Genomic DNA, 143,263 nt, shown 5'->3' with positions numbered 1-143,263 from the left:
AGGGAATATCATCTTCCTCAGGACACACACCCATCGCCTTCACACTCTCCTCCAGACTCAATGTGCTGGAACAAAACAGGAATATGTTACAGGTGTGTGTGTGTGTGTGTGTGTGTGTGTGTGTGTGTGTGTGTGTACTAACACGTCAGCCTCGGTGTACAGGTCCAGTAACATCCTCTCTGTGCGGACCTGAGCGAAGTGCAACGATTGGTTGAGCCGGGTTCTAAACGCTATGAATTCTGGGATCTTCTCAAATGCTCCATACTTATAGGCCTGGATGATGTACTCGGAGGTCTGGGGGAGAAGAGACGAGGAAAGAGGACCGAGGTGAGAAAAAAACTCGGGGAAGTGTCACCAGAATATATGACATATTTAAGGACGTATTTAGATGCGACGGGGACTCACATCTTTCTGGTTGGAGTGGAAAAACCTGAGGGAGAAGTTACAGGACTGGGAGGCTGCAGCAAACTGCCCCAACGAGCCAGCATAACGAGTTAACAGATACCTGGGAGAGAGGAGAGAATATAAGGACCAGTGCATTGAGTATGGTAACCGTATTGTGTGGTGATGTGTTCGTACTATAAACCCACCCTATGGTGTCGTGCTGCACATGCTTGGCATCCAGGCTGGAGTAGAGGTCCACTACGGGCTGGAAGGCTCCCAGGCGACAGAAGAGCAGCAGCAGCAGTAGTTTGAACTGGGCGTTGGAGGGACTGAAGGACAAGCCCTCCTCTAACACGCCGAGACACTGCCACAGCATGTTCTCATCGCCTAACAACGCACAGACACAAATGTATGTTTGCATGTTGACGAACGCCCGGAGACAGCGAGAGTAGGAGGTCGGAGAGAGGCGAGAGAGACGACTCACCAGTTTCTGTCCAGAGGTCGACGTAGACGTGGGCGGCCATGAGACAGTACATGTCAGAGAACTGGAGCTCTGTCTTCAGACACGACTTCCCTGTTACACACAAACTAACTACAGTCAGACTCAAACCATTCATCTGTCTTCACAAAATTGTCATTGCATCTCTTCCTGCAGTTAAGTTAGATGCATAAAATGTTGGATAGACTGAAAGACGGAGAGGGATGGATGAAGATGGATTAGAGATGTATCGAGGAACGGATGCCCTTACCAAATTGCAGCCTACATAGTGGTAGTGAGAGCGAGAGAGAGAGAGAGAGAGAGAGGGGTGCTGCTGTTCTTACCAAACTGTAGTCCGTGGTGGTAGTGGGCTTTGAGTTCTGTGATGAGGCGTAGTTTGCCCTCTGTGTCCAGAGCATGTTGTAGTCCCAGCGCCCGGCTCAGCTGACACACACACAGGTGTCTCTGCAACGCCTTCGTGTCCCCCGGAAACCCAAAGCCATCCTCTCCCGCCTCCCCCAACGGAACCAACTCCCCCAGACGCTTTTTAAACTACAGGGAGGAGGAAGGAGAGAGGAGAGGAGGGAAATAGATATGGTATTGAAATCATGAAGGGCTTGGTTGGTTGACCAACTGCTATTCTGCAGGTGAGAGTGTGTGTGTGTGTGTGTGTGTGTACCTGTGAGCGTTGCTCAGGGGGCAGAAGGTGTAGGTATATCTTCAGGTCAGTAATGCAGCAGGGTTTGTCTCCAAACTTCCCAAAAAACTGAACCATCAACTCCAACGGGTCACCTGAAGACCAACAGCCAATAGAAACAGTCAACGCAAACAGCCAAGGAAACTGTGGTGTGTGTGTGTGTGTGTGTGCGTGTGTGCGTGCGTGCATGCGTACCTAGCTCTTTCTCATCTGGGCAGCCCCTCTGTCTCAGTCTGTGTATGAGTTCCAGGCAGGCCAGGTAGGGCCCTCTGAGAGGACGCGACTCCTTCTTGTCTTGCTCCTCCATCCTGTCCACCACAAACTTCACTGCCTCTGCCACCGTGGTCTGCACTGGGCCCTCCACACAGCTGGAGGAAGAGGGGAGGGACAAAGTGAGAGAGGGTCAGATCAGTTCGTCTTCTCTTACATGACATCGTAAAACATCCATCAAGAGGAATAGTCTAGTCAGCTACTATATAAACTTTTCTCACTCACACAGACACACACACAGTACTCACTGCTCTCCTTCCTCAGGCTGGCTCCAGGACTTGTCCATCAGGTGGAAGAGAGAGTCAAAATAGGAGAGATAGAACTGCCAATCATCAGGACTAAAGAGGAGAGAGAGAAAGAAGAGAAGAGAGATAGGAGAAAGGAGAGGAGGCGAAAGGAGAGAAAAGGAGAGGAGAGAGAGAAAGGAGAGAAGAGAAAGGAAAGAAGAGAAAGGACAGAAGAGAAAGGAAAGAAGAGAAAGGAGAGAAGAGAAAGGAGAGAAGAGAAGAGAAAGGAGAGAAGAGAAGAGAAAGGAGAGGAGAGAAAGGAAAGAGAAGAGAAGAGAAAGGAGAGAAGAAAGAGGAGAGAGAGAAAGGAGAGAAGAGAAGAGAAAGGAGAGAAGAAAGGAGAGGAGAAAGGAGAGAAGAGAAGAGAAAGGAGAGGAGAGAAAGGAAAGAGAAGAGAAGAGAAAGGAGAGAAGAAAGAGGAGAGAGAGGAGAGAGAGAAAGGAGAGAAGAGAAGAGAAAGGAGAGAAGAAAGGAGAGGAGAAAGGAGAGAAGAGAGAGGAGAAAGGAGAGAAGAGAAAGGAGAGAAGAGAGAGGAGAGAAGAGAGAGGAGAAAGGAGAGAAGAAAAGAGAGAAGAGAGGAGAAAGGAGAGAGGAGAAAGGTGAGGAGAGGAGAAAGGGAGAAAGATTGGGAGTTAGTGTGGGAGAGTTTTAAGACACAGAAATGCTGAATGTGCATAAATGTGACTATTTATCGGAATATGTGTGTGGGTTCTCACTTTTTGAGCAGCAGCTTGTAGGACAGAGCGTTGCATTCAGGCCAGAGCTGCAGTCGTTGGTACATCATCATACACTTATTCTCTCTGCTCCGCAACTCACTGGTCAACTTCTCTATGGAAGCATGCACATAAACAGAATGAGTAGAAAGACATGAATAATTCACAACCTACAAGCTGCACAGATCCTCTCTCTGGGTCTCTAACACACACACAATCTCTGTTCTGCGTACACACACACACACCACTCTTACCTCCCAGTGGTCCGCGGACCACGTCAAGAGCCTCCACACACTTCCCCAGTCGCTCCAGGATCATAAAGTACAGCTGCACCTCAGCCTCAGCCTCGATCTTCTCCTCCTTCACCATCTTCTCCACCATGCGCTCAGCCAGGGGCAGGAACATGGTCTGGGCCAGCTTCTCATCCTGCGCAGAGATGGCCTGAAACACACAGAGCAATGACACACATGCAAGCAAACCACCACCCACGGTCACACGTACAGACTCACACATACAAAGTCTCACACACACACACACACACACACACACACACACACACACACACACACACACACACACACACACACACACACACACACACACACACACACACACACACACACACACACACACACACACACACACACACAAGCTATATATACACTCCATCTAGTATAGGGCCTGACTCCCCTTTGCATCCAGGACTGCCTGAATTATTTGGGGCGTGGCGTTCAATCATTGCTCATTTGGTATCAAGGGACCTAACGTGTGCCAGGAAAACATTCCCCGCAACAGTTCCCCACCACCACCAGCCTGTATCGTTGACACCAGGCAGGATGGGGCCATGGACTCCTGACTCTGTCATCAGTATGACGCAACAGGAAATGGGATTCGTCGGACCAGGCAATGCTTTTCCACGCTGACTGGATGTTTTCGTTTGATGCACCATTCTCTGTAAAACCTTAGACAATGCAGTGCGTGAAAGGCCCAGGAAGGAGGACGTTTCTGAGATACTGGATGCGGTCGCTTAGGTCACTCGTTTTGCCCATTCTAACGTACAATGGAACAGTAACTGAATGCATTGATCCCAGTCTGCCTGCTTTATAAAGAAAGCCACAGCCACCTGACTCACTGTCGGTAGGAGCAATCCATTTCTGTGAATTAATAAACTGGCCACTGGGTATATATACAGTTGAAGTCAGACATTTACATACACTTACGTCGGAGTCATTAAAACTTGTTTTTCAACCACTCCACAAATTTCTTGTTAACAAAACTATAGTTTTGGCAAGTCGGTTAGGACATTGTGCATGAGACAAGTCATTTTTACTTATTTCACTTATAATTCATTGTATCACAATTCCAGTGGGTCAGAAGTTTACATACACTAACTGTGCCTTTGACTGTGCCTTTAAACAGCTTGGAAAATTCCAGAAAATGATGTCATGGCTTTAGAAGCTTCTGATAGGCTAATTGACATCATTTGAGTCAATTGGAGGTGTACCTGTGGATGTATTTCAAGGTCTACCTTCAAACTCAGTGCCTCTTCGCTTGACATCATGGGAAAATCAAAAGAAAACATCCAAGACCCCAGAAAAAAAATTGTTGACCTCCACAAGTCTGGTTCATCATTTGGGAGCAATTTCCAAATGCCTGAAAGTACCAGGTTCATCTGTACAAACAGTAGTACGCAAGTATAAACACCATGGGACCACGCAGCCGTCATACCGCTCAGGAAGGAGATGCGTTCTGTCTCCTAGAGATGAACGTACTTTGCTGCGTAAAGTGCAAATCAATCCCAGAACAACAGCAAAGGAACTTGTGAAGATGCTGGAGGAAACAGGTACAAAAGTATCTATATCCACAGTAAAACGAGTCCTATATCGACATAACCTGAAAGGCCCCTCAGCAGGGAAGAAGCAACTGCTCCAAAACCGCCAGAAAAAAGCCAGACTACGGTTTGCAACTGCAGATGGGGACAAATATCGTACATTTTGGAGAAATGTCCTCTGGTCTGATGAAACAAAAATATAACTGTTTGGCCATAATGACCATCGTTATGTTTGGAGGAAAAAGGGGGAGGCTTGCAAGCCGAAGAATAACATACCAACCGTGAAGCACGGGGGTGGCAGCATCATGTTGTGGGGGTGCTTTGCTGCAGGAGGGACTGGTGCACTTCACAAAATAGATGGCATCATGAGGAAGTAAAAATTATGTGGATATTGAAGTTAAAGCTTGGTCGCAAATAGGTCTTCCAAATGGACAATGACCCCAAACATACTTCCAAAGTTGTGGCAAAATGGCTTAAGTCAAGGCATTGGAGAGGCCGTCACAAAGCCCTGACCTCAATCCCATAGAAAATTTGTGGGCCGAACTGAAAAAGCATGTGTGAGCAAGGAAGCCAACAAACCTGACTCAGTTACACCAGCTCTGTCAGCGGAATGGGCCAAAATTCACCCAACTTATTGTGGGAAGCTTGTGGAAGGCTACCTGAAACGTTTGACCCAAGTTAAACAATTTAAAGGCAATGCTGCCAAGTACTAATTGAGTGTGTGCAAACTTCTGACCCACTGGGAATGTGATGAAAGAAATAAAAACTGAAATAAATCATTCTCTCTACTATTATTCTGACATTTCACATTCTTAAAATAAAGTGGTGACCTAAGACAGGGAATTTTTACTATGATTAAATGTCAGGAATTGTGAAAAACTGAGTTTAAATGTATTTGGCTAAGATGTATGTAAACTTCCAACTTCAACTGTATAGTGAGAGACCATGCCTACCTGCATGACAAGACTCATGACAGACCAGAAGTAGTAGGGGTTCTTAGGAACGATCTTATACAAAGCCATCCCTGCCTACAGCCAGAGAGAAAGAGAGACATTAGATAGAACTACACAAAAGACATTAATTACTGTAGCACAATACATCATTTGTTCACATGTTATTACTGTGTGTGTGTTCTGACCTGCTGCATCTTCTTGTACTCCCCAACGCGGGCGTATGCCATGAACAGGTGAGAGTGATACTCCTCGCTGAGGGGAACCTTCTTCACCGCAGCTTCATACAGCTTAGTCACCAACTCAGCTACAGAGAGAGAGGAGGGGGAGAGTCAACAGCGTCACAGCATCGAAAAGATCATATAGAGAGTTCTCTCTCTCTCTGTGTGTGTGTGTGTGTGTGTGTGTGTGTGTGTGTACTCACGGTGGTGCATCTCTCGGTACAGTATAGTGAGAGCCTGTAGTGAGTTGTCGTCGGTAGGTTCCAGGGTGGCCACCTCCTGGGCCAGGCTAAACGCCTCATCCTGCTTCCCTGTTCGCTGCAGACCGATGGCCTTCAACACCTGGGGAGAGGGAGATCTGCCTCAGTAACATGCTACCATCATCCTCATCATCATCGGGGTGGGGAGTAGAGGTTTGTGGTAGGGTTTGAGGTAGGGGCCTATGGGGTCCGTTTTGAACAACTCTGGGCTCCATCTTGGGCCCTAAATACAGCCCAGAGCCAGAGTCCCACCCACCTTAGCACAATGCAGGTCCTTGTGTTTCTTCAGCAGTTTGTCAGCCTGCTGGATCGCCATCTTATTGTTGCCATTGTCCAGGTAGTCTGATGGGAGATGACATCACAGCATCAATCAACCTACTCCATACAGTACATAATATGACGCACACGCCCACACCCAGTCAAGTCCCACACAAAGGGCAAAGGAGCTATTCCTTCTATTTCTCTACCAACCATTCACGGAGTCCTAAGACGCCGCAGCATCCACAGTTTTTTTATAGACCGGCACAGATTTCAATAATTCAACCAAAGCCATTCTCAGGCTCTAAAAGGAGTTTCTAAAATGGCATTTTCAAGATGTATGAAGGACATGACAACAACAATAACACAGTAACTGGGAGAGGTTGAGAAAGAGTCATAGCCCTGATGTTTAGAAGACAACAAAAAAAACAAGAGAGGAGTAACTTTCTAAAACCAGCTGAGACTGCAGCATTCTGCTAATGCCTGTCTGATAAACTAAACCTGAAAATACACTCCGTGGTGTGTGTGCGCGTGTTTATGTGGTTCACTATGTGTACTGTCTTGAGTGGAGGTGTTTGGGCATATGTGTATTTGTGCGAGTGCCCAAGAGTGTGATGAGATTAGAATGTCTATTTGTATGACCGATCGACAGTGTCTGTGTATTCGGTCTCTGACCTCTGCCATTGTTTGCGACCTTGATACACACAACTGTCTCTCACCGTGGTCCTCCCGTGGATCACAGCAGAGCACACAATCACACACACAGCCCCTTTACCAGCGCAAGCTTGGAGTCTAGGCTTCTAGACAGCTAGGTGCCAAAATTAACCCTGCCAGACAGACAGACACAGTGTTCTACACTATGTCATCAGCCCAAATGGCAGCTAGGCCTTAATCATTGTGTCTTGTGTTGGCCATTACGGTTTCCCACTCTTCATGAACCAAGTTCTCCAAGATCAGTGCCAACGTATATACAGTATCTAGACCCATATTGCAGGTCTATTTTTCATTGTGTGCCCACTCACTGACAGCATCTGTCACGTGATGATAATCAACTCTACATGGTTTTAGCAGAGCTTTTGAGGAAAGAGAAAAGTTGAGAGAAAACAGAAGCCTCAACAATGGTGAGTGTTTATTATAGCAGTCATTGATATAAATCTAACTGGATCTAGTTATCTGTATGATGGAACACGTCACTAGAATGTAATCGAATGGCCAAAAACAGAAGCTAACGTTGCAGCATCAACACAACCAGGCCTATCAAGTTAGCCAACTTTAATCCTCTTATGCCCATCTGACACATAACGTTACCGTTAACTAGCCATGATCACTGATCTGATCACCTAAAATCAGCAGAATGAGGCACGAAATGAAACACACCCGCTAATAAAGCAAGTTAACCACCGAGCTAACGTTGGCATCACAGTTCACAACCATGAACACTTTGTCTTGCCCCTGTGGCTGCATTTTCTAGCGAGGTGAGCTAGCTCGGACGTTAAAATGCATCCGATCAATTTGTGTAACTAATAATACACCCCGATGTACTGTATCTGAACAACTAGCTACCTAGTTAGCTAACGTAAGTTAGTTGTTGATATTTCTGCCACATACAGAACTATTTGCAATACGGTTCAGATTCATCTCGGTTTCTGCATACTAACTAACATGGCTAGCTAGCTTATTAGGTAGCTTACCGGTAACTAGCTAGCTGTCAAATATAGGAGACCTGAACTTTACGAGTGAGAGAGACTGATCGTTGAAGCTCTTTTGGGGTTTCGTTTAAAGCAAAGCTGTCTCATTGTGCGTTATTGGTGGGCAAACGGTCTGCAGCTGTGCGCTGTCAGAATTGTGCTGACATCCACTCAAGGTGCACTGTCATTCAGCACTGCAGGCGAATTGAGAACGGGGCTAAGACTTCGGGGGCCGCGGTACTGCCCACCGAGTCCCAGACACAAGGTACTGACCCGACGACCTATCCGGTACGTCGATAAACACTGACAAAACATTTAACCAGACAGAGATTGGCTGTTTTTCTGCGAATTGTTACCGTAAATGGGTCTGAGTCTCCTGTCGTTAGGGTCTTGCACATGGCCTCTCGCCGCCATGTTGGAGGTTACCAGGGTATATGGCTGAGCATGCGCAGTCGCGTCAAACAGGCAGGGATTTTTCTTCTTCTTTGAGGTTTATTGGCAGACTACACTCATAAAGTGTATTGCCGCCACCTACTGTACGGGGTAGTAAAATATCCCCAAAAACAAATTCCTACTACCAAAAATAAAAAATACTAACCAAAAGTCATGCTACTTCTTCTGTTAAAATCCAATCTGACAGACAGGAATTAAAAGCGGGAGTAGGATTTCAGTAGAATTCAACTGAATTTTCAATAAATTCAAAACAGTTTATGAAAAATAAATGTTACAATACAGTCTAAGTATGTCTGTCAACTGCCATTAGCCCATATTGACGTTATAATTTGAAAATATCAGACTGTTATTTCTTTCATCCAGTTCACAATGACACGTGACTGTTGTGTTAAACTGTGCCACTAGGAGTTTATTTTAGTTTATTAGGATCCCCATTAGCTACAGCAGCAACTCTTCTTGGGGTCCACATAAAATGTACAAATAAATGTCAAAATACAGAACAGTTATAGACAAGGACATTAAATAAATAAATGAAATATAAATACATAAAACAATAATAATACAAAATAAGAGTTATATATTGGAAAGACACCAAGAGATAAAAAAATATATATATACTATTTACACACTATTCATACATATTCATATTATATACAGTTAAATTAGACCTTTGGAAAGAGGAGAGGTGCTGTGATGCAATTTGTTGTTGTTTTTTTAAATCTGTTTTTTAAAGCAAAACTTTTTACTGAGTAACCTCTGGTGGCAGAGCATTACACGATGACATGGCTCTATACATAACTGAGCGACGCATAACTCAGTGAAGAAACCCATAATGGTGTGTCTTGTGGGGTATGTACTGTATGTCTGTTTGAAGTGTATGCAAATAGATTATACCTGTGATTAGGCATTTTCAACACACAAATGTTTCTTAAAAAGATTAGAAGAGAAGTTGTACATTTCTCCTCAACCATGAAAGACTATCATGCATGTTGATGATGTTAGTTCTGTGTGTGCAGTTAAGGGCAGGGTGTGTTGCTTTGTTTTGAGCCAGCTGCAGCTTTGCTAGGTCTTTCTTTGCTGCACCTGACCCCATTATCGGATCACTCTTGCCCTTGGTCTATCAAACCCCTCCGACTCACCTGTTCTAGAGATACAAAATATTTCAGATTAGAGCAGAACTATAATTTAAAATGTCTCCAAGAAAATGTAATTGATCACAATATAAGTGATCTACCGATCTGCGTTGCAGGGTGACGTCTTAAAGCGGCAAACAGCAGTTGTAACAATAACAAAGCACATTCCCCGCCACTGTTTTGCTAAAGAGCTGAGGGGTGGGGCTGAAGATACGCAACCACTCAAATTCACAGACAGAGCTAAGAATGCAAGGACCGGCCATTCGTTATATCGAAATTATAGTTTAACCATGTTGATGCTATACAGTGTTTGTTTGTGTTTACTTTGTTTAAAAACATTGGTGCAAAACAAGCTTACATTTTGGGTTCTAATGGGGTACGACAGTTGAACTAAGCTAATGAGGCATTTCTAAGTTCTATTCTTCAAGAATCAATGGGTACATATCAATGGTTTATATGTCAAAAAATTGATTTAGCAACTGCAGATTGCCACTTTAACCAAACTTCAGCAGATCACTTGAAATGATCCCCACTCCCGTCCTTACCAGTAATGTACTGTATTAGTTCACATCTGTTTTGAACGCGGCAATAGTCCGCCACAGTGGACATGTCATAATACCCATAAAAACATGGAAATTGTTGCAATGGGTTTTCCACCATTCATTTTTTAAATATTTTACAACAAATGTAAATTAATTGTGCGTCTGGTGTAGGCTTCCCTTGGCGTGATTTTTGATAGCTGTGTAATTCTCTCTCGGACAAGGTCAGTTTTATCAATATATTTGCCTCAATTTACTCAAAAAAATTAGCTATGGTAATTATTGATACAAATTACCTTGTCTGAGATTGCCATGGTAAGCCTACACGAAATACAGACCTTACATAAAGTAGTTCTAAAATCCCTGATGGAAAAATGAATGGTGAAAAAAAGATTGCAACCATTTCCGGGTTTTATGATTCATAGTGGAACTAATGCCCCCTTCAAAACAATTGGGAACTCGGAAATCTACGAAGCCCTACGAGCTCATTGGCCTCTGCATCCACCAGAGGCTCAGCAATTGCACCACACCATCCATATGGCGCCTCCTTCCACATTTTACTGATCAAGCATAAATTGGCTCTAACAGATGCACACAAACATCAAGGTGGCTTTCCGATGGTTACAACCAATATTGGTAGTTATTTCTCGTTTAGGCTGCTATCCTACTCAAAATAAAATACAGTTGTATGGGGAAAAAATGCATATATTGGCACTCCTGTGTCTTGAACTCACAGGTAGCTAAAATCATTGGGCCAGTAACTGGTTTTTCACCAAGCCGACTAGGTGAAATATCTGTTGATGTGCTCTTGAGCAAGGCACTTAATCCTATAAGTGCTCCTGTAAATTGCCCTGGAGAAGAGCATCTGCTAAATGACTAAACTGTAATTAAAGTGTGAGCAATAATAGTGGACTCAGCAGTTCGCTTTCAAAATAAATGTCCTCCATTGAAACTGATGCAAACAGATAGAAATAGTGGAACAGTACCACAATTGGACTATATAATGCTAAACAACTTTGGAATTTAGTTAATTTGACACAAAAAAGTGCATATCTGTTGAAATAGCACTGGGTGTGTATTAGACTTCAGAATTGCATTGGGGCATACTTATATGCACTGCACAGCGTTATCTATGGATCTTGGGTCCTGTTGCACCCTCTACAACCACTGGGATTATTATTATTTGACCCTGTTGGTCATCTATGAATATTTGAACATCTTGGCCATGTACTGTTATAATCTCAACCCAGCACAGTCAGAAGAGGACTGGCCACCCCTCAGAGCCTGGTTCCTCTCTAGGTCTCTTCCTAGGTTCCTGTCTTTCTAGAGAGTTGTTCCTAGCCACCGTGCTTTTACATCTGCATTGCTTGCTGTTTGGGGTTTTAGGCTCGGTTTCTGTACAGCACTTTGTGACATCGGCTGATGAAAAAGGGCTTTATAAATACATTTGATTGATATAAGTAGGACACATGACATGCCGGCAACTTTGAGAAAAAAATATTTTATTTCAGAGTTGTCTCGAGATGGCTATGAATATTAATACTATAAGGCTATATTTCCATTGAATACAGGCGTTAACAACTCTCGTCGAATATTAAAAAAATTATAATAAGATGTATCCACCAATCCAAAGAAAGTATAGGCAGGGGCTAGGCAGCCCGTCGTGCCGCTTTGTGGAAAACGACTTCCATTGATAGGGCGGAGAGACATGTATTTTGTTTATGTAGTCCTTATTTAACTAGGCAAATCAGTTAATAAGAACTAATTATTATTTACAATGACGGCCTACCCCGGCCAAACCCGGACGACGCTGGGCCAATTGTGCGCCGCCCTTTGTCTCTTGTCAGTATATCCATAATCACAGCCACAAAGTAATACTTGATCTTCTTAAGATCCGATTTGAAACCAAACCACACTGATAACCGTATGCCTAACTTTAAATTATTTGTTATTTTCATTCATTGTAACGAAATAGGCCAATTTTGACTTTGTGGCTGTGGTAACTAGTCGATACCATGAATCGGTGTATGTGAACGTGAGTAGATTAACTTGAAAACAACGGTCGGACATCTTGGACGCAGTTCCAGTGATGCTTTAGTTATTATTATTATAGCTAGGCAAACAGTTTTTATCATGACGTCAATTTAATAACCCGGAAGAAGTTCCTCACGGGGTCAGATCCATTTTCGAAGCTAAATGGTGAATTCTTGAAACACATATTTTGATAATTCAGTGGTATGTGAATGATCGCTAAAAAGTCGTCATGTTGGTGTTTCGTTAAACGTCATAATTTATCCCTCTCTTTAACCAGACATTTGGCTTGTTAACTTAGATACTCACGTAAGTAGCTGCTGGCTAGGTTAGCTGTAACTTGCTAGCTGTCAGACAGTCTTTGTTTTGGTTTGGTTTTTCGTAGAGAAGAATCGTCATTCTTTCATAACACATGAGTGTATCACTGGTCGTTATCCGTCTGGAGCTCGCAGACCAGTCTCTCTCTCCACGGAATTTCCAATACACCGCCGGTGAGTTTAATCATTTCAGATTTACTATCGACGTCACCAACTTGCTAGATACTAGCAGAAGCTAGTTAGCTAGAAATTGTTAATTAGCTAGTCAACAGTGACAAATGGTGTTTCTTTTTGCACTCTTCCTCACAGGAGTATGAGGACTAGGAGCATGAGAACTAGCTAGGCTAAAACATTTAATATTCTGAGCCTCAGCATCAGAGCAAGACACTCTCCCCTCTAAGGAGTAGAGAGAGACCTGCTCAGGTTACGTTTTCTGGAACACATTTGGCTCAGAGTAACTTCAGTGACTCAGCCATTATGGAAAATTATCTACACACATACACACACTGTTTTGGATGATGATAATAGGTATTGTATTGTTCCAGAAGTTGATGCTTTGTATTTGTCTAGTCTCCCTCTTTCTACCTGTCCCCCTCTCTGCCCCTGTAGCTGAGGATATGTCAGAGGAGGATTTGCAGGAGAAAGCTCTGGGCTCAGCCAGGCTTTCTCTGAGTGGGAAGACAGAGCTGGAGAGAGCAGCAGTCCTACACCAGCACATCGGCAGCAGAGCCATGGGAGACATGGTCATCGAGACCATCGCACCCAACCCTGGTAAAAAATGAGGGTGTATTACATGTTTAATTAATGCAATTCTGTACACACACCAATGTATTATTGATTGTTGGGGTTTAATAATGCTGTAATAAATGTTGAGTGTTTTTTTTTATAAGGGTTGGGATGTGTTATGACATATTCTGATATTTCATAAAGAAAATACAGCTGTGAATATCCGTCTGTCAGTCTTCAAAGGAACAGAAGTCTCTAGTTAAACCTCATCTCTCCTCTGTAGATAAAGGAAAGGTTGAGCAGACTGGGGCAGAGGGAGAGGAGGGTGGAGGAGCCCGCCCTCTAGAGAATCAACCAGACGAGGGGGACCCTAATGAGGGCACTACAGAGGACAGTGCCGATGGCACAGAGACGGCTCCAGACTCACCCTCCAAGCATCTTCCAGACCAGATCTCCTTCTTCAGTGGAAACCCCTCAGTGGAGATAGTCCACGGCATCATGCACCTCTACAAGACCAAGTGAGTCTCTACTGCTATATGCAACACTCAGTCTAAAACCCTTGGCTTTATATTTCAATAACATTTCAGTCATTTAGTAGACTAGCTCAGTTGGTAGAGCATGGCGCTTGCAATGTCAGGATAGTGGGTTCGGGACCACCCATATGTAAAATGTATGTACGCATGACTAAGTCCCATTGGATAAAAGTGGCTGCTAAATGGCGTGTGTATATGTGTGTGTGTGTGTGTGTATATATATATATATATATATATATATATATATATATATATATATATACATACATACATACATACATACATACATACATACATACATACAGTTGAAATCAGAATTTTACATACACTTAGGTTGGAGTCATTAAAACTAATTTTTCAACCACTCCACCAATGTCTTGTTAACAAACTATAGTTTTGGCAAGTCGGTTAGGACATCTACTTTGTGCATGTGTAACAGGATAGCTTCCGTCCCTCTCCTCGCCCCTACCTGGGCTTGAACCAGGGACCCTCTGCACACATCAACAACTGCCTCCCACAAAGCATCGTTACCCATCGCTCCACAAAAGCTGCAGCCCATGCAGAGCAAGGGGAACCACTACTTCAAGGTCTCAGAGCGAGTGACGTCACCGATTGAAACGCTATTAGAGCGCACCACCGCTAACTAGCTAGCCAAGTTATCCAACTATTGTTTACAGACAGATTATTTCACGTATAATTCACTGTATCACAATTCCAGAGGGTCAGAAGTTTACATACGTTAAGTTGACTGTGCCATTTAAACCGCTTGGAAAATTCCAGAAAATTATGTCATGGCTTTAGAAGCTTCAAAAATGCTAATTGACATACAGTGCCTTGCGAAAGTATTCGGCCCCCTTGAACTTTGCGACCTTTTGCCACATTTCAGGCTTCAAACATAAAGATATAAAACTGTATTTTTTTGTGAAGCATCAACAACAAGTGGGACACAATCATGAAGTGGAACGACATTTATTGGATATTTCAAACTTTTTTAACAAATCAAAAACTGAAAAATTGGCCGTGCAAAATTATTCAGCCCCTTTACTTTCAGTGCAGCAAACTCTCTCCAGAAGTTCAGTGAGGATCTCTGAATGATCCAATGTTGACCTAAATGACTAATGATGATAAATACAATCCACCTGTGTGTAATCAAGTCTCCGTATAAATGCACCTGCACTGTGATAGTCTCAGAGGTCCGTTAAAAGCGCAGAGAGCATCATGAAGAACAAGGAACACACCAGGCAGGTCCGAGATACTGTTGTGAAGAAGTTTAAAGCCGGATTTGGATACAAAAAGATTTCCCAAGCTTTAAACATCCCAAGGAGCACTGTGCAAGCGATAATATTGAAATGGAAGGAGTATCAGACCACTGCAAATCTACCAAGACCTGGCCGTCCCTCTAAACTTTCAGCTCATACAAGGAGAAGACTGATCAGAGATGCAGCCAAGAGGCCCATGATCACTCTGGATGAACTGCAGAGATCTACAGCTGAGGTGGGAGACTCTGTCCATAGGACAACAATCAGTCGTATATTGCACAAATCTGGCCTTTATGGAAGAGTGGCAAGAAGAAAGCCATTTCTTAAAGATATCCATAAAAAGTGTTGTTTAAAGTTTGCCACAAGTCACCTGGGAGACACACCAAACATGTGGAAGAAGGTGCTCTGGTCAGATGAAACCAAAATTGAACTTTTTGGCAACAATGCAAAACGTTATGTTTGGCGTAAAAGCAACACAGCTCATCACCCTGAACACACCATCCCCACTGTCAAACATGGTGGTGGCAGCATCATGGTTTGGGCCTGCTTTTCTTCAGCAGGGACAGGGAAGATGGTTAAAATTGATGGGAAGATGGATGGAGCCAAATACAGGACCATTCTGGAAGAGAACCTGATGGAGTCTGCAAAAGACCTGAGACTGGGACGGAGATTTGTCGTCCAACAAGACAATGATCCATAACATAAAGCAAAATCTACAATTGAATGGTTCAAAAATAAACATATCCAGGTGTTAGAATGGCCAAGTCAAAGTCCAGACCTGAATCCAATTGAGAATATGTGGAAAGAACTGAAAACTGCTGTTCACAAATGCTCTCCATCCAACCTCACTGAGCTCGAGCTGTTTTGCAAGGAGGAATGGGAAAACATTTCAGTCTCTCGATGTGCAATACTGATAGAGACATACCTCAAGCGACTTACAGCTGTAATCGCAGCAAAAGGTGGCGCTACAAAGTATTAACTTAAGGGGGCTGAATAATTTTGCACGCCCAATTTTTCAGTTTTTGATTTGTTAAAATAGTTTGAAATATCCAATAAATGTCGTTCCACTTCATGATTGTGTCCCACTTGTTGTTGATTCTTCACAAAAAAATACAGTTTTATATCTTTATGTTTGAAGCCTGAAATGTGGCAAAAGGTCGCAAAGTTCAAGGGGGGCGAATACTTTCGCAAGGCACTGTAATTTGAGTCAATTGGAGGTGTACCTGTAGATGTATTTCAAGGCCTACCTTCAAACTCAGTGCCTCTTTGCTTGACATCATGGGAAAATCAAAAGAAAACAGCCAAGACCTCAGAAAATAAATCTAAGTCTGGTTCATCCTTGGGAGCAATTTCCAAATGCCTGAAGGTACCACGTTCATCTGTACAAACAGTAGTACGCAAGTATAAACACCATGGGACCATGCAGCCGTCATACCGCTCAGGAAGGAGACGCATTCTGTCTCCTAGAGATTAATGTACTTTGGTGCAAAAAGCGCAAATCAATCCCAGAACAACAGCAAAGGACCTTGTGAAGATGCTGGAGGAAACAGGCACAAAAGTATCCACCGAAAAACATCCCCACAATATGATGCTGCCACCATGTTTCACTGTAGGCATGGTACCAGGTTTCCTCCAGATGTGACGCTTGGCATTCAGGACAAAGAGTTCAATCTTGGTTTCATCAGACCAGAGATTCTTGTTTCTCATGGTCTAAGAGTCCTTTAGGTGCCTTTTGTGATCAAATTAGTTTGCGTCCCTGTTAGTGGGCCTTTCTCCTTTGCCAAGATAACCCATACACCTGACGGGTGGCATTTCAATAAGCTGATTAAACAGCAGGATCATTACACAGGTGCATTTTTTGCTGGGGACAATAAAAGGCCACTCTAGAATGTGCAGTTTTGATACGCAATGCCAAAGATGTCTCAAGTTTTGAGGGAGCGTGCAATTGGCATGATGACTGCAGGAATGTCCACCAGAGCTCTTGCCAGAGAATTTAATCTCAATTTCTCTACCATAATTCGCCTCCATCGTTTTAGGGAAGTTGGCAGTACATCCAACCGGCTTCACAACCGCAGACCACGTGTAACCACGCCAGCCCAGGACCTCCACAACTGGCTTTATCACCAGCGGGATTGTCCGAGACCAGCCAGCCGGACAGCTGATGAAATTGAGGGTTTGCATAACCAAAGAATTTCTGCACAAGCTGGCAGAAACCATCTCAGAAACCATCTGCGTGCTCGTCGTCCTCACCAGGGTCTTGAACTGACTGCAGTTTGGCGTGTCATAACCGACTTCAGTGGGCAAATACTCCCCTTCGATGGCCACTGGCGAAGTGTGCTCTTCAAGGATGAATACCGGTTTCAACTGTACTGGGCAGTTGTGTGAGCGAGCGGTTTGCTGAGTTGCCCCATGGTGGGGTTATGGTATGGGCAGGCGTAAGCTACAAACAACGAACACAATTGTATTTGATCGATGGCAATTTGAATGCACAGAGATAACAGGGTAAGATCCTGAGGCCCATTGTCGTGTCATTCATCACTGCCATCACCTCATGTTTCAGCATGGTAATGCACGGCCCCATGTTGATCTGTACACAATTCCTGGATGCTGAAAATGTCCCAGTTCTTCCATGGCCTGCATACTCACCATGCTTGTCACCCATTGAGCATGTTTGGAATGCTCTGGATCGATGGCGTGTTCCAGTTACCGCCAATATCCAGCAACCTCATACAGCCATTGAAGAGGAGTGGGACAACATTTAACAGCCTGATCAATTCTATGAGAAGGAGATGTGCCGCGCTTATTTCATTTGACAGATTTCCTTATATGAACTGTAACTCAGTCAAATCTTTGAAATTGTTGCCTTTATATTTCTCACGAAACCTAGACCAATAAAGACCAGGACTTGGGGGATTGTAACTAAATGTAATCCATAGAATAGTCCTTTGGAGAAAGGATTGTTAACATACTGTATATTTGACATATTAAATGACATTTTGGCCTTACTCAGGCCTCCTTTAAGACTCCATAATGTTTCATCAGTAGATGCTACAAATCTAAAATCGGAGTCATGAAGCTTTACCACTTTCTCTGTAATATGAGTAGTATTTTGATTTCAATAAATCAAAATACATTAATTTATGAATATTGGAAAGTGTAAACATGAATATAGAAAACCCCATTTTTTTTTTCCACAGGCCACAATCAACAGGGAGATGCTTTGCATAAGGCAAATGGTGGCCACACCAGTTACTGACTGGTTTTCTGATCCAAGCCCATACTTAATATATATCTGTGACTAACAGATGCATATCTGTATTCCCAGTCATGTGAAATCCATACATTCGAGCCTAATGAATTTACTTAAATTGACAGATTTTTAAATGTAACTCAGTAAAATCTCTGAAGTTGTTGCGTTTTTATATTTTTGCCCAGTGTACATGCATGCATAGGCTACCCTTTGACTACAGTATACCAAAGATGATATGATTTATTGACAAGGTATCTCACTGGCATTGAGACAATTTGGTTTCCCCTGTCTGTCCCCTCGCAGCAAGATGACGTCCCTGACGGAGGACGTGCGTCGCAGTGCCATGCTGTGTATCCTGACCGTCCCCTCCACCATGACCAGCCACGACCTCATGAAGTTTGTGGCACCGTTTTATGACGTCATGGAGCACATGAAGATCATACGAGACCCCACCCCTAACCAGTACATGGTGCTGATTAAGTTCAGTAGCCAGGTGAGATGAGTATGATCATAGAACACTGCGTTTTTTGTAATTTAAGGTCTGCTTATGAACTGTGTAATTATTTACTCGGGTCTCTCTCTCACCTTTCTCTCTACAACCCCCCCACCCCCCCCTTCCAGGCTGACGCAGATAGTTTCTACACAGCGTGTAATGGCCGTACGTTCAACTCCATAGAGGACGCAGTCTGCCAGCTGGTCTATGTGGAGAGAGCTGAGGTCATCAAGTCTGAGCAGGTGCCGTATGTACACTAGTCCTTTTGAAGACTGTCTTAGCAGTGTAGCTGCAGGATATGGATTATAATAACCTTTCCCTCCCTCCCACCCTCAGGGCGCCAGTCTTCCAGTGATGGAGCTGACAGAGCTTCCTAAGTGTACCGTGTGTCTGGAGAGGATGGACGAGTCAGTGAACGGGGTTCTCACCACACTCTGTAACCACAGCTTCCACAGCCTGTGTCTGCAACGCTGGGAGGACGCCTCGTGAGTACTTGGGCCTGATTCAACTAGGGCCGGGACGATACCAGTATCGCAATATTTTTTTCCCATGGCAAAAATTAAAACCCAACATTAGGGCTGTTTTCGTGTTTTGTTTCCTTGCCGGGATACTAACGAGTATCGCGATACTGGTATCATCCAGGCCCTACTCACAACATGGCCTTGTGTTTCTTTCTCCATCCTTCCTCTCTCTCTGGCCAGTGAATCACCGTCATGTGCTGCTGTTTTATCCCTGTGTTTTGAATGGGTCCTTTTTTGACACCACATTTGAACAATATGGCATTGTGTTTTAGCATGGAAACAAAAAAAAGTGGTAGCTGGTAGTTTTGATGTGTGTTTAAAGGTGTTGACTGTTCTGTTCCAGGTGTCCTGTGTGTCGGTACTGCCAGACCCCAGAGCCTGTAGAGGAGAACAAGTGCTTTGAATGTGGCGTACAGGAAGTAAACCTTATTTACATACTAAAACGACATACATTTACATACCTCTAAAGGTACTCCTGTCATTTACAGTTGCTATTGGTGTAAAAAAAATTAGCAAGGTTCATGTTTTCCCTATTACCCCCCTCCCCCTGGTTCATGTTTTCCCTCCTACGCCCCTCCCCCTGGTTCATGTTTTCCCTCCTACGCCCTTCCCCCTGGTTCATGTTTTCCCTCCTACGCCCCTCCCCCTGGTTCATGTTTTCCCTCCTACGCCCCTCCCCCTGGTTCATGTTTTCCCTCCTACGCCCCTCCCCCTGGTTCATGTTTTCCCTCCTACGCCCCTCCCTCTCCAGAACCTGTGGATCTGTCTGATCTGTGGTCATATTGGCTGTGGTCGCTACGTCAGTCGTCATGCCTACAAACACTTTGAAGAGACGCAACACACGTACGCCATGCAGCTCACTAACCACCGTGTCTGGGACTATGCTGGAGGTACAGCAGACTGTGGGGAGTTCAGACTTCTGTGTTTTTAAACGCCAATGTGTATAAAACGCTGTGTGTAGCATTGCAAAGGTGCTTAACTGATTGTGCGTGCGTGTTGTAGATAACTACGTTCACAGGCTGGTGGCCAGTAAGACTGATGGGAAGATGGTTCAGTACGGGTGTGAAGGAGAAACCTGCCATGAGGAGAAGATAGATGCTCTGCAATTAGAGGTGTGTGTGTGTGCTTCTGGTTTTACTATCCTTGTGGGGACGAGAAGTCCTCACAAGGACAGTAAAACAAGGAAATATCGGACAAGGGGGGGGGGGGGGGGGGGCATTTTGCCGGTTCCCACAAGGAAAAAGGCTATTTTAGGTGAGCCAAACTTTTTGGGGGGGCCCACGACCCCATTTTGTTATCTGAAAATTATTGCGAACACAACCATGTGGGAAAAAAGTATGTAATCAACAGCCAATGTTAACTTTTTTTTAATTTGGGACTATGGCAGTCAATTGAACAGTATTTCTGATGGTCTATGGCTATGACAGTCAATTTCAAATGAGTCTGACATAATGTCTCTTATCTCACCACCACTGATGAGGTGGGTGTGCTTGATGCATGTCGAGTCAGAGCTTCTCAAAGTCAGGGGGCGTGGTTGACAGTTACTGTTACCGTCCTACTCTAAGGGAGATGGCTGGGTATTCACTTTGAGTCAGGAACCAAAACTCCTCCGTGGTGACCCGTGAATGCGTTGTCTGCAGCATTCAGTCACAATGACAGCTCGATCAGCTGTTCGATTTCACTTACCGCCATGTCGACTGAGCCAGGATCACAGTCAAACGGATTGGAAAGTAGGTCCCAAAGTGCTCTTCCAAGCGTTGGAGGTGAGCAGTCATCACTGCTGTGGGACACTTACTGATGCTGTTTTCTGTTGGAAACCTGCACAGCCGAGGGAAGGGGGCACATGGTTCGCTTTTGAAAGACTCTCTAATAAGAATTCTTAGTTTACAAATCAAAGTTACCTGCTGCAGTGTATCTCCGAGTTCTGTGCTCTTCTTTTTTCCCGCCAGTTGCTCTCGGTGCGTCATACAATGCGTCCATATGGCAGAAGGAGACACAGGCCTGCCCGCCTTCCCGCCATAGATGGAGCTCCATCTGTGAAAAAGCCCACCGTTTGATCCCATGGAATCAGTATTCGTCAATATAGCCATGCAACACACGGATCATCCTCTGTGCCCTATTTCATGCTGAGACAGAACAATATGTCCTGGTGAATAGCATCCCCCGAACAAAAGTCAATGCATGGGCATCTCGGCCCTCAAAGCTAACGTTCATTTGGAGAACGTAAGCTGGGCAGTTTGAGTCGTTCAGTCAGTTATTTCTTGCTTGCTATCAATAGCATCAATTCCTAGTTTAACAGTGATATCTGACAAAGGTATCGATGTGATTTTCTGTGCCTCTGCCTCCCCACATATTGTTTTCACCATATCAATTGAGGCCGGTATTATCAAAGCCTCTGTAATAGTGTGTGGTTTCATATCCTAGCGGGTCTAGCCTTTCATCATGGGAATGAGTCAAGCCTTTTTCCCTGATCTAAGGGCACGCTGAATAGTTTTCATTTCGATTTTTAAGGTTAACCACATTACAATGCTTTTGAGATACTAAGACGATATAATATTTTTTTTTGGTGTATAATTTTGGTAATTTTCCTTCAACTACACTAGTCATATCAGGCAACCTCTAGTTTGAGAACCACTGGTTTAGGGGTTAGGTTAAGTGTTAGGGAAAATACGATTTTGAATGGGAATCCCACAAGGATAGTTTGTGTGTGTGACACCCTATTTTTCATTCTAATGTAATGACATCAACTTACAGTTTGATGTGTTATATAATGTGGCACAAAAAGTGTGACCTATTGTTAGTTAACACACATGTTAAAGAAGATTTGTCTCCCCCAGAATGATCTTTCCTCTTCCTGCAGTATTCTTACCTGCTAACGAGTCAACTGGAGTCCCAGCGCATTTACTGGGAGAATAAGATAGTTCACCTGGAGAAGGACACAGCGGAGGAGGTAGGAATCAATGCTGCATGTCTATCTGTCCATTCACCTAAGTGCCTGATACAGTGTGGACATTCATGTATGCTTGGTGTGTGCGTACGCTCATGCCCTGTGTGTGTTTTAGATCAACAACATGAAGGCCAAGTTTAAGGAGACCATAGATCGCTGTGATAACCTGGAGCGTCGGCTGGGAGAGCTGGCCAAGGACAAGCAGAGCATGGACAAGAAGTAGGTGGAGCCTTTCACACTGCAGCTGTCAATCAATCATCCTGACACAGTAGGATTTTAGAATCACTAGAATCTGCTTGTGGATTGCAGGTACATAGTCATGCTGTACATCATTATTCTCTCTATAAAGTAGTAGGGAGAAAGGAAAGAAGTTGTTATTGAGAATCTGTGTGTCTTGGTAGCACCATCTACCTGTAGGTGGTAGGTACATATTCATGCTGTATGTCGTGCCCCCCCCCCCCCCCCTCCCCAGGTGTGGTCAGCTATCGACCCGTGTGACAAAGCTTGGTCATGAGCTGAAGGAGGAACAGGAAATGAACCGCTGTCTGAGAGCCAATCAGGTTCAACTACAGGCCCAGCTGGCCGAGGAGGAACGCAAGGCGAGAGAGACGGGTGAGTCAGAGGGAGACTAGAGCCCTACTTTGTGGACATAATCTTTATCTGGGAGTGTAATGGATGACAATATTATCTAAATGACAAGTCCATCCTATCTCCCTCCTCCAGGCGAGCGTAAGGACGGGGTGATAGCCGAGCTCCAGGAGCAGCTGAGAGATGTCATGTTTTACCTGGAGACTCAGCAGCAGATAGAAGGTCTTCCTCCAGAGACCAGGACTGAGATTCAGGAAGGAAGCATCAACATCGGCGCAGCAGCCACTCCCGCCCCAGGACCCTCCGCCATAGGCAGAGGCCGCAGGGGGCGGTCCAAAAGGGGGAAGTAGAGAGGACACAACTAGGAAGTGGAGAGAGGAAGGGATGCCGGAAGTGACCCACAAAAATGACATTATTGAAGTGTGTGAGAGTGCGTGCGTGCGTTTTTGTGCCTTTGTGTGTGCCTGTGTTTGTGCTTTGCAAAAGGACCCTGGCTCCTTAGACACTATTTGTAGATGAAGAGGTCAGACGTTAGGTGTATATCTCTGCTTTAAGGCGCCCACTTTGCTGAATTAAAAAAATGATTGATTTGAAAGAGGTGTGCTCTTCTTCCTCGTTACATCATTTTTGGGGGTTGACCTGCTTATTTACGTCCTTAAAGGAGGAGAGATTCATGGGAATAAGGAAGTGAGTAAACCGGACAGTAATGAAAGAAATTACCTCTCATGTTTGAATATGCAGGCTTTTCCAAATTTAAAATCAGTCCATTTTTGTATGTACAGGTATGTGTGTTACTACCGTTTACATGAGTTGTTTAGAAGGTGTTCTGGATCAGTGGGAAGTTCACTACCAGCTGGTTCTCTGCACTTTTGTCATTTGTTTTGTCCAACATCTGATTCATCTGATCTCATGAAATGTCATGACTCTGTCCTATCGTGAGAATGGGGTTTCTGCTGGGGTTTTTTTTTCTTCATTTTGATCATTTTAACGTGTCAGAACTGAAGATCCGAGATTTAAGTCAAGTGTTGAACTGTTTAATTTCTCAATTTACGAATGACCTGTGTCAGACCTTATGTGGCTGATGCTTTGGCATTCCTACACAACTGAGATGTGCATCTGTACAATCTAGAATATATAATACCAGGGTTTGACATCAAGGGTTGCCCTATTTCCTTGGGCAAGAGACTTTAGCAGTCACGCAAGTTGAGCCTGCACTGAGGTTTCCCCATTGGGCAGGTGAATTTGTTTTGTTTGTTGATGTTGTGTGAAAATAACCAAACTGCAAATAATTCCAGTAGCCTAAAACGGATCTTTCTGGTTCCTCCCGATTGTTTAAGTGAAAGACAGACAATTTATCGTATTTATAATCAGGCAAGTTTAGCCAGCCTTGTATTTTTTTGAAAATACAAAAAATTCCAGTACTGATCTTTGATTCCTCCCCTATGTGTAGGGGAAATGGCACTTCTGCATGTAAATAGCAAATAAAAACATTTGGGGCAAGTAATAAGAATCTTCGAACAAGTGCCTAGCAGATATATGTAAATCCCTGTAATGCAGTACAATACTCTACAAATACAGTCTACATCAGTTTCACTCCTGTTTCCATGCACCTACCTGTATGTATGCGATCACCATATTCTTCACTAATAACCCACCTCGTTCAAGCATGAAAAAGCACTCTATTGCCTCTATACTGACCATTAGGAGCTGTTTGTGTTCCTTGTTTACGTTCCTGTTTGTTTGTGTTGCATTGCTAAAAGCCTTCCAGTATGTTCTGTTCAGGCACAGCTTTCCACTAGTTTAGCATCAACATTGTTAAGAGCATGGTGTCCAGGTCAACATAGACATTCAAACGGTACACAGCTGCATACCACCTTTTATTTTAGCAGTTTAAGTTTTCACTGTGTTTTGTATTCATGTTGTTAAAGCTCAATAAATGATCTTACTATTTGTACTCTGGGTGAGGGTGTTTGTTCAGTAATGTGCAGTTCTAGCTCAGTTGAGTATTGAATGCTGTTGCTTTAAGTAGGTTGTTAGGGAACAAAATTAAACGTTGGATCTGGTGTCATACTTTGTATTCCATGTTATAGAGAAGAACACGATATACTTTACTGTCCCTGAGGGGAAATTTGACTTGGACAATAGAGCAGCACTATCTTCCACACACTGAGCATACAAAACATTAGGAACACTCTCCTATATTGAGTTGCACCCATTTTTGGCACCCATTTTTGCCCTCAGAACAGCCTCAATTTGTTGGGGCACGGACGCTACAAGGTGTCACGCATTCCACTCCAATGCTTCCCTCAGTTGTGTTAAGTTGGCTGGATGTCCTTGGGATGGTGGACCATTCCCGACACGCAAGGTCAACTGTCGAGCGTGAAAAACCCGGCAGTGTTGCAGTTCTTGACACACAAACCGGTGTGCCTGGCACCTACGACCATACCCCGTTCAAAGGCACTTAGATATTTTGTCTTGCTCATCTTGTCTTGCACACATACGCAATCCATGTCTCAAGGTTTAAACGCCCTTCTTTAACCCGTCTCCCCTTCATCTACACTGATTTGAAGTGGATTTAACAAGTGACATCAACAAAGGATCATATCTTTCACCTGGTCAGTCTGTCATGGAAAGAGCAAGAGTTCTTAATGTTTTGTACACTCAGTGTAGAGACACACCATATATACAAAAGTATGTGAATATCATTCAAATGAGTGGATTTGGCTGTTTCAGCCACACCCGTTGCTGACAGGTGTATTAAATCGAGCACACAGCCATGCCATCTCCATACACAAACATTGGCAGTTGAATGGCCTTACTGAAGAGCTCAGTGACTTTTAACACGGCACTGTCACAGTTTGTCAAAGTTTTGTCAAATTTCTGCCTTGCTAGAGCTGCCCCCCGGTCAACTGTAAGAGCTGTTATTGTGAAGAGGAAACTACTAGGAACCACAACGTCTCAGATGCGAAGTGGTAGGCCACACAAATATTGAATTGAATGCTGAAGCGCATAGCCTGTAAAAATCGTCTGTCCTCAGTTGCAGCACTCACTATCGAGTTCTAAACTGTCTCTGGAAGCCATCTCAGCACAATAACTGTTCGTCGGGAGCTTCATGAAATGGTTTTCCATGGCCAAGCAGCCGCAGGCACACAAGCCTAAGATCACCATGCACAATGTAAAGCATCAGCTAGAGTGGTGTAAAGCTCGCAGCCATTGGACTCTGGAGCAGTGGAAATGCATTCTCTGGAGTGATGAATCACACTTCACCATCTCTCCTCTCCCCTCTCATCCTGTCTTATTCTCTCCTCTCCCCTCTCATCCTGTCTTATCCTCTCCTCTCCCGTCTCATCCTGTCTTATCCTCTCCTCTCCCCTCTCATCCTTTCTTATCCTCTCCTCTCCCCTCTCATCCTGTCTTATCCTCTCCTCTCCCCTCTCATCCTTTCTTATCCTCTCCTCTCCACTCTCATCCTGTCTTATCCTCTCCTCTCCCCTCTCATCCTGTCTTATCCTCTCCTCTCCCGTCTCATCCTGTCTTATCCTCTCCTCTCCCCTCTCATCCTGTCTTATCCTCTCCTCTCCCCTCTCATCCTGTCGTATCCTCTCCTCTCCCCCTCTCCTTTGTAATGTGATAAGGTTGCTTTAGGGATTTCTCTTCCAACAAACACTGTTTTATTTCATGCATCGAGAGAGAGGGAGACAACCAGCCAGCCAGTTGCCTTTTTCTGTTACCATTTACACCACACACACATCGCCACAATCCCCAGTCTTGATCTTCTGCTCTGTGTTCTTCTGAGTCATCAGCCTTTCATCCTCTGTTTGGACCATGTACATACACACATACCCTTCGAGTGTGTACATCACTACAAGCAGCCATGACACCATTAATAGTTCAACATCACTGGTATACACTCTCTGAAGACTTACCAAAATGATGTGTGTGTGTTTGATTGGTGGAGGACTGGAAAGTGGGGTGTGAAATACACTGCTGGAGGAGAGAGCAAGAACGAGTGCAAGAGAGAGCGAGAGAGAGAGAGAAGGAAGGAACCTGAGTGATCTGCAGTGAGACAAGTTATTTTGTCTCTGTCAGTGCAGTATCTGACTGTCACAATAATACACTATATATACAAAAGTATGTGGACACCCCTTCATATTAGTGGATGCGCCTATTTCAGCCACAGCCGTTGCTGACAGGTGTATCAAATCGAGCACACAGCCATGCAATCTCCATAGACAAACATTGGCAGTTGAATGGCCTTACTGAAAAGCTCTGTGACTTTCAACGTGGCACCATCATAGGGTGCCAACTTTCCAACAAGTCAGTTTGTAAAATGTCTGCCCTGCTAGAGCTTCCTCGATCAACTGTTAGTGCTGTTATTGTGAAGTGGAAACGTCTAGGAGCAACAAGGAGCAAAATTGTCTATCCACGGTTGCAACACTCACTACCGAGTTCCTAACTGCCGCTGGAAGCAACACCAGCCCAATAACTGTTTGTTGGGAGCTTCATGAAATGGATTTCCATGGCCGAGCAGCCGGACACAAGCCTAAGATCACCATGCACAATTCCAAGCTTCGGGTGGTGTGTCAACCTGTACCATGGAATCACTGGCTGGTTTCAATCCTTCCAGTTGTATATGGTAGCTGGCTGGTTTCGATCCTTCCAGTTGTATATGGTAGCTGGCTGGTTTCAAGCCTTCCAGTTGTACACTACCATTCAAAATGTTGGGGTCAATTAGAAATGTCCTTGTTTTTTAAAGAAAATCACTTTTTTCCCCATAAAAATAACATCAAATTGATCAAAGATACAGTGTAGACATTGTTAATGTTGTAAATGACTATTGTAGCTGGAAACGGCAGATTTTTTATGGAATATCTATATGGGCATACAGAGGACCATTATCAGAAACCATCACTTCTGTGTTCCAATGGCTCGTTGTGTTAGCTAATCCAAGTTTGTCAGTTTAAAAGGCTAATTGATCATTAGAAAACCCTTTGGAAATTATGTTACCACAGCTGAAAACTGTTGTTCTGATTAAAGATGCAATAAAACTGCCCTTTTGACTAGTTGAGTATCTGGAGCATCAGCATTTGTGGGTTCGTTTACAGGCTCAAAATGGCCAGAAACAAATAACTTTCTTCTGAAACTCATCAGTCTATTCTTGTTCTGAGAAATGAAGGCTATTCCATGCAAGAAATTGCCAAGAAACTGAAGATCTCGTACAACGCTGTGTACTACTCCCTTCACAGAACAGCGCAAACTGGCTCTAACCAGAATAGAAAGAGGAGTGGGAGGCCCCGGTGCACAACTGAGCAAGAGGACAAGTACATTTGAGTGTCTAGTTTTAGAACAGATGCCTCACAAGCCCTCAACTGGCAGTTTCATTAAATAGTACCCGCAAAACTTCCTTCTCAACGTCAACAGTGAAGAGGCGACTCCGAGATGCTGGCCTTCTAGGCAGAGTTGTAAAGAAAAAGCCGTATCTCAGACTGGCCAATAAGAATAAAATATTAAGAGGGGAAAAATAACACAGACAGAGGAACTCTGCCTAGAAGGCCAGCATCCCGGAGTCACCTCTTCACTGTTGACGCTGAGATTGGTGTTTTGCGTGTACTGTTTAATGAAACTGTACGTATCAGCTGTATGTGACCAGGTGAAAAAATCTTTCCAAGCCAAACCATATCATGCTACACACAGCCTACATCGTTGTCAACATATTAGCTAAAGTAACGTCATAGTCAACATAGCTAATAGAACTAACACGTTACTAAACTCGCTACAGTCATGTAGTATTGTTACAGTGTACAGTCAGTAAGCAGTTCCCGGTGGCAATAAATGAGTAAAAACCAAAAGCGTACCTTGACCTGGAAGAGTTCCAATGATGTGTTTTGTATAGTCATAGCCAGCTAGCTAACATAACATCCCTCTGTTTGAGCAGGGTATTTGAGTAGGCTAAACTAGCTAGCTGCATTTGCTAGCTAAGTATGTGAAACTGAAAAAAATGACAATCCGCTCTCTCTTTCTTGCTTCTCCTTCATTTCTGAAGAAACATTTTTTTTCAAAACTGTGGTGAGTAGTTGACTCAAAGAGAGAGAAAGACAATAATTGAACAGTTTTGAACAAATACATTTCTTCAGAAATGAAGGATAAGCAAGAAAGAAAGAGAGAGCTATTTAGTTATATCTTTTTTCACTTTCCCTTATGAAACTAGTGAATGCAGCTAGCAAATTTAGCCTAATCAAACACCTGGCTGAAACAGAGAGGGATTCTATTTAAGGTAGCTTGCTGGCTATGGCTATCCAACACTGAAACTCTTCCAAGTCAAGGTAAGCTTTTGGTTTTATAAATTTATTGCCACTGGGGCCCACCAGTGTAACTGCTAAACTGCTTGGGTTTACTAACTAATTAGTTCTAGTAGCTATGTTGACTATGACGTTAGCTAATATGGTGACAACGATTTAGGCTGTGTGTAGCGGTTAGCGGTTATGATATGAAGGTTTGGCCTGGAAATTTTTTTTTTGCCTGGTCACAGACAGCTGATGTGTTGTGCACTGAAGTCCACAAGCGAAGGGAAAAGGTGAGAGGAGGAGAGAGCGTAGATGGGAGAAGGAATTATACAACGATCACAGGGATCATGCTGTTTGTATGTGGCTGCTATGAAAGTGAACTGTGTTTGCGTGTGATCATGGTGTATTCATTCCACCGATTCTGTAAAAAAAAAAAAATCTTAAACGGAAGCAAACGTAACAAAATGGGGATAAACATACCTGAATTTGTCCAATAGAAACTCTCGTTTGCAACTGTTGGACTAATGAGTACACCCTATATCAGCTAGATGCAGGCAAGTGTGTGCAAGGTGGTATTGAATGTGTCAATGTTTGTCACCTTAATTACTCAAATATCTTTTGACCTGTGCACATACGTTGTGAACCTATCGATGTTGCATTGAACTGGATGAATGGAATATGAATGGCAGTCATCTAATATGCTGTAATAGAAATAAAGCCATGATCATTTTTTTTACCTCATTTCATCTTAAACGGCATCGACCTCCACTGGTGGGTGTCAAACGAGTTTGTATGAGTTGCTAACATGTTGGTCTGAAGTAAAGATGTTCAGTTTAATTGCACAACAAGCCTCCGTGCATTTGTAACAGTGTTGTTTTACAAGTTCCTCAAAGGTTCATGATTGTCAAAATTAAGACTTCCTAGAAAGGGCCTCCTTTTAAATGATACTTTATTTACCACCCACACAGTCTGCTCAGTCACTTCTGTGTGACTTTTGTGTAAAGGGAAAGAAAAGATGGTCAATTAAGCTGTCAGGTTAAAGAAAGTAAACTATAAACTGTGAGTCATAGAGTCAAGCCCAGAAATATGACATTTGCCATTGAGAGAACAATGCTACAGTAGCTTGGGTTGTGGTTATTTCCATGTGACAGACACGTACAGACAGAGTGTGGTACATTTTCTAGGAAGATATTTCAATATCATTATCATTATAACTCACTTCCTGAATTGAAAACTAAATTGACCCCAACCTTGAAGGAGATTAACATTTTCTCTGATCCTTAAGATATTATAGTGAAGGCAAGACAAGGTTAACTCAGTGGTTACTTACAAAAAAAGAGATTTGCAATATTCTTAATCTAAACTCATTAACGTACACTCATTAAAGGCCCAGTGCAGTCAAACATTTGATTTGACTTATTTCCCCATACTATGAGTTTGGAATAATACTGTGAAATTGTGAAAATGGTGATATTGCCCTTTTAGTCTGAAAAGACCGCCTGAAATTTCAGCCTGTTTCTGTGGGATGGACTTTTGGCCTGCCTGGTGACGTCACCATTAATAGACCATTAAGAAAGAGAGTTCCAAACCTCTCTGCCAGTAACAGCTGTTTTCAGGTTTCCCAGACAGTTCTAGCAAATTCTTGCTAGAAAAATTGCTCTTGGTAAGAAGCTATTTCTGTTTCTTTTCACCATTCTGATTGAAAACAATCACAGTAAAGTACTCAGAAATGATTTGACATTGAGATTTAAAAAAAAATGGCTGCATTGGACCTTTAATAACACACAGACATTCTACTACTACCCAAACTTGCTAATAAGACACTCGCACCCTCTCAGAATTAATATCACTTTGTTTCCTGAATTGTTCTCTTTAGCAGCATCATGTTCATTTGGGACATTAACACAAAGGCATTCTGAAGGATGAGGAGAGGTAGACAATAGGCGTGGTGTTAAAAGGTATGTTGCCTGGGGCTAGTGCAAAGCTATTTCAATCACAGGACAACAACTCAAACTTTTGTGGAATGTAACCTATTGTATGAAATGGATTTGGAGGGAACCTAATCCTGTGACGTTTTTGTTATCGTTTTATTTACACAGAAACGACTTAGCAGACAACGACAATAGCAGAAAATAACTCAAGGGGAGAGCCCATATTGTATTAAAGGTTGTCCTTGTTCACAACCATGACAACCATTCATAAGAACATGGTCACTGACTGACTCGTATTGACCTTCTTTCCATGGGCTCTCTGCTACCAACTATCTATGTCATATACTCCATTATTGTTACGATTGGTTATTATATGACAAATTCTCTCCTTGAGCTCTTGGCTACCAATCATCACGTTCACATAGATCTTACGTTATGAAGGCCCTAATAGTTTTCCTACTGCTTGGGTGTCGGTCTCCTCTTCTCATATTTGCTGTGAGGCAAATAACATAAAATATGCAAACATTTATCCCACCACCCAGCAGAGGACCTCTAACAAAGTAAACAAATTAATTAAACAAAGTTATCCATGACTGCAGGCTGGGAGTAAAGGTCATTAGGTGCATGACTAGGAGGAGAGTCACAATAGCTTGATTTTCACTCTCATCTCAACAACATGAATGGAAGAGCCGGAGGGGGAGATAGTGGGTGGAAAGACAAAAAGAGAGAGAGAGAGAGAGAGAGTGAAAGAGAGAGAAAAAGAGGAAGGAAGAGGAGGAGTCTGCAAAGGCCAGAAGCAGGAATTGGGAGGGTGAGATAGAGAGATAGGAGTGGTATTGTAGTTGATCTGAAACCAGCTCACTATTCAGTGATAGAGTTCCACAGAAGGAGTTTACTGTTCTCTCCCCACAAAACTCATGGAGCGAGCCTAGTGAAGAACTCAGTCTATAGGAGGCTTGGTATTACCCATACGTTCAAGGTAAGCAGACTGGTTTTCCAGAATTTCTCTTTCTGCATTCTATTCTCCTCCTCTTCCCTCTCCTATTCCTCCCCTTCCTTGCTTACATGGTTTTCTGGGTGAGGTATTTGCAGAAGTGTTTCTAGGCCTCTGGCCAGCTTCACACACACACTCTCTCTCTCTCTCTCTCTCTCTCTCTCTCTCTCTCACTATCAGGGTTAGAAAAGCTTCCACCTAAAACACAGAACCAGAACTTGAAAATCTATATTCAGCAATGGAAACAGGTTGTGAAGTGTGAAGTGAGATCTAGTGTGTTTTAGAATCATTCAAAAAACAAGCCACAAACTTCTGGTTTCTGCCTTACACAAGAAAACCTATATGTTACACAAGACACAGAGGAACATTTATGCTACTCTCTATTTCAGTGTGTGTGTGTGTGAGCTAGGAAGGAAATGTAGTCAGCAGAGAGCAGCGAGGGTCTGGGAGAGGGACAGAAAGCTTCTGGAATGCAGCCAGGGAAAGGCTCTAGAACAGGGCTCTCCAAAGCTGTTCCTGGAGAGCTACCTCCTGTTGATTTTCACTCCAACCCTAATCTAGCACACCTGATTCTAATAATTATCTCATTGATAAACTGAATTTGGTTAGTTACAACTGGGGGGCGAAAACCTACAGGAGGGTAGGTCTCCAGGAACAAGGTTAGAGAGCCCTGCTGTACAATGTGTGGAATGGAGACATCACCTCTCAGGCCGCTCGCTACCTGTACATGTGAAGGCAACCTGGACTCGGGGGTAGACGTAACATATCAAAAGTAAATCTATCTCACTCCATTTAGTATATGTTATGTTTTGTATGGTACGCAGCAAATTGGCCGGTGTAACCTAGTGTTGATTTTTCAGTGTAACATTTCTAGTGTTGATTCAGGTGTTAAATGAACTCTATAAGTGTTAAAATAACACTCATTGGTGTAAAACAACCCTAGTGTTGGTGTTAATAACCAGCGTTAAAGGTAAACCACGCCCACCATTATCATGTTTCTCAGCATGCTTTATTGCAGGCAGATTTTTGGAATTGTATTGTTTGTTTCAATATGTATGTTTTTGCATGTACATTAATTGATGAATTAATGTTATGCTACTCAAATACACATAACATATATTTTTCTAAACTAATCCAATATGTTACTTATTGCCCCCGTTATTGAAAAGTCTGTTTCAGTTTACAGTGGCTTGCGAAAGTATTTACCCTCCTTGGCATTTTTCCTATTTTGTTGCCTTACAACCTGGAATTAAAATTGATTTTTTTGGGGGAGTTCATATCATTTGATTTACACTACATGCCTATCACTTGGCAAAATATTTTTTAATGTGAAACAAACAAGAAATAAGACAAAAAAACTTGAGCATGCATAACCAGCTCCTTCAAGGCAAAACTGCTCCAGCTCCTTCAAGTTGGATGGGTTCAGCTGGTGTACAGCAATCTTGAAGTCATACCACAGATTTTCAATTGGATTGAGGTCTGGGCTTTGACTAGGCCATTCCAAGACAGTTAAATGTTTCCCCTTAAACCACTCAAGTGTTGCTTTAGCAGTATGCTTAGGGTCATTGAAGGTGAACCTCCATCCCCGTCTCAAATTTCTGGAAGACTGAAACAGGTTTCCCTCAAGAATGTCCCTGTATTTAGCGCCATCCATCATTCCTTCAATTCTGACCAGTTTCCCAGTCCCTGCCGATGAAAAACATCCCCACAGCATGATGCTGCCATGACCATGCTTCACTGTGGGATGGTATTCTAGGGGTGATGAGAGGTGTTGGGTTTGCGCCAGACATAGCGTTTTCCTTGATGGCCAAAAAGCTAAATTTAGCCTCATCTGACCAGAGTACCTTCTTCCATATGTTTGGGGAGTCTCCCACATGCCTTTTGGCGAATACTAAACGTGTTTGCTTATTTTTATCTTTAAGCAATGGCTTTTTTCTGGCCACTCTTCTGTAAAGCCCAGCTCTGTGGAGTGTACAGCTTCAAGTGGTCCTATGGACAGATACTCCAGTCTCCGCTGTGGAGCTTTGCAGCTCCTTCAGGGTTATCTTTGGTCTCTTTGTTGCCTCTCTGGTTATTGCCCTCCTTGCCTGGTCCGTGAGTTTTGGTGGGCGGACCTCTCTTGGCAGGTTTGTTGTGGTGTCATATTATTTCATTTTTTAAATAATGGATTGAATGGTGTTCTGTGGGATGTTCAAAGTTTTTGATATTTGTTATAACCCAACCCTGATCTGCACTTCTCCACAACTTTGTCCCTAACCTGTTTGGAGAGCTCCTTGGTCTTCGTGGTGCCCCTTGCTTAGTGGTGTTGCAGTCTCTGGGGCCTTTCAGAACAGGCGTATATATATATATATATACTGAGATCATGTGACAGATCATGTGACACTTAGATTGCACACGGGGACTTTATTTAACGAACAAATAGCGTCATGAGTGGTCACTACAATTCACTCGAAAGTCCAGGCAGAAGAATGGTTTACTCTGCAGTGTGTTAATTTAATAGTGAAAAGTGTGGACTCCTATAGACACTGGACAAGTTTTAAGTTTGACACACTCTCGATGTTGAAAAAACACTGGAGAAATTGCTGGGTATGTATTCGTTTGTTGATGTCAATCATCTATTTCGTATGATATGTTAAGAATTACAATTCTAATGATATGTTATGAATTGCAATTTGTGCAATATGTAACGAATTTGCAATACATACAGTTGAAGTTGGAAGTTTACATACACTTAGGTTGGAGTCATTAAAACTCGTTTTACAACCACTCCACAAATTTCTTGTTAACAAACTATAGTTTTGGCAAGTCAGTTAGGACATATACTTTGTGCATGACACAAGTAGTTTATCCAACAATTGTTTACAGACAGATTATTTGTCTTATTCACTGTATCACAATTCCAGTGGGTCAGAAGTTAACATACACTAAATTGACTCAGAAAATGATGTCATGGCTATAGAAGCTTCTGATGGGCTAATTGACATCATTTGAGTCAATTGGAGGTGTACCTGTGGATGTATTTCAAGGCCTACCTTCATACCCAGTGCCTCTTTGCTTGACATCATGGGGAAATCAAAAGAAATCAGCCAACACCTCACAAGTCTGGTTCATTTTTAGGAGCAATTTTCCAAATGGTACCACGTTCATCTGTACAAACAATAGTACGCAAGTATAAACACCATGGGACCACGCAGCCGTCATACCGCTCAGGAAGGAGACGCATTCTGTCTCCTAGAGATGAACGTACTTTGGTGTGAAAAGCGCAAATCAATCCCAGAACAGCAAAGGACCCTGTGAAGATGCTGAAGGAAACAAGTACAAAAATATATATCCACAGTAAAACAAGTCCTATATCGAAATAACCTGAAAGGCCACTCAGCAAGGAAGAAGCCACTGCTCCAAAACCGCCATCAAAAGCCAGACAACGGTTTGCAACTGCACATTGGGACAGAGATCGTACCTTTTAGAGAAATATCCTCTGGTCTGATGAAACAAAAATGAAAAAGGGGAAGGCTTGCAAGCCGAAGAACACCATCCCAACCGTGAAGCACGGGGGGAGGCAGCATCATGTTGTGGTTGGGATTTGCTGCAGGAGGAACTGGTGCACTTCACAAAAGAGATGGCATCATGAGGCAGGAAAATTATGTGGATGTATTGAAGCAACATCTCAAGACATCAGTCAGGAAGTTAAAACTTGGTCGCAAATGGGTCTTCCAAATGGACAATGACCCCAAGCATGCTTCCAAAGTTGTGCCAAAATGGCTTAAGGACAACAAAGTCAAGGTATTGGAGTGGCCATCACAAAGCCCTGACCTCAATCCTATAGAAAATGTGTGGGCAGAACTGAAAAAGTGTGTGTGAGCAAGGAGGCCTACAAACCTGACTCAGTTACACCAGCTCTGTCAGGAGTAATGGGCCAAAATTCACCCAACTTATTGTGGGAAGCTTGTGGAAGGCTACTCGAAACGTTTGACTCAAGTTAAGCAATTTATAAGCAATGCTACCAAATACTAATTGTGTGTATGTAAACTTCTGACCCACTGGGAATGTGATGAAAGAAATATTAGCTGAAATAAATCATTCTCTATACTATTATTCTGACATTTCACATTCTTAAAATAAAGTGTTGATCCTAACTGACCTAAATGCAGGGAATTTTTTCTAGGATTAAATGTCAGGAACTGTGAAAAACTGAGCTTAAATGTATTTGGCTAAGGTGTATGTAAACTTCTGACTTCAACTGTATATTTGAACGTTCTTTTTCGCCCAGAGTACAAACTTTTGATTTATTGTTATTTTTTTTATTATTACTACTGAACCTACATTCTTAAAAACTAAAACAGAGAAAGCATACTTTTTTTTTTAGGAAAAGCCATAAGAGTGAAAAACACGATGGAATGGGGGACTAAGGGATGGGTAAAGAGAAGAGTAGAAAACTATTTTTGCTGAAATAACCACTTCCCTTTGTGACTAGAGTCTAATACTTCCTGTGGCACACATCACATCATCGGGTATGATAGGTCACCAAAAAGGATTATGAAGTGTGCCAGCCCTTGCAGTCCCAAGCTATATCTGAGCCTAGAAGAAAGTCTTTGTCCTCAGGCCTGGAGGGAAGCCAAAGTAATTCCGTTACCCAAGAGTGGTAAAGCAGCCTTTACTGGTTCTAACAGCAGACCTATAAGCTTGCTGCCAGCTCTTAGCAAACTGTTGGAACAATTGTGTTTGACCAAATACAATGCTATTTCTCTGTAAACAAGTTAACAACAGACTTTCAGCATGCTTATAGAGAAGGGCACTCAACATGTACTGCACTGACACAAATGACTGATTGGTTGAAAGAAATTGATTATAAGAAGATTATGGGAGCTGTACTGTTAGATTTCAGTGCAGCCTTTGATATTATTGATCATAACCTGTTGTTGAAAAAACTTAAGTGCTAGAGCTTTTCAACCTCTGCCATCTCTTGGATTCAGAGCTATCTATCTAATAGAACTCAAATGGTTTTCTTTAATGGAAGCGTCTCTAATGTCAAACATGTAAAGTGTAGTGTACCGCAGGGCAGCTCTCTAGGCCCTCTACTATTTTCTATTTTTTTACCAATGACCTGCCACTGGCAGTGTGTGTCCATGTATGCTGATGATTCAACCATATACACATCAGCAACCACAGCTAATGAAGTCAACTCAAAGAGTTGCAGTCTGTTTTGGAATGGGTGGCCAGTAATAAACTGGTCCTGAACATCTCTAAAACTAAGAGCATTGTATTTGGTACAAATCATTCCTTAAGTGCTAAACCTCAGCTGAATCTGGTAATGAATGGTGTGGCTGTTGAACAAGTTGAGGAGACTAAATGACTTGGTGTTACCTTAGATTGTAAACTGTCATGGTCAAAACATATAGATTCAATGGTTGCAAAGATGGGGAGAGGTCTAGCTGTAATAAAGAGATGCTCTGCTTTTTTGTCACCACACTCCAAAAAAAGCAAGTTCTTCAGGATCTAGTTTTGTCTAATCTTGATTATTGTCCAGTCATGTGGTCCAGTGCTGCAAGGAAAGACCTAGTTAGCTGCAGCTGGCCCAGAACAGAGCGAAACATTTTGCTCTTAATTGTAATCAGAGGGCTGATATAAATACTATGCATGCCAGTCTCTCTTGGCTAAGAGTTGAGGAGAGACTGACTGCATCACTTCTTCTTTTTATAAGAAGCATTAATGTGTTGAAAATCCCAAATTGTTTGCTTAGTCAACTTACACACAGCTCTGACACGCACACTTATCCCACCAGACATGCCGACAGGGGTCTTTTCATAGTCCCCAAATCCAGAACAAATTCAAGAAAACGTACAGTATTATATAGAGCCCTTATTGCACATATGTCAGAGTCAAGGCCCGCGGGCCACATCCGGCCCGCAAGAAGGTTTTTTACGGCCCCTGGGATGATCTTGATTTATTATTAGAACCGGCCCGCAGCAAGCCGGCAGCCCGCAGATCTTTTACACGCACCAATACTACATTTCCCACAATGCAAAGGTGACGCACCGAGCAGTAGGCTGCTTCATTTCAATATTTATTGGCACAGCAGTCGTCAGCATCACAGTAAAATTAACTTTCAGATACCCATCAAAAATGGCAAAACGGAAGGTGGATACTGAGAACCGGGGGTTTCAAACAAGGTGGGAGTCGGAGTATATGTTCACGAAGGTAGCTGGAAAACCTGTGTGTCTTCTGTGTGGAGAAAGTGTGGCGGTACTGAAAGAGTATAATCTGAGACGACATTATGAAACGAAACACGCGGACAAAAACAAGAATATGGACATGGAACAAAGGCTACAAAAGGCAGAGGAATTAAAACGAGGCCTCAAATCTCGACAGGCTCTGTTCAAAAAAGCCAAATCACAAGGCCAGGCTGCTGTCAAGGCCAGTTTTATTTTGGCAGAAGAGATCGCTAAATCAGCCCGGCCATTTACGGAGGGGGATTTCATCAAAAACTGCATGATTAAAGTTTGTGACAAAGTTTGCCCAGAAAAAAGGCAACTCTTTTTAAATGTGAGTCTGAGCAGAAACACCATTGCCGAGAGAGTAGACCAGTTGTCCATCAATCTAAAAGAGCAGCTTGTGAAAAAGGGAAAAGATTTTATTGCATATTCCTTGGCTGTGGATGAGAGCACCGACATTTCTGACATTGCCCAGTTGTCAATTTTCATCCGCGGAGTGGACTCCAACCTAAGCGTGACAGAGGAGTTTTTGGCTTTACGTCCTATGCATGGCACAACTACGGGGCATGATTTGTATGAAGAGGTGTCAAGATGTGTAAATGAGATGGAGCTGCCTTGGGAAAAACTCGTGGGTTTGACAACCGACGGAGCACCTGCGATGTGTGGACACAGGAGCGGACTGGTGGCGAAGATACGGGAAAAGATGCAAGAGGAAAACGCGACAGGTGAGCTGACAGCTTATCATTGTATCATACACCAGGAAGCGTTGTGCGGTAAAGCCTTGAAAATGGAGCATGTAATGAGCATCATCACGCGCACAGTTAACTTTATCAGAGCCAAAGGTTTGAATCACCGCCAGTTCAAGGCATTTCTGACGGAGTTAGAAACGGAGCATGGTGATTTGCCTTATCACACAGAGGTGCGATGGCTAAGCCAGGGAAAGGTGCTTCAAAGATGTTTCGAGCTTCGTGAGGAGATTTGTCTGTTCTTGGACAGCAAAGGGAAAGACACAACACAACTCCGAGACGAAATGTTTCTGTGTGAAATGGCTTTTCTGTGTGACATTACGAGTCATCTGAATGCAATAAACTTGCAGCTGCAGGGTCGGGATCGTGTCATCTCTGATATGTACAGTACAGTGAAGGCATTTAAAACCAAACTGACTCTGTGGGAGACGCAGATGCGGAAAGAAAATTTGAGCCACTTTCCCAGCTGCCAGACCATGAAAGAGAAGCTCTCTACCAGTGCGTTCCCGAGCACACAGTTGGCTGATAAAATAGGTATGCTTGCCGCTGACTTTCGACGCCGATTTGCTGACTTTGAAGCACAAAAAAGCAGGTTGGAACTGCTCGGTAACCCATTTGCTGTTGACGTGGAAAGCTCACCACCAAACCTCCAAATGGAGTTGATTGACCTCCAATGCAATGATGCACTGAGGGCAAAATATGCGGCAGTGGGTGCTGCGGAGTTCGCCCGTTTCCTCCCCGGCACAATGCCCCAGCTGCGCATCCAGGCTGCTCAAACGTTGTCTATGTTTGGCAGCACATACCTGTGTGAACAACTGTTTTCTTTGATGAACCTGAACAAAACATCACACAGAAGTCGACTTACTGCTGAACACCTCCACTCAATTCTGAGGATTTCTTCAGCTCAGAGCCTTACCCCGAACATTGATGAACTTGTGGAAAAGATGGGACACCACCAAGTATCACCCTCAACCTCAAACAAGTGAACATTACTGTGCAATCACATATTTAGAGTTTTTACTCAGTTCAAGTTTAAAAGTTAAAATTTAATATTTGTTTTCACTGCATGTTACTTCTCCTTAAACAAAGTGTTGTTTTTGATTAATAGATTTTTGCACTTTATTTTTTTGTATTTCAATCCAATTATATTTTAAAAATATTTCAGTTGAGTGGATGATAGAAAATTGCTATTATTGTTTTTTCTTTGAAGTAAATTTAGCCCACTTTTGCTAAAATAGAAAATATAGTCTACTGATGGTGCCTTGAATACCGGTTTCTTTCATTTAATGTTCATGTTATGGGGATATTTATATAAAGGAAATTTGTCTTTTGTGTCTGTTGAAAATTAAAGATTACTGACAGAGCCATAAGAAAATATTGCTTTATTTATCTGATCATATTGTAATATATTTGTTAGGTTTTCAGTAGGTTCAATTAGGTTCACTAGACTATATGCGTCATTTAAAAAATTTTCAATGAACATTCGAACAGTCCGGCCCTCGTCTTGTAGCTGATTTTTTTATTTGGCCCTCCGTCCATTTGACTTTGACACCCCTGCCTTATTGTATTGAACTTCCTTCTCATATTGCTCAAATAAACAGCAAACCTGGTTTCAAAAAACAGATAAAGCAACACCTCGCAGCACAACACCTCTCCACTATTTGACCTAGATAGTTTGTGTGTATGCATTAATATGTAGGCTACATGTGCATTTTAAAATAATGTATATAGTTCTGTCCTTGAGTTGTTCTTGTCTAATGATGTTCTGTATTAAGTCATTCTGTATTATGTTTCATGTTTTGTGTGGACCCCAGGAAGAGTAGCTGCTGCTTTTGCAACAGCTAATGGGGATCCTAATAAAATACCAAAATAGAAGGGGGGGAGAATTTAGGCAGGCAAGAAAATGGTCTTGCTGAAATCCCCGCCGCTTCTAATTTCCTTAATTTTGTGGCTAGAGTCAAATACTTTCTCTGGCACACACTACTGTTCAACAGGATCTACCAAAATTATTCAGAAGTATGCCAGGCCTTGCAATCCCGCGATAGAAGGAAGGGGAGAATTTTTGCAGGCAAGAAAATAGCCTTGCCGAAATCCCCCCCCCCCCCTTCTAATTTCCTTAATTTTGTGGCTAGTCAAATACTTTCTATAGAACAGACTTCACGTCAGGATAGGCAACCGAAATGAATAATTAATGTATGTGTGTTATACTTAACATAGAGGGAGTAAAATGTAGACAAGCAATAAACATTTCTGAACAACTACTGATCGAATAAGACATGAGAAATTATGAATTTTGGCAAAAATATTTATTTATAGACTAATACATTTGAAACAAATAGCCAAACCGAAAACGGCAGACATTACTAGTCCCCCGCTATCAAACAGACATAAAAAAATGAAATGAAACGCAGCCGAACATGATCAGGAATCTCAACTAGCAAGCAAGTTGCAGCAATGAAGAATTGAGTGCAAAACAGGGCAGGGGGGAGCTTTTCGGCACAACACCGGATCCGACAGGGAGAAACAGTGGATGTCAGACCAAAGCGGGGAGACATCAAAGCCCTGTTTTTGCTGTTTGGGGACGGGACATTCACAGCAGACCTGCCGTTACAAGGAGTTCCAATGCAGAGCGTGCCAGAAGACTGGACATCTTGAAAGGGCTTGCAATGGGGAGAGTATCTGCTGGGAACAGCACGTTCTCTAAGCAACGCTCTCAAACAGCGCACTCTAATCCAGTGAAGGAGACACGCTACTTGACAACAGATCAAGTTGAGGAGGCAGAACTGCTATTGCCTGCAGGCTCCAGCACAGTCAGAAATCACCAGTCAGAAAAGGACTTGGAACTTTTTATTGTGTGTAGTGATCGTGAGTATGTGAAACCTTTCATGGTCATGGTGAGATGTAACTGGAAAAGATGAAGATGGAGGTGGATACTGGGGCTGCCGTGTCTATTGTCTCAGAGAAGCTGTACAACAGCAGATTTAAGAAGCATAAACTGCAACCATGTGATGTTGTTTTGAGGACTTACTCAGCTCAGCCGATTCAGTTATTGGGACAGCTGGAGGTTAAAGTGAAATGTGGTGCTCAGGTGTTACCACCACCTCTATTAGTGTCAAAGGGGAAGGGTCCTATGCTAATGGGGAGGAACTGGATTCAACAGCTCAAATTAGACTGGTCAAGAGTGAACTATGTGTCAGACCCAGTTGCACAGCTGTGCGATAAATATGCTGCAGTATTTAGTGATCAACTGGGTGTGGTAAAGGGAGTTAAAGCCAAAATTCAAGTGTCAGAGAAAGCTGTTCCAAAGTTTTGTAAGGCTAGACCTGTGCCTTATGCACTCAGAGTGGCAGTAGACAAACAGCTTACAGAGCTAGAAAAACAAGGAGTGTTTTTCTAGCTCTGGTTTGCATTCCAAAGACAAACGGGGGTGTCAGAATATGTCGTGATTACAAGGGAACTGTAAATGCATGGGTGGATGTGGAACAGTACCCCTTACCAAAGACCCAGGACTTGTTTGCTACTCTAGCCGGGGGGTAAACAGTTCACAAAGTTAGACCTTACACAGGCCTACCAGCAAGTGGAGGAAGATCAAGAGAAAGCATTTCCTGACTATAAACACATTGAAGGGTTTATACCAGATGAATAGACTGCCTTATGGAGTATCAAACGCTCCAGCTATATTCCAACGTATTATGGACCAGGTCCTGCAGGGTTTACCTGGGGTTGTGTGCTTTCTAGGTGGCATTCTTATCACAGGGAAATTGGCTGAGGACCACTTACAGAACGTAGAAGCGGTGTTAAAGAGGCTGCAAGGGCGTGGGTTAAGAGTAAACAGGGACAAGTGTGCATTTTTTCAGTCGAGTGTCACTTAGGTCACAGGATAGACAAACAGGGGCTACATCCAGTGCAGGACAAGACTGAAGCCACAATGGCTCTTCCATTGCGACATCGCCAAAGCCCCACCTGCTAGCCCCAGCCCGCTAGCTGTCTGAATCGCCGCGTAGTAGCAACTACTGAATCGGCTCCCTGACTCTCCTATTGCTACTCTCTGGACCCTATGATCACTTGGCTACACATGCCCCTCCCTAATGTCAATAAGCCTTGTCTATTGCTGTTTATTATTGTCTTATTTCACTGTAGAGCCCCCAGCCCAGCCCAATATGCCTTAGATAGCTCATTTGTCCCACCCCCCACATGCGGTGGCCTCACCTGGCTTAACTGGTTCCTCTAGAGACAAAACCTCTCTCCTAGTCACTCAATGCCTAGGTTTACCTCCACTGTAGTCACATCCTACCGTACCCTTGTCTGTACATTATATTCTTCCAGGCCCAGAAATCTGCTCCTTTTACTCTCTGTTCTGAACGCACTAGACGACCAGTTCTTATAGCCTTTAGCCGTACCCTTATCCTACTCCTCCTCTGTTCCTCTGGTGATGTAGATGTTAACCCAGGCCCTGCAGCCTCCAGCACCACTCCCATTCCCCAGGCGCTCTCTTTTGTTGACTTCTGTAACCGTAAAAGCCTTGGTTTCATGCATGTTAACATCAGAAGCCTCCTCCCTAAGTTTGTATTATTCACTGCTTTAGCACACTCCGCCAACCCTGATGTCCTAGCCGTGTATGAATCCTGGCTTAGGAAGGCCACCAAATATCCTGAAATTTCCATCCCCAACTACAACATTTTCCGACAAGATAGAACTGCCAAAGGGGATGGAGTTGCAATCTACTGCAGATATAGTCTGCAGATTTCTCATACTATCCAGGTCTGCGCCCAAACAATTCAAGCTTCTAGTTAAAAAAATCCACTTTTCCAGAAACAAGTCTCTCACCGTTGCCGCTTGTTATAGACCCCTCTCAGCCCCCAGCTGTGCCCTGGACACCATATGTGAGTTCACTGCCCCCCATCTATCTTCAGAGTTCGTACTGTTAGGTGACCTAAACTGGGATATGCTTAACACCCCGGACGTCCTACAATCTAAGCTAAGTGCCCTTAATCTAACACAAATTATCAAGGAACCTACCATGTACAACCCCAAATACGTAACCATGAGCACCCTCTTAGATATCCTCCTGACCAACTTGCCCTCTAAATACACCTCTGCCGTCTTCAACCAAGATCTCAGCGATCACTGCCTCATTGCCTGCGTCCGTAATGGGTCCGCGGTCAATTGACCATCCCCCATCACTGTCAAACGCTCCCTAAAACACATCAGCGAGCAGGGCTTTCTATTCGTCCTGGCCCGGGTATCCTGGAAGGATATTGACCTCATCCCATCAGTACAGGATGCCTTGTTGCTCTTTAAAAGTGCTTTCCTCACCATCTTAAATAAGCATGCCCCATTCAAAAAATGTAGAACTAAGAACAGATATAGCCCTTGGTTCACCCCAGACTTGATTGCCCTTGACCAGCACAAAAACATCCTGTGGCGTTCTGCATTAGCATCGAATAGCCCCTGCGATATGCAACTTTTCAGGGAAGTCAGGAACCAATATACACAGTCAGTTAGGAAAGCGAAGGCTAGCTTTTCAAACAAAAAATGTGGGACTTGCCCAAGTCCCCCCCCCCCCCCCCCCCGCTTCTCCTTCACCCAAATCCAGATAGCTGCAAAATCTGGATCCCTACAAATCAGCTGGGCTAGACAATCTGGACCCTCTCTTTCTAAAATTTTCCACCACAATTGTTGCAAGCCCTATTACTAGCCTGTTCAACCTCTCTTTCGTATCGTCTGAGATCCCCAAAGATTGGAAAGCTGGCGCAGTCATCCCCCTCTTCAAAGGAGGTGACACTCTAGACCCAAACTGTTATAGACCTATATCCATCCTGCCCTGCCTTTCTAAAATCTTCGAAAGCCAATTTAACAAACAGATCAACGACCATTTCAAATCCCACCATACCTTCTCCACGATGCAATCTGGCTTCCGAGCTGGTAATGGGTGCACCTCAGCCACGCTCAAGGTCCTAAACTATATCTTAACCGCCATCAATAAAATACAGTACTGTGCAGCCGTCTTCATCAACCTGGCCAAGGCTTTTCAATCACTGCATTCTTATCGGCAGACTCAATAGCCTTGGTTTCTCAAATGACTGCCTCGCATGGTCCACCAACTACTTCTCAGATAGAGTTCAGTGTGTCAAATCGGAGGGCCTGTTGTCCGGACCTCTGGCAGTCTCTATGGGGTGCCACAGGGTTCAATTCTCGGGCTGACTCTTTTCTCTGAACATATCAATGATGTCGCTCTTGCTGCTGGTGATTCTCTGATCCACCTCCTAGCAGGCGACACCGTTCTGTATACATCTGGACCTTCTTTGGACACTGTGTTAACAAACCTCCAAACCAGCTTCAATGCCATACAACACTCCTTCCGTGGCCTCCAACTGCTTTTAAATGCTAGTAAAACTAAATGCATGTTCTTCAACCGATTGCTGCCCGCACCCGCTCGCCTGACTAGCATCACTTCTCTGGAGGAGTCTGACTTAGAATATGTGGACAACTACAAATACCTAGGTGTCTGGCTAGACTGTAATCTCTCCTTCCAGACTTACATTAAGCATCTCCAATCCAAAATTAAATCTAGAATCGGCTTCCTATTTCACAACAAAGCCTCCTTCACCCATGCTGCCAAACATACCCTCGCAAAACTGACTATCCTACCGATCCTCGACTTCGGCGATGTCATTTACAAAATAGCTCCAACACTTTACTCAGCAAACTGGATGTAGTCTATTATCACAGTGCCATCCGTTTTGTCACCAAAGCCCCATATACTACCAACCACTGTGACTTGTATGCTCTCGTTGGCTGGTCCTCGCTACATATTCGTCTCCAAACCCACTGGCTCCAGGTCATCTTTGCTAGGTAAAACCCCACCTTATCTCAGCTCACTGGTCACCAAAGCAACACCCACCTGTAGCACGTGCTCCAGCAGGTATATTTCACTGGTCATCCCCAAAGCCAACATTTCCTTTGGCCGCCTTTCCTCCCAGTTCGCTGCAGCCAATGACTAGAATGAATTGCAAAAATCACTGAAGCTGGAAACTTATATCTCCCTCTTTTACTTTAAGCATCAGCTATGAGAGCAGCTTAACGATCACTGTACCTGTACACAGCCAATCTGTAAATAGCACACCAAACTTCCTCATCCTTATTATTTTCTTCTTGCTATTTTGCACCCCAGTATCTCTAATTGCACATCATCATCTGCACATCTAACACTCCAGTGTTAATGCTAAATTGTAATCATTTCTCCTCTATGGCCTATTTATTGCCTTACCTCCCTAATCTTCTACATTTGTACACACTGTACATTGATTTTTCTATTGTGTTATTGACTGTACGTTTGTTTGTAACTCTGTTGTTTTTGTCGCACTGCTTTGCTTTATCTTGGCCAGGTCGCAGTTGTAAATGAGAACTTGTTCTCAACTGGCCTACCTGGTTAAAAAAATGTGAAATAAAACAATTAAGTGTATGAGTAATACTTCAGCTACAGCCACGGTAGCGGGGGGGGGGGGGGGGGGGGGGGGGGGGGGGGATGTTCTCAGCCTATGGGTTAGTTGAGGAGTGTGTTCAGACATGGGTCACAGTTGGTGTCAAAAGAGTTTAGATGTAAAATGGTTGCAAATAGCCAATGGGATTTTTTTTCAGGGGTTGAGTTTTGAGGTTTAAGATTAGGGTTAGTTAACATGCTAAGTAGTTGCAAAGTAGCTAAAAAGTAGTGTTGTGTCTTTGGCTATGCCGGATTAAGTGATATGACATGCTATTCTATAAAATAATGTCTCGTTATTAATATTTCCCGATTGAGCTAATCATGTAAATGTAATTAACTAGAGAGTCGGGGCACCACAAAATAATATTTATAGAGCTGTTATCTTCCGAATAAACTCTTAAAGACCTAGTAATATTTTACATCAATAGCAGTCAATATTAATCGTCACCTTAATTCAGTCTCATCTGAAAGTTGTAAATTCTTGGTTATCTGCACGAACCCTGGCTAACAAGTTGAATCAGCAATACAAAATTGGGTTTATTTATTTACTAAATACCTAACTAATCACACATAATTACACATACACATAATTAATCATAACTTGATTACAAATTACATCATAAAGGAAAACGTCCCTAACGGGCAGAACAGATATGACAGCTTGTTACACAAAAGAAAAGGGGCTGGGTTTGAGTGGAAGAGAGGGAAAACTGAGGAACAAAGGGCGAAGCTGTGCTAACGTGAATACAATATCTTATGCATTCTAAATTACCGCCCATTTGGAAAAGGAAAATGCAATAAATATTTACTCTGAGCTGCGCTTCAGTAGGTTGGTGGTAGATGGAAGGCCGTGTTGCCCAACCGAGTCCTTTGTCCTTTGAAGAATATCTCTGCTGGTAAATTGAATACGTTGTAGTAACGTCGTTGTGTGGTAGACGGTATACTCTGTCTGTTCCTTCCTAACCTGCGTTTGCAGCTGCTGTTGCTAACTCAACGGCTAGGAGGTATCACTTCTGTAGTGAATAAGAGTTCAAAGTTCATACAAATCACAACCAAAGCTCACGCTGATGTTGGCTTTTTTTCTGTAGTTATTATCTGAACCATTCTTACATCGGACCGTCATCCTCACATCCTCGGAACAGGTCACATTGTCATCAAGGCTTTATATAGGACGGGAGAGGAGGGCGTGTTTGAAAAGTTTTATAGTCCATGTCCCTTCACAGGTGCGGGCCACTGATTGAGCATAGCCCTAACTTATGAAAACCCAAATCTCACATTTTAGAAGTTAAAATCACATTTCATCCCATCATGAATAATTTCATATTCAAACATTTAAATTGAACAACAATTCCATGTGAATCCGATAACTCTGATGTGTAGACTTTCCACTGTAGATTTCATCTTATCATTGATGAGAATGTCTCAGATGACAACCGAACTGACATCATATTCATTAAGTACCACCGCATATGTTCAATTGGTCGGATTACCAGAATATAGTTCATTTCCCCCCACCTTCTGATGTTCCCAGAATCTCTATGTTAACCAAAGGTTTTGCAAATGTAACATCAGTAGGGTAGAGAGAAAAAAGGGGGAAAGGGGTATTTATGACTGTCATAAACCTACCCCCAGGCCAACGTCATGATAGTAGTAAGTAAGTGCAAAGTTGCTAGAATACTAAAGTTTGCAATGATGAGATTCAAACTCGCAACCTTTGGGTTTCTAGATGTCCGTGTTATACACCCACAGCCTTTTTGTTTTGTCTTAAGTAGTCTTATGTAACCATACCATTAAATTTGAGTGTCCCGGATTTACGTTTACTAGGTTACTTCTAGTCTGAGACCAGGCTGGTAAAGGAGGGGGTTAAGATGGGGAGATTCTCTTTTGGGTAAAAGACCATCCTTCGTCCTCTCTCCTCCATGACCCGGAAAACCAATAAGAGGTCAAGTGGTCGAGGAGTGTGTCAATTCATTAGACAAGCAGAATAGTGTCCTCCCTTACTTGATAGCCACCTTTCATTGAGGATACTCGTGTATATCCTACTGTTTTAAAACAATATGCTACTTATTGTTATATCTATAAAATGTCTTACACAAGTAACTTAATTTGTTTTGAGCAATTTACACATTTGTTTTAGGATCCACCCCTGTAAACGTAAGTTGCCTAATAATGTGCAAATGTAGAGAAGGAAGTGCTTCCACGTTCACTCTCCTCACCGACTCCCCTTGATTGACTTTGAACTTTTTCAAAAGGAGGCAAGAGAGGACAGAGGAGGTAGGATGCTGGAGGGGAGCAAATCTAAGTGATAAAAAGGGCTTTTTATGACTTTACCTCTCCGCAGGCAGGGTTGGGGAGTAACTGTAATGTGTTACATTACCAGCAAAAAAGATTGTAATTAGAATAGATACTTTTGAGAAATTACATGATTATTTATTTGATTACTTTTAAACCTTTATGTGTTTTCATGACATTCGATTCAGTATTGAAAAAGGGTACAAGTTTAAGTTTGTTCCACCTGAACGAGTCTGACCACAAGTCAGAGACCACTGTTGTTTTCTTCTATATACCTCTTATGGGGAAAGTAATCAGATTACATTACCGAGTTTGGGTAATCCAAATGTTATGTTACTGATTACAATTTTGGACAGGTAACTAACGGATTACATTTAGAAATTAACTTACCCAACCCCGGCTGCCGGACACATTAAGGTGTAGTCTAATCCTATTGTACTTGGGCAGAGAATGGCTGACACTGACACAGTGTGTAACACTTCCTGACAGCAGTGCCAATGTAAACTAGCTAGTCAGATGAGCTAGACTACCTGTACATGCTTTCGGAGCAGTTACTTTCAACATTCACTCTCTTTAAATGTTTTTATTTGTCTTGTGGCATGTGCTAATTCCTCTGTTTCTGCCAGGCCTGCACAAGGTTGGTGGTTGAGACTGGTGCCAAGATAAGTACAGATGACTGATAAGGCTAACGCTTCACAGGATTTACTAGAGGATGGCTGCTGAGGTAGGCAAAGTCTTCCACGTTGTCAAGTGGTTCACAACCAACATTTTATTTTTTTTAGTTTACTAGGCAAGTCAGTTAAGAACAAATTCTTATTTTCAATGACGGCCTAGTGGGTTAACTGCCTGTTCAGGGGCAGAACGACATATTCAGAACTGAAAAAGCGTGTGCGAGCAAGGAGGCCTACAAACCTGACTCTGTTACACCAGCTCTGTCAGGAGGAATGGGACAAAATTCTCCCAACTTATTGTGGGAAGCTTATGGAAGGCTACCCAAAACATTTGACCCAAGTTAAACTATTTAAAGGCAATGCTACCAAATACTAATTGAGTGTATGTAAATGCCTGACCCACTGGGAATGTGATAAAAGCTGGAATAAATCATTCTCTCTGCTATTATTCTGACATTTCACATTCTTAAAATAAACTGGTGATCCTAACTGACCTAAGATAGGGAATCTTTACTAGGATTAAATGTCAGGAATTGTGAAAAACGGAGTTTAAATGTATTTGGCTAAGGTATGTAAACTTCAGACTTCAACTGTATGTAAATAAGGTATTTCTGTATATATTTTTTTAATACATTTGCTAAAAATTCTAAAAACCTGTTTTTGCTTTGCCATTATAGGGTATTGTGTGTAGATTGATGAGGATTTTTTTTATTTAATCAATTTTAGAATAAAGCTGCAATGTAACGAAATGTAGAACAAGTTGACAGGTCTGAATACTTTATGAATGCACTGTAGAGTAAGCAAATTAGTTTAATTCATGACCTCATTCTCTCTCAAAATATGTTTTGTTCACATCCTAACACACTTTATTTTTGTATTTTAATTTGACCACCCTTTTTGATATTGTCTCATCGCTGCAAATCCCCAACGGGCTCGGGAGAAGCGAAGGTGGAGTCATGTGATCCACCGACCTAACCGTGCCCCTTAACACCCGCCAGTTTAACCCGGAAGCCAGCCGCACCAATCTGTCGGAGGAAATTCCTTTCAACTGGCGACCGGGGTCAACCTACAGGCACCCGGCCAGCCACAAGGAGCTGCTAGGGCGCGATGAGCCAAGTAAACCCCCCCTGGCCAAACCCTCCTATACGACGCTGGGCCAATTGTGTACCGTCCTTTGGTACTCCTGGCCACGGCCGGTTATGGTACAGCCCGGGTATGAAACGGGACTATAATAACGCCTCTAGCACTGCGATGCAGTGCCTCAGACCACTGCGTCACTCAGGAGGCCATCATAACACACAATAAACTAAAGTAAGTAATGATGTCTAACTTTGAGTGAACATCATTGTGCGATCCACTGTGTGGAAAAACCTCTGCTTGTTTGGTGGAGAGTAGAGGTTTCCTATTTCAGCTGGAACATCTGAAAAATATGTGAGGACCAAGTGCCTGTGATTAACCCCTTGTCATAATAGTTGTGTGTTTCTGTAAAACTACAAAACTACAACAATTTGTAATGATTAAATAAATGCACTATAATGATTTGAAATAACATACGTGTTATTACTATATTGTGGCAAAGAATGTACTTAATCAGCCACACAAGGTGCTGCACAACCAGTAGTGGACTATAGGCCTCCAAACACTTTCTCTCGAGACACACAGGCCAAAATATGATTGTACTAATTTGTGTGTTTTGGGATGCTGAAAAAAGTATGTTCTGTTGGAGAACGTTCAAGTCTCTGATCTCCTTATCAGAAAGTGTTGGGGTGGGCTGAAATCTTGCCTCAGAACTCTTGCCGCAACTGCGAAATATGGTTAATGGCTTCACTTCTATTCCCGTAATCGTTATCTGTCAATCAGCTCTGAAACCTTCGTAGATGATTGTTCATGTGTTGAGTCACATTACATGAAATGAGTTCTCACAGTCTGCTACTTCTTAGGATCTGAGCCTATATCTGAATAGAGGAAATGGCTGAGGGTAGCACTACATGCCAAGTTTGACTACAGTCAGATGCGACTGTTTGCACATAAATATACGGCCTGAAAGGATGACACAATATCCTTGTTGAGTTGCAATACCTCAACAAGGATATTTGTCAAATATATTGACACAATTACATACCCAGGTCATTTTACCAGGTACTATCTGATACTGACATATCTGAGCATGTGTAATATTGGATATTTTTTACCGGTCTATTTGTTCAGTGACAGGTAATTCAGTTTCAGTGGCTAAGCTGTAACCCTCTGGGTTTTTCCATGTAACTTTACAACTATAGTAAATCTAACACCATAACCAATACATTAGTGGTATCATATAGCATGTTAATTGCATCTATAAGTACATTCTTCAATAGTTGGCATCCCTTCTTGGCTAGGTATCTTTTCCGCCCTCTTAAAAAAAGAAAACGGATCGTAATTCACTGTGACTGTAATTGAATGATTAAAGCCTCTCTCTCTCTCTCAGATGGGCGACCAAGATGTTTATGACAGACTGTCTGGGTCCCAGACAGATGGAGAGATGGGCGAAGAGAAAGGAGAAAGCGAAGGAGAGAGTGAAAAGAGGGGGTCGTGGACAGGCGCTGAGAGTTTGTACCAGTTCTCATCCTCTCTACGTGCTGTGGTTCGCATTAGACAGAAATACCTGACCATGAAGAAACGACGGCTGGAGTTAGCCGGGCTGGGTGTAGTAGGGCCAGTGGTAGGGGCTGGTCTCTTCACTGGGGCCCCTGTTCGCACCAGCCCCAAAATCTTCACCTTTGAGGGGTTGACCCCCTCCAGCACCACCACGACCTTCTCCTCGCTCCTCCAAAAGAAGAAGAAGAAGAAGTCGCGGCGGGTCATGTTCCCCAGTGGAGGGGGGTGCAGGGCCCCTGTCATAAAGGAACACAGCCGAGCAAAGAACTGCCTCTTCCTCCTCTGCACCATCCTCTTCCTCCAGGTAATGTGTATGTGTGTGAGGTTGATCTTCATCTTCCTCTTTGTCTGTGTCTGTGTTTTAATGTCTCATTCTGTACTTTATCCCTCCCTCCCTCCATACAGGTGTATAATGCCATAGAAAACCTTGACGACCATGTCCTGAGGTATGACCTGGAGGGATTAGAGAAGACTCTGTGCAGGGAGGTGTTTGGCCAGCAGGGGGCGATGGAGGCTCTGTTAGCCCAACTCAGAGACTACCTCTCTACCTACGTCCACAATAAACCCCTGGTCCTCTCCTTACATGGAACCAGCGGCGTGGGAAAGAGCCACGTAGGGAGACTCCTAGCTGGGCACTTCCGCTCAGTAGTGGGGGAGCCCCTGGTTCTCCAGTACTTTGTGTTGCACCACTGCCCCCTGGAGGATGACGCCTGGCGATGCGCCCGAGCGCTGACAATCTTAGTGTCGGAGACAGTGCTGAGAGCAGAGGAGGAGGAGAAAATTCCAGTATTCATCTTTGACGAAGCAGAGCACCTTCACCCAGAGCTGCTTGATGCGCTGCGGGATCTGGTGCAATCAAAACTCTCCAACGAATACCTTAACGCAGTCTACCTGTTCCTTAGCAACCAAGGACACAATCACATCACTAAGCACCTGCTGCACAACTCCTCCAGCGACTCCATGATGACCGTGTCTGAGTACCATGGCAACTTCGTCAAGGAGCTGACCCCGTTGTTGCGGAACACGCTGGAGATGCTCCACCCACTGTGGGCAGAAGCTGAACTCATACCTCTGACCCTGCTGGAGAAAGGTCACGTGACAGAGTGCTTCCTGGATGAGATGATGAGGGAGGGGTTCTACCCGGACCGTACCAACATTGAGAGGCTGGCAGGGGAGATAGAGTACTACCCCGTGGTATGGGGCCGGGTGTATGCCCGGACAGGCTGTAAACAGGTTGTGGCGAAGGTCAACCTGCTATGAGAGACCTACAGAGGGATGTTGAGATGACAGAAGACAGGGACAGAGAAAGACGTGTCCTGAGAAAAGATACTGGACAGTGTCAGTTCCAATAACTGTTTTGGCCCATAGTCTTTTGGAGCCTAAAGACTTTTGGTGTTTCTTGTGATCCATCAAGCAAACAAAGCCCACGTTACTCGTCAGAGCCCACCATTGGGGGAAAAACATTGACGTATGTCTGAGAATGAGGAGTATCTCCACGATGAAGGCTAATCATGTCAGATAATCGTCTTTTCTACGTTCTGTAACTTAGCACCATCCAGGAATGAGCCCCTTGGTTTCTAGATAATTACCATTTAGGTATGAGATAGGATAGGTAGGGCTAATATCATAGCCTGCACATCTGAAGAGGAGTCAAAATCAGGAGTTGTGGTCATGGTGAAGCACCACTGCTCATTCCCCCATGATGCTGTTAGGCAAACTACTGACAGTAATACACAGACCCGCTCCCAATAGAGCCTTCAAACTCAACTCTGGACCCCGAAGCCAGTTCCACTTCATTTGTTCAATGTTCCCTTCTGATCAGGAACTGATTTAGACCTGAGACAACAGATGTGTGCAATTAGTTATCAGGGCTAAACAAAAAACCAGCAAGCTCCAGACCTCGTAGGTTAAGAGTTGAATAACACCGCAATAGAGGAAGATATTAGTAATCGTACCAAATGAGTCTGGTTGTGGCAATGACAAAGACAGGGCCAAGAGCAGCACAGGAAAATGTGATGAAGTAGTTGTATTTTGCTAACAACCTATATTGGATTAAACTGTATCATGCTTTCTGAACTATTCATCTATCTGGTTGACAGCGACCAAGGGGTTTGGGACATAATGCTTGTTCTGAAGCCCCAGAAATCATTTAAAATAAAAAATACATATTCAAACTGAACCAAATACTGGAATAAGCAGGCTGGTATGGTACAATCTCAGAAACACCGTGCCTCTACTCATCACGTTGTTATCTATAATCTCAACTCTCTATCACTACCATTCTCACTAAGGTGTTAATGGACCACAAATATTCTCAAAATAACATTGAGAAATAAAAGACATCATCAAGACAAGCTTTTTTTAATTACAATTCCATTACTTGAGGTTGGGGGGAAAAAACGAGATGCTGTGTCTCGAACACAACCAATTCAAAAAGATTCATAATTATGACAAAATTGGAAAGAAAACAAAAGATACATGGAGTCATGGTTTATGACTTGGTAAAGGAGGGACCGAGCCTACACAACAGCATCCCTTCAAATGTCTCACCGTACGAGTGAAACTCGGGAGGAGAATATGTATACTATGTACAGAGAGTGGGACATACAGGGAGGGTCGTTTGGCTCCCAAGGTCACCAATGACAGCCAGGAAGGAGTGTAGTCTAAAGCAGCATGAGCAACAACATCCACATCCCTCTTCATGTGACCACAGATCTTAAGAGTAGATAGATATAAGCAACACTGTAGAAATGCCATCTTTTCTCACCTACTGGGAAGATTTCACCATATTGCTTTCACCTACCAGCTGTCCTCTAAAGAAGAGTGGCCTCAGAGCAAAGACAAGGAGATGAAGATATATTGCGTTTTGGGACATGTAGAACTGCATTCAGCCGACAATAATCCTAATAGGTCCTTCCGTTTCTAGCGCTGTATGCGTAATGTAGAATCTTCCTTAAACTCTCTTGCAGACTCCCGTCTTCAGTGTAGTTACAGTAACAGCAGACTGTAGCGGTGGTGAAATGGTTGGTTCCCTCTCAGGGTTGGGCTCACTTAAAATCTCAGTTCGGTCAAGTCAGGAATTGAAAGAAAATTGGCTGAAGTGGCATACAATTGAAGTTGTGCCCATCCAAAATCACAAACACCCTACGATCACACTGGGTTTAAACGGACAACATGGTCCACAACTGAACACAGCACAACCAAAATACACCGAAACATTTTATACTCAAACCAATACAAAAGAAACAGACGGCATTCTTTTTAAACCAAGAGAACACCGGGCTTCAAATGCATCCGGCTTCCATCCTTACGAAGCCTTCGGTCCTACACCCGGTATTCATTCAGACATGCTTACAATGAAATACGAAGGGGAAAATAAACGTATGTAAGTTCACGCCGAGCGACACGTTTACCGAGGACTACTACAGCCAAACTCCTACTGAAATATTAGTGCCACTTCAGTAACCAGTCAGAAGATTTACACAAAAAAAAACTTAGCCAGTGTTTCTGTACAACGTCAGCTAAAAGGGGAGGTATCCATCCCCAGTGCTTGCCTTTATGCACTCAGACTGAAACACTCAATTTCAAACTAGATGACCGGTAGTGATAACTAACCAACTAAACCAAAAGGCTAGACTATAACGGCCATGACATTACAGAATGCCTCTCTCGGTCTCGGTATTCATTCATGTATTTTAGCCACTTTAGTCAAGATGGACATGACGGCCACAGGTTTGACTATTACTGCCAAAACACTCAATGTGTGTGAGTGTAAAGGGACTGTGGTGTGTGAGAGAGAGGTGGGAATGGAGTGTCTACAGGATGATGGTTTTGGATAAGGGCTGTGGTAGGGTGTGTGGGGTTGGGAATGGGGGTGATTGGTTCTGGGCTCTTCTCTTGGTTGTTGGGTCTTGTTCCCTGCCGCTCTATGCCTCCAGCTCAAAGCCCAGGCCCACTTTGTGGCCGCCGGTGTTGAAGTTCTTCCCGTCGATCAGGGCTGACAGAGTCACCTTCACACCTACAGAGGAGAGGAATTTACTGGAGATGTAAAGCAGTATAGCTCGACCTAAAATGACAGTTGTGCTCAGAGACCTTGCTCAGAGGATATCATGAATTGTAATCAAATCAATCAGTCATTAGATCACAATCGTGATTGTGACTCACCTGGCCTGAGGGTCTGGGTGTAGCCGACTCCAATCAGGCTGGCGTTGTTCACTTTGGCCTGCAGGGGGAGACACAGGCAGTCATTGAACGTGTTCTGGTGAGCAAAACTGAATGAATTGCAAAGAGCTGCATCCCTGCTAGGGGTGGGGCTACAGCAAGAGCCTGGGTTGAGACTAAGAGACAGAGTGTGTGTGTGTTACTCACAGACAGGGAAGCATCTTTGTCCAGGGCGTATTTGGCTGCGATGCCGAAGCGTGTGTTGTTGCTGCCGGCCGTCCAGGCCAGAGTGACCGCCGTCTCCAGCTTGTCATCCACCTTCTGGTAGATAGAACCTCCAAACTCAGTCCCATCATTACTGAAAGAGGAGAGAGAACAGATAGACATGCCCAAATCAAGCACTAGTTCACACTCCTAGACAACCTCTCTCCATTGTTCCTGAAAGAGAGAGGGGGCAAGATACAGTAAGAAACCATCCTAAAATGAATGAATACCTCCCTGCTCCATGACATTATTACTGAGAAAGAATGCATAGAACGGGCCTTCCCCATTCATGTCAATGGTGGCATTATGGGTGAACCCATGAGTTAACCAGTCAAATTGCTAGGGTTAGAGGTGTTACGTTTATGTTTTAAGTTTCCCGATATTTCTGTTATTACGGCGCTATCACCCTTATTAGTGCGCCTGCGCAGGAGTCTCGTTGATGAACACGGCCTAAGTGCAATGGCAACCATGTACTGCGCTAATATGGCTGAGTAAACGTTAAACTGGAATCTTGTCGTTGTGTCATTTTGACCTAACATGAGGTTCCATGCCATTCTATGGATTCATTTTCTATTAGAGAGACACAGGGCAACAGTTACCAAACTTGTATCATCTAACACATTTCTACATTTATGATGATTCACAAAAACAAAACCAGTGTTTTTAGCCATGACACACTGCACTGAGATACTCACACGTTGGTGTGGAGCTGGAAGTCTCCAGCCTTGTATCCCAGGGCGAAGTTGTTCTGGGCCAGTTTGGACTTGGCCATATCGAAGGCCATCTGGTACCCGGCAAGCCAGCCGTCATAGCCCACCACGGCTGCTGCGTGGATTATGGGACCCTCGAAGTCAACATCACAGCCCACATTAAGGAAGTCACGCTTGTAGCCAGTCTTCAGCTTGCCACTCTTCTTGCTGAGTACAGATGGAGAAGAGAAAGAGCAAATTAGACAGCCAACAAATATCCTTTCATATCTGATCCTTGATTTTCTAAAAAAAAGGTGATAGCATCGTCAATAAATAAATCCTAAATCCTTTCATATCTTTTTGTCAAGTCATATTTTAGTTAACCTCGCCTTTCATGTAAAAACGTCATGAACATCATGCTTTTAGGTCATTTTGGGCATGTATTAAATTGTGAGTTCGACCAATTACAGTCCCCTTGTTTAGGACAGGGGTTTTCAAAGTAGGGTATTGCAGGAGGTCCGTGGCCAGGTCTCTTCATATATAATTTTGGCCAAGGGATCCATGGAACATGTGCCTGGCAGGCTCACAGGGATATTGGTATCCACACTACTCCACCAATTATACATTTTTCAACTCAATACTTCTTGGATTCCCCAAAAGTGATTTTCTTTGACATAAATGCACGGTAATTTAAGCTTTAAAACTGCAATGCTCTCTCTGCCTCATGACAAAATGTGTTGAAAAAGCAGGAAATTTGCCAAGAGATGAGCCTTTAAATATTCCTTCCGAGGGACCCGTGACTTGGGTTCGTCTGGCCATGCACTATTAGAACTCCTTGTATGCTATATTTATGTCACTTGAGTTGTGTTCTGATTATGAGAGGGTCCCTGATGAATTTACCATCACTAAAGGGGTCCCCCATCATTTTTATGTAGAAGGACTGAAAAGCTCAGTTCTGGTGATGTTTCTACAACTTGATTGGAGTCCACCAGTGAAAAATGAAATTGATTGGACATGATTTGGAAAGGCACACACCTGTCTATATAAAGATCCCACAGTTGACAGTGCATGTCAGAGCAAAAAGCAAGCCACAAGGTTGAACGAATTGTCCGTAGAGCTAAATTTAAAAAACTGTTTTTTGCTTTGTCATTATGGGGTATTGTGTGTAGATGGATGAGGGGGGGGGGGGGGGGGGGGGGGGAGGAACGATTGAATCCGTTTTAGAAAAAGGCTGTAACGTAACACTTGGAGGGACAAATAAAAATCACCCCCTACCAGATAGGAAACACTGGTCTAAACAATGCTTGAAACTCCAGTTGTAAGTGTTTTGTTTTTTTTACGATGCCATGCGCAATTGTAGGAGTAGCGATATAAATGTGGTTGCGATGGAAAGCTGGGACCAACGTACTGCTTTACAGAAGAAATATCAGCCTGCGCATAGAAGCGCGAGATTGAACTTCACTCAACTTTCTAGAACTTTCCCCGTTAGTATACTCCATCAATGTTTGTGAGAGAAGAAAAATGGTCTTTGCATTACCTTAAGGCTTGATAGGAGTGTTACTCTGGTTGTACTCTGGTTGTGCTGTTTTCACATAACTCTGTACCTAATTCTGTGCACATCTCGTGTTCTTACCCCCCACCCTCTGTACTCTGAAACTTGCACGTTCGGAACGAGGTATCTCTATTCCGAACAGTCTCTCCTTATCCTCTTTCTAAGAATAAACTGTTCTTAGGTCTCGCAGGAGACCTCGCAGGAGGACTCAGAATATATGGCCACCTCATCTAGTAGATATGGGTTGGTTCGACACATTTTTCATATATATTTTTCCTTTATTTAACTAGGCAGTTAAGAACAAATTCTTATTTTCAATGATAACCCACTGTTCCTAGGCTAACTGCCTGTTCAGGGGCAGAACGACAGATTTGTACCTTGTCAGCTCGGGGATTTGAACTTGCAACCTTTCAGTTACTAGTCCAAACCTCTAACCACTAGGCTACCCTGCCGCCCACATTGAGACAGTTGTGGTGGATTATGGAAATGTAACCAGGTTGGGCAATATAAGGCAAGCCCCAACTCAGAATCATTAGGCTCTCAACGAATCACCTACGGTGGGTTGTTGACCAGCTCCATTATTGTAATAATTAATCATTATCAAAGAGAATGAGAGAGTGCCAAGAGTGTGCAAAACTGTCATCAAGGCAAAGGGTGGCTACCCTGAAGAATCTAAAATATATTTGGATTTGTTTAACACTTTATCAGTTACTACATGATTCCATATGTGTTATTTCATAGTTTAGATGTCTTCACTATTATTCTATGTAGAATGTAGAAAACAGTAAAAATTAAGAAAAACTCTGGAATGGGTAGGTGTGTCCAAACTTTTGACTGGTACTGTAGATCATTTGTAGACAGCAATAGGGGAGTAGCATGATTTATCTGATTCTCAGTAATAATGGTATGGGAATAATGTAGCATTTTATTTTGTAAAGTATTTTTTTTGCATCTAACACCACAACAACATTTTCAGTCACCTCCTTGTCTGAAGGACAATTGGATAAGTCTCATGGTATGTAGGCCTACATTGAACACTCCACATTGGCTGCTACTGTAGGCTAAATGATAGAACAGCTATTTCCATGATAAAATGTTATGCAATGCATTTTCTCCATAGTTTTTCCCCATTATGATCAAATAGCCACAGTAGCCTACTTGACCACTGTTAAAACTAACTTAAAGCGGGTACATCCTGCTTTCACAGTAAACATGCGCCCTGGAAGTTGCACAGAATTTTCACAATGTTCAGGTTCGCACTCAGCAGACCTGTCATTTGCTCAGTGCCCCCCAAAAATGTAGAAATATTTATCTTGCATAGAATGCACAACATTATTTGGGAATTTATTTAATCGAATAGACATGCTACTTTATTAGGCAATGTTATCCCCTCACCCTGAGATTTTTTATTGCCCACCGAAAACGTTAACACCTGTAAATGGCATATATACGCTGAGTACACCAAACATTAGGAACACCTTCCCAATATTGAGTTGCACCCCCTTTTGCCCTCAGAACAGCCTCAATTCAGGGCATGGACTCTAAAAGCTGTCGAATGTGTTCCACACAGATGCTGGCCCATGTTGTATCCAACGCTTCCCACGGTTTTATCAAGTTAGCTGGATGTCCTTTGGGTGATGGACCATTCTTTATACACACAGGAAACTGTTGAGTGTGAAAAACCCAGCAGCGCTGCAGTTCTTGACACACTCCAACCGGTGCGGCTGGCACTTACAACCATACCTTGTTCAAAGGCACCTCAATATTTTATCTTGCCCATTCACCCTCTGAATGGCACACATAAACAATCCATGTGACGATTGTCTCAAGGCTTAAAAATCCTTCTTTAACCGGTCTCTTCCACTTAATTCACACTGATTGAAGTGGATTTAACAGGTGACATCAATAAGAGATCATAGCCTTCACCTTGATTCACCTGGTTAGTCTACGTCATGGAAAGAGCAGGTGTTCTTAATGTTTTGTCCATACATATCAGATTGACGTCTCTCTCTCACCCTGTGTTTGGTACGAAGGATGTGTCCAGGGCCACTTTGAGTCCCTGAGCCAGCTGGTCCTCCACAGTGACCTCTGTAGCCAGGGTGTTGTCGGTGTTCCACTTCTGGTTGAAGCTCAGGCCCAGCTCCTTCATCTTGTACTTGGTCTCCAGGTTACCTGCTGCCTTCCCCGTGTCTGTGTTACTGGAACCTGATGTGTTGAACTCCTGAGAGGGTGAGAGAGAGGAAACAAAAAGAGAGTGGGACAATGTGTGAGACAAGCGACGGTGTGAGGGGAGAGAGAGTTGAGGTCAAAGAGTTTGAAAGGACTGAGGGAATGAGTAATGAGTGTGCGAGTGAGAGAACGGGAGAAAGAGACATCTAGAAGAGCAGATCGTTGAAACGGGCAGTTTTGTGCTGACTGCAGAAGACATCCTGACAGAATCATGCATTATGTGAGGAGAGACACAGAAAACATTACAGGTGAGAAGAAAAGTATGCGAGGAAAATAAAGGTCAAGAAAATCAGGGATGCAAGGTAAGGATGGTGGGTGACTGGATCCCTGGGAGAGAGGAAGGATAGATCATTTGGATGGAGACAAAAATAATTATCATATTCACTGGACAGTGATGAAGATGCAAACAGACCGACATTACCATCAGCGGGACATAATTTGAACAGTGAGATCAGACCGTCTGAATCTCCCGGCACATCTCACATATATATTTTTTTACTTGCTATATTGTATTTACTTCGCCACCAAGGCCTTTTTTGCCTTTACCTCCCTTATCTCACCTCATTTGCTCACATTATATATAGACTCATTTTTCTACTGTATTATTGACTGTATGTTTGTTTTACTCCATGTGTAACTCTGTGTTGTTGTTCGTGTCGAACTGCTTTGCTTTATCTCGGCCAGGTCGCAATTGTAAATGAGAACTTGTTCTCAACTTGCCTACCTGGTTAAATAAAGGTGAAATAAAACATATCACGGATCATGCTGTATACAGTACAGACATCAGTACACTGTGGGAGAGAGTCTTACCATCTACAGTAGAGAGCAATCCAGGAGGCAGCGGGACAGAGCAGGGGTTAGGATGGCAGATAGGGAGACACACACACACCAGGCCTTACACACAACCTATAGAATGGTTGTGTTATTACAGAACCATAGACAGGATTAGAGAGAGAGAGAAGCTGAGGCGGAGCAGAGCAGGTGGGACAGAGGATAAAGTGAGGCAGAGCAGAGCAGGTGGGACAGAGGATAAAGTGAGGCAGAGCAGAGCAGGTGGGACAGAGGATAAAGTGAGGCAGAGCAGAGCAGGTGGGACAGAGGATAAAGTGAGAAAGAGCAGAGCAGGTGGGACAGAGGATAAAGTGAGGCAGAGCAGAGCAGGTGGGACAGAGGATAAAGGGGAAAAGGACAGTAACAGAAGACTCACCACTCCACTCTGAGACTTAGTCTTCAGGTCCAGCTTCACAATGCCGAAGCCTGGATGGTTAAACAAGAGGTTGATGAGTTAATGTTACATCTGAGCAGACTCGTAGAGTCATAAAACACATATGGCCGCGATACAGTCAAAGACTTCTGAGAAAGCATGAATGACAATTGGTTTATGATGCATTCAATTACACATATGGTTTGCTTTGCTTTCTAACAAACCATAACCTCGCCAGCCAAGTGCAATTTTAAAATGTATTACATCACATTGACTGATTCCCAGTTGACTTCTGCGTTTCAAATTCTGGCAAGACCAGGCTATAAACAGTAACTTGATCTGTTCTTCACTGCTTTAGCCAACTCCCTGGCGGTCATGTGTTGTGTGGAATTGTGGCTTCTCCTCCTTAGCCTTACTGTTCAGGTGTGCAAACATTTTTACTATTAACTCACCATAGCCCTTGCTGAATATGTCCTTGGCAGTCTTGCCCAGGTCTGAATATGAAGGAGGAACAGCCATTGCACCTGGAGAAGAGAGAAGACAGGACATTCAACACATGTAGGCCTGTGTCCCAATGCAATATTTGACTCAGTTCACATAGATCAGGTGGTTAGTCAGTGGAGTGTGATTTTCTAGAATATTGCAAACAGCCGACACGATTCCCTCAGGACTGATTTGGAAAAGTCAGAGGTGGTATGCATTTTCTTGACAGAACAGGCTGCAGTATTTGCAGACCTAGACCCTTGTTATGGCTTGACGGGACTGGGTATAGACACATATTGTAACAATATTTGCAGGCATCACAAAACCAAACTAAGAAAACAAGTGTATTTGTGTTTATTAAGGATCCTAGCAGCTACTCTTCCTGGGTTCCAAACACATTAAGGTACATACATCACACATAAAACAAAAGATAAAACAGTACAACATTACCCTCTTCCATTACCCTCTTCCTGTGGAACCATAAGATGTAAGGATTGGAGAGAAGGGGGGTGTCTGAAGTGGAGAATATATACTTGTGATGGTAGGAACCTGTCTTTGTCTGAATTACAGCTGAAACGACCCCTTGAGAAGAATTCAACTGGGTTGACCTTCTCTAGTGTCCATGAGTTATTTACTCTGAAAATGTAGAACCTAACAGAAGGCAGAGCAGCGCTTTATTATGGACAGACTTCTCCCCATTTTAGGTACTGTTGTATGTTTTGACTAGGGATGAAACGGTTACCGGTTTCACGATAAAATTCCCAACGGTTAGTATTACTGTTTCTAATTTTTATTATCGTTAAAACGCACGGTAAATACTGTCCAGCATCAACCAAAGTTAGCAACAGTCGAACGCAGGCGCAGCATGGGTTTTATTTTATGTGGAAACGTGGCGGAAGGCAGTGACAGCGATCGGGAGATTTTTCAGCCTTCTAATAAGAGGTCAACGTCTGAAGTGTGGTCGTATTTTGAGTTTTACAAGAGTGCTGAAGGAAGCTTAATCGACGATGGTCACTCTGTCTGCAGAACATGCAACGACAAAAAAACGCTGCGAAAGGGGGCAACACTTCAAATCTCATCTTCGTAACCAACACCCACTAACGTTACCTTATAGCGAATGAAAGGTAATTTAACGTTTAGCTCAACGCATGTGGGGACTTCGTAATGGGGGAAAATGTAATGCTTTGTCTAACTTGCTAATAGCTTGTCAATAATGTAAACTGAAGCTTTCAGTGTTAACTACTTTTGTAAAAACACTACACGTTGTTCTGCTGCTGTATGCGACGTGTGTCTGCACACTATTCGTCCATTGCACAGGATAACACGTTGTCGTTTAGTCACCCAACCAACATATTTTGTTCATTTAAAATCCGGCAGTTGTCGACTTGGTTGTAAAAGTGTTCCAACAGGAGAAACACTAGACTCTTATACAAGACTCCTGTATTTATGTCAATTGTTGGGCTCATTGCAATTACTATCACTGTCTTCTTAAGACTCAATTGTATTTGTAAATTGTGCATGAGTCATTGCATATACTCAAATGCAACACAGAATTTCGACACTGTAATAATAATTATTATAATGTAACACTAATAATACATTTGCTAATCCCTTGTTTACAGAGTGGGCGTGCAGCCATCTTTAATGTTACTATTTTAAATGTTTATGCACACAAAGTGCATAGTGCTGCTAATTGTATTTGTTGTTTATCCCATTTGCTTACTTAAGGTTGTGTTCATTTAAACCTGCACAAGAGAAATTTACCTCATGGCCACATGGTGCCATCTTTAATGTTATTATTTTAATGTTTGTGCAAAGTGCATAGTTCTGCTAATTGTATTTGTTGGTTTTCAATATAACACTTGGTGAAATTATTTCAGTGTGTATATCAGTACTTTGAACATTTCCAGCACATTTGAACAATACCGCGATAATGCTGATAACTGATCATTTTGGTCACTATAATCGTGATATGAAATGTTCGTATCGTTTAATCTCTAGTTTTGACCATGACAGATTACAATCCAATGTTACTTCAAGCAGTTTAGTCACCTCAACTTGCTAAATATCCACATTATTCATTACAACATTTTGTCGATGGCTAACTAGTTGATTTTACAGAGACATTTCTATTCATGTGTATTTTGAGATACCTTTAAATGTCGCAAAGCATTTCTATTCATTAATGATCAGGTAACAAATAATCAGTCAATGTATTTATAATATTGAAAAAAATAGAATTTGCTATTCTAGTTAGCTAATGTTCAACGCTATAAAATTGTATTATCCTGCCAACTACATAACAATGAGACTGGTTAATCCACTCCTGATTTTTTTATTTGACCTTTATTTAACTAGGCAAATCAGTTATTATAGGAACAGTGGATTATCTTTCAAAATGAGCAGTCAATGATAGCTAACGTTAGCTAGCTTCAGCTGAAAGCTAGTATCTTGAAGGTGAGGGCCATCGGCATAAAATAATACCTTTGTGCCCCAATATCGGGCTTAACATGTATTGTGCACCGTCAATTTCGGACAAAGGACAGTTTGGAGAGTGGTCTTTAGCAAGGCTAGCCAAATTGTCCTAGTTGGAATGCTGGCTAGGTAACTAGCTACATCTGCGTTGGGGTGGCTTGACTTCATCAGTAAATTAGCCAACATCTAAGTAATTAGTATGTTAAGTCATTGCAATGTAATTTATATATTGAGTTTCAACACAAAATTATACTTGGGATTAGACGGTACGACATTGGCAAACAACATTATGTAACATTTGCTACGGCACTAGCCAGTGCTCTGAACTACCTAGTTGGCTTGCTAGCCAACCACATTACTCAACAGATGGACATTGGAATAGTCCCTTGTAGCCGGCTTGTTGGTGCAGTGGCTAACCTTGGACAAACGCGCTAGTTAGTGACATGCATTTTCCATGATTATTCCATGCAATAAACAGCATTATAACAAATAAACCATTGTGCTTTATATTAGCTAGATTGTCCATACCGATGTTATGTTGTGAAGCGTCTGAGCACTGTTCTTCCTTCACCCTGTCAAAGCTAGCGTACTTTAGTTCTCTCCCACCAACTAGCATGAAGAATCTGCTTGGCAAAGATAGGGCACAGTGAAGGAGACACAATGAGCATGCGCAATTCACTGGGGCGAGGGCATGAATGACTGCAGCAGAATGTTTTAGCTACATAATTTGTCAAATTCATTCCAGCATTTGCCAATAAAGCAATATATTCAGTGAATTAAATTTATTCATAGTAAAATTGCATCTCAGAGGGCTTGGGAGGGACACTGGCTCTTTTGCAATCTTCAGACTTTTTGCAACCTACAATTTATTTGGTCAGCCGCATCAACTGCAGATTTCGTTAGGGTACGCCTCTTCTGTGAAGTACGCATTTGCACTTCTAAACAACGAGATTAAAAAAAAACTTTTGCAAAGGGTAAAGTCTACAAAACGTAGTCCACTCTGTTCATAACATATTATAGTTTTGGGAACAGAACTGTATTGAGATCAAATGTTTCATCGATGAGAAAATGTGCAGAATTTCGGCCTAAATCCATCTCGTTCCGTATTCTCCCACTGCCGGCCAGTGGGCTTCCTCTCCCTACCATATTTGTTAGTGAGTGGAAACGCTAAGCGGATGCTTCACATTTATAGAACAATTGTGTATCTGTGATATAGCCATCTTTGACTTTGTGGCCATGGTAACTAGTGGAAACCGCATCCACTGGAGATCCATAGTGGCCACTAGCGACTGCGCAGCCTATGACGAAAATAGCATTGTTTAGTGACAAATAATAGGATAAGAAAGATAAGAAGTCGTCACTACTGTTGTTGTAGGCTACATAAATGGGGGGGGGGGGGGGGGGGGGGGGGGGTGTAGTAAGCTTACCTAATATAGGGTCCAATGACGTGTTAGTGTAGAAGGCTGCCAATAATTTGTGTAAAGCTCCCGAGTGGCGCAGCGGTCTAAGGCACTGAACTTCAGAACAATAGGCGTCACTATAGTTACCTGATTTGGAGTCCCATAGTCCCAGTGTCGTCCGGGTATGACCGGAGTAGGCCGTCATTGTAAATAATAATTTGTTCTTAACTGACTTTCCTAGTTAAATAATATATATATATTTTTTAAAGCCCAATGTGAGGGTCACATTGGTGAATATTTTTGTTTATACCTACATACCAGGCCACCCTAAGAAATTTACAGGTTGTTTGAAGAGGTCAATGTCGGAAACGTTTTATAAATGTGGTGGTTGAGGCCAACAAGGGCTATGGGGCCGCTATGAATAACACGAGACTACTGACTGATATATTTCTTTAGGCGAGGCTGCAGTTACTCTGTCTGGACTATGGCACCGTGAACTACTAGGCTAATCAAAGCAGCTGAGGGAATTTCCCGTTCCACCTTAAATCTGGTTTGTTTGTGAAAAATATGGAGACGTTCTCTTTTTACGTGGAAGGGTGAAAGCCCCGCCCTGTGAACACTTGCAATGCACGAGTGAACTTCAACTGTCAAAAGTGGAGGACACATTAGCTTTTGAGCTGTGCGGTTTTCAATTATCAGCATCGCCTTTGTAAGTGATCGCACATCAAACGCTGTAGGTGTGATCGAGGCGCAATTTGTGCACAAAGCGCCGGAGTGCACGGAGGCTGACGATCTGGAGGGATAAAGAGTGTCGTCCTAGAAGTGAACAAGTTTTTGGTTGTTTTGGGGGCCGTTTGTTGCCAATATGTCCAGGAATCCCACATTCGTGAGTCCATTCCACAGACCCCACTGTTTGGCCGCTGCCGCCCAGTCAGGAAAAGCCAAACTCACCCACCCTGGCAAAGCCATTCTAGCAGGTAAGGATACATTCATTCATCTTTCCTTGTGTAGGCTGATATTGCTTCACAATTCAGGCAGCGTTCATTATAGCGTCTTGTTACGTTGTAACAATGCAAATCATTGTCACTGTGACAATACAATATATTATACAGGACTTTCTTTTTACTTTTGTAGTGGCAGTCAGTTTGTAGCAAGATATTTCAACACGATTGCCTGCCTACTGTATAGAGCTTGCCATGGGAGGCAACGTGAACTTTGTTAGTGTAGTAAATAATTATTTAAGTCTACTAATCTATTCAGCCTTTTTTCTTAATTTCTTCATGAACTACGTGTCCGTTGCTAGGGAGTAAGGCACATTTGATCACAATATAGCAACACAATTATGTCCTGTGCTCGACAGGGTGTCCAAACCACCTCTAAAACGGCACCAGTGCCAAGTAAGTATCCAATGTGCTTTGGCATGAGATATTGTGTATCTGGTCATATGCCTTGTTTTTTGTGACTGATGGGGGAGGTTTGTGATTCAAAAGTAACTAGTCACCCTTTGAGTGCGATGTACTGTCTTCATGCACTGTGGAACTTGAGGAGTGGCATGAATCTGCAGCCTGCCTTCTGTGTGTGTGTGTGTGTGTGTGTGTGTGTGTGTGTGCTCGCACACATGGAGCTGCAATATGATCATTATTGAATGCATATGAGACTTTAGGAATACAAGGCAGTATTAAATTGTTTGGAAGAAAAAAATTGTCTGCAATGTCTATGCCTGGATTGTCTTCAAATTGTGCACTCCCAAAGTGCACACCTCATTTTGACTATAGTTCAGGAGAACTGGCTGCATCTGTTGAACTATCAATTTGCCCTTTTAACCTTTGATTCAACTTGTCTGTGTGAGTGATCTGTTATTCTTCTTGAAACCTTGACAAAAAATACCATGATTTGGGGGATTTTCACAAAATGTATTCCATAGCATGGTGCTTTGGAAGAAGGATTGTTGACATATATTTGACATTTTGTATCTAAAAGCATAATAAAGAAATACATAATAAAAGTTGGCATATTTATTACATTTTGGCCATACCCAGGCCTCCTTTAAGACTCCATGTTGGCGCAACAAAGCTAAAATGTGTGTCATATGAAGCTTTACCGCTTGCTCTGTAATATGAGTAGTATACTGATTTCAATAGAAACGTTCTTACATAACTGTATTAGTATAGTCAAATAAACATGAATATATAAAATGTTTGACTTGGCAATTTTTTAAAATATATTGTTGAACATAATATACTTTTTGGCAGCGTTTCCCAAACTCGGTCATGGGGACCCCAAGGAGTTTTGGTTTTTTCCCTAGCACTACACAGCTGATTCAAGTCATCATCCAGCTTTGATTATTTGAATTAGCTGGGTAGGGCTAGGGCAAAAAACAAAATGTGTCCCCATGACCGAGTTTGGGAAACGCTGGTCTATGGGCATATTAAAGTTCCAGAGTGGGCAATGATAAAAGGAGGGCTTTGATTGGTTACATTGCCTACTATGACAATGTATTGAAAGATTTGCTGACTCAATTATGGTTTATTTTCAATATTCATGTTTTTATATTTTGAAACATTCAAATTCATGTAAGAACTACTACTACTATTACAGAGCAAGCCGTAAAGCTTCATATGACAATCTTGTTTGCTTTGTAGCATCTACACACAAAATATTATGGAGGCTTTGGTATGGCTAAAACTTAGGTTAATAACATAGGTTATTTCTCAATTATGCTGTTAGATTAAAATGTGTCAACAATCCTTCCTCCAAAGGACCATTCTATGATTAACATTTTGTTAAAATCCTCCAAATCATGGTCGTTTTTTTTGTCTGGGTTTCAATACAGATCACTCCTGTTCTACAAGGACACATGCTTTGCTCTAGTCGTCAGTTCCAGGGTGTGTAGAGTTAATTAGATGTGTCATGGTCCTTTTCTCTGGTAATTCCGGACCCCATGATCATACCAAAGCCCCCTTTCCCTTAGTCCAGCAGAGTGTGGTCATCATGGCTTATGAATGGGAGTTTGGCAGACTCCTCTCACAGCACTGAGTGGGATGTGCCGGACACTGTAAAGCTAGGCTACAGAGGTACAAAATCCAAGCCAACCATGTCCTTGTGTTCCAAAGCAGTGTAGAGGTTTGTAGCCCTAGTAAGGCGTGTCAAGGTTTGCATGCAGCCTGACGAGTAAGGTCCTTAGATGGAACCGTTGCTGCACGTGCATCCTTGAATGCAGTTGCGCTACTTAGTTTGTCTCTTTTGGGACAATGCATGGCGCCGCATTATTGAGGGCATTCATGGTTGATAACTCATTTGTTTGCGTAAATTGCTTCTGTATCTTGCTTCTTGCAAGAGTAACAAGTGAACACTGATCCATTCCAATTCCTTGATATAGTAGAACTATCCTCTCCTATCAGGAGATATAAACCATTTGTCTGTCTCAGTTCTCTGGCACATGTTTCAGGCCTGTTTTCCCATGTCTATCAGCCTATCCTTGTCAAGCAACTACGCTTTCACCTGGAGTAAATTGTAAGCTATCGGGGCCTACTCATTTGCGCTCACAGGATAGATGAGAGCAATATGATGGATGTCTACCAGGAAGTGCTTTCACAATCAAACCAGATGAAGGAAAGGAGATGACAGGGAACCTATTACACTACCAGTGAGATTCACCCAGTAGTGTGAGTGCTTGACAGGAGGCTGAGGCCTGCAGTGCAGTACAGTGTTGTTTGCCTGAATCCATGAGCCATGATGACACAGCACAAACTGCACACACTTCTGCAGTTCAGAGAGCACACACACAGACACACTCCTGCCCACACTGTACACACACACACACACACACACTCCTGCACAGACACACTGCTTCACACACGGCACACATGCAGCTGGTTTATACAACACCCTTTCATCAGACCGGGGGCGCATGCTGGCGGGTCGGGGGGTTATAATTTACCTTCAATGTTCACTCTTCAGTCCACTTTTTGAACTTGATTACCCCCCATAGAATGCAAAGCACTCTGAGACCTAATAAAATGTGTTGTAAAATGAATTAGTAATGTTGTTGAGCATTACTATGGCACTCTACACACCCTCATCTACCCAGATTAAGTTATATCTTGTGAAACATGCAGTCGTTTGGCTTGCTTCTTATCTCTCAGGTTGTGTGCCTTTTTATAATTCAGCTGACACCTGCTTCCTTCACTGCTTCCTTAGAATAGTAGAGTAGGGAATGAATGACTGGCCTGTTATGAGGAAACAATTGGACATGTCTAATTATAAAACATCTAGCGTTATGACAGGAAGAGCCGTGCACTGGGCAGAATTTCTAGCCTATTGTGTAATAACAAGATAATGAACATGAGCCTATTTGTGAGAAAAAAACGGACTCTTTAGGCAGCTTTTTGAAAAGGGGAAGAAAAATAATTCTGGGCTGGGCCCACTTCAGACAGACAACTCTCCCAACAAATCACGAGGTACACATGCCAGAAAGTGGTTGTAGGTGAAGCTAGTTTTTGTAAACTAGCCACTTGCGAAATGCACTCATTAAAAAGAACCACTCATCTCCATCTTGCTAGCTACTAGTTTGTTTTTTATTCAAGCGGTTAAGGAAGTGACATAGTTCCTCTATGCCAAACTAAAGTTTTCTGTTACATGCAGACTTGTTAAGCCGGAACATTTGAAAATTGTGGGAGGCAATCTGGATGTCTAGGGTTAGGGTGCTGTAGGTCATGTAGCTATTTGTTACATGCAATATGCTTTGTGGACTTCAACAGACAGAGGTTGCACTCCAGTTTTGTGATGAAACAAAGGTGTGGTTGAATTTATTCTAACACTGTGTCTTATTTCCTTGGCCTTCGTTCCTATGCCTTGCGACCGTGATATACAGTGCCTTGCGAAAGTATTCGGCCCCCTTGAACTTTGCGACCTTTTGCCACATTTCAGGCTTCAAACATAAAGATAAAACTGTATTTTTTTGTGAAGAATCAACAACAAGTGGGACACAATCATGAAGTGGAACGACATTTATTGGATATTTCAAACTTTTTAACAAATCAAAAACTGAAAAAGTGGGCGTGCAAAATTATTCAGCCCCCTTAAGTTAATACTTTGTAGCGCCACCTTTTGCTGCGATTACAGCTGTAAGTCGCTTGGGGTATGTCTCTATCAGTTTTGCACATCGAGAGACTGACATTTTTTCCCATTCCTCCTTGCAAAACAGCTCGAGCTCAGTGAGGTTGGATGGAGAGCATTTGTGCAATATTTGTGCAATATACGACTGATTGTTGTCCTATGGACAGAGTCTCCCACCTCAGCTGTAGATCTCTGCAGTTCATCCAGAGTGATCATGGGCCTCTTGGCTGCATCTCTGATCAGTCTTCTCCTTGTATGAGCTGAAAGTTTAGAGGGACGGCCAGGTCTTGGTAGATTTGCAGTGGTCTGATACTCCTTCCATTTCAATATTATCGCTTGCACAGTGCTCCTTGGGATGTTTAAAGCTTGGGAAATCTTTTTGTATCCAAATCCAGCTTTAAACTTCTTCACAACAGTATCTCGGACCTACCTGGTGTGTTCCTTGTTCTTCATGATGCTCTCTGCGCTTTTAACGGACCTCTGAGACTATCACAGTGCAGGTGCATTTATACGGAGACTTGATTACACACAGGTGGATTGTATTTATCATTATTAGTCATTTAGGTCAACATTGGATCATTCAGAGATCCTCACTGAACTTCTGGAGAGAGTTTGCTGCACTGAAAGTAAAGGGGCTGAATAATTTTGCACGCCCAATTTTTCAGTTTTTGATTTGTTAAAAAAGTTTGAAATATCCAATAAATGTCGTTCCACTTCATGATTGTGTCCCACTTGTTGTTGATTCTTCACAAAAAAATACAGTTTTATATCTTTATGTTTGAAGCCTGAAATGTGGCAAAAGGTCGCAAAGTTCAAGGGGGCCGAATACTTTCGCAAGGCACTGTACTTTTGCATATATAGTGTATGTGGACACCCCTTCAAATTAGAGGATTCAGCTATTTCAGCCACACCTGTTGCTGACAGGTATATAGAAATCGAGGACACCGCCATGCAGTCTCCATAGACATTGCCAGTAGAATGTCCTTACTGAAGAGCTCCGTGACTTTCAACGTGGCACCTTAATAGGATGCCACCTTTCCAACAAGTCAGTTATTGTGAAATGGAAATGTCTAGGAGCAACAACGGCTCAGCTGCGAAGTGGTAGGCCACACAAGCTCACAGAATGGGACTGCCGAATGCTGACGCGTGTAAAAATAGCCTGTCCTCGGTTGCAGCACTCACTACCGAGTTCCAAATTTCCTCTGGAAGTAACGTCGGCACAAGAACTGTTCCTCTGGAGCTTTATAAAATGGGTATCCATGGCCGAACAGCCGCACACAAGCCTAAGATCACCATGTGCAATGCCAAGCGTTGGCTGGAGTGGTGTAAAGCTCGCCGCCATTAGACTCTGGAGCAGTGGAAGCGCGCTCTCTGGAGTGACGAATCACGCTAAACCATCTGGCAGTCTGACGGATGAATCTTGGATTGGCAAACGCCATGGGAACACCACCTGCCCCAATGCATAGTGCCAACTGTAAAGTTTGGTGGAGGAGGAATAATGGTCTGGGGCTGTTTGTTCATGGTTCTGGCAAAGCCCCTTAGATTCAGTGAAGGGAAATCTTAACGCTACAGCATACATTGACATTCTAGATGATTCTGTGCTTCCAACTTTGTGGCAACAGTTTGGGGAAGGCCCTTTCCTGTTTACAAAGCGAGGTCCATACAGAAATGGTTTGTCAAGATCGGTGTGAAAGAACTTGACTGAGCTGCACAGAGCTCTGACCTCAACCCTATCGAACACTTTTGAGATGAATTGGAACGCCGACTGCAAGCCAGGCCTAATCGTCCAACATCAGTGCCCGACCTCACTAATGCTCTTGTGGCTGAATGGAAGCAAGTCCCCGCAACAATGTTCCAACATCTAGTGGAAAGCCTTTCAGAAGAGTGGATGCTGTTATAACAGCAAAAGGGGAAACAACTCCATATTAATGCCCATGATTATGGAATGAGATGGGGGGGGGGGGGGGGGTGATTAAAAGTGATTAAAAGAAATGTATATTATTTTTTTACCCACATGCCACTACTAAGAGGGACTAATTGTGTGTGTGTGCTTGTGGATAATGAAGTGTTGCATGACTATTCCTGTGTGGGACTGACCACCCTGCATGCTTGTGTGGAGAGTTGAAAGGCATGCTGAAGTCCAGAGCCTCAACAAATGTCTATTTCAGAAGCATCAGCATGGGGTTGATGTTTAGACTCAACCAGGACGTTTCCCACACACACATTAGGGTCAGCTTTCCCCACTTCAAATCAAACATATTTTCAAATGGGGATTGTTCAGTTAACTGGTTAGAGATCAGTGGTTGAGCATGCTATGTTTGTTTGTTGCCAGCAACAAACTCTATCGGTTTATGACGACTGTGTGAGAGAGGCGTCCACATGCTTCTCAGCCAAAACAGTTCGGTTGAGTTCGTGCATATTTTGTGACGTCTTTGTTCGTATGGACTTCGGTGAGGGTTTTTCGGCTGTTCGGGCTCACCACTTTTTTTTCTGGAGGCAAGCCGAAGTTTGGAGCCGAAGTCTACGCCCCTTCGTCGGTGATTAGTTAACAGTAGGGATTCTTCAATAAAGTTTGTTGTTATTCAACGAGAGACGACTCGTTTTCATTCACCAAACATCTTAGTTAGATGTAAAACTGCGCGAAAGATCTATTCGGCAAACACGTCAAAATAAATGACAGATTTCTTGAGTTCTCTTGGATTAGTTATATATTAAGTGTATACTGGCTACGGCGTCTCAAAATGGACAAGCAGTACTTTTTCGCGTTTTTCAAACAAAGGTATTTTAAGGGAGTAATGCGAGCAAACTCGTTCGGCTAACTGAGTTCCGAACTGAAACATGCTGACGTCTTAACTCTCTCTGTCAGTGGAATCACACCCCCACTGATCAGAGCAGAGGGGCGTATCCTGTGGACAGAATCCCAGCTCAGCCAATCAGAGCCCTCTTTTCTGTTAGCGGTTCAACTGCAGATGTGTGGAGCTCCGGCTGTTAAGGTGGAACCAGGAGGTTACCGATAAAACTACAGTTACAGAGAAACTGATTAAGAGGACTTAAAAAATATTAAAATAAATATGTTTTTGAGACACTGATGATACTTTATTGTATTTTATTTGTGAATGTAGTAATAACGTTATACATAAAATGATGCCATCTATTCAGCCACAGCAGAGAAGACACAAGCCTTTAACTGAACTTGTCTGTTGTTCCAGATGGAGCAGAGGGAATAGAGATCCGCCTAACGACCATAACTTTTCTGTCTCTCCCTTTCTCTCTCTAGGTGGTATTGCTGGAGGAATAGAGATCTGTATTACATTCCCTACAGAGTATGTGAAGACTCAGCTGCAGTTGGATGAGAAGGCCAACTCTCCCAGATATAAAGGCATCGGTGGGTATCTCAAATCAAGTGTTATTTGACACACTAATAGTGAAATGCGTACTTACGGGTCCTTTTCCAACAATGCAGAGTTAAAGATTGTATTCATTTAAATAGAAAGTGACGTGAGGAATAAATTCAATGAATAAAAATACATTTTTGGCTATATACAGGGAGTTCCAGTACCGAGTCGATGTGCATGGGTACGAGGTAATTGAGGTAGTATGTACAGTACCAGTCAAAAGTTAGGACACACCTACTCATTCAAGGGTTTTTCTTTATTTGTACTATTTTCGACATTGTAGAATAATAGTGAAGACATCAAAAACTGTGAAATAACACATATGGAATAATGTAGTAACCAAAAAAGTGTTAAACAAATCAAAATAGATTTTAAATTCTTTAAAGTGCCTTGATGACAACTTTGCACACTCTTGGCATTCTCTCAACCAGCATCATGAGGAATGCTTTCCAACAGTCTTGATGGAGTTCCCACATGCTGAGCACTTGTTGGCTGCTTTTCTTTCACTCTGCGGTCCAACTCATCCCTAACCATCTCAGTTGGGGTGAAGTCGGGTGATTGGAGGCCAGGTCATCTTATGCAGCACTCCATCACTCTCCTTCTTGGTCAAATAGCCCTTACACAGCCTGGAGGTGTGTTGGGTCATTGTCCTGTTGAAAAACAATTGATTATCCCACTGAGTGCAAACCAGATGGAATGTCGTATCGCTGCAGAATGTTGTAGTATATTTTGATTTGTTTAACACTTGTTTGATTACTACATGATTCCATATGTGTTATTTCATAGCTTTGATGTCTTCACTATTATACTAGAATGTAAAAAATAGCACAAATAAAGAAACTCTTCAATGCGTAGGTGTGTCCAAACCTTTGACTGGTACTGTACATAGTAGGGGTAAAGTGACTAGGTTGCAGCAGTATATTGTATGTGGTGAGTGTTAAAGCGTGTGTGTGTGTGTGTGTGGCATCCGTATGCATGTGAGCGTATGTAGTGTGTGTATTGGGTTGTCAGTTTTAGTATGCGTGAGTAGAGTCCAGTGTGTGTGCATAGAGTTAGTGCAAAAAAGGGTCAATGCAGGTAGTCCTGGTAGCTGTTTGATTAGCTAATTTTCTGTCTTGTTTGCAGTCTCATGGCTTGGGGGTAGAAGCTGTTAACTTCTTATGGCTGGGGGCAGTATTGAGTAGCTTGGATGAATAAGGTGCCCAGAGTAAACTGCCTGCCACTCAGTCCCAGTTGCTAATATATGCGTATATTTGGACAGAAAACACTGAAGTTTCTAAAACTGTTTGAATGATGTCTGTGAGTATAACAGAAATCATATGGTAGGCAAAAACCTGTGAAAAAATCCAACCATGAAGTGGGAAATCTGAGGTTGGTCGTTTTTCAACTCATTCCCTATTGAAGATATAGTGGGATGTTGGTCATAATGCACTTCCTTCCACTAGATGTCAACAGTCTTTAGAAACTTGTTTGAGGCTTCTACTGTAAAGGAGGGGCTCATAAGGGCTCTTTGAGTCAGTGGTCTGGCAGATTGCCACAAGCTCATGACATTTCTTTCGTGAGAGAGTTAGCTCGCGTTCCATTGCTTTTCTGAAGACAAAGGAATTTTCCGGTTGGAACATTTATTGAAGATTTATGTTAAAAACATCCTAAAGATTGATTCTATACATCGTTTGACATGTTTCTACGGACTGTAACAGAACTTTTTGACTTTTCGTCTGCAACTAGTGAACGTGCTTCGTGAGTTTTGGATTTGTTTATAGAACGCGCTAACTAAAAGTAGCTATTTGGACATAAATGATGGACATTATCGAACAAAACAAACATTTATTGTGGAACTGGGATTCATGGGAGTGCATTCTGATGAAGATCATCAAAGGTAAGTGAATATTTATAATGTTATTTCTGACTTCTGTTGACTGCACAATATGGCGGATATCTTTGGTTAACAGGGAAAACTCTTTGGTCTCTGAGCTCTGTACTCCAGATTATTGCATGGTTTGCTTTTTCCGTAAAGCTTTTTTGAAATCTGACAGCGGTTGCGTTAAGGAGAAGTGTATCTAAAGTTCCATGCATAACACTTGTATTTTCATCAACATTTATTATGAGAATTTCTGTAAATTGATGTGGCTCTGCAAAATCACCAGATGTTTTTGGAACTACTGAACGTAACGCGCCAATGTATACTGCGATCTTTTGATATAAATATGAACTTTATCGAACAAAACATACAAACATTGATTTTTGTGACTCCTCTCTTTGGCTGGAAAAATGGCTGTGTTTTTCTGTGACTTGGCTCTGACCTAACATAATTGTTTGTGGTGCTTTCGCCGTAAAGCCTATTTGAAATCGGACACTGTGGTGGGATTAACAAGAAGTATATCTTTAAAATGGTGTGAAATACTTCTATGTTTGAGGAATTTTAATTATGGGATTTCTGTTGTTTTGAATTTGGCGCCCTGCACTTTCACTGGCTGTTGTCCTATCGATCCCGTTAGCGGGATCTCACCCCTAAGAAGTTTAAGGATCCTCTTGGTTCCATACCAGGTGCACTGATACATCTTGCCAACAGTTGCTCCTAAACAGGAGACGGAAATATTTGTTTTTTTGACAGCATCCCATTTGTTTTAAACAAAAACTTTCCATACATGTTTACCCAGGAAAGAAGGTTAAAGTGACTTTTTGGACCCGAATGCCAAAACATTCAGTTGACCCATTTTGCATAGCCCACCCTACCATGAGACATCCATGTCTTCATCACTGGAAAAGATAAACGGTTGAGTTTGTTATAATTTAAAAGCTAAAAAAAACAGGGTTGTCAAACTGTTTAATCATTTATTTTTTTAAATAGGAATTAACGCAATAACTTACTCTTCTCATATTTGCATATTTTGTAGCTTAGACCATATTTTATTTACATCATCTGAGGTTTTTGTGTTGTGCCCGCCATCGTTGAGACACAACATGCTTTTGAATACTGTGTGGGTGTCAGCAGCTGTTTGCATGAGGCCTTACATGTCAGATTAATAAAAAGCCTTGAGCAAGGGATCTGTAAATCAATAGGAGAGTTCCAAAGTGGAAATGTTTGTGTATTAAAACAGCGGCTCTATCAATCAAATTTATTTATAAAGCCCTTTTTACATCAGCCGATGTCAAAGTTCTATACAGAAACCCAGCCTAAAACCCCAAACGGCAAGCAATGCCGATGTAGAAGCACAGTGCCTAGGAAAAACTCCCTAGAAAGGGAGGAACCAGGCTCTGAGGGGTGGCCAGTCCTCTTCTGGCTGTGCCGGGTGGAGATTATAACAGTACATGGCCAAGATGTTCAAACGTTCATAGATGACCAGCAGGGTCTAATAATAATAATAATAATAATAATAATAATAATAATAATAATCACATTGTGGTAGAGGGTGCAACAGGTCAGCACCTCAGGAGTAAATGTCAGTTGGCTTTTGAGAGAGAGAGAGCTCTTAAATTCACACAGGAGAAATACTCCAGATATAACAGACTGACCCTAGCCCCCCGACACAAACTATTGCAGCATAATTACTGAAGGCTGAAACAGGAGGGGTCGGGAGACACTGTGGCCCTGTCCGACTATACCCCCGGACAGGGCCAACCAGGCAGGATATAATCAGACCCACTTTGCCGAGCCCCCAGCACAGCCCCCACACCACTACACTGCTAGTGAGTTCCAGCGCCTTTCCTGAGAACTTCAGAGCTTCCTCTGTGTGTGCGTGTGTGTGTGTGTGTTCAGCCTAGCCGTGTTATCTGTATGTTCAGAGTCACTGAACTTTGGCCTGGAGTCTGTCTGAAACAACATGTTAGTCAGTCAGTACTGAGAGTTCACTCTCCTGGACTTAACTGTGGCTGCTAGCACCATGACTCTCACTAACAGTTTCCTGTACCCGTACAATGCACTAAGTTACTTGCTAAAATACCGTTGAATGTCCCACAGGTAACATGCACAAAACACCATGCAAAAAAAACAACTCAAAAGTGATTTGAAATATCTGCAGTTGACTATATGTTTTTGTGTCCTCTCTCAATCTGATTCTCTCTCCGTCTCTTCCTTACCCTTCCTGTAGTTGACTGTGTGAAGCAGACGGTAGACGGTCATGGGGTGAGAGGTCTATACAGAGGGCTCAGCTCTCTGCTCTATGGCTCCATACCCAAAGCAGCTGTCAGGTACACACACACATCACACTGTCCCTCTCTGCCTCATCCTCTGTCTCGGTCCATTTTCAATATGTCCCTGACATCCTCTCTCTCTCTCTATCAGGTTTGGTGTTTTTGAGTTCCTCAGTAATAAGATGCGTGATGAGAGTGGGAAGCTGGACAGTACCCGGGGTCTTCTCTGTGGGCTGGGGGCTGGAGTGGCTGAGGCTGTGGTGGTGGTCTGCCCCATGGAGACGGTCAAGGTGTGTGTGTCTTAAATCACTTCTTAAACCGGAAATCTTAAACCGTTATCTGCATGTATCGGTGTGTGACGTTACTAGTTTGAAAAAACAAAGGTCTGCATATAACTTGAATCTGTGTTGTCCTCTTGTCATTTCAGGTAAAGTTTATCCATGACCAATCGTCAGCCAACCCAAAGTACCGGGGATTCTTCCATGGAGTCAGGGAGATCGTCAGAACAGAAGGTAAGGAAACGAGACAGACACTGTGAGTTTACTGCCACCCAATGTTCCACCGAGACTGCCTCGCAGCTCCCCCAGGACTGCTGCACAGAATAAATATCAGCCCACAGAGAGAAGCACGAGATTGAACTTCACTCAACTTACTAGAGCAGTGGTCACCAACCGGTCGATCTCCAAGGCATTCCTAGTCGATCGGCAAACATTTCTGTAAAAAACCCAAACATAAAGCTATTCCTGTTCCTATTTCTTTTTGTTGTCTGAAGGCTGTTTGTAGGCGCACCCAAATCAGGTGAACTGTTGCCATTTTGAACCATTTCATGTGTCTGAAGGTACAAACTCTGCCTTCCAGGCGGGCCCGGAGAGCTAATCAAGTCTTCTATAGGCCTACTGCTGGTAATCTCAGATTACAGTATCTGCAGTAACGTAGCAGGCATGAAAGGCTACAACAAAGTTGATACTGTGAGATTTCAAAACGTTTAAAACCGTGACTAGAGAGAGGCTGTCAACGAATACAGCAAAGAGCTGCTGTTTTTATGAGTGTGTTCGTGTTTAAGTTCTTATTCAGCACTGTCAACACTTTGTATTCAACAATTTTATAAGCTATAAAATGTGCGTTCTTCCTATTTCAACTCATCGCTACAACAAGCACTGCAGCATAAATGAATGAGTAGGAAAATGTATCTATAGACTTGCGTTGTTGTTTATTATTAGCGGCTCAAGGAATATTTAACTTTCTCTGTTCATAGGAGTAGCAACTTGAATTTGTGCATGAGGCAAAAAATGATGTGGTGCGACTCGAGTTTCGCCATCAGCTGGAAGACTGTTTGCCTTTTTGGTCAGTGTCAGCGGAGGGATGTTGAGAGGGGGACCCTCAGTCTGCTGCGTTCTCTCTGCACTGAGACTGACCATTAGATGCAGGCACCATCAGCCCAGTAAAATAAAAAGCAAATTATTTAAATGTATGCTCACTCAGCTGTGACTCACAAGTAATACATCAAAGGATCTATTACCGGTGTGATCATATAGCCTACCTCCAAAAAATGGCCCGAACAGCAATGCATTGGCAGGGCAATTCAAGCAAAGCCAATATGTGGTGACAATGTATTGGGCCTATAGCTTACTGCACAAACCTCATTGCTACAGTACTGTTTTTAATTGGTTAATGATGCACAGGCTTACGTTTCTTTAAGTCATGTTTAAAAAGAAATCTGAGCGGTAGATCTTGGCTTGCGTTTTGACTCAGTGATCTTGACAAGGAAAAGTTTTGTGACCACTGTTCTAGAGTTTTCCCTGTTAACCCTATCAATGTTTTCCTTTACTGTGGCAATTGTGATGAAATCATTGCAATATTAGCCACTTTCAATGCAACATACCAAAACAAAACGAACAATACAAGAGATTTTGTTGTAGGCAGAACGCATCGGAGTAGGATTCTGTTGCATTGACATGCACGACTCTAAACAGACCGGTGTGGCATAAACAATCAGAGCTGCAGTAGGCATATATGCAATTAGACCATTGACATATATGGATCTGTGCAATTAGACCATTGCCATATATGGATCTGTGCAATTAGACCATTGCCATATATGGATCTGTGCTATTTACTTTAAACTGGACTGTGTTTACAGCATGAACGGTCGTGAGTAGATGAGCTTGTTTTGAGATCAAAGCAAGAGCTTTATGTAGCCACGTGTGCACATTGGCTGCTACTGTAGGTTGAATGATAGAACAGCTATTTCCATGTTAAATTGTTATGGATGCATTTTCTCCATTGTTTTAATGATAGGCCACTCTGGTAGACCTACATTATTATCAAATAGTCACAGTAGCCTACTTGGCCAGTTAAAGCAGGTACAGCCTCAGTGTTCACAGTAAATGCGTGCTGGAAGTTGCACACAATTTTCACAACGTTCAAGTTTGTGCTCAGTGCCTCATTTTTTTGAGTGAACATTGCTGCCACCTGAACCACAGAAAGAAGAGAGGGTGTGGTGTCTACAGACCCATCATGTAGCTGTTGGAGTGTCAGTGTGTGAGTGAGTATGTAGAGTCCTGTGAGTGTGCAGAGTCGGTGTAAAAATAAAAGGATCAATGCAGATAGTCCGTATAGCCATTTTGTTAGCTGTCTTATGGCTTGGGGAAAGAAGCTGTTCAGGAGCCTGTTGGTGTCAGACTTGATGCTCTGGTACCGCTTGCCGTACGGAACCAAAGATAACAGTCTATGGCTTGGGTAGCCGAAGTTAAAATAATAATAATAATCTGGGCATTCCTTTCACACCGCCTGAAATAGAGGTCCTGGATGGTAGGGAGCTCAGCTCCAGTGATGTACTGGGCTGTCCGCACCATCCTCTGTAGCGCCATGCGTTCGTGGGTGTTGCAGTGATGCAGCCAGTCAAGATGCTTTCAATGGTGCAGCTCTAGAACTTGAGGATTTGAGTGCCCATTACACATCTTTTCAACCTCTTTAGGGGTTCGTCACGACTGCGAGTGTGTGTGGACCATTTTAAACTCTTGACCCGCTCCATTCCAGCCCTGCCGATTTTCCCCCCTCCCCCCTTTGCTGTAGTCCTCAATCAGCTCCTTGGTATTACTGACGTTGAGGAAGAGGTTGTTATCCTGGAACCACACTGCCAGGTACTGTAGGCTGTCCCTGTAGGCTGTCTCGTCATCGCCGGTGATCAGGCCTATCACTGTTGTGTCCTTAGCAAACTTGATAAATGTTGGAGTCGAGCTTGGCCACACAGTTGTGGGTGAACAGGGAGTACAGAAGGGGACTAAGCACACACCCCTGTGGGGCCCCCATGTTGAGGATCAGCGTGGCAGATGTTGTTGCCTACCATCACCACCTGGGGTTGACCCGTCAGGAAGTCCAGGATCCAGTTGCAGAGGGAGGTGTTCAGTCTCAGGGTCCTAAACTTGGTGACGAGCTTGGAGGGGACTATGGTGTTGAACGTTGAGCTGTAGTCAATTATCAGCATTCTCACATAGGTATGGCTCTTATCTCGGTGGGTGAGGGCAGCGTGGAGTGCAATAGAGATGGCATCATCTGTTGATCTGTTAGGGCGGTATGCAAATTGATTGGGTCTTGGGTTTCTGGGATAATGGTGTTGATGTGAGCCATGACCAGCCTTCCGAAGCACTTCATGGCTACAGACGTGAGTGCTACGGGTCGGTTGTTGTTTAGGCAGGTTACCTTAGTGGTCTTGGGCAGAGGCACTATGGTGGTCTGCTTGAAACATGTTGGTATTACAGACTCGGACAGGGAGAGGTTGAAAATGTCAGGGAAGATACTTGCCAGTTGGTCAGCGCATGCACTGAGTACATGTCCTGGTAATCCGTCTGCCCTTGTGAATGTTGACCTGTTTAAACGTCTTATACACATTGGCTGCGGAGAGCGTGATCACACAGTCATCTGGAACAGCTGATGCTCTTATGCATGTTTCAGTGTTACTTGCCTTGAAGCAAGCATAGAAGTAGTTTAGCTCATCTGGTAGGCTCGTGTCACTGGGCAGGTCTCTGCTGTGCTCCCCTTTGTAGTCTGTAATAGTCTGCAAGTCCTGCAATGAGTGTCGGAGCCAGTGTAGTACGAGTCGATCTTAGTCCTGTATTGACGCTTTGCCTTTTTTATGGTTCGTCTGAGGGCATAGTGGGGTTTCTTATATGCTTCCGGGTTAGAGTCCCGCTCCTTGAAATCGGCATCTCTACTCTTTAGCTCAGTGCGGATGTTGCCTGTAATCCATGGCTTCTGGTTGGGGCATGTACGTACAGGCACTGTGGGGACGACGTCATCAATGCACTTATTGATGAAGCGAGTGACTGATGTGGTTTAATCCTCAATGCCATTGGAAGAATCCTGGAACATATTCCAGCCTGTGCTAGCAAAACAGTCCTTTATCTTATCATCTACTTCATCCGATCACTGGTGCTTCCTGCTTTAATTTTTGCTTGTAAGCAGGTATCAGGAGGATAGAATTACAGTCAGATTTGCCAAATGGAGGGAGAGCTTTGTACTTGTCTCTGTGTGTGGAGTGAAGGTGGTCTAGAGTTTTCTTAAATTATTATTTTTTAAATTATATTCCTCTGGTTGCACATTTAACATGCAGGTGGAAATTTGGTCAAATGGATTTAGGTTTCCCTGCATTAAAGTCCCTGGTCACTAGGAGCATCACCTGGATGAGCGTTTTCTTGTTTGCTTATGGCGGTATACAGCTCATTGAGTGCGGTCTTAGTTCCAGCATCGGTCTGTGGTGTTATGCAGACAGCTGCGGAAAATACAGAGAAACTCTAGGTAGATAGTGTGGTCTACAGCTAATCATGAGATACTCTACCTCAGGCGAGCAAAACCTTGAGACTTCCTTAGATATTGTGCAAAAGCTGTTGTTTACAAATATACATAGGCAGCCACTCCTTGTCTTACCAGAGGCTGCTGTTCTATCCTTTCGATCCAGTGTATGATTTTCATGTCGTCGTTCAGCCACGACTCGATGAAACATAAGATAATACAGTTTAATGTCCCATTGGTAGTTTAATCTTTCTCGTAGGCCATCTATTTTTTTTTCTCCAATAATTGCATGTTTGCCAATATAACGGATGGCAGTGTAGTTTCACTTGCTCGCCTACGAATTCTCAGAAGGCAGCCCGACCTGTGTGTTGATGTGTTGTGTTATCTATGTCTCCTCTAGGCCTGAGGGGGACGTACCAGGGTCTGACAGCCACGGTACTGAAACAGGGATCCAACCAGGCCATCCGCTTCTACGTCATGACATCTCTAAGGAACTGGTACAAAGGTGTGTGTGTGTGTGTGTGAGATCAACTGAGTTTGAATCCTTCTCTCCTGTGTGTGTGTGTGTGTTTATCCAGAGTGTCTCACTGCTCTGTCTCTCTCTCTGTTCCCTAGGTGAAGATCCTAACAAGGCCATTAACCCTCTGGTCACGGGAGCATTCGGAGCCTTCGCTGGAGCTGTCAGTGTGTTTGGAAACACTCCTCTGGATGTCATCAAAACCAGGATGCAGGTACACACCACCATTATTAATGACCTGGTCACTTGCAGTGAATTGAATCTCTTTTACTATACTTTTTACTATACTATTGTTTTGTTAGTTAAACCCTGTCCCTCTCTCTACTAACAGGGTCTGGAGGCTCACAAGTACAAAAGCACCCTGGACTGTGCCGTCAAGATCATGAAGCATGAGGGACCTAAAGCGTAAGTGTCTCTGTACACACTAACTTTGACCTCCTGTCTCATTTTCATCGATTTGTATCAGATATAATTGTATTGATCCTGTCTGCTCTTTGCCTCCTTCCTTCATTATTTCCTCTCTCCCCAGGTTCTATAAGGGTACAGTCCCCAGGCTGGGCAGGGTGTGTATGGACGTAGCCATCGTCTTCATAATCTACGAGGAGGTGGTGAAGGTCCTTAACAAAGTCTGGAAGACGGACTGAGATCACGTTTCCGTGGCAACCAGCGGAGTGGAGAACCCCCGGCAAGGCGGGGCTATGGCCTGATTCCAAACCCAATCCCTCTGCCCTTTCCTTAGGTTATCCATGACTTCCTTACAGATCTGACATGGCTGTTTATATTTCATTACAAAAAAGTTGGTCTCTATCCCCTGCCATTGTTTGCTTTAGTCAGTTGGAATGAAATGCAGCCATTTCAATCTGGGGATGAGTGCACTTCGCCTATGATCCTATTGGGGATACTACTATCATATTGTTTATACCTACATCCTTTGTTCTTCTTTATATCCACAGGGGGGAGTGAGCAAGGGCACATGGGTAGGGTGAGGGATTTGGCCTATATGACTGGAATAATGGGAACACTATCATTCCAGAGCAGTGTCTTAGACCGACAGTGCTTCAGTTCACTAATTGCTATTATTAACATCTTATGTTGTACATTAATCAAAGATGAAACAATACTTATAGCTAAAACCCAATATAATGTGATGTAAATCAAATGGCCTGGTGGAGGATCAAAGGCTTTTAACTCCAAAGACCATGTTCTATATTTAACACGATGGTGTGACCCAGTGAAATGGGTCTGGTAGAGATGTGGAGGCCGTCGTTCATACACATGATGGCACTACAACAGACATGCCTGTTCACGTGTCACATGGGTGTTGTTTTCCAGGTTTAATGCAGGTCTGCAATTTAGCTGCTTTACATACCTGAGTGCAATTGCAACACAATGCCTTATATATCATTATATTCAGAGATATCTTTATGGTAGAGAGCTACTATTTGTACAGTGCCTTGAAAAAGTATTTGCCCCCTTTCTGAGTTTCTCTATTTTTGCATATTTTTTTTAATACTGAATGTTATCAGATCTTCAACCAAAAGGGAACCTGAGTTTACAAATAACAAGAAATATATACTTATTTTATTTATTTAACATTTTGCTTACTGGGACTTCTAATTTTGAGAGGGGCAGCATTTTTTGGTCTCGCCTAGGGCGGCAGAACAGCAAGGACTGGCCCTGCTTCCGCGAGTCTTGATGATCATCCAGGTGCTTCCAGGTGCTTTATGGCAAACTTGTCAACTTTTTGGAGGTCATGGGTCTGTATATGCCTAGCAAAAACCAAACCAGGCATTCCACAGTAAGAACCTTACATCAACGGTCAATCATAGGAGTCTAGGTGTAATTTTGATTTTGGCCACCAGAGGCAGCAGGGGTTCAAACTGTAGAACCCAGTTCCAACATTTGAATATAAAAATTGATTTTAGCAAACAAAACTATGCTACATTTTATCTCTTGGACCTTCAGTATGACAAATCAGAGCAAGATTACTGAATGTAAGTACATTTATTTACCTTCAGAGGTGAATGTATCAAACCAGTTGCTGTGATAAGTGTTTTGTTGTTGTGCACTCAATAAATAGCATACTACTTTTTTTTTTTTTTTTTTACTGTAATAGCTACTGTAAATTGGACACTGCAGTTAGATTAACAATAATTTAATAAGTTTTCTGCCCATATAAGACATGTCTATGTCCTGGAAAGTTGGCTGTTGTCATTCTAGTCACATTAGCTCACGTTAGCAACAACCGTCCCAGTTTAGGGACACCGATCCCATAGAGGTTTTAAAGCAGTTCTGCATGGAAGAGTGGGACAAAATTCCCCCACAGCGACGTGAGAGACTGATCAAGAACTACAGGAAATGTTTGGTTGAAGTCATTGCAGCTAAAGCTGGCACAACCAGTTAGTTATTGAGTGTAAGGGGGCAATTACTTTTTCACAGAGAGGCATTCAGTGTTGCAGCATAATTTTGTTCATGAAATAAGTAAGTGATTGTTATTTGTTCATTCAGGTTCCCTTTATCTTGTATTAGGTTTTGGTTGAAGACCTGATATCATTCAGTAAAATTAGAAAGGGAGCAAATACTTTTTCACAGCACTGTATGTAGTAGTATAATATTAATTGTTAAAATAAGAACTCAGTTTTGAATTACTACTCATTCTTATTCTATGGTTGTCATAACCCTGTTTTGGCATAGAATTAAGAATGAGAATCCTAATGAAGTAGTATTTTTAATAGGATCTCTATGTTTTTTGGTGTCTGTCGACTACAGAGATGAACATGTTGTACAGTATACTCAGACATTCTGCAGAATGAACCAAAACTTTTCAAGTGAATTACATAAAAACTGACCAAGATTGAGATGGTGAGGGACTTTGCAGTTTTAAATGTGAAACATCAGAAATATATTTACATAATGATTGTTTGTGCCTGCAAATGTAGTTTATGATGGTTTTAGAAATCTGGTGTAACATCTCTAGTGCTACTAATGTCTAAAATTTAAATGATTCATGTTGCATGTCTTAGCTGGGTCAGTTTTTCCTCACTGAGTTACAGTATGATACAATAACACTTAATCATTGTTTTTAAAGTGTTAATTTGATATAGACAGTAACACATTGTAATGATGCCTTGCTGAGATGTTTATCAAATCTACTGGTACTAGTTGACAGTATAGCTTACCAGATCATCTTTGTAATGCAGCCTTGAGTAATTCAACGTGATGAGATATTGCCTGGTAATGTTACCTGGCAGTTATCGAGTAGGTTTAAATGCCCTTGGATTTACAATTAGTTCACACACATTTTCTTGGTAGTGTTAGTGGAGGGTTTGGGGACACCAATTTTTATTTAAGATGTCTAGATGTATCTTTTGCAAAACCTAATAGACATTTTTAATGAAACAATACATTTGCCACTGTCATGGTCTGCCCAATGTAAGATGCATCTATTTTTTATGCTCAAAGACTAGATCTTATGTAAGCATGTTTTATTGAAAGACCATGCACAGCCATTGCAGATTGTAGTGCCTGAGAGACATTTGTAACATTTGCGTTTGGGATTTTGAATATGCCATGTGTGCATTAAAGAGTGTAAAGGATTGTATACAAGATGATTGAGTCTGTTTTGCCTCTTATGACAGGGTGATTTTTAAAGTGTTTTGGGCATCTTACAGCTGAAGTATTGTTTGCAGACCATAATACCATAGAATAAGATAACAGGAGTAGTTATCGTCAAGGTCCTAAAGCTGCATCCTCCCACATCAAGATGTTTGTGTGACCACATGAGCTTTCAAACCTATTGTTTATGATCCCCTATTCATTGTCAACCCAACTGGAACATTTGACATTTAATTAATCTTATATAATTCTTCAATTTCTGGTTCTCAGCAGACATGATTTGAGAAACATTCGAGTTCTCAAATTGTTTGACTTCAAAACCTTGATCATTGCTTACCATTAACAACGCATTTTTCTAATGACCTTGTACTGCGCCGTATGAACTCACGTGCTCGCCGTAGTTGTTGGTGTCCGCTATCTAGTTAGCTTGCCCTCTTCGCAGCGGTAAGCGCTGTAAAATGTTCTTACTACCTGTTTGTGTTGAATTATAAAAATGTCTGCGAAAGCAACAGGAACCAGAGGGTTTTATTTCAATACTGTCTTGTCCTTGGCGCGCTCTTTGGCCGCACACCGCCCTGCGCCAATAGATAAGGTGAGTATGAATGATTTAAAAGCATTAGTGAGCTAATGCTAGCTAAGTTGGCTATTAGGTTCGGTTAACATTACATGTGTACCTTGTTGCTATATGTACATGGCTAACTCAGTGATGTGCGATGCTATCGAGACCAGCTACTAGCTAGCTACTCGTTTTCCATAAGCTACACAGCTGTTGGGGAAACAGTTTACTAACTTTGTTAGTCATTCATTCTCAAACAAGGCCCTTGCTTTGGCTTGTCATTCTACATCGGAACACGATACAACAACAAGGCAGTTTTACACATTGGGCTAGTTCGTTTTGCATGACCCGGTGCCCAGGAGGATGAAGATTGCATTTAAGGACCAATGGAAAGGTCTAAGATGACCAAACTCCGCCTACCCGGAGCACCGTGCCTTGCAAAACGAACTAGCCCATACTGACAACCTAGTTTAATAACTAGCAAACAATTTGCTAGGTACGCTTTTAGCTGTCTGTCGATGATATGGTCGATTGTCATTCCATCAGAATGAGGAAGTTAGTATAGCCATTAGTTATCAAGCTAGCTGTCAAACCTGTCAAATGAGTTAACGCCCCCATTTATTTGTCAACATTGGTCATTGATTGATTTACTATTTACTTGAATGTGCTGAATTCTTTATTTCAACCATACGGTTTATGATTTCAACAGACGTAATTTGCCTTATTTCACATATCACAGTCATATAAAACCAACAACATGATTTGGGGTGTGTTGTATTGCGTGGCTAATTATTCAGCGGTTGGCAGGAAAGCTGCGTGGGAGGAACTGTCAGCCAAACTCTATTAAAAAACTGGAAGTCATCAATAGTGGCAAGGTATAACAAAACACAACCATATCTCCCATCTATGAAATGGATGGTTGTGTAAAAATGTTTTACTGCAAAAGTGGTTAAATTGATGGCACCACCCCTTAACTCAAACAGTGCAGAATAATGCCAGGCTGGAGGGGGGAGTGGCCACAAACTTATGTAACCCAATATTACAAGCTCTAATATTGCTCAAATTTGTTATACAAGTAGTCAGCTGTCTGCCCTACACACATAAATAGCATTATACCTGTAAACAGACAGATACAATAGGCGGAAATATAAACTCATTATGGTAAATGTAAACTTTTTGCACTCATTCAGTGCTGTATGGTCATGCCTGGAAATAATGCATACAGTTGGAAATGTGTTGATGTTGTGGCTATTGTAATAGGCTCTACGGAAAACAAGTGGGCTCAGACATAGAAATAAAAACTTTTTGGGTCCAAGGTTCCTTAAGTGATTTTGTATCTATAGCCCCTAGTCTTGCGATTAAGTCAAAGGGCCAATCACAGATTACCTTGTATTTTTTTGCTTCAAATCCAATATGGCTGCCGTTATAACAGTTGCTGGAGGTTAAACCACCTGTAAATAGGAATTTAGTAAAATGAGCATTTTTGTTTAGAATTGTGTACAACAGTCATGCCTATAAAGACTGTTGGTTTGAATATAAGTAGCCCTTGTTCATTTTGTATTGTTTTATTCTTTTTTGAATTGTTTGAATAGCTGACGCCAACTAGTTTTTCAATGTGTTCATGTTTTAATCTCATTCACACACTTACAGCATATCAACAATGGGCAATTCCACCTAAATATAGTAACAAGCACACATTAGCAATCGTAATACAACAGGCAGCTACTCTAGTAGTGTATAAATACAGCTCTTTTCCCCAATAAAACTAATTGTGCAAGGTTGATTCAACGTCTTTGAGCTGACCAGGTCATGAGTGTGTCCTTAAAGGATGAGGAGACAATGTAGTCAGTGGTGGTTGTAGTTCTGGGGCCTGACCAGTAGTGGTTGTAGTTCTGGGGCTTGACCAGTAGTCAGTGAGGGTTGTAGTTCTGGGGCCTCACCAGTAGTCAGTGGTGGTTGTAGTTCTGGGGCCTGACCAGTAGTCAGTGGTGGTTGTAGTTCTGGGGCCTGACCAGTAGCCAGTGGTGGTTGTAGTTCTGGGGCCTGACCAGTAGTGGTTGTAGTTCTGGGGCCTGACCAGTAGTTAGTGGTGGTTGTAGTTCTGGGTCCTGACTAGTAGTCAGTGGTGGTTGTAGTTCTGGGGCCTGACCAGTGGTGGTTGTAGTTCTGGGGCCTGACCAGTAGTGGTTGTAGTTCTGGGGCCTGACCAGTAGTGGTTGTAGTTCTGGGGCCTGACCAGTAGTGGTTGTAGTTCTGGGGCCTGACCAGTAGTGGTTGTAGTTCTGGGGCCTGACCAGTAGTGGTTGTAGTTCTGGGGCCTGACCAGTAGTGGTTGTAGTTCTGGGGCCTGACCAGTAGTGGTTGTAATTCTGGGGCCTGACCAGTAGCCAGTAGTGGTTGTAATTCTGGGGCCTGACCAGTAGCCAGTAGTGGTTGTAGTTCTGGGGCCTGACCAGTAGCCAGTAGTGGTTGTAGTTCTGGGGCTTGACCAGTAGCCAGTGGTGGTTGTAGTTCTGGGGCCTGACCAGTAGCCAGTGGTGGTTGTAGTTCTGGGGCCTGACCAGTAGTGGTTGTAATTCTGGGGCCTGACCAGTAGCCAGTAGTGGTTGTAGTTCTGGGGCCTGACCAGTAGCCAGTGGTGGTTGTAGTTCTGGGGCTTGACCAGTAGCCAGTGGTGGTTGTAGTTCTGGGGCCTGACCAGTAGCCAGTGGTGGTTGTAGTTCTGGGGCCTGTCCAGTAGCCAGTGGTGGTTGTAGTTCTGGGGCCTGACTAATAGCCAGTAGTGGTTGTAGTTCTGGGGCCTGACCAGTAGCCAGTGGTGGTTGTAGTTCTGGGGCTTGACCAGTAGCCAGTGGTGGTTGTAGTTCTGGGGCCTGACCAGTAGCCAGTGGTGGTTGTAGTTCTGAGGCCTGTCCAGTAGCCAGTGGTGGTTGTAGTTCTGGGGCCTGACTAGTAGCCAGTGGTGGTTGTAGTTCTGGGGCCTGACGAGTTTACACAGCTAACTGGTCATTCTCGGCAATCTGCAGCAACGTTAGTATCCTTCCTGTATTACTGGTGGGATATTGGGGCTGTGGGCTACATTTTTACAAATGTATTAAAAATGAAAAGCTTAAATCTCTTGGGTCAATAAGTTGTCTCTTTGTTATGGCAAGCCTAAATAAGTTCAGGAGTAAAAATGTGCTTTACAAGCCATATAATAAGTTGCATGAACTCACTCTGTGTTCAATGGTGTTTAACAGGATTTTTTGAATGACTACCTCATCTCTGTACCCCACACCAGAGTTTCTGAACAATGTGACTGGGAAGATTTTAATTTACCAGACAATTTGAGAAATTTACCGGACATCCGTATGCATTCGATTCTGAAGTAAACAATAATAAACAAACAAACAATAAACAAGTGATATTGGCCAAATGAGGCACATTTACGTGTCCTTAAAAACAGTATATAAAAAATTACCAAAACACCATTCCTTGTGTTTCGATATGTAGCATACTTTGGGGGGGTTTTACTTTCCTAAAACAATAATTGTCCACATCACAGTTCAGGTGTCAGAGATTTGAGCACTACATGCATCAGAGCATTGCATGCATACAGTGCCATAGGAAAGTATTCAGACCCCTTAACTTTTTCCACATTTTGTTACGTTACAGCCCATATTCTAAAATCAATTAAATAAAAACTTTAGTAATCGACACAAAATACCCAATAATGGCAAAGTGAAAACAACATTTTTAGAAATGTTTGCTAATTTATTAAAAATAAAATACGAAAATAGCTTATTTACATAAGTATTCAGACCCTTTGCTATGAGACTCAATTGAGCTCAGGTGCATTTTGTTTCCATTGATCATTCTTGAGATGTTTCTGCAACTTGCTTGGAGTCCACCTGTGGTAAATTCAATTGATTGGACATGATTTGGAAAGGCTCACAGCTGTCTATATAAGGTCCCACAGTTGACAGTGCATGTCAGAGCAAAAACCAAGCCATGAGGTCAAAGGAATTGTCCGTCAAGGCACAAAACTGGGGAAAGGTACCAAAAAATGTCTGCAGCATTGAAGGTCCTCAAGAACACAGTGGCCTCCATCATTCTTAAATGTAGGAAGTTTGGAACCACCAAGACTCTTCCTAGAGTTGGCCGCCCGGCCAAACGGAGCAATCAGCGGAGAAGGGCCTTGGTCAGGGAGAGCGTTGGGCTAGTAACCGAAAGGTTGCAAGTTTGAATCCCCGAGCTGACACGGTACAAATCTGTCGTTCTGCCCCTGAACAAGGCAGTTCCTAGGACGCCATTGAAAACTGACTTGCCTAGTTAAATAAAGGGTAAATAACATTTAAAAAACCCGATGGTCACTGCCAGAGCTCTAGAGTTCCTCTGTGGAGATGGGAGAACCTTCCAGAAGGACAACCATCTCTGCAGCGCTACACCAATCAGGCCTTTATGGTAGTGACCAGACAGAAGCTACTCTTCAGTAAAAGGCACCTAAAGACTCTCAGACCATGAGAAACAGGATTCTCTGGTCTGATGAATCCAAGATTGAACTCGTTGGCCTGAATGCAAAGTGTCACTTCTGAAGGAAACCTGGTACCGCCCCTACGGTGAAGCATGATGGTGGCAGCATCATGCTGTAGGGATGTTTTTCAGCGGCAGGTATTGAGAGACTAGTCAGGATTGAGGCATAGATGAACAGAGCAAATACAGAGAGATCCTTGATGAAAACCTGCTCAGGGCCTCCGACTGGGGCGAAGGTTCACCTTCCAACAGGACAACGACCCTAAGCACACAGCCAAGACAATGCAGGAGTGGCTTCAGGACAAGTGTCTCTGAATATTCTTGAGTTGCCAAGCCAGAGCCCGGACTTGAACCCGATCGAACATCTTTGGAGAGACGTGAAAATAGTTGTGCAGCAACACTTCCCATCCAACCTGATAGAGGTTTGTGCAGTAGACAGGACTTGTACATTATCACAGCATATTAGCTATATGCCTTGCCTGACAATGTTGTTCTTCTCAGAGCATATTTTATTTAAAAACTCAAGCTTTGATAGCAAAATATAGTTAGTTTAGAGCCTGAAACCAACTTTTTGGTCCACCAGCCAATGTGGCAGGTAGAAGAAAAACCATTCTATCAGCCAAATAATTTGTTTTATTTTTTATAATCTTTTGCCATAATTACACTAAAAACGGATGAGCGTGCTTTGTAATGTAACTGCTGCTGACCTCACAACGGCAGTCAAGCACCCAAGCTAACTGGCTAAAGTTGGCTAGCTTGCTAGCTACTTCCAGTCACAAATGAGAGAACACCTCAGTCACTGTTTTTCTCACCCAGGCAGAGCTGGTTAAGCTGTTTTCATGTTATCTAGAACGTTAGTGACTGTAACTGTGCTGCTGGCAACAATTACACTTTTTTTTTTATTGCAGAAAAGCCCGTGTTTGAAGGATATATTGGTACGTGTGTTGTTATTCTCCAAACACCGGCTTCAAGGGCATTATCACTTATACTATTTCATCCTTCCACAAGATATAGTCCCGACACAAATCAAGGGTTGCTACCTGAGCCGGCTGGTCGTTCTTACTTTCGGTTCGGTTGCCAGAGACGCGACCCTATCGGTCAGTCTTTTTGTTCTTTATCTATGGACGTGACCCACTCGTTCGTTCTAAATGTTCTATTGCCACACTGACTGGCAACGTTATTATCCCTTGCTTTCTATCTAGCCAACTACGGCAACTTAGTCACCCAAACAGTGCAGCCAGAATAACAACAAAGTAGCAGCATTTGCATATTTTTAAGCTGTTTTCTAGTGACATTTATTTGGATATATCCATACAAATTATGCTGATTCATGATTTCGACTGCCTGAGAAAAGCTGCCTGTCTGTCTGTTTCATCCAGACTCGTTCATTACTATGGGACAGCTGGACATCAATTTGAATATTGAAACAATGTTGCAAATGTCGGAGAGACAGACAGCTAGGTTTATACACATCTCTGCTGTTGAAAACTAAATGTTAGTCTGAAAGAAATGTGAGATAATGTTTAGATGCTTTTCATTGTGGTGATCAAGAGTATAAATTGCCTGGCTGGGCTGATGAGAAAGTGGATTGCACAGTCAGATGGAACAGAGTAAATAGGCATTTTAACTGCGTAGCTTTAGCCGGTGGAAACATGTGGAATAGACACCGGCTGGAATGCTGTTTTTACCAATCATCATCCAGGATTTGACCCACCAGTTGAATAACTGCGATATAGGGCAAGATACTAAATTAGTTTTATCCCCTATTGGTAGCGGTTAGGACTGATGGACTGACTAGTTAGCAAAATACAAGCCACGTTTGCTGTTCATCTCTGTTTCAGGTCCAGAAGCTACAATGCATGTGTCCAGTAGATTTCAGAGGGGTGTTCCAGCTGGACGAGAGGAGGAGGGATGCGGTCATAGCTCTGGGCATCTTCCTGGTCGAGTCGGACCTACAGGTAGATTGAACTGAAGCAGCTAGGCCTACTCTGTTAATGGTTGTGTTTTTATAATGCTTTATATGGGACGGATGTTCCTTGAGTCCCTGACCCTGTCAGACCAATAACTGGCTACTATCTCAGCACCCTGTGTGCCCCCCTTAGCTGTTTAGTGGCTTTTGCTCGAGTGTTTTGCGATTTGATGTTTTTATTGCAGCACAAAGACGCTATCATCCCCTACCTGTTGGGGCTGCTGAAGGGACTTCCCAGAGTTCAATGGATCGAAGAAAGCTCTGGAAGCAAGGGACTTGGTAAGGAAAGAGATGCAAGCGTTTGTCTGTCTCACGGCATTCAGTATGAATTCATCCTGTGACTGGTTGATGGTCTATCTTCCTGTCCTACAGAGATCCTGCCGGTAGCAGAGAACTTCTGCTTCTGTCTGGGCACTCTTCTATCTGACGTTGCCCAGCGAGATAACACCTTGCGAGGACAGATCCTGGAGGCCATCATGGACATAATGCAGGTCCTGCTGGACATCTGCCTGGACCCAGAGAGCCATGATAAAGGTACCAGCATGCTCTCTATGTCACCATTTCACTTTCAACAGTGTTTAATGAAAATGTTCCAGGTTAGTTGTTGAGTTCATTTCTCTTGTCCTCCTCACAAACGTTGTGATATACGTAGATGGACACAGAAAGAGCATAGAATGAAAAAAGCAGCTGTTCACCTGTCTGTCTCTTTCTCTCACCCCTCTCCCTTCCTCCCTAGAATACCTGTGCCGGTACACTGTGCCCTGCCTGTTGGGCGTGGCCCGGGCCTTCGGTCGCTATAGCAACACAGAGGAGCCCCTGCTGTCCAAGCTATTCCCGCGGGCGGGAGCCCCGCTGCTGTCCGGTGCCGAGGAGGCTGACCCGTCACGACGGCGCTCCTTCAACGACTTCCGCTCCATCATGCCGGCCTCGCTGCTCACAGTTTGTCAGGGAGACACCATCAGGCGCAAAGGAAGCTCCGTGTCCAGCATATCACAGCAGGTACTATTACCATACTATACCAACACTACTACCATCACTACTGCTTCACCATAGTACTGTCATTACTGCTCATTGTGTGTCAGGGAGACACCATAAGACTCAAGGGCTCCTCTGTTACTGTTTCTATTTCAGTACAGAGAATACGTCTGTACTACCATACCCTGCCACTAGAGGTCAAAGGAGTCTCGTTTTTGAAATGTCTGAAAATGTTATTTTCTTCTGTAGGCCAGTCCAGAGCGAGCAGGACTGACCCTCAGCTGCCCAGTTGATCCGTCTGCACAGTACTTTGAAGGTGAGGAAATATAAGAAAAGCAATATACACTGTTAAAAAAAATAAAGGGAACACTAAAATCACACATCCTATGAAATATTCTTAAATACTTTTTTCTTTACATAGTTGAATGTGCTGACAACAAAATCACACAAAAATTATCAATGGAAATCAAATTTATCAACCCATGGAGGTCTGGATATGGAGTCACACTCAAAATTAAAGTGGGAAACCACACTACAGGCTGATCCAACTTTGATGTAATGTCCTTAAAACAAGTCAAAATGAGGCTCAGTAGTGTGTGTGGCCTCCACGTGCCTGTATGACCTCCCTACAACATCTGGGCATGCTCCTGATGAGGTGGCGGATGGTCTCCTGAGGGATCTCCTCCCAGACCTGGACTAAAGCATCCGCCAACTCTTGGACAGTCTGTGGTGCAACGTGGCGTTGGTGGATGGAGCGAGACATGATGTCCCAGATGTGCTCAATTGGATTCAGGTCTGGGGAACGGGCAGGCCAGTCCATAGCATCAATGCCTTACTCTTGCAGGAACTGCTGACACACTCCAGCCACATGAGGTCTAGCATTGTCTTGTATTAGGAGGAACCCAGGGCCAACCGCACCAGCATATGGTCTCACAAGGGTCTGAGGATCTCATCTCTGTACCTAATGGCAGTCAGGCTACCTCTGGCGAGCACATGGAGGGCTGTGCGGCCCCCCAAAGAAATGCCACCCCACACCATGACTGACCCACCGCCAAACCGGTCATGCTGGAGGATGTTGCAGGCAGCAGAACGTTCTCCACGGTGTCTCCAGACTCATGTGGTCAGTGTGAACCTGCTTTCATCTGTGAAGAGCACAGGGCGCCAGTGGCGAATTTGCCAATATTGGTGTTCTCTGGCAAATGCCAAACGTCCTGCACGGTGTTGGGCTGTAAGCACAACCCCCACCTGTGGACGTCGGGCCCTCATACCACCCTCATGGAGTCTGTTTCTGACCGTTTGAGCAGACATGCACATTTGTGGCCTGCTGGAGGTCATTTTGCAGGGCTCTGGCAGTGCTCCTCCTTGCACAAATGCAGAGGTAGTGGTCCTGCTGCTGGGTTGTTGCCCTCCTACGGCCTCCTCCACATCTCCTGATGTACTGGCCTGTCTCCTGGTAGCGCCTCCATGCTCTGGACACTACGCTGACAGACACAGCAAACCTTCTTGCCACAGCTCGCATTAATGTTCCATCCTGGATGAGCTGCACTACCTGAGCCACTTGTGTGGGTTGTAGACACCGTCTCATGCTACCACTAGAGTGAAAGCACCGGCAGCATTCAAAAGTGACCAAAACATCAGCCAGGAAGCATAGGAACTGAGAAGTGGTCTGTGGTCACCACCTGCAGAACCACTCCTTTATTGGGGGTGTCTTGCTAATTGCCTATAAATTCCACCTGTTGTCTATTCCATTTGCACAACAGCATGTGAAATTTATTGTCAATCAGTGTTGCTTCCTAAGTGGACAGTTTGATTTCACAGAAGTGTGATTGACTTGGAGTTACATTGTGTTGTTTAAGTGTTCCCTTTATTTATTTTTTGAGCAGTGTATTTCGGAAGTATTTCAGTTAGTAGCCCACGTCTCACTTTTTGACTGATACTTTTCTCATTATATATCACTCTCTCTCTCACCCTTCCTCTCTCTATCACTCCATCTTACCTTCCCTCCCTCTCTCTATCCCTCTCTCTGTCACCCTCCCTCTCTCTCACCCTCCCTCTCACTCTCCCTTCCTCTCTCTATCACTCCATCTTACCTTCCCTCCCTCTCTCTATCCCTCTCTCTGTCACCCTTCCTCTCTCTCACCCTCCCTCTCACTCTCCCTTCCTCTCTCTATCACTCCAACTTACCTTCCCTCCCTCTCTCTATCCCTCTCTCTGTCACCCTCCCTCTCTCTCACCCTCCCTCTCACTCTCCCTTCCTCTCTCTATCACTCCATCTTACCTTCCCTCACTCTCTCTATCCCTCTCTCTCACCCTCCCTCTCTCTATCCCTCCCTCTCTCTATCACTCCATCTCACCCTCCCTCCCTCTCTCTATCCCTCTCTCTGTCACCCTCCCTTCCTCTCTCTCACTCCATCTCACCCTCTCTCTATCCCTCTCTATCTCTTTCTTTCTTTCCCCCTAGGCTCCTATCTCCCTGATGGTAGTGCTGTGGACCCAGACTATTACTTCTCCACCATCAGTTCTAGTTTTTCTGTGTCTCCTCTGTTCACGGGCAGTGCCCAGGGAGAGTTTGACGTCCCTCTGGACATTCTGCGCCAGCTCCTCAACATGGTCAGTACATGTGTAGATTCGGGTTGGATAGAACTGTGGAATTGGGTTGGATAGAACTGTGGAATCGTTTTTTCAGAATTAATTTCTAAGTGTTCTGTTTGTCTTGTGCAGGTTGAGCAGTTTGTCGCTGAATCCTTTCTGAAAACACTGGATGACACCTTGCAGGAACTTCTGGAGGTAGGTTCATTTCCCCTCTATTTGAATGAAAGCACTTTCCTGTGGAGCCCTCAAGATAGATGTTACATCATGTTTTTTATGTTCTCTCCCTGTAGTTGAACCCAGGTATGCACCTGCACTACAGGACCTTCAGTGATCCTCTGTATGTGACCATCTTCAAGATGCTCAGAGACACGCTGTACAACCTGAAAGGTAACAACCCCACTGGTCTCTCACACAAACCTTTTTAAAGGGGGAAATCTGCAGTTGCTACATCCATTTTTGGACCTATACATGAATGATATGTACCCATATCTTATAAGTGCCTCCTGAACTCAACTGTCGTACCCCATCAGAACTCAAAAGATAAGTTGGTTGTAAGCAAACACTATACAGCCTCAAAACATGGTTACAATTATCATTTTGATTTCATGCATGAAATCATTTTGTGAATTTGAGAGTGGTTGCATTTCTCCAGTCCAGTCCCTCAGCTGTTTAGCAAAACCAGTGTTGTTGTTTGAACGGCAGATTGCCCCTTTAACCTGACCCTAACCTTTAGCCTAACCTAACCCATCTCTAATATACAGAAAGCCTCTTGATATGACCTGATTTGCTATTGTTCAGAATCAGTTCAGAGGACTGTTTGCTGCACTTGTTTCTGACTGTTCCACGAGCGTGTTATTGATGTTGGTGTGGTGATGTTCCCAGACCTGCAGACGGGTTATGTGAAGGAGGTTCATGACTTTGTCCTGGAGCAGTTCAGTAGTAGCCAGTCAGAGCTGCAGAGGATCCTACATGATGTAGATCACCTCCACAGTGAGCTGAGTCCTCTGAAGCTACGCTGCCAGGCGAACGCTGCCTGCGTCGACCTCATGGTCTGGGCCGTCACTGAGGAGCAGGGTAAGGCTGCTCCCCCTCCCCCATGCGCATGCCTTGAAAAGCGGGGGGAAAAAAATGGGTCATTCATTTGGAATGAACGCAAACCGACTGTTGTTCATGCGTTTTGCTTTGATCAGGAGCTGAGAACCTGTGTACCAAGCTGTCGGAGAAGCTGCAGTCCAAGACGTCCAGTAAAGTTATCATCGCTCACATGCCCCTGCTCATCTGCTGTCTACAGGTAGGTTCTGCAATGCCGACAGTGGTTCCCTCCGAGTCGCTTCCTGTTTTTATCTGTCTTCACAATATTGTGTTGAAGAGAATGCCAATCAATGCCAATCAATCATACCTAATAAGAATGTTCCTGGGTGTGTTTTTGTGTAGGGTCTGGGTCGTCTGTGTGAGCGGTTCCCGGTGGTGGCCCACTCTGTCACCATGTCTCTCAGAGACTTCCTGGTGGTCCCCTCTCCTGTCCTAGTCAAGTTGTACAAGTACCACAGCCAGTACACCACAGGGACCGGCGAGGTCAAGATCCACGTGACCAATGAGCACTCCCAGTCTACGTTCAGTGCTCACGCTAATAAGAAGAGCCAGCCCTCCATGTACGAACAGCTCCGAGACATCTCCATAGACAACATCTGCAGGTGAGGAAAGACTTTTGTTTTCAGAGAAGAGAAATATGAGCAACTTTCGCGCCTTTCATTCGCCGCTGTCACCAAATATGCGGTCTGTTTCTTTCCTTTCTCTCAGCTGTCTGAAGGCTGGTCTGACTATGGACAGTGTTATAGTGGAGGCTTTCCTAGCCAGCCTGTCCAACCGTCTCTACATCTCTCAGGAGAATGACAAGTAAGTCTATCTGATCCCAACATCACCTCTTGCTTTACTTATGAGCAGGCTGTACTACCTCTGAGAAATAACTCTCAATGTTACCTAGTGAACCTCAGGTGACCTGCCTAGAAAGACTGTCCTGCAGTGATTGATAGGAGCTCTAACCAATCCCCATCTCTGTGGCAATGACTGGCAGCCCCTCTGACCAACCGTATGTCTCCCTCTTCCCCCCCCCTCCCCCCAGAGAGGCCCACTTGATCCCAGACCACACCATCAGAGCCCTGGGTCACATCGCGGTGGCTCTGAGGGACACGCCCCGCGTCATGGAGCCCATCCTGCAGATCCTACAGCAGAAGTTCTGCCAGCCGCCGTCACAGCTAGACGTACTCATTATAGATCAGCTGGGATGCATGGTCATCACTGGGAATGTGAGGCGCTCACACACTCGATCCTGTCTTTTTATACTCATTCCTTCTTCCCTCTCTCCCCTTTGCAATACATCCCTCAGCAAACGCATTGTTTTCTCTCACCTCACAGCAATATATCTACCAGGAGGTGTGGAACCTGTTCCAGCAGATCAGTGTGAAGGCCTCCTCTATGGTCTACTCCACCAAGGACTACAAGGACCACGGATACAGGTGTCCTCAGCCCCTAAACCTTTGCCCCGTATCCTCAGTAGCCAATCATGACTATAGGAGCTAGGGCTTCAGAGGGACCAGAAATCTTCCAATACGTTGTATCAAACAAACAAAAAAATCAAGAAGACAACAGAAAACATGATATCTTCTGTAGTTGGTCCGTTGTGGTTGTAGTGAAGGAGGAGCAATGCTTTTTGATGACATCATGAATGAATCAAACAGGCCTGGCCGCGCTTCGGGCTGCCGCACACACACAGAGTCGTGTGTCACGACATGTGACACACAGCATAAAATAATGTGACCGGCAAAACTAAAAAATCACATTGACCACGTTTACATGCGCACAGTATTTCGGATAGTAGCTCATATCCCGCTTAAGGTCTTATTCGGGATAAGCTGTTTACATGCACTTTTGATATCCCGCTCACTAGTATCCCTGTAACCATGAATAAACAGAACATTCCTCATTTAAGATCATCAGGTTTAAATGGAATCGTAACTGACATCTGGACACTGACTGTAGGTCTATAACCTCTCTCATGTAGTGTAATATAATATTAACTCCTGCAGAATTATGCATTTCTTGCAGTAAAATGATACACCAAATGTTGATTTAGTCTCGGGAACAGGAGTGGAGAAATATGCTTTCTTTCAGCGTCTCTTGAGAGAATGTGGGTGTCACGTGTTGTCTTGGACACTGTTATGCAAGCAGACAGTATTTCAACCACATAAAATATGCACCCAAGACGAACTGAACTGTCTTATCAGAAACGTGTTTCATCGATTTTCTCAGCTTTTCATTTCCTTAAAACCGGTCAAACTGTTGACATTTTGCACAGGTCCATTCTTTCCTCTGTTGTGGAGTTATTGACTTTTCTCCCCGGTTTCCTAAACGAAACCGACAACTTTACTGGTGTCAGCTAGATTACTAATGCATTCATTCTATTGATGTAAGACATTCTGGTGAGCACTGCTTTATTTAGTCTTCTGGGGCAACAAGTTATGACCGAAGAGAATCTGCATGTATCTATGTAACAAACAAATAGCCTACCAAATGTTGGAAATTATAAGCAAGAACGTATTTAAATTAGGTGTGAAAGTAGCATAACCCAGTAGGTCAGCGTCCCCCTAACTTGGTGCACGTTTTGGTTTTTGCCCTAGCATTACAGCCGTGTAGTACTCCCAACAAAAACCAAAACGTGCACCTCTTGGGGTCCCCAGGACCGAGTTTGGGAAACACTGCAGTGGGCTATATCGTCCAGTAGCCTGCAGAGTATCAGCAAAACCAATTATTCTAGATGTACTATGGTGGATGGTACATGCGCAGGTAGCCTACTTTCTGAAGGGATTTGTTTGACTATCCGGTGAGAACATCATCACACGACACCAGTGATATGTGAAACTGAGCAGACTGCGAAAAACAACAGTAAACAGAATAAGATGTTTACATGCCACGGTATCCCGTCTAAGATCAACATATCCCAGCTATCTTATCCGGGTTTCTCATGACCCGGATACAAGCTTTTCCAGGTTATGGTAAATGGGATATGATTTGTAGGGTGCCGTCTTTCGGATGGGACGTTAAACGGGTATCCTGACTCTTTGTGGTCACTAAAAGATTCCATGGCACTTATCATAAGAGTAAGGGTGTTAACCCCGGTGTCCTGGCTAAATTCCCAATCTGGCTCTCATACCATCATGGTCACTTAATCATCCCCCGTTTCTAATTGGCTCATTCATCCCGCCTCCACTCCCCTGTAACTATTCCCCAAGTCGTTGCTGTAAATGAGAGTGTGGAGGGGTTAATACTGTTTTTAATTATGTTTATATGCGTCAACTCCAAAAAATAATAACGGGATATTGGCGTGCGTGTGAACGTGGTTACTGTTTACACAACCTATGATAGCCTAACACCACTGTCACCAATAGAGACAACAACAGTGTCACATCAAAGGTGACAGGCTCGTTGTGCTGGAAGGACAGCGACCGTAATACCTGTGCACTCCAGTTTTGGTCAAACACATAGACACGGCTGATAGACAGACGACAGAAGTCACACACAGCATCAAATAATGTTAAAGAATAAGCAGCCCATTCACTCCAGTAGGCCCCACCCAATGCAAAAGGCCTTCTGTCCAGCTTCTGAAGGCCTAGCCAATGGCTGGCTGAACTAGTTAGATTGTTCTACCCAGAGACCACCAAAGCAAAATCCTGATGGAAATGTTTTTCTCTTCAGTATTAACCCACTCACTTTCTGACTCAAACTGAAGAGATGAAATCAGAAGATCATTCAAATTATTGTAAAAAGAAACACATTTAGTTTAAATCCTCAGGCCTTCCCTGTTCCCCACAGTCCCCCACTGCCGAACCCCTACTCACTGCACATAGCCAGCTCCATGACCCACTATACTAAAAACGACTATGCTAATCTCATGTGTGTTTCAGACACTGTTCCCTGGCGGTGATCAATGCGTTAGCAAACATAGCAGCTAACCTGGCCGCAGAGCAGATGGTAGATGAGCTGCTGGTCAACCTACTGGAGCTGTTTGTCCAGCTTGGACTGGAGGGCAAGAGGGCCAGCGAGAGGGCCTCGGACAAGGGCCCCGCACTGAAGGTACACTCCATTTACACAGTAACCATAACTTAGGCCAGACTACAAGGTTCCTTGACAACAGGCTTGTGTTAGTTGTTTTGCGTTGACATTGTTTAGCTATCGTTTATTTATTTCCAGGCGTCAAGCAGTGCAGGAAACCTTGGCGTACTGATTCCTGTTATTGCCGTGGTATGTGGGTTGCCTCTATACATTTTGTATTTTCAACAGTTTGTGCAGTATTTGTCTCGGGTGTCTGTGCAGCACTACTTCATCTCTACACTCCGTGTTGATCTGGGTCTCCTCTCTCTGTGTAGCTGACAAAGCGTCTGCCGCCCATCAAGGAAGCGAAGCCTCGCCTGCAGAAGCTGTTCAGAGACTTCTGGCTCTACTCTGTGGTGATGGGCTTCGCTGTTGAGGGATCAGGTGGCTGTTTAAGATTATATTAACATATACTACAGTAAACCACCAGGATTGGTGTACAATCTATAGAATTGACTCGACGTGGTTTAAATGGTGGCCTATACCCATCTGATGGTAAGATTAAAGTGAGTTTATCAGGCTAACAGTCATTCTGCTGTGTAAAAGTGCATAGGTTTATTAAGGGTTTTGTGTGTTCTGCAGGTCTGTGGCCAGAGGAGTGGTATGAGGGAGTGTGTGAGATCGCCACCAAGTCTCCCCTCCTCACTTTCCCCAGTGGAGAACCCCTACGCTCTGAACTACAGTACAACTCTGCCCTGAAGAACGACACTGTCACCGCAGTACGAAACGCAACCACACACACATACAGATCGTGTACAGACATACACGCACGTCCTACTACAAACACACACACACACACTTGGCTGACGTTCCCTGGTTTTGTGTGTATGTGTGTGTTTTCAGGCGGAGCTGAATGACCTGAGAAGCACCATTATAAACCTGCTAGATCCTCCTCCTGAGGTGTCTGCTCTCATCAACAAACTAGACTTTGCCATGTCGACCTACCTACTGTCTGTCTACAGGCTGGAGTACATGAGGTAATCTCTCCCCTCTTCTCTCACCAGGATGCTGCGTGCTCTAGACTCTGACCGTTTCCAATCCATCTCTCCCCTCTTCTCTCACCAGGATGCTGCGCGCTCTAGACTCTGACCGTTTCCAATCCATCTCTCCCCTCTTCTCTCACCAGGATGCTGCGTGCTCTAGACTCTGACCGTTTCCAATCCATCTCTCCCCTCTTCTTTCACCAGGATGCTGCGTGCTCTAGACTCTGACCGTTTCCAATCCATCTCTCCCCTCTTCTCTCACCAGGATGCTGCGTGCTCTAGACTCTGACCGTTTCCAATCCATCTCTCCCCTCTTCTCTCACCAGGATGCTGCGCGCTCTAGACTCTGACCGTTTCCAATCCATCTCTCCCCTCTTCTCTCACCAGGATGCTGCGTGCTCTAGACTCTGACCGTTTCCAATCCATCTCTCCCCTCTTCTCTCACCAGGATGCTGCGTGCTCTAGACTCTGACCGTTTCCAGGTGATGTTCCGCTACTTTGAGGACAGAGCCATCCAGAAGGACAAGTCTGGTAAGCTGCATTACAGTCATTGCAGTCATTGCAGTTAATACACAGGTATTACAGGTGTTACACAGGTATTACTCATGTATTAGACCGCTACTTCCGGCGCCGACAGAGATGGCCGCCTCGCTTCGCGTTCCTAGGAAACTATGCAGTTTTTTGTTTTTTTACGTGTTATTTCTTACATTAGTACCCCAGGTCATCTTAGGTTTCATCACATACAGTCGAGAAGAACTACTGAATATAAGATCAGCGTCAACTCACCATCAGTACGACCAAGAATACGCTTTTCGCGACGCGGATCCTGTGCTCTGCCTTACAAACAGGACAACGGAGTGGATGCCATGCAGCGACCCAAAAAAACGACTCCGAAAAAGAGGGAAACGAGGCGGTCTTCTGGTCAGACTCCGGAGACGGGCACACCGTGCACCATTCCCTAGCATTCTTCTTGCCAATGTCCAGTCTCTTGACAACAAGGTTGATGAAATCCGAGCAAGGGTAGCATTCCAGAGGGACATCAGAGACTGTAACGTTCTTTGCTTCACGGAAACGTGGCTTACTGGAGAGACGCTATCCGAAGCGGTGCAGCCAACAGGTTTCTCCACGCATCGCGCAGACAGGAAAAAACATATTTCTGGTAAAAAGAGGGGCGGGGGCGTATGCCTTATGACTAACGTGACATGGTGTGATGAAAGAAACATACAGGAACTCAAATCCTTCTGTTCACCTGATTTAGAATTCCTCACAATCAAATGTAGACCGCATTATCTACCAAGAGAATTCTCTTCGATTATAATCACATTATATTATAATCATATCCCCCCCCAAGCAGACACATCGTTGGCTCTGAATGAACTTTATTTGACTCTTTGCAAACTGGAAACCATTTATCCGGAGGCTGCATTCATTGTAGCTGGGGATTTTAACAAGGCTAATCTGAAAACAAGACTCCCCAAATTTTATCAGCATATCGATTGCGCAACCAGGGGTGGAAAGACCTTGGATCATTGTTACTCTAACTTCCGCGACGCATATAAGGCCCTGCCCCGCCCCCCTTTCGGAAAAGCTGACCACGACTCCATTTTGTTGATCCCTGCCTACAGACAGAAACTAAAACAAGAGGCTCCCACGCTGAGGTCTGTCCAACGCTGGTCCGACCAAGCTGACTCCACACTCCAAGACTGCTTCCATCACGTGGACTGGGACATGTTTCGTATTGCGTCAGACAACAACATTGACGAATACGCTGATTCGGTGTGCGAGTTCATTAGAACGTGCGTTGAAGATGTCGTTCCCATAGCAACGATTAAAACATTCCCTAACCAGAAACCGTGGATTGATGGCAGCATTCGTGTGAAACTGAAAGCGCGAACCACTGCTTTTAATCAGGGCAAGGTGTCTGGTAACATGACCGAATACAAACAGTGCAGCTATTCCCTCCGCAAGGCTATCAAACAAGCTAAGCGTCAGTACAGAGACAAAGTAGAATCTCAATTCAACGGCTCAGACACAAGAGGCATGTGGTAGGGTCTACAGTCAATCACGGACTACAGGAAGAAATCCAGCCCAGTCACGGACCAGGATGTCCTGCTCCCAGGCAGACTAAATAACTTTTTTGCCCGCTTTGAGGACAATACAGTGCCACTGACACGGCCTGCAACGAAAACTTGCGGTCTCTCCTTCACTGCAGCCGAGGTGAGTAAGACATTTAAACGTGTTAACCCTCGCAAGGCTGCAGGCCCAGACGGCATCCCCAGCCGCGCCCTCAGAGCATGCGCAGACCAGCTGGCCGGTGTGTTTACGGACATATTCAATCAATCCCTATACCAGTCTGCTGTTCCCACATGCTTCAAGAGGGCCACCATTGTTCCTGTTCCCAAGAAAGCTAAGGTAACTGAGCTAAACGACTACCGCCCCGTAGCACTCACTTCCGTCATCATGAAGTGCTTTGAGAGACTAGTCAAGGACCATATCACCTCCACCCTACCTGACACCCTAGACCCACTCCAATTTGCTTACCGCCCAAATAGGTCCACAGACGATGCAATCTCAACCACACTGCACACTGCCCTAACCCATCTGGACAAGAGGAATACCTATGTGAGAATGCTGTTCATTGACTACAGCTTGGCATTCAACACCATAGTACCCTCCAAGCTCGTCATCAAGCTCGAGACCCTGGGTCTCGACCCCGCCCTGTGCAACTGGGTACTGGACTTCCTGACGGGCCGCCCCCAGGTGGAGAGGGTAGGCAACAACATCTCCTCCCCGCTGATCCTCAACACTGGGGCCCCACAAGGGTGCGTTCTGAGCCCTCTCCTGTACTCCCTGTTCACCCACGACTGCGTGGCCACGCACGCCTCCAACTCAATCATCAAGTTTGCGGACGACACAACAGTGGTAGGCTTGATTACCAACAACGACGAGACGGCCTACAGGGAGGAGGTGAGGGCCCTCGGAGTGTGGTGTCAGGAAAATAACCTCACACTCAACGTCAACAAAACTAAGGAGATGATTGTGGACTTCAGGAAACAGCAGAGGGAACACCCCCCTATCCACATCGATGGAACAGTAGTGGAGAGGGTAGCAAGTTTTAAGTTCCTCGGCATACACATCACAGACAAACTGAATTGGTCCACTCACACAGACAGCATTGTGAAGAAGGCGCAGCAGCGCCTCTTCAACCTCAGGAGGCTGAAGAAATTCGGCTTGTCACCAAAAGCACTCACAAACTTCTACAGATGCACAATCGAGAGCATCCTGGCGGGCTGTATCACCGCCTGGTACGGCAACTGCTCCGCCCTCAACCGTAAGGCTCTCCAGAGGGTAGTGAGGTCTGCACAACGCATCACCGGGGGCAAACTACCTGCCCTCCAGGACACCTACACCACCCGATGTCACAGGAAGGCCATAAAGATCATCAAGGACATCAACCACCCGAGCCACTGCCTGTTCACCCCGCTATCATCCAGAAGGCGAGGTCAGTACAGGTGCATCAAAGCTGGGACGAGAGAGACTGAAAAACAGCTTCTAGCTCAAGGCCATCAGACTGTTAAACAGCCACCACTAACATTGAGTGGCTGCTGCCAACACACTGACACTGACTCAACTCCAGCCACTTTAATAATGGGAATTGATGGGAAATGATGTAAATATATCACTAGCCACTTTAAACAATGCTACCTTATATAATGTTACTTACCCTACATTATTCATCTCATATGCATACGTATATACTGTACTCTATATCATCGACTGTATCCTTATGTAATACATGTATCACTAGCCACTTTAACTATGCCACTTTGTTTACATACTCATCTCATATGTATATACTGTACTCGATACAATCTACTGTATCTGCCTATGCTGCTCTGTACCATCACTCATTCATATATCCTTATGTACATATTCTTTATCCCCTCACACTGTGTACAAGACAGTAGTTTTGGAATTGTTAGTTAGATTACTTGTTGGTTATTACTGCATTGTCGGAACTAGAAGCACAAGCATTTCGCTACACTCGCATTAACATCTGCTAACCATGTGTATGTGACAAATAAAATTTGATTTGATTTGATTTATTACACATTTATTACAAATATATTTGCAGTTTATTCCACATGATTTAGACAGTGATATAATGAATGTTTCCTCTCTTTGTCTCCAGGTATGATGCAGTGTGTGATAGCCGTTGGGGACAAAGTGTTTGAGGTCTTCCTACAGATGATGGCTGAGAAGGTAAGGTTGTCGGATAACACTTAACACCCAACACTAGCCATGGAGTCGTACAACAAATATTTGAGGACCGTCGTCAGATTCAATCAAAACGGAGAGACGCAAGAGCATCTGAAAGTCAAGGACACCTGACCGTCTGTGGAGCATGTCCTCTCCAATGATTGGTGGGTTGGTTTAACCGTTGCTCTCTCCTGTGTTTCTCTCCCCAGCCGAAGACTAAAGCCCACGAGGAGGAGTTGGAGCGCCACGCTCAGTTCCTATTGGTCAATTTCAACCACATCCACAAGAGGATCCGTAGGGTGGCCGACAAATATCTGTCAGGTCTGGCCGAAACGTTCCCCCACCTGCTGTGGAGTGGCCGCGTACTGAAGACGATGCTGGACATCCTGCAGACCCTCTCCCTCTCCCTCGGCGCGGTGCGCACACATGCTCTCTGGTATCCACCTGCCATTTGTTATTCTCTGTGATCCCTCAATGTATTGATTTGTGCCCCTGCTTTGTGTATAGGACATCCATAAGGACCAGCCGTACTACGACATCCCGGACACCCCCTACAGGATCACTGTACCAGACACATACGAGGCCAGAGAGGTAGGAATGGGTGTTTGGTGTGTGTGTGTGTGTGTTTTCTGAATGTTGCATTGACGTTTCTCTGTGGTTGTAGAGCATAGTGAAGGACTTTGCTGCTCGCTGTGGGGAGATCCTGAAAGAAGCCATGAAGTGGGCCCCCTCTGTCACCAAGTCACACCTACAGGTGAGCTACACACACACACACACACACACACACACACATTTTGTAAAGGAAAAGCAGATGGAAAGCAATTGCAGATGTTCTGTCAAATCATTGTTCATGAATAGGTTCTAAATGGCTTTTTTGAGGAAGTCTAGGTTTTAGATGAGTCTTGTCTTTATTCCCTGTTTTTTATGTTCTTCTCCATCTCCAGGAGTACCTGAACAAGCATCAGAACTGGGTGTCAGGTCTGTCCCAGCACACTGGCCTGGCCATGGCTACAGAGAGCATCTTGCACTTCGCTGGCTACAACAGACAGAGCACTACGCTAGGGGTGAGAACACACACACACCTAAAATGTATTTCCATTCAAAATTGTATTTTCCATAACTCTAACCCTAACCCTAATTCTAACCCTAAACCTAACCCCTAAACCTAACCCCTAAACCTAACCCCTAAACCTAATTCTAACCCTAATTCTAACCCTAATTCTAACCCTAATTCTAACCCTAATTCTAACCCTAAACCTAACCCCTAACCCTAATTCTAACCCTAAACCTAACCCCTAATTCTAACCCTAAACCTAACACCTAACCCCTAATTCTAAACCTAACCCTAATTCTAAACCTAACCCCTAATTCTAACCCTAAACCTAACCCCTAAGCCTAAAATAGCCTTTTTACAAGTGAAGACCGGCAAAATATCCTGACTTCTCAGAGTTGTAGGACTTCTGGTACTCACAAGTATAATAAAACGTGTCCACACACACACACTAACCAAGTCCCTTCCTCCCCTCCAGATCACTCAGCTGACAGAGAGGCCAGCCTGTGTGAAGAAAGACTACTCCAACTTCATGGCCTCACTCAACCTGAGGAACCGCTATGCTGGAGAGGTACAGAGAGACACTACTACAGTCCTGGACCGGACACTCACTTTTCTTCGGCTGAGTCAACAGAACAATGTTGCGGTTCACATCGGCATTGTGTGTGTGTGTGTGTTTCTCCCTCCAGGTGGCAGGTATGATTCATTTCATTGAGGCGGTGCGCAGCCAGACAGACCTGTCCACCCTGATGGTCAAACAGATGACAGAGGCCCTTGACACTCAGAACCCTGAGGCCTTCACCGAGAACATGTTCAAACTGGCTGCTCTGCTCATCAGCACTAAAGGTGTGTGTGCTGACGAGTTGACTTTGGTTTGGAAGGGAAGGAATGCACCATGTAGCTCAGGGTCGGGCAATCATTTCCGGCTCGAGGGCTACATCGGGCTTTCAAAATTCAGCTGAAGGGCTGCACATATTTTTGTCCAGATCGATTTGTTCATCAGAAGTATTTAGCGGGCCAGATAAAGGGCAGCTATTTGAAAATGTATCGGTCCATAATGATGTCCAGTCTGTCTCGTCTGTCCTGTCTGTCTCGTCTGGTCCGTCTGTCTCATTATATTGAAGGCTTGTGTTGTGTGTCTCTCTCTCTCTCTCTCTCTCTCTCTCTCTCTGTCTCTCTGTCTCTGTCTCTGTGTGTGTGTGAAGAGTGTGATCCTCAGCTGCTGCACCACCTGTGTTGGTCTCCTCTGAAGATGTTTACAGAGCACGGCATGGAGACGGCTATCGCCTGCTGGGAATGGCTGCTGGCTGCTCGCACTGGAGTGGAGGTCCCGGTAAGCATGTTGTAGACATCTATTGCTGGAGTTGAAGTAACATTGTGTATTTCTGTGAAAATAGTGGTGGGACCCTCATTCAAACCCACACTAACACGGGTATTCTCTCTTTCTGTCTGTAGTTCATGCGTGAGATGGCGGGGGCGTGGCAGATGACAGTGGAGCTGAAGATGGGCTTGTTCTCTGATGCTCAGGTGGAGGCTGATCCCCTAGCAGCCTCAGAGGAGAGTCAGCCTGTCCCCTGTCCCCCCGACGTCACCCCTCACTGTATTTGGATAGAGGTGTGTGTGTGTGTGTGTGTGTGTGTTCAATCCAGTTCGCTTAAAATACTAGAGTAAGTGGAATTCACTGCATGAGTCCTACGTGTGCTGTTAAAACGTTTTTATTCCATGCCCCCCCCCTCCAACTCGTCTTCTACTTTCTCCTTCTCTCCCTCCCTCTTTCTCTCCCCAGTTCCTGGTTCAGAGGTTTGAGATAGCTAAATATTCCAGTGAAGACCAGGTGGAGATATTCGGGAGCCTATTACAACGCTCGCTCTCCCTCAATGTAGGCGGGGCCAAGAGCAGCCTCAACCGCCACGTAGCCGCCATCGGACCTCGCTTTAGGTCCACACAGACACACACACACACACAAGATCCAGTTTCTGATTCAGAGCAAATTCATTGAGGTAATCTCTCTCTGTGTGTGTGTGTGTGTGTGTGTGTGTGTAGGCTCCTAACTCTGGGTCTAGCACTGCTCCATTCTGACGTAGTCACCAACACCACCATCAGAAATGTCCTCCGAGAGAAGATCTACTCCACCGCCTTCGACTACTTCAGGTACACACACACACAGGAAGTTCTACTCCACCGCCTTCGACTACTTCAGGTACACACACACACAGGAAGTTCTACTCCACCTCCTTCGACTACTTCAGGTACACACACACACACACACACACACAGGAAGTTCTACTCCACCGCCTTCGACTACTTCAGGTACACACACACACACACACAGGAAGTTCTACTCCACCGCCTTCGACTACTTCAGGTACACACACACACACACACAGGAAGTTCTACTCCACCGCCTTCGACTACTTCAGGTACACACACACACACACACAGGAAGTTCTACTCCACCGCCTTCGACTACTTCAGGTACACACACACACAGGAAGTTCTACTCCACCTCCTTCGACTACTTCAGGTACACACACACACACACACACACAGGAAGTTCTACTCCACCGCCTTCGACTACTTCAGGTACACACACACACACACACAGGAAGTTCTACTCCACCGCCTTCGACTACTTCAGGTACACACACACACACAGGAAGTTCTACTCCACCGCCTTCGACTACTTCAGGTACACACACACACACACACATGAAGTTCTACTCCACCGCCTTCGACTACTTCAGGTACACACACACACACACACACACACACAGGAAGTTCTACTCCACCGCCTTTGACTACTTCAGGTACACACACACAGGAAGTTCTACTCCACCGCCTTCGACTACTTCAGGTACACACACACACACACACACACACAGGAAGTTCTACTCCACCGCCTTCGACTACTTCAGGTACACAAACACACACACAGGAAGTTCTACTCCACCGCCTTCGACTACTTCAGGTACACACACACACACACAGGAAGTTCTACTCCACCGCCTTCGACTACTTCAGGTACACACACACACACAGGAGGTTCTACTCCATAGTCCTTCACTACTAACATGGGCGATAACTTTCCCTCTCTAAATTAGTATCTTTACCACAAGGAGAGAGCGTCATGTTTACTCAACAATATGCGATATGCCATTTTAATAAATAGTTTCCTCTCCGAGGGAGGATCCTCAAAAGCCAGATGATGTGATGTCAGGTAGCCCTATGCAGGGGAAAGGAGTTCCAATGATGGGTCTTGAGGTTATTATAGCTGGTGGTGGTTAAACAGCAAGCGTGAGGATTGTGCATTATTGTGCCGTGGTTATAGACTATAAGGTCAATAGGTCAATGACATTCCACACATAGCTACCAGGAAAGCGGAGAAGAAACGGGACACTATGCTGCTGATGATACGTTTGTATTCATTCCCAATCGGTTGTGTAAAGTACTTAAGTAAAAATACTTTAAAGTAAGTTTAAATACACCTTAGACAAATAAATATGAACTCAGTTTTTCACAATTCCTGACATTTAATCCTAGCAAAAAATTCCCTGTCTTAGGTCAGTTAAGATCACCACTTTATTTTAAGAATGTGAAATGTCAGAATAATAGTAGAGAGAATGATTTATTTCAGATTTCATCACATTCCCAGTGGGTCAGAAGTTTACATACACTCAATTAGCATTTGGTAGCATTGCCTTTAAATTGTTTAACTTTGGTCAAACGTTTTGGGTAGCCTTTCACAAGCTTCCCACAATAAGTTGGGTGAGTCAGGTTTGTTGGCCTCCTTGCTCGCACAAGCTTTTTCAGTTCTGCCCACAAGTGTTCTATAGGATTGAGGTCAGGGCTTTGTGATGGCCACTCCAATACCTTGGCTTTGTTGTCCTTAAGCCCTTTTGCCACAACTTTGGAAGTTTGCTTGGGGTCATTGTCCATTTGGAAGACCCACGCCTTAACTTCCTGACTGATGTCTTGATGTTGCTTCAATATTTCCACATAATTTTCCTGCCATCTATTTTGTGAAGTGCACCAGTCCCTCCTGCAGCCAAGCACCCACACAACATTAATCTGCCACCGGTGTGCTTCACGGCTTGCAAGCCTCCCCCTTTTTCCTCCAAACATAACGATGGTCATTATGGCCAAACACTACTATTTTTGTTTAATCAGACCAGGGGACATTTCTCCAAAAAGTAAGATCTTTGTCCCCGTGTGCAGTTGCAAACCGTAGTCTGCCTTTTTTTATGGCGGTTTTGGAGCAGGGAGGAAATGGGGTACAAAAAAATACGCTTGTGGCCATTCCACCTGTTGAACACCTGTTCAGGGTCGGGCCTGATTAGTACTGGGACGGGAGACCGCCTATGAATACCAGGTGCCGTAAGCTAAAATTATAATACTAATGTAAAAAAGGTATGCATTTTGCAGAATGTTGTTGTTCGTAACACGTGTCATTGGCCCGAAGGGGCCAATGATCCAGAGGTCAGGATTTTCTTGTGTTAATTAATTGTATACTTCCCTCATTCCCTTTCCCCCCCTCCCTCTCTAGTGCCCCTCCTAAGTTCCCTACTCAGGGGGACAAGCGTCTGCGTGAGGACATCAGCTTCATGATTCGTTTCTACGCCAGCATCCTGTCGGACAAGAAGTACCTGGCAGCGTGCCAGCTGGTTCCTCCCGGTGAGCTAGGCGCCGTGCCCACCCCCAGCACCCTCTCTGCCGGGATATTCGGATCACTAATCGTGTCCAGCACTTCTCCGATATCGATGCTAAGTAAGCCTACAGCGGTGGAAACACCGGCTGATTAACAACAGCATTGCAAGACTACAAGAGCATGTTTTTACACAGGTCAAATCTGACGCCTGATCAGGCTCCTTGATACGTTGCTCATAGATCGATAAATCTTTATAGTCTGTAGGATCTCACTCTATTTATTTCTGTCTCTCTTTCTCTATATATTTCTTTCTTTCTGTCTCTTTCTCTCTTTTTCTGTCTTTCTCTATTTTTCTGTCTGTTTCTTTCTCTTTTTCTTTCTCCTTTCTCTTTTTCTTTCTCTCTCTTTCTCTCATTTCTTTCTCTCTTTGTCTTTCTCTCTTTGTCTTTCTCTCTTTCTTTTTCTCTCTGTCTCTTTTTCTCTCTTTCTCTATCTATTTCTTTCTTTCTGTCTCTCTTTCTCTCTTTTTCTGTCTCTTTTTCTAACTGTCTCTTTCTCTCTCTCCTTTCTCTTTTTCTTTCTCTTTCTTTCTGTCTCGCTTTCTCTCTCGCTCTCTCTCTCTCTCTCTCTCTCTCTCTCTCTTCTCTCCTTTCTTTCTCTCTCTTTCTCGCTCTTTTTCTTTCGGTCTCTCTTTCTTTATATCTATTTTACTCTATCCATCTATTTGTCTGCTGCGGAGCAAGGCGCAGATTTGCCACCTCTGATAAAATGCATGATTGATTATTTATTATTATTATTCTACACATTATATCATGCCGATCCGCCCCTCAGCTCGATTTGTCAATTTGTCAACAAAAAGAAAACAAACAAATTGAGAAATTTGAGAGACGTATTTCTTCACCACCCACACCGCTCCTTCCTCCTGTCCGTCCCTGGCGACCCCAAGAACAACATGATCTCACTTCATAACACATCGGATCGCGCCGGGTAGAAACTAGCCCTAACCACAGATCTAGAATCAGATTACTCTACCCTCAATGGTAACCCTTTACCATCAGGTGGGTGAAATAATGTCTGACTGTATCAGCGGTTAGGGGTAAATTCTACCACTGCCTGTGGGACCAACGCATGGTCATCTCATATAATACAGGACTAACGTTATAAAGCTCATCATATCGCTCTTCAAAAACTCCTTCCTCTCCATCGAATGCTGAGACGATGCTCGTCGCCTCATTTATACTTCACAATGTCTTGTCCATGGATGGTGATGCATGTCCGTGTGGATTTAGGAATGAATGCATTGAGTGGTAGAGAAGGATGCATGCCAATGTTGTTTTAGATGAATGCATTGAGGGATGGAGAAAGATGTAGCTAGAGAATGTGAAGGAATTAGGCGTTAGATGGACAGAGATAATTGCAGCAGGAGATAGTTGAGTTTGTAGTGGAAAGAGGGAGGGATAAAGAGATATGGATAGAGAGTGTTAAATGAGGAAGTAGATTACAGTCGGGAAAACCCCAGGGCCCAAATAATAAGGGATAGAAAGACTGTGTGTGTGTGTACTTTATCCCTACCTACAGTGTATTCAGAAAGTATTCACATCCCTTGACTTTTTCCACATTTTGTTGTTATAGCCTGAATTTAAAATTAATGAAATTCAAATGAATTTTAAAATTTTTTAAAGAATTGTCACTGGTTTACACACAATACCCTAATGTCAAAGGAGTATGATGTTTTTAGAAATGTTTACAAATTAATTTTAAAATGAAAAGCTGAAATGTCTTCAGTCAATAAGTATTCAACCCCTTTGTATGGCAAGCCAAAATAATTTCAGGAGCAAACATTTGCTTAACAAGTCACATAATAAGTGACATGGACTTACTGTGTAATAGTTTAACATGTTTTTTTTTTTTTTATTACTACCTCATCTCTTTGCCCCACACATACAATTATCTGTAAGGTCCCTCAGTCAAGCAGTGAATATTCAACCACAAAGACCAAGGAGGTTTTCCAATGCTTCACAATGAAGGGCACCTATTGGTAGATGTGTTTTAATTTTATTTTTACCGTCTTTAAATATCCCTTTTGAGCATGGTGAAGTTATTAATTACACTTTGGATGTTGTATCAATACACCCAGTCAATACAAAGATAAAGGTGTCCTTCCTAACTCAGTTGCTGGAGAGGAAGGAAACCGCTCAGGGATTTCACCATGAGGCCAAAGGTGACTTTAAAACAGTTAAAAAGTTTAATAGCTATGATAGGAGGACTGAGGATGGGTCAACAACACTGTAGTTACTCCACAATACTAACCTAATTGACAGATTAGGTTAATATTGTGGATAAGGCACTAAAGTAAAACTGCAAAAAATGTGGCAAAGAACTTTACTTTTTGTCCTGAATACAAAGTGTTGTGTTGGATTTGCCCCAAACATAACACAACACTGAGTACCACTCTTCATATTTTAAAGCATGGTGGTGGCTGCATCATGTTATGGTTATGCTTGTCATCGGCAAGAAACGGAATAGAGCTAAGCACAAGCAAAATCCTAGAGGAAAACCTGGTTCAGTCTGCATTTCACCAGACACTGGGAGCAGGACAATAACCTAAAACACAATGCCAAATCTACACTGGAGTTGCTTACCATGAAGACATGGAATGTTCCTGAGGGGCCTAGTTACAGCGTTTACTTTAAATTGTCTTTACGGCAAGACTTGAAAAAGGCTGTCTAGCAATGATCAACAACCAACTTTACTGAGCTTGAAGATTAAAAAAAATAACAATGTGCAAATATTGTACAATGCAGGTATGCAAAGCTCTTAGAGGCTTACCCAGAACGACTCACAATTGTAGTCGCTGCCAAATGTGATTTTAACATGTATTGACTTACGGGGTTGAATACTTATCTAATCAAGATGTAATAATGTTTTATTTGTAATGAGTTTTTTTTTTTTTACAAATGCTAGAATTTTTCTTCTACTTTGACATTACAGAGTATTTTGTGTAGATCATGAACAAAATAATGACATCTATTTGAATCCCACTTTGTAACACAACAAACTGTGGAAAGAGTAAAGGGGTGTGAATACCTTCTGAAAGCACTGTATGCCTGTGTGTGTGTGTGTGTGTAGACAACCAGGACCCGTCTTTGAACAGTCTGTCTGTGATGACGGCCCAGGACCCCAGGAGCACCATGTCTCATGACTCCAGCTCCCGCTCCCAGCAGAGTGGCCAGAGTGGCTGGATCAACACCTACCCTCTGTCCTCTGGCATGTCCACCGCCTCCAAGAAGTCAGGTAACACACACACACACACAAGACCGACAGACGCAATGCGCCCCACACACACGATCTGACCATGCCCTTCCTGTCCCCAGGCATGTCTAAGAAGAGTAACAGAGGGACTCAGCTCCATAAGTACTACATGAAGCGTCGGACCCTGCTGCTGGCCTTACTGGTGAGAGCAACAGTGGGGATTTTTACTGTGGAAGGTTTCTGTTCGGACAGAAACATTCCCTTTGACTCTGCCTTCTTGCTATTCATTTGCTGTTAGTCCTACATTCTGACCGTCCACTTTGTTGCTAGGACTGACGTCCTCTCTCTCTCCCCCCACCCCACCCCCTCTAGGCCAGTGAGATTGAGCGGTTGACTACCTGGTACAACCCTCTGTGCACCCAAGAGTTGGCCATCGCTACAGAACAGTCCGTGGAGACCAGCATCGCCAACTGGAGGTCAAAGTACATCAGCCTCAGTGAGAAACAGTGGAAAGACAACGTCAACCTGGCCTGGAGTATAGCTCCTTATCTGGCTATGCAGCTACCTGCCAGGTAAACACACACAGTCTCACACAGACACTTGTAGGGTAAACGTGGAAAGCTTTAGATTGGTTCCACCTGAATAATAACTGTTGTCAGGTTGAAGAACGTTGCGATTGTGTCATGTTAGTGCTAACCCTCTCGCGTGTGTGTGTTTAGGTTTAAGAACGATGCGATCGTGGCTGAGGTGACCCGGCTGGTGAGGCTGGACCCTGGAGCGGTCAGTGACGTACCTGAGGCCGTCAAGGTGAGTCAACCTGTAGTTCGGAAGTCATCTGCTACACAGGAGTGGCCAATGCTCATCATACCTCAAAGATGTTTGTTGAAGAACATGTTGTTTTTTTATGAGCCACGAAGTTCAGGTTCAAAAGTGGTGGTGTTTCTAATTGGACGTTTTTTGTCATTCAACAAAATAAATAATTGTGTGTTTTCTAGTTCCTGGTGACGTGGCACACCATTGATGCAGACTCTCCAGAGCTGAGTCATATCCTGTGTTGGGCTCCTGCTGACCCTCCCACTGGCCTGTCCTACTTCTCCTCCATGTACCCCCCGCATCCCCTCACCGCTCAGTACGGGGTCAAAGTACTACGGTCGTTTCCTCCGGTATGTAACACACACACACACACACACACACTTTATACCGTCACTTATCCTAATGTATTTGTTTCTTCTCTAGGATGCCATCCTGTTTTACATTCCTCAGATAGTTCAGGCCCTGCGCTATGACAAGGTGAGTGACACTACTAACTAGCTGCTGTGTTTCTACATTACCCTGTGTGTGGTGTGAAAGATAACACGCTTGTGTTTGATTGGCAGATGGGCTATGTGAGAGAGTACATCCTGTGGGCGGCCCAGAAGTCTCAGCTGTTGGCCCACCAGTTCATCTGGAACATGAAGACGAACATCTACCTGGACGAGGAGGCACACCACAAAGACCGTGAGACACACACACACACACACACATAGTCACGACCAAAATTATTGCCACCCTTTGGTGTTGGTAGAAGGATGCATATGCGGAAAAGAACCCCATACCTATTATAAAATATGGTGATGGATCTTTGATGTTATGGGGCTATTTTGTTTCCACTGGTCCTGGGGCCCTTGTTAAGGTCAATGGCATCATGAAGTTTACCAAGTACCAGGACATTTTAGCCAAAAACCTGGTTGCCTCTGCCAGGAGGCTAAAACTTGTTTCCAAGTGGATCTTCCAGCAAGAAAATTGTATTAGTATAGAATAAGAACATAACATTTTAGAACATAAAATACAATGTAGCTCAGTGTTTTTATAATTGATTTTATACAGTCTTTTGTTGCTCATCTTTATCAATAATGTTGGTCGGGACTTTTACACACGCGCGCATATGTACACACTCACTCTTACCAATCTTTTCCATCTTCCTCTCTGTCTCTCTGTCTCTGTCACCGTCTCTCTCTCTCTCTCTGTTTCTCCATGTAGCCGACATCGGGGATCTGTTGGAGGAGATGGTTGAGGAGATAATAGGTGCTCAGTCTGGTGCAGCTAAAGACTTCTTCCAGAGAGAGTTTGACTTCTTCGACAAAATCACCAACGTATCTGCAATCATTAAGTGAGACTAACACCCATCCTTATGTAGTCCACTGCTGTTAACCAGTTCAGTTTTTGGACATTGAAGTGTTGGTGTTTTTCAGGCCCACCCCAAAGGGAGACGAGAGGAAGAGGGCCTGTCTCAAGGCTCTGTCTGACATCAAAGTCCAGCCAGGTAACAACAGCTAGGACACATCCGTGGTACAACAGCCTTTCCTTAATTGGATTTGCTCAACTCCTGTGTCCTCTCTCTCTCCTCCATTTTAAATGTATTTATTTTTTATTCAAAAACAAAAACACCAAAAAACAGGTCAAAGGTAATTGAGGCGAGGAGAGGGAACCTGGGTGAAAAATGACCTTGTATGAAACGAGACTCCCTCTCCACCCGCGCGTCATCAGGCAAATGGCAAAATCAATGTGTGAAGTGATGAAAAACAAGTGAAGTTACTTGTGCAAGACATTTTATAGATAAAACAATAAATAGTATGTTGTCTTTAAACGTGTGCATGCTTTCAAAAGCTGGTTTCAAAGGGTGTCGTAGATTCTTTTCAACTCTTCCGCGAAGGGCTCAGGTAGGATACACATGACTGTCCTCCCCTCCTCGAGGGGAGGACACTTTCCCGTTCGCCTACTAACAAATTGACTTCTCCTTGACCTCTCAACCACTTATCGGTTTCCGGGTCACAGAGGACAGAGGGTGGAGGACGGACTTTTGCCCAAATTATGAAATACCTATGTCTGTGCGGGTGCGTGTTCGATTACAGCGAGGTGTATTGTAAATGTATGAATAGTTTTACCCAAGGTGTTTTGACCTGTCTAAGCAGTTGATTCCGATATCTGTGATTGTGCTACGTGGAAGCAGTAGTGTAAAGTATGTGTGTCTGACCGTTGTATGTCTGTCCTCCACTGGTGGCCATCCTCCAGGCTGCTATCTGCCCAGTAACCCAGAGGCCATCGTACTAGACATCGACTACAAGTCTGGAACACCCATGCAAAGGTACTAACGAATTGATTTTATTCATTCGATTGATTTAATTGATGATTTTTATGCCTGACAAAGACCTTCCAGTTGAAACGTTGCAATAAAGTACACAGGAGCATTCAATGGTATGTGGATATCTATTCCTTTCTATGGCTATTTCAAGAAAGGAAAATAAACCTCTCACAGGATGTACAGTGCATTTGGAAAGTATTCTGACCCTTTGACTTTTTCCACATTTTGTTACGTTACATCTTTATTTTAAAATGTATGAAATGGTTTTTTTCCCCCTCATCAATCTACACACGATACCCCATAATGACAAAGCTAAAACAGGTTTTTAAACATAACTGCAATATCACATTCGCATAAATATTCAGACCCTTTACTCAGTACTTTGTTGAAGCACCTTTGGCAGCGATTACAGCATCGAGTCTTCTTGAGTATGACTCTACAAGCTTGGCACACCTGTATTTGGGGAGTTTCTCCCATTCTGCTCTGCAGATCTTCTCAAGCTCTGTCCGGTTGGATGGGGAGCGTTGCTGCACAGCTATTTTCAGGTCTCTCCAGAGATGTTCGATCGGTTTCAAGTCCGGGCTCTGGCTGGGCCACTCAAGAACATTCAGAGACTTGTCCTGAAACCACTCCTGCGTTGTCTTGGTTGTGTGCTTAGGGTCGTTGTCCTGTTGGAAGATGAACCTTTGCCCCATTCTGAGGTCCTGAGTGCTCTGGAGCAGGTTTTCATCAAGGATCTCTCTGTACTTTGCTCTGTTCATCTTTCCCTCGATCCTAACTAGTCTCCAAGTCCCTGCCACTGAAAAACATCCCCACAGCATGATGCTGCCACCACCATGCTTCACTGTAGGGATGATTCCAGGTTTCCTTCAGACGTGACGCTTGGCATTCAGGCCAAAGAGTTCAATCTAGGTTTTATCAGACCAGAGAATCTTGTTTCTCATTGTCAGAGTCCTTTAGGTGCCCTTTGGAAAACCTCCAAGCGGGCTGTCATGTGCTTTTACTGAGGAGTTGCTTCCGTCTGGTCACTCAACCATAAAGGCCTGATTGTTGGAGTGCTGCAGAGATGGTTGTCCTTCTGGAAGGTTCTCCCATCTCCACAAAGGAACTCTGGAGCTCTGTCAGATTGACCGTCGGGTACTTGGTCACCTCCCTCACCAAGGCCCTTCTCCCCCGATTGCTCAGTTTGGCTGGGCGGCCAGCACTAGAAAGGGTCTTGGTGGTTCCAAACTTCTTCCATTTAGAAACGATGGAGGCAACTGTGTTCTTGGGGACCTTCAATACTGCAGACATTTTTTGGTACCCTTCCCCAGATCTGTGCCTCAACACACTTCTGTTTCGGAGTTCTACAGACAATTCCTTCGACCTCATGGCTAGGTTTTTGCACTGACATGCACTGTCAACTGTGGGACCTTATATAGACAGGTGTGTGCCTTTCCAAATCTTGTCCAATCAATTGAATTTACCACAGCTGGACTCCAAGCAAGTTGCAGAAACATCTCAAGGATGATCAATCGAAACAGGATGCACCTGAGCTCAATTTTGAGTCTCATAGCAAAGGGTCTGAATACTTATGTAAATAAGCTATTTCAGTTTTTTATATTTTTAATACATTTCGTAAAACCTGTTTTCGCTTTGTCATTATGGGGTTTTGTGTGTAGATCGGTGAGGAAAATAATTAATTGAATCCATTTTAGAATAAGGCTGTAACGTAACAAAATGTGGAAAAAGGGAAGGGGTTTGAATACTTTCTGAATGCACTGTATATCCGACTGCTGTCTCTGGTCTCCCCCAGTGCTGCCAAGGCCCCGTACCTAGCTAAGTTCAAGGTGAAGCGTTGTGGGGTCAGTGAGCTGGAGAAGGAGGGTCTGCGTTGTCAGTCAGACTCTCAGGACGGGGAGGACAGCGAAGAAGTAGCTCGCAGGATCGTCTGGCAAGCTGCCATCTTTAAAGTGGGCGACGACTGCAGACAGGTACGACACACACACACACCACACGCATATTTGACATACTCAGCACTTTATAAACAGCACAAAATGTCATCAGCATTTTCTGATAATTGTATTCTCTCCATACCTCCTTTTCTTTCCCTCCTCTCTCTTCCTCTCTCTTTGTCCCTCTAGGACATGCTGGCTCTCCAGATCATTGGTCTGTTTAAGAACATCTTCCAGCTGGTGGGACTGGACCTGTTTGTGTTTCCCTACAGAGTGGTTGCTACTGCCCCCGGGGTAAGAATACCCTCTACACCCCTTTTTGCAGGCCCATGGATCAATTTCGAAATTGCACCTGGTGTATTCCGCTATTCTAACTCCGAACAGTAAGTTGACTTCTTTCTTTTTTTTACCCTGTAGCTATCTCAACTTACTGTTCAGAGTTAGAATAGTGGAATACACCAGGTGCAATTTCAACATTTTGTCGTGCATCAGCATGTCAGCTAAGATTTTTTTTATTGGTAAGTTAGTCTAGGCCAGTTATATAAACAAGCATTTCGCTACACTCGCATTAACATCTGCTAACAATGTGTATGTGACCAATAAAATGTGAATTATTCTCTCTGCCCCATATCAACATTTTTCGATTTGCATGAAATTAGTTAGAAACTCGCTAAATCTTCTCTCTGACCCATGGCAAAATGAGTAGAATTGCATGAAATTAGTTGTACATTTGTCAAATCTTCTCTGCTAAAATGTGTAGAATCGCAGAAATCTGCTCTAAAACTTCAATTTTTACTTTCCGCTGTCAAGAGGGGGGACGCTAAAATGTTTTGCTCACAAGTTGGGGTGGTCTACACCCCAGCCCTTAGACCTTACCCGTTGTCTTGCTTCACAGCACAGAGTAACATCACAGTAATGGTTTCCTTGTATCTGTCTCGATGTCCAGTGTGGTGTGATCGAGTGTATCCCCGACTGTAAGTCCCGTGACCAGCTGGGCAGACAGACAGACTTTGGGATGTACGACTATTTCAGGAACCAGTACGGAGATGAGTCCACTCTGGCCTTTCAGAAGGTGAGATGACTGTCCCCCAACCCCTGAACCTTCATCCCTGACCTGACCCACTGTGGTATTTTTTTCACGGATTTGGACATATACTTACAGTGCCTTCAGAAGGTATTCACACGTCTTAACTTTTTCCACATTTTGTTGTTACAGCCTGAATTTAAAATGGATTACATTTAGATTTTGTTTTGTCACTGGCCTACACACAATAGCCAATAATGTCAAAGTATAATTAGTTTTTTTGAGATTTTTACTAATTAATAAAAAAATGAAAAGCTGAAATATCTTCAGTCAATAAGTTTTCAACCCCTTTGTTATGGCAAGCCTATATATGTTCAGGTGTAAACATTTCCTTAACAAATCACATAAGTTGCATGGATTCAATACACCCAGACACAGATACAGGCATCCTTCCTAACTAATTTGTCAGAGAGGAAGTAAACCACACAAGGATTTCACCATGAGGCCAATGGTGACTTTAAAACAGAGTTTGGCTGTGATAGGAGAAAACTAAGGATGGATCAACAACATTGTAGTTCTTCCACAATACTAACCTAAATGACAGTGACAAGAAAGAAGACTGTACAGAATACAAATATTCCAAACAAGAATCCTGTTTGCAACAAGGCACTAAAGTAATACTGCAAAAGCTTTTGTAAAGCAATTCACTTTTTATCTTGAATACAAAGTGTTGTGTTGTATTGGATTTGCTCCAAACATATTACTGAGTACCACTCTCCATATTTTCAAGCATAGTTTTGGCTGCATCATGTCATGAATATGCTTGTAATTGTTAAGAACTGGAGTTTTTCAGGATAAACAAAGAAACCGAATCCTAGAGGAAAACCTGGTTCGGTCTGCTTTCCTCCAAACACTGGGAGATCTTTCAGCAGGACAATAACCTAAAACACAAGGCCAAATCTACACTGGAATTGCTTACCATGAAGACAGTGAATGTTCCTGAGAGGTCGAGTTCGATTTTCAAGTAGATTTATGTTAAAACTATGGCAAGACCTGCAAATGGTTGTCTAGCATTGATAATGATCAACAACCAAGTTGACAGAGGATGAATATATATTTTTTATAATAATGGGCAAATGTTGCACAATCCAGGTGTGGAATGCTCTTAGAGACTTTCCTAGAAAGACTCACAGCTGTAAATTAGATTTCTGTATTTAGTTTCAATACATTTGCTAAAATGTCTAAAAACATGTTTTCACTTTGTCATTATGGGGTATTGTGTGTAGATGGGTGAGATAAATAATATTTAATTGATTTTGAATTCAGGCTGTAACCCAACAAAATGTGGAATAAGTCAAGGGGTATGAATACTCTCTGAAGGCACTGTATGTCTCTTGTCATTAAAATGGAACAGTTGCCTTTAATATACATCAACTCTTTTACCTCACCAACATTGTGCACAGAAGGCGCAACCTATTCTCTCTCTCCGTCGCCCACACTTTCTAGGCGAGGTACAACTTCATCCGTAGTATGGCAGCCTACAGCCTGCTGCTCTTTCTGCTGCAAATCAAAGATAGACACAACGGGAACATCATGCTGGACAGCAAGGGACACCTCATCCACATAGGTACAAAATCATCCATAACATATTCCGTATTGGTACACAATCAGTCATCCTTAACCTCATCCACACAATCATTCATTTAATATAGCAAGGGACACATTATTTATCTTTGGGACAATAAAGGTATTCATTTAATTTACAGTGGGGTCTGATATGATGGACACCTTTTGATAAAGATGAGCAATAATTAATTAAATAAATAAATTAAAATACTGAGGTATATTGTAGGCAAAAAAGGGGGAAATTATATTATTTTATACTAATACAATTTCTCAGAGAAGGAGAGAAACAGAGAAAAAAATGTTACCAAAAAGGTAGGGGCCAAAATGATTGTACAAACAGAGTGAAGACTCAAACGGACGCCTGGTGAAAGCGCAGACCAATTTTATTCAACCCACTGCGTGCCTCAGCTGATCAACCAACCATTTATATGTTATGATGAGAGTAGGGTTACAACTTCTTGGAACTTCTTATGTGTTGCCCAACTGTTGCTCTGGTCAAACAGTCTGGTAGCAGTTCCTCTTTCTCCGGTCACTTCTCCATGGTGTTTATCAGTGACATCCTGTTCACCTTTACTCGACAGACCGGGGTCATATACTGTTTTCCTTTTCTTTTCTCTCACAGTACATTTCCATTCCCAAAGTTCCTATTCACTCTCTTTAACACCAATAGAATTTGAACATGTACATGTGACGTAATCAATAAGTTCTAATATCGTGACTGGAATAAGTATATTTCAAGTTAGAACCCCTAAAGAATCTTATAAATAAAGTAGTCAAACGTTTAATATTTGTTGGATGCATTTGCGGTTCGTTTTGGTTGTTTCTCTGGTTTATTTTGTGCCCAATAGAAATGAATGGTAAATCATGTATTGTGTCATTTTGGAGTCACTTTTATTGTAAATAAGAACATAATGTTTCTTAACATTTCTAAATGAATGTGGATGCTACCAAGATTATGGATAATCCTGAATGAATTGTGAATAATGACTGAGAAAGGGTCACAGATCATACCCCCAAGACCTGCTTAACCTCCCGTTATGGGTAATGGTGAGAGGGAAAGTAAATCATTTAGACTCCTATCTTTTTTAGGAAAAACTAATATTACTTGTTTAAACTAAATATATTTCTCTGAGTAATTGTGTTAGTATAAAATACAATTTTCCAAATGTTTTTTTTACATCCAATACAGCTCAGTATTTGAGTTATTTATTTTATACAGTCATTTACTGCTCATCTTTATCAAGGGTGTCAATCATTTTAGTCCCCCACTGTATATGAGTTGTCTAACAAAAAAATCTACTTTCAGACTTTGGCTTCATGTTTGAGAGTTCTCCTGGTGGTAACCTGGGCTGGGAGCCGGACATCAAGCTGACTGATGAGATGGTGATGATCATGGGAGGCAAGATGGAAGCCACTCCCTTCAAATGGTTCATGGAGATGTGTGTCAGGGGGTACCTGGCCGTCAGGTAAGAGTGGGTGTGTCTCAATCTTATTTGCATCTAAACTGTCGTTCTTTTGGGTTAATCAGATTTTTTTTTCTCCTCTGCGTTAGGCCCTACATGGACGCGGTGGTGTCTCTGGTCACTTTGATGCTGGACACTGGACTACCATGCTTCAGAGGACAGACCATCAAACTGCTCAAGTCAGTACATCAATAAACCACATGGGTGCATAGATTAAATTTTTGCAAAGTCTCTTTTGACCATTTCTGAACATGTGTGTTTGGGTTCACAGGCAGCGGTTCAACCCCAGTATGAGTGAGAAGGAGGCGGCCGCTTACATCATCAAGGTCATCCAGAGCTGCTTCCTCAGCAGCAGGTAACACCAGAGGCCCTGTCCCTTTCCAGTCTCTAGTGCCTTCCCTCACTCTATGGCCCTGTCCCTTTCCAGTCTCTAGCGCCTTCCCTCACTCTATGGCCCTGTCCCTTTCCAGTCTCTAGCGCCTTCCCTCACTCTATGGCCCTGTCCCTTTCCAGTCTCTAGCGCCTTCCCTCACTCTATGGCCCTGTCCCTTTCCAGTCTCTAGCGCCTTCCCTCACTCTATGGCCCTGTCCCTTTCCAGTCTCTAGCGCCTTCCCTCACTCTATGGCCCTGTCCCTTTCCAGTCTCTAGCGCCTTCCCTCACTCTAGCCCTGCCCCATTCCAGTCTCTTGGTCCTTTCCTCACTCCTATAACCCCATCTCAATAACCAGAAATATCTATATACATGCTAACTGTCTATATACAAATCCTATACATGCTGGCTAACAGTCTATATACACACACACGCTATACATGCTGTCTATATATACATGCTAACGAACTGTCTGTATACAAATGCTATACATGCTTATTTATACATGCTAACTAACTGTATACAGATGCTATACAGTGCATTTGGAAAGTATTCAGACCCCTTGACTTTTTCCACATTGTGTTTGTTACAACCATTATAAAAGGGATTAAATAGTTTTTTTCCCTCATCAATCTACACACAATACCTCAAAATGAAAAATCAAAAACAGGTTTTTTGCAATTTTTTCAAATATATCAAAAATAAACTGAAATATCACATTTACATAAGTATTCAGATCCTTTACTCAGTACTTTGTTGAAGCACCTTTTGCAGCCATTGCAACCATTGAGTCTTCTTGGGTATGACGCTACAAGATTGGCACACCTGTATTTGGGGAGTTTCTCCCATTCTTCTCTGCAGATCCTCTCAAGCTCTGTCAGGTTGGATGGGGAGTGTCACTGCACAGCTATTTTCAGGTCTCTCCAGAGATGTTCGATCGGGTTCAAGTCTGGGCTCTGGCAGGCCCATTCAAGGATATTCAGAGACTTGTCCCGAAGCCGCTGTGTGCTTAGGGTCGTTGTCCTGTTGGAAGGTGAACCTTTGCCCCAGTCTGAGGTCCTGAGTGCTCTGGAGCAGGTTTTCATCAAGGATTTCTCTGTACTTTGCTCCGTTCATCTTTCCCTCGATCCTGACTAGACTCCCAGTCCCTGCCGCTGAAAAACATGCCTACAGCATGATGCTGCCATTACCATGCTTCACCGTAGGGATGGTGCCAGGTTTCCTCCAGATGTGAAGCTTGGCATTCAGGCCAAATAGTTCAATATTGGTTTCATCAGACCAGATAATCTTGTTTCTCATGGTCTGAGAGTCTTTAGGTGCCTTTTGTTTGGCAAACTCCAAGTGGGCTGTCATGGGCCTTTTACTGAGGAGTGGCTTCCGTCTGGCCACTCTACCATAAAGACCTGATTGATGGAGTGCTGCAGAGATGGTTGTCCTTCTGGAAGGTTCTCCTATCTCCACAGAGGAACTCTGGAGCTCTGTCAGATTGACCATCGGGTTCTTGGTCACCTCCCTGACCAAGGCTCTTCTCCCCTGATTGCTCACTTTGGCTGGTCGGCCAGCTCTAGGAAGAGTCCTGGTGGTTCCAAACTTTTATCATTTCAGAATGATAAAGGCCACTGTGTTCTTGGGGACCTTGAATGCTGCAAACATGTTTTGGTTCCCTTACTGTACCTTGACACAATCCTATCTCGTGGCTCTACGGACAATTACTTTTGAGCTCATGGCTTGTTTTTTGCTCTTTTTGCACTGTCAACTGTGGGATCTTATATTGACAGGTGTGTGCCTTTCCAAATCATGTCCAATCAATTGAATTGACCACAGGTGGAACACCAATCAAGTTGTAGAAACATCTCAAGGATGACCAATTGAATCGCACCTGAACTCAATTTCGAGTCTCATAGCAAAGGGTCTGAATACTTATGTAAATAAGGTATTTCTGTTGTTTGTTTTTAATAAATTTTGATCAAAAAACATTTTTTTTACTTTGTCATTATGGGGTATTCTGTGTAGATTGATGAGGAACATGTTCATTTAATCTATTTTAGAATAAGGCTGTAACAACAAAATGTGGAAAAAGTCTAGGGGTCTGAAAGCTTTTCCCGAATGCACTGTACATGCTGACTGTCTGTATACACATGCTTATACAGTTGAAGTCGGAAGTTTACATTCACTTAGGTTGGAGTCATTAAAACGTGTTTTTCAGCCACTCCACAAATGTCTTGATAACAAACTATAGTTTTGGCAAGTCTGTTAGGACATCTACTTTGTGCATGACACAAGTCATTTTTCCAACAATTGTTTACAGACAGATTATTTCACTTATAATTCACTGTATCACAATTCCAGTGTGTCAGAAGTTTACATACATAAGTTGACTGTGCCTTTAAACAGCTTGGAAAATTCCCGATAATGATGTCATGGCTTTAGAAGCTTCTGATGGGTCAATTGACATAATTTGAGTCAATTGGAGGTGTACCTGTGGATGTATTTCAGGACCTACCTTCAAACTCAGTGCCTCTTTGCTTGACATCACAAGTCTGGTTCATCCTTGGGAGCAATTTCCAAATGCCTGAAGGTACCACGTTCAGAAGTACAACAGTACACAAGTATAAACACCATGGGACCACACAGCCGTCATACCGCTCAGGAAGGAGACGCGTTCTGTCTCCTAGAGATGAATGTACTTTGGTGCGAAAAGTGCAAATCAATTCCAGAACAACAGCAAAGGACCTAGTGAACATGCTGGAGGAAACGGGTATCTATATCCACAGTAAAACGAGTCCTATATCGACATGACCTGTAAGGCCGTTCAGCAAGGATGAAGCCATTGCTCCAAAAACCCCACAAAAAAGCCAGACTACGGTTTGCAACTGCACATGGGGACAAAGATTGTACTTTTTGGAGAAATATCCTCTGGTCTGAACCAAAAATAGAACTGTTTGGCCATAATGACTATCGTTATGTTTGGAGGAAAAAGGGGAGGCTTGCAAGCTGAAGAACACCATCCCAACCGTGAAGCATGGGGGTGGCAGCATCATGTTGTGGGGGTGCTTTGCTGCAGGAGGGACTGGTGCACTTCACAAAATAGATGGCATCATGGGGCAAGAAAAATATGTGGATATATTGGAGCAACATCTCAAGACATCAGTCAGGAAGTTAAGCTTATGGAAGGCTACCTGAAACATTTGACCCAAGTTAAACATTTTAAAGGCAATGCTACCAAATACTAATTTAGTGTATGTAAACTTCTGACCCACTGGGAATGTGATGAAAGAAGTAAAATATTAAATAAATCATTCTCTCTACTATTATTCTGACATTACCCATTAAAATAAAGTGGTGATCCTAACTGACCTAAGACAGGGAATTTGTACTAGAATTAAATGTCAGGAATTGTGAAAAACTGAGTTTAAATGTATTTGTCTAAGGTGTATTTAAACCTCCGACTTCAACTGTACATGCTAACTAACTGTCTATACACATGCTAACTGTCTGTGTTCTCTGTCTTTATTCAGGAGCAAGACCTACGATATGCTGCAGTATTACCAGAACCAGATCCCATACTAAAGACCTGCTGCAGTATTATCACATACTTGGACCTGTCTGATATGAGTCCTTATTCCCTATATATGCAGTAACCTCTGCTTTTTATCCTGTTTGTAAGGTCAGAGGTTGTCCTGTACAAAGTCATTCTCTTCAGCTAGCTAGCATCAAGCATCTTGTGCACTTTATAGATCATTGTATTTCACCCACCTGATTGGACCCTGATCAAGAGTTGTTACACCAGACTGGAGAATTCACACTAACCTATCAATCAACTAACCAACCAACCAGTCGATTCCTGCGAAAGGCAATCACACAACCGGTTACTGAACTCCAATACAATCAGCAAATCTCACGGTCATAATACATATCACATATCAATCATATACTAATGCTGTGTGTGTGTGCGGGTGTCTTTAGTAGTCAAAAGCGATAAGAGTAGATCTTCTCTCGGGGGACATTTCTAATGGTGGCGCTAGTGACTATATCTGTCTTGAATCAATAACGTGTGTGTGTGTGTGTGTGTGTGTGTGTGTGTGTGGACTTGTTTAACTATTCTTGTGGGGACCAGTTTTCCCCACAAGCATAGTAGTCCCCACAAGAATAGTAATCAAACAAATATTTGACAAACTGGGGACATTTTGTTCATCCCCACAAGGTCTAATGCTATTTCTAGGGGGGTTAGGAGCTAGGGTTAGTTTTAGGGTTAAGGTTAAGTTTTTGGGTTAAGAGTAGGGGTTAGGGAAAATAGGATTTTGAATGGGACTGAATTGTGTCCCCACAAGGTTAGCTGTACCACACTGTGTGTGTGTTGTGCGTGTATCAGCTCCAAGGTGGTTGGGTCCAGTCTAGGATAAACCAATGTTGTTTGTTTACCTACTAACTCTGCATGTCTTAAGACCAGACCTTTACTAGTATTAACATCTTACATGGATTTAGTTAGCTGTCTTAAACGTGTGTGATTTCTATTTGGAGACATTCCTCTTTCTGTGCAAAAAGATTTTCACCTTCGACCCTCTACTTGAATCTCCAGGATTTGGGTTTAGTATTATGATGATGGTAGCGATGATAATGATAACTATGAAGACCCAAAAAGCCATTTCTCTAATCCTTGGCACAAACAGAAGTGTAATTACATAACTACTCCCCTCTGACGTTATGCAAGATGTTACCGTCTTAATGTGTGTCAACATATGAGATTGCTGTCATTATCCCATTCAAAAACCCTGCTGTCGTGCTGTACTAAATGTTCTGTCTTTATGAAGATGTTTTACTTGATAGTCTGTAAAGATAATGAATCTTACATCTGTTTATCATTTTAGATTAGAATGGTATGTATTATATTTGTTCTGAATGGATATGTTATAATTAACTTAAGGGTATTTTACTTGGATGTATAAGATGAAATAACCTATGTATGTATTACAGATTTGTAATATGAAGGAAATTACAGAGGGCTGTATGTTTGTAATAACTAACAAGACATGCATTTCAGACCAATAAGAGCTGTTACATTATTAACCCCTAGTTGTACAAGCCTGAGTCCATTGCTGTAGTCTTTTAATTGGACTATTGTCGTTTGATTTAATGTCTGTTTTCTACTGTCCTCTGTTGTCAGCCACTGTCTGCACCTTTTTGTGGTTTCAGTTCTAAGTTCTACCATATCAATCTCTCTCTCTGTGTGTGTGTGCACGTTTCTAGAATCTTAGTAGAGAGCACATTACCACCCCCCTCCCCAATGTATAATTGTGATCGAGTGCTGAAACATAAACCCCAGTTGCAGCTACAAACACTTGATGTCTGTGTCATTTGATCTACTTCTGCGGTTTTGAAGCGTTATCATTAAGACCTGGGTATGGGATTATCCTTGCCAGAACAGGTGCTACTCTACTGCACTTAAACATTTTGCACTTGTCCAAAACCGCTGTCCAAAAGAGAAACAACGATGAGGATTTTCAGGCAGCGACTCCTCTGTTTCCATCCCCTGCCAACTGGCCTATGTAAACCTTTTTTAATTGATGACTTCAAACATCATTTTGTGGTGAGCTGGGCTGAAGGGGGGGAAAAAGCCCAGTAGTATTTAAAATAGGTCCTCAGATGCTCCAGCGCTTACCTTTTTAGACTATTGGTTACCAAGGCCTACCGTGCCTTCCTGCCCCATGCGGCTCTAAATCAGACCTTTCTGCCCCACGTGCTGATCTGTGTGGGGGTAAGGTGGGTGAATTAGATTAAACAGCATGTAGTCTCGAAGAATCAGTTGGTTGATCTCAGATCCACCAGATTACTGCCTGCCACAAGCATCTTAGGTGGCCAGTAATAAACTAAAACTAAGAGCATTGTATTTGGTACAAATCATTCCCTAAATTCTAGACCTCAGCTGAATCTGGTAATGAATGGTGTGGCTGTTGAACAAGTTGAGGAGACTAAATTACTTGGTGTTACCTTAGATTGTAAACTGTCATGGTCAAGACCTATAGATTCAATGGTTGTAAAGATGGGGAGAGGTCTGTCTAATAAAGAGATGCTCTGCTTTTTTGACACCACACTCCACAAATCAAGTCCTGCAGGCTGTAGTTCTATCTGATCTTGATTATTGTCCAGTCATAAGGTCAAGTGCTGCAAAGAAAGACCTAGTTAAGCTGCAGCTTGCCTAGAACAGTCTCTCTTGGCTAAGAGTTGAGGAAAGACTGACTGTGTCACTTCTTGGAAATTCCAAACTGTTTGCATAGTCAACTTACACCAGACATGCCACCAGGGGTCTTTTCATAGTCCCCAGGTCCAGAACAAATTCAAGGAAACGTACAGTATTATACAAAGCAGTGAGTGCATGGAACTCCCATCTTTATATAGCACAAGTGAACAGAAAGCCTAGATTAAAAAACAAAGCAAGTCTCTCCCCCATGTGACCTACTTGTGTGTATGTACTGACATGTATGTGTAACTGATAGATACACACACACTACACGTTAATCTTTTTATTATAAAGTATTTTGTCCGTAATGTATTTTTCGTTGGACCCCAGTAAGACTAGCTGACGCCATTGGTGTCGGCTAATGGGGATCCTAATAAATCAAATCTTCGACCTGAGAGAGGGCAAGGCTAATGACCAATTAACCCGCTTGGTTCTTTATCTCCCGTGATAATAGGCTCTTGTTATGACAGACCTCAACCCAGGACCGGCGTTATGGGCAGGCCTTAGGGGCCATGGCCCGCCCTGACATTTCCTCATTCAAATAAAATATCGAAATACAGATACTTTATTTGGAGGAGACTCGTGCCTACCAAAAGACACATCAAACTCAGATAAAGCATCTGAACGAGCGAAACAACGCCCATCTGTCTCAGTGTGTGTACATGGGCTACATATAGTAAAACAGAGGGGTGCTGTTTCGCTTGCTCGGATGCTTTCTTTGGGAGATAGTTTAAGCCAATTGCTATACAGAGATGTGGTGCTGCTGTCCTGCGGAGGAATGGTGCAGAATATCACGGAGCTGGTAAAATATAGATGGGAAATGTAATGAATGATTTAATTGCAACTAAAATTCCATGAAAACGATAGAATGCTAAAGTCACTAAATATGTAAGCTATAGCAGCCTATACATATGTAAATAGTGGTTTCTTCCCTTTCCCTCTCTGGCGGTGGTGGGAATAACTAAAGGCGTGTTCTGAGTACCATCTGTTGGACGCTTGACCACTTCAAGCAGGACAAATCCGATGAAACAAGAAACGCCAAAAGACAGACAATTCTACCAGGAGTTTCTAAAACGGCTGTTCTCCAAACAGTTCGTTATGGACTTGGGGTTGGGACTCGTGACCCGCCCTTCTGTACACCTCTATTACGTATGCAAACAAACTGATCCACCGCATGAACTTTATCGTCACACCAATGAAATCTAGGATCCAAATTCACCGCCTGTCTGCCAAATAACACGGACCCCCTATTGCGCAGTGGAATCCGGAACGATATGTCAAGGTGCTGTCCAGTGCCATAATTCAAAGGGCGCTCAAATCGCTTAAAATAACCCTCATCATTCTGTTTTCTACGCCTAATAGTTCTACTAATCACGTATTATTATTACAAATATAAGAGTATCACTTCTCACAATGGTGTTGGTTTAGTAAAGTTAGATCAAAGCTGAATCAACGTCTTGCAAGATCAAATAATGATTAGTTAGTATTTTACATAAAATAACTGAATATAATAGCATATGCTGTAGCATGGTAATCCTAAAATATGTTACACCAAAACCACATCCTCGGTCATTTCTTATCTGAAGCTCAATAGCAAAAAAAAAGACAAAACTCAACAGCGCTCGACACTAGGAAGGATATATGCTTTCACATATCCTGCCTATGTGGTTTTGGTGCCAGAGAGAGAGAAGGGGAAGAAACCACTATTTACATATGTATAGGCTGCTATAGCTTACATATTTAGTGACTTTAGCATTCTATCGTTTTCATGGAATTTTAGTTGCAATTCATTCATTCATTACATTTCCCATCAATATTTAATATTTAATTGCTATACAGAGATGCAGTGCTGCTGTCCTGCGGAGGAACGGTGCAGAATATCATGGAGCTGGTAAAAGATATTGAAGAAAAGCTAATGGTTTGTTGACACCATTTGCTTTAATTCGGTCACGAAACAGTAATTCAAGCAGATCTAAATGCATATTCCCATTAAACTTATTGAGATCAAATTTCTGGCATGCAGTTTGGACATTGCACCTCTAAAACGTGAGGAATTGTCATTTACAATTGACTGGGATGATGGCCTATTTTGAAATTAGGTATTTAACCTTGGTGCTTGGGGGTATTAAAAATATAACATTGTTTTGAGACAAATGTGTGAGCAAAGGCAGACAATGGCAATAGGAGGGAATATGTTATGCATAGGCCTATTCTAGAATGATATTCGATAGTCTGTCAGTACAAACGTTGAGAAATTACAATTTTTCTATACTTTTTTACATTGTGCTCTCTGACCTAAAAAAAAAATAACACTACACCACTGGAATCTAGGAAAGTTTGGTGGGTGCACAGTGCACAGTTCGGATGTTGGTATTATTTTGTTTGGAGGAACATGGGAAGGTAACATAATCATTTTTGTTTGACAATCCGATGAGAACATGACTGGCTGGGTTCATTGTTACAGTTAAATTGCGTCTTTACTCAATTTTTTTTTTTTTTAAATGGTGCACTTGCACAATTCCGTGAATAAAACGTGCCCCCCCCCCCCCCCATGGAAATGCCCACCCAACTGATTTGTTCTGACACTGACCCTGCCTCAACCCTTTAAACATGGCAAAGCTTGGCTCAGTGTCCCTATTCCCGAAACATCCCACTGGGCACAGATGTCAATTCAATTTCTATTCCACAATGGTTCAACATAATCTCATTGGTGGAAACAGCATTGATTCAACCAGTGTGTGCTCAGTGGGATTGTTCTAGGCATTCTTTAAATCTGAGGTGTTACTGTATAAATGAACATTCACAATGTAATCATGTAGGTCAAAGTGTGTAAAATAGGCAAGTTAAAAGCACTGAATGTGTGTCCCTTATCTTACCGACAGACAAAGCGCTATGAATGGATCAGTGGCTCACAAATCAGGGCCTTGATGAGCTCAGAAACTGGAACAAGGTGCGATGTGTAATGAAAAGCATTTTTGGGGGGGAAGAAGTGTTCTTTGGGACCATCAGGCGACGCCCTAAAACGTCTTTAGGAGTGTCCCCGGAACAAGCCGGGGACCTAGACAAAAACTTACAGGGGACCATGACATGACCCTGTTTTCAACATCCTAGGAGACATGGAATGTTCTTGCAATGTTCCCATGAAAGGTGTCTAGAACATGAATATCTTATATTCTGAGAACATGGCAACCATGATTACAGCCCCCCCTCACCTCTCTGATTCAGGATACACATTTTGGTTGAATGCATTCAGTTGTGCAACTGACTAGGTATCCCCTTTCCATAAAACTGGACACTCAAACACCAGGGGAACATTACGGGTAACATCACAAAAACGTTCTCTCTCCCTAGAATTGTTAGCTGGGATGGGTGGTCTAGAGGCTTGGTATGAACAGCCAACAAAGTAGACATACACACACATGGCCTGTAAATCAGGTGTGCTAGTTCTAGAATAAATCCATTACGTGGAATGGCTGGGGGGTACTCAAGTAGAGGTTAAGTCTCCCAGTCTTCCGGATAGGGATTAAATTAAACCTCTCAGTATGAGATCAGTGGGTTGGGTCCAGGGCACTGAAGGCAGGGCCTCCTGTTCTACCTCTTAACCTATACTCTCTCTACCAGTCAGCTTATCAGAGAAGATTACTTACCGCTGGGCACACCACGTCATTTCAACGTGGATAGTTGGATAACGTTTGGTTGAGACGTTGGTCAATAAGATTACCACCTATATTGGTTAAATTTACAATTTGTTATCACGATGCTTTCAAATATCTAAAACAGGGGTTCCCAAACTTTTTCGGCCCGCGAACCCATTTTGATGTAAAAAGAAATGTGCGATCACATCATGTAAAAAAAAAAAAAAAAAGTGGTGTACTCAACAGCCAATGTTGACTTTTTTAAATTGGTGCTCTGAGAGTCTATTACAAATCAGTCTGACAGTACTTTGACCCGTATTTCAAGCTGAAGGAAGTATGGTTTGTATGACTTAAATTGACTGAAAGATATTGGGAAGTTCAGAAGATCATCAGGCAATAATTTTGTTTGTTTTCCCAGTCTAATGTACATTCAATTGGTGAGAGAGACTCAAATATCACATTCCTTTGTACATATCCACTGTATACATGAATTGCAGCAAAGTTGGTTCCTGTTTCAGTCACGTCTTTGGAAGCCTCTGCCCAAATCCCCAACAACCCGGATGTTCTGGTTTTCAGGGGAAATGGAAAGAGAGCCTGTGACGTGACTTCCGCTTTTGGACGTTAACAAAGGCGTCATCTTTTTTTATTCAAGTCAAGACTAGTATGTAGAGGATCTAGTTTCAGGTGGTTATTTTACTCTGGCAACATTAGGTTAAGTCTCTGCTCACGTTCAGTTGGGTCAAACAAAAACACACAACTGACAGGCGATGGCTGCAGGGTGAAGTTGGTGACGAGCAACTGACAGAGCCTCCCACAGTGCAGGCGATGGCTGCAGGGTGAAGTTGGTGACGAGCAACTGACAGGGCCTCCCACAGTGCAGGCGATGGCTGCAGGGTGAAGTTGAGACGAGCAACTGACAGAGCCTCCCACAGTGCAGGCGATGGCTGCAGGGTGAAGTTGGTGACGAGCAACTGACAGGGCCTCCCACAGTGCAGGCGATGGCTGCAGGGTGAAGTTGGTGACGAGCAACTGACAGAGCCTCCCACAGTGCAGGCGATGGCTGCAGGGTGAAGTTGGTGACGAGCAACTGACAGGGCCTCCCACAGTGCAGGCGATGGCTGAAGTTGGTGACGAGCAACTGACAGAGCCTCCCACAGTGCAGGCGATGGCTGCAGGGTGAAGTTGGTGACGAGCAACTGACAGGGCCTCCCACAGTGCAGGCGATGGCTGCAGGGTGAAGTTGGTGACGAGCAACTGCAGAAACTTGCAGTCGACTGTAGTCAAAACGATGTGACCTTTGATCACAATGTAGGCGCTAGTCAGACAATTTTTATCCTCATAATGCAACACACTTTGAAAGGCTGTGACTAACAATGGTCACTGACTTGACAAAAGTGATCCACTCGAACACGCTCAAGATCTCCACAGATCTGCAATGACCCATGCATTCTGTCTTGGACACAGCATGCTTTTACATGACTACACAAGAAGACATTTATAGTTTTAGGAACCTCAAAATGTGGCCATGGATGGGTTTCTCATTTTAATGTCGAATGTTACATGAGTTTGTAAGATAGCCTTAACTTTTGTAATATAGTAAACAGCCTAAAGTTATGTTCATTTGTGTTTGGTTGACAACGCAAACAAATATCAACATTTTGTTTCAAATATGTTTATTGTAAAGCAATGCTATTCATGTATACAGTTGGACAGTATGTTTTGAGAGTTTCTTTAAATATTAACATTTAAAGGAGATGTACAGTATCTACTGCTTGGATAGTTAAATCTGAGACACTGGCTTAATCCCATTCTTTAAAGGCCCAGTGCAGTCAAAAACTAGATTTTTGCGTGTTTTATATATATATATATTCACACTATGAGGTTGGCCCTTTAACTTTTATTTTTGGTTGGGTTGGAGACATGAATCCAACATACTGTATAATTTGTTAACTTGTCGACAAGTTAATAGGCTATTTATTGTATTTCGAAAGTGATATTGAATTGTATTTGGTTGTCAAAACAAATGTTAGATAAAGTTTGATTTGATCCTATACTTTAACTTAGATTTTTGGTTGTGGTGGAGATGTGATTTCAAAATGTCAACTATTAATGTGTAGACAAACTGGAATTAAAGCCAGTGGCACAGTTGGAACTATCAAGGATAGAGCGCGATGAGCAGAGTAAAGCCCCCTCAGCCAAACCCTCCCCTAACCCGGACGACGCCCTATGGGACTCCCAGCCACAGCCGGTAATGACATAGCCTGGGATCGAACCCAAGGCTGTAGTGACGAAGCAACACTACGATGCAGTGCTGCGCCACTCGGGAGGCACTCAACATATAATTTTCATATCAGATATATCAACTGAAATAGACTATTCACCAACCGCTCAGTTACCCAAGGTTAATTCTGGCTAGATCTAAAGGTACAGGTGGAATTAGCAAAATTAGGCCTACCAATTCAAAGTCAGCCTACTTCTCGATACTCAACAGAGAGGAAGACATAGCTAAACTGTTGTTTTTCTATTAAACTCAATACTGCTATTGTTTTTAATTTCATAAAGCATCGTGTGTTTCTTAACCAGGCAAAGGGTAGCTAAGGGACAGATCAAAATGTACTGGGGGGAGGTACTGGTTCAACTCAAGGTGCCTTGGGAGAGTGCAAAGCTGCCAAGAGTGTGCAAAACTGTCATCAAGGCAAACTACTTTGAAGTAGTTTTTTGGTTACTACATGATTCCATATGTGTAATATCAGAGTTTTGATGTCTTCACTATTATTCTACAATGTAGAACATTTTAAAAATAAAGAAAAACCCTGGAATGAGTAGGTGTGTCCAAACTTTTGACTGGTACTGTATGTGTTATAGCTTTACACCCCTGCTATATTGTGGATAAAGAGTTACCTGTCTAACAGAACACAGAGGGTGTTCTTTAATGGAAGCCTCTCCAACAAAATCCAGGTAGAATCAGGAATTCCCTAGGGCAGCTGTCTAGGCCTCTTACATTTTTCAATCTTTACTAACAATATTCCACTGGCTTTGAGTAAAGCCAGTGTATCTATGTATGCAGATGACTCAACACTACACACGTCAGTTACCACAGCGACTGAAATGACAGCAACACTTAACAAAGAGCTGTAATTAGTTTCAGAATGGGTGACAAGGAATAAATTAGTCCTAAATATTAAAAAAAAACTAAAAGCATGGTATTTGGGACAAATCTTTCAATAAACTCAACTAAATCTTGTAATAAATAATGTGGAAATTGAGCAAGTCGAGGAAACTAAACTGCTTGGATCTGCAATGACCCATGCATTCTGTCTTGAACACAGCATGCTTTTACATGACTACACAAGAAGACATTTATAGTTTTAGGAACCTCAAAATGTGGCCATGGATGGGTTTCTCATTTTAATGTCGAATGTTACATGAGTTTGTAAGATAGCCTTAACTTTTGTAATATAGTAAACAGCCTAAAGTTATGTTCATTTGTGTTTGGTTGACAACGCAAACAAATATCAACATTTTGTTTCAAATATGTTTATTGTAAAGCAATGGTATTCATGTATACAGTTGGACAGTATGTTTTGAGAGTTTCTTTAAATATTAACATTTAAAGGAGATGTACAGTATCTACTGCTTGGATAGTTAAATCTGAGACACTGGCTTAATCCCATTCTTTAAAGGCCCAGTGCAGTCAAAAACTAGATTTTTGCGTGTTTTATATATATATATATTCACACTATGAGGTTGGCCCTTTAACTTTTATTTTTGGTTGGGTTGGAGACATGAATCCAACATACTGTATAATTTGTTAACTTGTCGACAAGTTAATAGGCTATTTATTGTATTTCGAAAGTGATATTGAATTGTATTTGGTTGTCAAAACAAATGTTAGATAAAGTTTGATTTGATCCTATACTTTAACTTAGATTTTTGGTTGTGGTGGAGATGTGATTTCAAAATGTCAACTATTAATGTGTAGACAAACTGGAATTAAAGCCAGTGGCACAGTTGGAACTATCAAGGATAGAGCGCGATGAGCAGAGTAAAGCCCCCTCAGCCAAACCCTCCCCTAACCCGGACGACGCCCTATGGGACTCCCAGCCACAGCCGGTAATGACATAGCCTGGGATCGAACCCAAGGCTGTAGTGACGAAGCAACACTACGATGCAGTGCTGCGCCACTCGGGAGGCACTCAACATATAATTTTCATATCAGATATATCAACTGAAATAGACTATTCACCAACCGCTCAGTTACCCAAGGTTAATTCTGGCTAGATCTAAAGGTACAGGTGGAATTAGCAAAATTAGGCCTACCAATTCAAAGTCAGCCTACTTCTCGATACTCAACAGAGAGGAAGACATAGCTAAACTGTTGTTTTTCTATTAAACTCAATACTGCTATTGTTTTTAATTTCATAAAGCATCGTGTGTTTCTTAACCAGGCAAAGGGTAGCTAAGGGACAGATCAAAATGTACTGGGGGGAGGTACTGGTTCAACTCAAGGTGCCTTGGGAGAGTGCAAAGCTGCCAAGAGTGTGCAAAACTGTCATCAAGGCAAACTACTTTGAAGTAGTTTTTTGGTTACTACATGATTCCATATGTGTAATATCAGAGTTTTGATGTCTTCACTATTATTCTACAATGTAGAACATTTTAAAAATAAAGAAAAACCCTGGAATGAGTAGGTGTGTCCAAACTTTTGACTGGTACTGTATGTGTTATAGCTTTACACCCCTGCTATATTGTGGATAAAGAGTTACCTGTCTAACAGAACACAGAGAACTCAACTAAATCTTGTAATAAATAATGTGGAAATTGAGCAAGTCGAGGAAACTAAACTGCTTGGAGTAGCCCTGGATTGTAAACTGTCATGGTCAAAACATATTGATACAACAGTAGTGAGGATGGGGAAAGGTCTTTCTATAATTAAGCGCTGCCCTGCATTCTTAACAGCACAATCAACAAGGCAGGTCCTACAGGCCCTAGTTTTGTCGCACCTGGTCTACTGTTCAGTCGTTTAGTCAGGTGCCACAAAGAGGGACTTAGGAAAATCGCAATTGGCTCAGAACAGAGCAGCACGACTTGCCCTTGGATGTACACGGAGAGCTAACATTAATAATATGCATGTCAATCTCTCCTGGCTCAAAGTGGAGGAGTGATTGACTTCATCACTACTTGTATTTGTGAGAGGTTGACAGGTTCAACATTGACATGTTGAATGCACCGAGCTGTCTGTTTGAACCACTGGCACACAGCTCGGACACCATACATACCCCACAAGACATGCCACTAGAGGTCTCTTCACAGTCCCCAAGTCCAGGACAAACTGTGGGAGGTGCACAATTGTCTCGTCTTGTTTTAGTCAACTGAAATGAAAACAAATTTTCGTTTAGTTATGTATTTTCTGGGTCTATTTACTCACTTATAGTCCAGTCAATTGCCAATGAAAAATGACGAATATTTTAGCCACAATTTTTGTTGACGAAATTAACAGTGGCCCGATTTCGTCTTTGCTTTGGTCACTAAGAGCCCTGTTGGTTTGACAGTTAAGCTTGTTTCTGAGCTACTTAAAGTAAGGCGTTTAAGGATCTTATGTAAAAGTAATGACCGCTCACTCTATAGTCGTGGGCACAAAGACATGTGTGTGTTGTGTTGGGGAGGGGGGTCTCTGAACATCACAGCTGGCCCTGGGGACTTAAAGGACCTCTGCCACACACACCCCAGTCCCCCCCCCCCCCCCCTCGGTACCCAGGCCCACCACTAAAGGACAAAGGGGGTTGGTCGAGTCGGGCATCTGG

At 43.3% G+C, this 143,263-nt stretch overlaps 6 protein-coding genes across 11 annotated transcripts in view; 4 read left to right on the top strand and 2 right to left on the bottom strand.

The window, feature by feature from the left end:
- Positions 1–8,478, bottom strand: part of LOC139408831 (N-alpha-acetyltransferase 25, NatB auxiliary subunit-like) — a 15,427-nt gene extending 6,949 nt beyond the window's left edge. The window contains exons 1-16 of the mRNA XM_071153197.1: positions 8,394–8,478; positions 6,348–6,433; positions 6,035–6,173; positions 5,799–5,917; positions 5,614–5,688; positions 3,084–3,270; positions 2,833–2,944; positions 2,078–2,167; positions 1,755–1,927; positions 1,542–1,654; positions 1,207–1,414; positions 869–958; positions 591–771; positions 406–505; positions 143–294; positions 1–65 (exon numbers count right to left, since the gene is read on the bottom strand). The exon at positions 1–65 is cut by the window's left edge and continues 61 nt beyond it. Coding sequence (XP_071009298.1) covers positions 1–65; positions 143–294; positions 406–505; positions 591–771; positions 869–958; positions 1,207–1,414; positions 1,542–1,654; positions 1,755–1,927; positions 2,078–2,167; positions 2,833–2,944; positions 3,084–3,270; positions 5,614–5,688; positions 5,799–5,917; positions 6,035–6,173; positions 6,348–6,433; positions 8,394–8,451 — 1,948 coding nt within the window. The 5' untranslated portion in view covers positions 8,452–8,478. The remainder of the gene's footprint in view (positions 66–142; positions 295–405; positions 506–590; positions 772–868; positions 959–1,206; positions 1,415–1,541; positions 1,655–1,754; positions 1,928–2,077; positions 2,168–2,832; positions 2,945–3,083; positions 3,271–5,613; positions 5,689–5,798; positions 5,918–6,034; positions 6,174–6,347; positions 6,434–8,393) is intronic.
- Positions 8,479–12,199: 3,721 nt separating this feature from the next.
- Positions 12,200–24,781, top strand: LOC139408829 (BRCA1-associated protein-like). Of its 3 annotated transcripts, XM_071153195.1 has the most exons (13): positions 12,200–12,684; positions 13,120–13,281; positions 13,520–13,754; positions 18,582–18,771; positions 18,900–19,013; positions 19,108–19,256; positions 19,636–19,711; positions 20,044–20,182; positions 20,295–20,404; positions 22,153–22,242; positions 22,355–22,458; positions 22,712–22,851; positions 22,963–24,781. In XM_071153195.1, the coding sequence occupies exons 1-13, from the start codon at positions 12,606–12,608 to the stop codon at positions 23,175–23,177; spliced, it is 1,803 nt and encodes a 600-aa protein (XP_071009296.1). In that variant the 5' UTR covers positions 12,200–12,605; the 3' UTR covers positions 23,178–24,781. The 3 variants fall into 3 exon arrangements, with proteins under 3 accessions (XP_071009296.1, XP_071009297.1, XP_071009295.1); XM_071153196.1 differs by lacking the exon at positions 22,712–22,851 and having other exon boundaries at positions 12,201–12,684; positions 22,963–23,132; XM_071153194.1 differs by lacking the exon at positions 12,200–12,684 and having other exon boundaries at positions 12,944–13,281.
- A 7,044-nt stretch (positions 24,782–31,825) lies between these two features.
- LOC139408827 (torsin-4A-like) lies at positions 31,826–55,570 on the top strand. Of its 2 annotated transcripts, XM_071153190.1 has the most exons (4): positions 31,844–32,021; positions 49,396–49,493; positions 51,908–52,381; positions 52,483–55,570. In XM_071153190.1, the coding sequence occupies exons 2-4, from the start codon at positions 49,482–49,484 to the stop codon at positions 53,335–53,337; spliced, it is 1,341 nt and encodes a 446-aa protein (XP_071009291.1). In that variant the 5' UTR covers positions 31,844–32,021; positions 49,396–49,481; the 3' UTR covers positions 53,338–55,570. The 2 variants fall into 2 exon arrangements, with proteins under 2 accessions (XP_071009292.1, XP_071009291.1); XM_071153191.1 differs by lacking the exon at positions 49,396–49,493 and having other exon boundaries at positions 31,826–32,021; positions 52,483–54,428.
- Positions 54,423–65,796, bottom strand: LOC139408828 (voltage-dependent anion-selective channel protein 2-like). 2 transcript variants are annotated; one of them, XM_071153193.1, is made up of 9 exons: positions 65,663–65,774; positions 63,123–63,310; positions 62,629–62,700; positions 62,180–62,229; positions 60,759–60,964; positions 57,198–57,419; positions 56,446–56,596; positions 56,242–56,299; positions 54,423–56,095 (listed from the first exon to the last, which is right to left on the bottom strand). In XM_071153193.1, the coding sequence occupies exons 2-9, from the start codon at positions 63,139–63,141 to the stop codon at positions 56,004–56,006; spliced, it is 870 nt and encodes a 289-aa protein (XP_071009294.1). In that variant the 5' UTR covers positions 63,142–63,310; positions 65,663–65,774; the 3' UTR covers positions 54,423–56,003. The 2 variants fall into 2 exon arrangements, with proteins under 2 accessions (XP_071009294.1, XP_071009293.1); XM_071153192.1 differs by lacking the exon at positions 63,123–63,310 and having other exon boundaries at positions 65,663–65,796.
- Positions 65,797–67,122: 1,326 nt separating this feature from the next.
- On the top strand, positions 67,123–88,100 carry LOC139408826 (tricarboxylate transport protein B, mitochondrial-like). Its single transcript, XM_071153189.1, has 9 exons — positions 67,123–67,511; positions 74,930–75,037; positions 79,139–79,238; positions 79,333–79,471; positions 79,609–79,693; positions 84,373–84,477; positions 84,588–84,703; positions 84,821–84,894; positions 85,019–88,100. Exons 1-9 carry the CDS (start codon positions 67,400–67,402, stop codon positions 85,131–85,133), a joined length of 954 nt encoding a protein of 317 aa, XP_071009290.1. The 5' UTR covers positions 67,123–67,399; the 3' UTR covers positions 85,134–88,100.
- A 402-nt stretch (positions 88,101–88,502) lies between these two features.
- Positions 88,503–132,924, top strand: LOC139408824 (phosphatidylinositol 4-kinase alpha-like). Of its 2 annotated transcripts, none has more exons than XM_071153184.1 (51): positions 88,503–88,696; positions 95,014–95,130; positions 95,327–95,420; positions 95,514–95,675; positions 95,878–96,140; positions 96,366–96,432; positions 98,578–98,726; positions 98,838–98,903; positions 98,999–99,095; positions 99,591–99,782; positions 99,899–99,999; positions 100,143–100,402; positions 100,509–100,604; positions 100,831–101,014; positions 101,124–101,224; positions 103,670–103,838; positions 103,956–104,006; positions 104,132–104,240; positions 104,439–104,575; positions 104,700–104,833; positions 105,288–105,370; positions 109,032–109,102; positions 109,309–109,515; positions 109,607–109,690; positions 109,764–109,853; positions 110,044–110,163; positions 110,629–110,721; positions 110,840–110,996; positions 111,356–111,483; positions 111,606–111,764; positions 111,937–112,088; positions 112,194–112,301; positions 114,694–114,821; positions 117,925–118,089; positions 118,170–118,249; positions 118,420–118,619; positions 118,767–118,854; positions 119,043–119,210; positions 119,284–119,337; positions 119,424–119,544; positions 120,067–120,196; positions 120,279–120,349; positions 121,099–121,171; positions 122,964–123,141; positions 123,292–123,396; positions 124,049–124,174; positions 125,633–125,753; positions 127,059–127,218; positions 127,305–127,394; positions 127,487–127,570; positions 131,105–132,924. In XM_071153184.1, the coding sequence occupies exons 1-51, from the start codon at positions 88,598–88,600 to the stop codon at positions 131,154–131,156; spliced, it is 6,294 nt and encodes a 2,097-aa protein (XP_071009285.1). In that variant the 5' UTR covers positions 88,503–88,597; the 3' UTR covers positions 131,157–132,924. The 2 variants fall into 2 exon arrangements, with proteins under 2 accessions (XP_071009285.1, XP_071009284.1); XM_071153183.1 differs by having other exon boundaries at positions 88,509–88,696; positions 114,694–114,914.
- The last annotated feature ends 10,339 nt before the right edge of the window (positions 132,925–143,263 follow it).

This window comes from Oncorhynchus clarkii, chromosome 5 (genome assembly GCF_045791955.1).
Source record: "Oncorhynchus clarkii lewisi isolate Uvic-CL-2024 chromosome 5, UVic_Ocla_1.0, whole genome shotgun sequence".
Taxonomy (NCBI): Eukaryota; Metazoa; Chordata; class Actinopteri; order Salmoniformes; family Salmonidae; genus Oncorhynchus; species Oncorhynchus clarkii.
Note: the sequence above shows the minus strand (reverse complement) of the source record. Positions and strands in the feature narration are given on the sequence as shown.

What these genes read in the sequence shown, in the direction of transcription:
- LOC139408829 (XM_071153194.1), top strand. Translation starts at nt 13,026, where the DNA reads ATGATGATAATAGGTATTGTATTGTTCCAGAAGTTGATGCTTTGTATT. An exon ending in ATGCACCTCTACAAGACCAA is followed by an intron (nt 13,755 to 18,581) that starts GTGAGTCTCTAC and finishes GTCCCCTCGCAG; the next exon opens with CAAGATGACGTCCCTGACGG. An exon ending in TGATTAAGTTCAGTAGCCAG is followed by an intron (nt 18,772 to 18,899) that starts GTGAGATGAGTA and finishes CCCCCCTTCCAG; the next exon opens with GCTGACGCAGATAGTTTCTA.
- LOC139408827 (XM_071153190.1), top strand. An exon ending in GCACCATCCTCTTCCTCCAG is followed by an intron (nt 52,382 to 52,482) that starts GTAATGTGTATG and finishes CCCTCCATACAG; the next exon opens with GTGTATAATGCCATAGAAAA.
- LOC139408828 (XM_071153192.1), bottom strand. Translation starts at nt 65,750, where the DNA reads ATGCTAGTTGGTGGGAGAGAACTAAAGTACGCTAGCTTTGACAGGGTG. An exon ending in CGCTTCACAACATAACATCG is followed by an intron (nt 62,701 to 65,662) that starts GTATGGACAATC and finishes TCTCTTCTCCAG; the next exon opens with GTGCAATGGCTGTTCCTCCT. An exon ending in CACCCAGACCCTCAGGCCAG is followed by an intron (nt 56,096 to 56,241) that starts GTGAGTCACAAT and finishes TCTCCTCTGTAG; the next exon opens with GTGTGAAGGTGACTCTGTCA.
- LOC139408826 (XM_071153189.1), top strand. Translation starts at nt 67,400, where the DNA reads ATGTCCAGGAATCCCACATTCGTGAGTCCATTCCACAGACCCCACTGT. An exon ending in GCCCCATGGAGACGGTCAAG is followed by an intron (nt 79,472 to 79,608) that starts GTGTGTGTGTCT and finishes TTGTCATTTCAG; the next exon opens with GTAAAGTTTATCCATGACCA. An exon ending in TCATCAAAACCAGGATGCAG is followed by an intron (nt 84,704 to 84,820) that starts GTACACACCACC and finishes CTCTACTAACAG; the next exon opens with GGTCTGGAGGCTCACAAGTA.
- LOC139408824 (XM_071153183.1), top strand. Translation starts at nt 88,598, where the DNA reads ATGTCTGCGAAAGCAACAGGAACCAGAGGGTTTTATTTCAATACTGTC. An exon ending in TGCGCCAGCTCCTCAACATG is followed by an intron (nt 98,727 to 98,837) that starts GTCAGTACATGT and finishes TGTCTTGTGCAG; the next exon opens with GTTGAGCAGTTTGTCGCTGA. An exon ending in ATCTCTCAGGAGAATGACAA is followed by an intron (nt 100,605 to 100,830) that starts GTAAGTCTATCT and finishes CCCTCCCCCCAG; the next exon opens with AGAGGCCCACTTGATCCCAG.